The sequence below is a fragment of the Triturus cristatus genome, chromosome 2_2 (assembly GCF_964204655.1).
Source record: "Triturus cristatus chromosome 2_2, aTriCri1.1, whole genome shotgun sequence".
Taxonomy (NCBI): domain Eukaryota; kingdom Metazoa; phylum Chordata; class Amphibia; order Caudata; family Salamandridae; genus Triturus; species Triturus cristatus.
Window position 1 is genome coordinate 953871465 of NC_140582.1, and position 144179 is coordinate 954015643.

Here is a 144179-nt window from a genome sequence, read left to right on the forward strand (position 1 = left end):
TCGCTGCCGCTTGTTAATATGCCCCGACATTGGTTCCGTTTTTGGACCTAATGTGGCGAATAAGATGCCATTCTCACAAGTGAAGCTTTGGTCTAGCGAGAATTCAGAGATCTTGATTTTCAGAAGCAATTGCTTGACACCAGTAGGAAACTATGGGAGAGAGCGGCGGCAGTCTTTATGTGAACCAAAGCAGAGCTTCCAGAAAGTCAAAACAAACTAATTCCTATTAAGTAAACATGTTTCTTTGAGTAATAACTCCCTCACGCCCTGTATCTTCACGTGCTAAACGCACAACAATGCCATCAAAATCAGCAGTGTAGTTAATCATTAAACAAGTTAAAACATCCTCAAAATTCAGTGAAAAATAATATTCCTTTATTTTTATTTTGCATTTTAGATAAAACATAATAGCAAATAATATTGCCATAGTAATAAGTACCCGTCATGGAATAATAGGGGCATGGTAAGGAATTGAACGTTTAGGGGAGCTGAGGATGGGAAATTTAACATGTAAAATATACCACATGCACCACCTAGTATTCTAAAACTAGCACAGTCATTCAATATAGGAAACTATTCGATTTTATGGCAAGACAGGAGGCTAGCATTATGCATAACCTTTTATTAACCACTTCTGAGCAGTATAAAGTGAATAGATCTTTTTGCTTAAAATGTACCTTTCATTGTATGTCAAATCAGTCATTTGTGCAAATAGTGAAAGTAGAATCGTGAAAGTTTTAATAGAAGACTTCCAATTAAATTTAATCATTTTTAATTTCTTGTTCATCTGTTTTAAGGATTAAGTTTATCCAAACAAAGATGTCTGTTAAAAAGATTTCAACTTATCACCTACGTGGTATGTTTGGTTCATTACCTCCAGCTTTATTATAAATCCAGCCATTACCGTTTGGTATAAATGCCAATAGGACATTACAATTGTGGGCACATTTACTGTTATTGAGCATGAGAGAAGTGTTGGCTAAGAGGTAGGGTCCATGTTTTCAGAATATAGTCTCATGATACTTATAAATCAAAATACTCAATTCAGAAGATCAGGTATTGCATATATTTTATTAGATTGGTTGTATTGAATAAAGTTTATTGATCCCCTAGAGGAGAATATGTTTCAAAGTCACAAATTTGAAACGATTCTGTAACTTCTTCCCAAATGTTCTAATAGCCTCCACACTTTCAGAAAAGTCTTCCTTAATACCTGACCTCTGGATCAGTTTGTGCAAAGGCTGCTGACAATTTCCAGCCAGGTGCACAGCATAATGTCCATATTCAATTGGCATGGTGGTTTACTTGTAGGTGGATGCAGCTTTCTATGTCTTCAGGACTTTTTGCACTATTTAGCTAAGGAAGACGTTTCAACCAACAAAAATCTCACATGAACACGGCCAGAACCCCTTTGTGCTTGTGGAACTGTAATAGGCGATCGTCTTTAGCTCTTTGGGCCAAACCACAGATGCAGAGATTAAGGAAAACGTGAAGACTCTTCTCCTCAGAGCTTTATCAAGCACATGGGTATTCAACCAGTAGTGGAGGCATTATTCTCTTCTTCTTTTCTGGCTGGCCCTCATCCTTGAGAGTACTTTGCATCACTTTAGATAACGTAAACCAAATTGTAATAGATGGCATCCCCTAGATCAGGGGTACTCATAGTACGGCCCGCGGGCCGCCAGCGGCCCGGCAAGCCTTTCTTGGCGGACCGCGGACCTTGCAGACATCGTACCCAGACATGCCAACCCTCCCCATTCAGGCGGGAGACTACCGATTTCAAGGCTAGTCTCCCGCCTCCCGATTCCTGCAAGCAAAAACCCGATTCCTCGGGGGGTTTCAGCTGACAGGGCTTGTATTGTGTAGAGTGCTAATTCTTCCAGCAATAATCAGAGTGGCGATGCAGGGGCTCTAGAAAGGGTGAAAAAGCAAAACAAAGCCTCGTCAACAAGCGAATGGTCTTTTAAAGACCTGTGAAGTACTCGGGGGCGGCTGTGTGTGTACCTGGAAGCTGTTTCAGCCCGCAGGGCTGCCACACGGGGGGAGGGGTTGTATGCACTGCCAGCAACCTGCCAGGCCAGTGCACAACACTTGCATCACCCTCTGTCTGCCTGCCACTGCGCTCAATGCTTCTGAAAGGTAAGGGAAAAAAACATGCATTTTGCGTTTCAAATGTCGGATTCTGCTGCAGCACACCTCCATGCCCATACATGACAGTAACCCGATTCAAGGCCCCATTCTCCCAATTTATTTTCAGAGAGGGAGGGAAGGAGAGAGGGAGGGAGGGAGATGGAGGAGGGAGGGAGACGGAGGAGGGAGGGAGACGGAGGAAAGAGGGAGGGAGACGGAGGGAGACGGAGGACGGAGGGAGACGGAGAGAGACGGAGAGGGAAGGAGAGGGAGAGAGGGAGGGAGAGAGAGAGGGAGGGAGGGAGACGGAGGAGGGAGGGAGGGAGACGGAGGAGGGAGGGAGACGGAGGAGGGAGAGAGGGAGAGAGAGAGGGGAGAGAGAGGGAGAGAGAGAGGGGGAGAGAGAGGGAGGGAGACAGGGAGGGAGGGAGACAGAGAGGGAGGGAGACAGAGAGGGAGGGAGACAGAGGGAGGGAGACAGAGGCAGGGAGACAGAGAGGGAGGGAGGGAGACAGAGGGAGGGAGACAGAGAGGGAGGGAGACGGAGGACAGTGGGAGATGGAGGGAGACGGAGGACGGAGGGAGACGGAGGACGGAGGGAGACGCAGAGAGACGGAGAGGGAAGGAGAGGGAGGGAGGGAGAGAGAGAGGGAGGGAGGGAGATGGAGGAGGGAGGGAGGGAGGCGGAGGAGGGAGACAGAGAGGGAGGGAGACAGAGGGAGGGAGGGAGAGAGGGAGGGAGACGGAGGACAGAGGGAGAAGGAGGGAGACGGAGGACAGAGAGAGACGGAGGACGGAAGGAGACGGAGGACGGAGGGAGACGGATAGAGACGGAGAGGGAAGGAGAGGGAGGGAGGGAGAGAGAGAGGGAGGGAGACGGAGGAGGGAGGGAGGGAGATGGAGGAGGGAGGGAGACGGGAGAGGGAGGGAGACGGAGGAGGGAGGGAGACGGAGGAGGGAGGGAGACAGAGGAGGGAGGGAGACGGAGGAGGGAGAGAGGGGGAGAGAGAGGGAGGGAGACAGGGAGGGAGACAGGGAGGGAAGGAGGGAGACAGAGAGGGAGGGAGGGAGACAGAGAGGGAGGGAGAGAGAGGGAGGGAGGGAGATGGAGGAGGGAGGGAGACGGAGGAGGGAGGGAGAGGGAGGACAGAGGGAGAGGGAGGACAGAGGGAGACGGAGGACGGAGGGAGATGGAGAGAGACTGAGAGGGAAGGAGAGGGAGAGAGGGAGGGAGAGAGAGAGGGAGGGAGGGAGACGGAGGAGGGAGGGAGGGAGACGGAGGAGGGAGGGAGACGGAGGACAGAGGGAGAGGGAGGGAGATGGAGGACGGAGGGAGACGGAGAGGGAGAGAGGGAGGGAGAGGGAGAGAGGGGGAGGGGGACAGAGAGGGAGGGAGATAGAGAGAGAGGGAGACAGATGTTTTGAAAGGTTTTTTTTGCTCTAGCTCCACCCCCCACTGATCCCACCCCTACTGACTCCACCCCTACCAGTGCGGCCCTCGGCCACTAACCACACTGTAATTTTGGCCCCCGACAGAAAGTTTGTGACTACCCCTGACCTAGATTAATAAAACAAATGTTCTCATACTTTCACCTCCTAAGTTTCCCTACCTTGTGACCCAATTTATGTCACAGAAAGTGCCTTATCAATATAAGAATCACAGAAGCAGAATCCCTTAGCGGTTTTCCTTACACTCTATTCCACTTAAACTCTGTCCAAGGCCACCTAACTTGTGCCTCTCAAAGCTAAAAGAAGGTTTAATTCATAAAGGAAACAATATCCCTTTAGCTCAAGCTGGTGTTTGGCTTCACTTTAAAGAAAACAAGTGTAAAACCACACTAAAACAAGAACTGATTTACAGACAGCAGGAGCCTTGAAAAAGTCACGGGCTAATCCCCATTTGGCAACGAAATATGTGTTGGCATATCACCTGTATGGCTTGTAACCTGTATTTAAATACATACTGAAATCCAAGGAGCCAAGAAGAAGAATAAAGGAGAATAGAAAATATATTTCAAGAGTTCTTGTACTTTCATGACTTACTATTGCTACAGCTGTCATCCCATAATATGAAATGTGTGCTGGGGTCACTGTTTTACTCTATTGAAAATGTGGCAATTGTTGCATTAATTTGGGAAGGTTAGTGGTTCTTCTCACCTTTCAGCACCATTAAAAAACATAGTAGTCTGTAACCAGAAAAGGAGTGAACTCACCCTTAGAGCACCATCTCTCCTAGATAGCATACCACTGCCCAATAGTAATTATCCTTCCTCAACTGTGGCAGCAATGGTTATTGCCTGAGGTGGAGAGGCAGGAGTTCCAGGTCTTTGCAGCGAGGTAGTAGAAGGATCTTCCTCCCCAGCTGTGGCTTTGCAGATCTGTGGGACAGTTGGGCAGATTGAAGATGTCTGGTGGGTGTGTAGAAGGAGAGGTGGTGGTTGAGGTATGCCGGTCCAGCATTGTGGAGGGCTTTGCAGGCAATGCGTGAGGAGCTTGATGGTAAATCCTTTTGTTGATAGGAAGCCAGTGAAGGTCTGTCAGGTGCCCAGTGATGTGGCTGCGGTGTGAGATGTTCAGGATGAGTCTGGTGGAGGCGTTCTGGATGTTCTGTAGTTTCTTTAGGAGTTTTTGGGTGGTGCCGTCATTGAGTGTGTTGCCATAGTCCAGTCTGCTAATGACGAGCGAATGGGTGACCGTTTCCTTGGACTCAGTGGGGATTCACTTGAAGATCTTATGAAGAAGGTGGAGTGTGCGGAATCAGGAGGATAAAATAGGGTTGATTTGGTGGTTCATTGATAGCGAGGAGTCCAGGATGATGCCGAGGTTTTGTTCATGGTCCATGGGTGTGGGGGAGTCCTGAGTGCTTGGACCACCAGGAGTTATCTCAGACAGAGAAGGTGGAGCCCAGGATGAGGACTTAACTTGTCTTAGTTAAGCTTGAGGCAGATGTCCTCCAGCTAGGTGGTGACTGCCTTCATCCTGTTGTGGAAGTTTCTCTTGGAGTTTGTGGGTTTGTCTGTGGGGGAGAGGTGTGGCTGACAGAGATTTTGTTGCTTGCTGGGAAGATGGGGTCGAGCATGTGTCCTCCTGATTGGGTTGGAGTTGTGACCAGTTGTTTGAGTCTGATGGTGGCGAGGTTCTCCGGCAGGGATGAAGTGTTGTGGTCATTGAGGTTGTCCAGGTGGAAATTGAGGTCACAGGGGAGTATGTAGTCCATTGAGGCAAGAACGTAGTGAGCGATGAAGTCAGCTATGGCTTTGCTGAAGGGGGGTGGGGTCCAGGAGGTCTGAAGACGAGGGTGCCGTGAAGGGTGGCACTCGGGTTGGTCTGGATCTGTAAGTGGAGGCACTCCATGTCAAGTGAGTAGTTGTAGGAGCTGGTTGTGAGGCGGAGGGTGTTTTTGTGTACAATGGTGATACCTCCTCCCGGTTGGAGGACGCCGTCCTTGTGGATTATTTTGTAGCCATCAGGGATGAAGGTTGCGATGTCTGGGACTGAGGTGGGGTTAATCCAGGTTTCCGTTAACAAGGTGGCGTTGGGGTAGATGGAGTCAAGCAGGTCCGAGATCTCCATGGAGCGTATTTTGAGGGAGCAGGTGTTGAGTAGGCTGCATCTGAGATGGTCGGGTCTGGTTCTTGAAGGTCATGCAGTCAGTAAGTTTGGTGTGGGGAGGGAGGAGATGGCGCAGTTGTGGCATATGAATGGGCCTTGGCTGTTCTTTGATGATGCGAGGTGGCAGGCAGTGGACCGCCAGGGGTTGACTGTGTGGAAAGTGCAGGAGTCCTAGAGGTGGATGGTGTGAGGAACAGGGTCTGTGGTATGGGGCATTGCCCAAGTGCGCATGAGTGCAGGCAGACATGCCTTTGGCACACCAGTGTCACAGCTGCACATCGGCCGCCATTAAGTAGTGTATGGGGAGGGCTGAACAGCTGTGAGGCGGGAAGCAGGAAGAGGGAAAACAGCACTGGAGGGAGATGGCCACGGGGGACAAGCAGTGGCAGGGACAAGCTGGCTCTTCGACTGATCTGGAGCTGCACCCCCCAGTGCCTTGAGACCCTCATGGGTGAGTAGTGCGCTTTGCAAACCCCTGATTGATTGATTGATAAACAGCAGTAAGGGCACAGAGGGGAAAAAAGGCACAAAAATTAGTGAAGTGAAAAAGCAATAATAGATAGCAATAAATAGATAAAAAGTAAGGTGAAAAAAGAGCAGAGGAGAAAACGGTAGAAAGCAAAACAAGCATTGGCATAGTTAATAGGTCTCGCTTTTGGGACCTAGTTATGCAGCAAAATATCCTTGGTGCAACAACATCATCTGTTGCATGGGTAAACACTTATAAGGTCCCAAAAGCGAGACCTATTGGCTATGACAATGCTTGTTAGAAGTAGGGGTAGATTTTAGGGGTCAGGGTTGTTTTAAGGGCAGGGGGCCAGGTTTCAGGGCTCAGGGAGGGGTTGAGGAAGTTTTCAGGCATAGGGGTCAGTCTTTAGGGATCAGGGTGGGGGGTTCGGGTCAGGGTAGTTTTTAGAACATGGAGCTCAGATTTAGGGCTCGACTGAGGGAACGGGCAGTTTCAGGGCTCGGGCAGTTTTAGGGCTCAGGGCAGGGGACTGGGTTAGGGAAGTTTTTAGGACGTGGAGGCCAGTTTTAGGGGTTGGTGCTGGGGGGACAGTTTTCAGGGCTGGGGCAGTAGCAGGGATCAAGGTCTGGGAACGGGGAAGTTTTAAATATGTGGGGTTGAGTTTTAGGCCTCAGTGCAGGAAGGCTGGGGTGTGATTTTTACCACGCATATCCTTTACCAATTACGTCTTAATCACGAAATTGCATGGTAAAGATATGCATGGTAAAGGAATGCGTTGTTAAGACACATTCATTGTTGGAGCAGCGATGCAGAGGCGGGTGTGGTTTAGCCATGCGTGCATCTGTCATACAACCTATTTTACACAATGGTTCACACTGGTACCACCCTCATGCCCACTGTTTTCCACCAGCTTTTAATGTTGCTACCCCATGTTTCAACCTTTTTTTGTGCTCAACTGATGCCTGTTCATTCCTCAAATCACAAACCTCAGGTCCTTCAATTGTGTCTTCTGGGCAACTCTGCGCCTTTTCCTTACTCCCATCACCAACCCTCCTGCTCCAACCTAACTTTACAAAAAAGCCCTGTCTTGTTTTATTTGTTTGGTCAGGTGTTTCAACTTTTTCCATTCCACACCCAATAATGGACACCATGGTAAAGAGAACCTTTTGTAAGAGTCTGTCAGTGGAATCAGCATAGTGAAACATGTGCGCTTGACCCGCTGCATCAAAATAGTCAGTGTTCCATAAGCCCATTGACTAATGCCATAGTAGTATATTATCATTATTCTTTTTATCTCTTTTACTTTACAGAGTGCTTCTGAAGGCCAAGGGATGACGTTTCTCTGCAGTATCATATGAGCACGGAGTCAAGGAAAACAAATACTATCAAAGCCAAAATGTCTGGGTTTATTGTGCATTTAGCGAGGAGGAGACACACATGTAGGAAAGGACAGAGAGGCTATAGCTGTAAATTAGCCACACATGCAGGTCAATGCAAGCATTCACGGAGAGGACGACAGACAACCAATAGCTTCACGTAACAGAAGAATACTCAACTGGACTGAGCTAAGGCATAGTTGACAATGGCTGGTCAAAAAATTCAATGGTTGAAAGTATTAGATCCAAAGACCAATCCATGTAAATTGTTAGCAATAGGTTTATTTAACAGCTGTACTGTCAAAACCGAAACCTAAAAACTTTGGAGTTTGCTATCCTGCTTGGTGTGGAAATCCGAATACACTTTATTGATAAACATGCAAATTTGTCCAAAGAACCAAGTTGTGTTTGCGAAAAAATGAGAAACGCTTAACACAATTTTACAGCAGCTTACTCGTCTACCAAGCTTAAGGCTACTTGTGCCTAATAAAAATTGTTTTCCAAGTCCCAGCAGAGTCATTTCACTGGTACTCCCTGCTTGCACAGAGGGTTTAGACATTTTAAACCTGCTGCTCATGAGCAGCATTCACAGAAGTAGACTTGTTCGTTAGGCCCTCAGAAAGGTGTCTGCGTCATTGGATATTTACTGGTGAGTAAGTCTTGGAACCATTCCTATCCAAATAACCTACATAAGATCAACCTGGAAATTCACCCTTACCTAAGGGCATATTAAAGAATTCATGTCATTAAAGAGAAACTGGTGAGCAGGTACATGCAATGTCGGCCAAACTGTATTAATTATGGTAAATTATCCACTTATTTACAAGAACACTTCCTGATAAACATATCATGGGGATTTTTTTCCCTAATGTGAGTTAGGTCAGCTGCACCGAGATTTATAAGTAGTTTCTGATTTTGGGAGCAAATCTTTACAATGATTGCTGCTGTTTTATAGCTTTTTGAAGTTTCTATTTTCAACATAAAGGGTATGTTAAATGCGCAACATGTGTACGCCAACAGACCTTATGATGTTTTTGCCAGTTAACTTGGGGAGTTGTGACTTGTGGACATGTTGACTAGATGAGCTATCTTGAAGAAGCGAACTTCCTGGCCACTTACCTGACGCTACATTTTGACCTGGATATGTGCATGAAACTCAGGAATTTGGGGAAGTATAACAGAACATCAGGAATGATAAAAACAAAACTGTTTACATTTCTCACATACAGCCACTTATTACAAATAGTCCATATGAAATAATGCACACTCACATTGTTGTGATGTAGAACCTGAAGTACCCAGTCTACATTATTTAGGGTGTGTACTCTCGTCGAACCACGTTCTCTGGGCTACAAAAAAGAAGTAAAAGTAAGCTTTACATAAACATTTTATCCGCATATTACGGAATTAATTAGGAAAAGAATGCGCAAGAGTAAAACAGTTTGGGAAAAATGAAAGAAGCTAACGTGGGCTGCGCAGGATGATTAACCTCTGAAGAGACAAGAAGGCAGGCTCAAGAGAAGAACATTAGCTTTTCTCTGCACAATAATAAGTAATGTACGTACAATTCAGAAATATACAGAGCGATAATGATAACAACAATAACAAAAACCTTTCCATTATCAAAGAGAAGTTAATAAAATGTTACTCCAAATATCAATTAATCTTTTTTCGTGAAAAGAAAACTTTACGATTTTAATGCACGTTTTCTGATTGTTCAGCAACAAAATTCTGTCTTAATGATTTGTTTCCATTTGACTAGGTCTTTCTCCAGCCATACATGCCTACCTAGACTTTCTGCTGTTCAGAAATAATATTCCGCTTTGGCTATGAGTGAACTTATCATCCAGAGATATGTTGCTAAAAGCGTAACCCTGAAACGCGTTGAACATTATCTCTTAATATTTTTTTACATACATTTTAGCACCCCACACATGGGTAGCAGGGCGTAGCTTCCATTGGTGCGGCAGGTGCAGTGACACCAGGGCAGGGAAATCTTCAGACCACTGATCTCTGATTATTGATGTATTTTGTCATTGAAACAGCAGCCAGGGGGGAAATGTCCTTCCTTGCACAAGGGAACCTGAAACACTGGCTATGACACTGAGACGTACTAAGCGCTATACACATATTAAAATAGTACACAATATACTACAGCATTCTTTGCCACCCTAAGGCTGCCTTAACATACAGACAAAGCAGAAGAGATAAGGTTAAGGAAAAGAAGGGACAAGAAAGAAGAGAAAAGAGCGACGGGATGAGGAGATAATGATCTTCGGCGGGGTGTTTGGATCCGCCATATGGCATTCAGACTTAAGGCACCCGGGTGGCTGGTTGTTAAGGATGCAACGAGAGAGCAAGTGAGGCAAAGCCGGAACAACAAGCAGCCGTGTGGCCGCGAAAGTGATCTCGAAAGCGGCCGTGAAAGTGAAAGTAATGCATTAAAGCGCGGAGCGCGCACCCGCTCACATGCACTGTATCTCTAGGCTGGCCTGGTAGCACTTTTTGGAGCCCTCTCAAAAAGTCTTGGCAGACCAGTGCATGCGCTGGGTCAGGCGAGACCTAAAAACAGTGGACAGAGAGCAGCAGCAGAGCAGATTCTCCCATATGGACCACCAGGGATGGTGCGCAAGTGGGTGCCTGCACGTGAAGAAGGGCCTCGAACTATGGACCTGATAGAGTCAGGGGAAAACAGCTGCCAGACAGAGCTGTGTGGCAAGGAAAGCAATTTTTTGACAAGGTCAGTAAGGTGGCTCCTTCACTGCGCAGCGGTCAACATTAAGTAGTGTTTGGGGAGGGCTGGAAAGTTGGTAAGTGGTAAAAACTCACTGGAGGGGGCAGGGCCATGGGAGACGAGCAGCGGCAAGGGCACGGAATAGGAAAAAAGGTGCAAATAGAGGAGAAATTAGAGAAATAGAAAAAAGGAAGGTGAAACAAGCGTTTGCAATGCAATAGGTCTCACATTCATGCGAGTTTGAGCTATTGGCATTGTAAATGACAATGCCTTTTATTTATGTTTTGGGTTTTAAAACATAAATAAAAGGCATCGTCATTTACAATACTAATAGCTTAAACTCTCGCAAATGCTGGACCTATTGCATTGCAATAAATGGCCTTCTAGTTCTCGATTGCTTGCTAGATTGTAAATATCAGAGGAAGAGACTGGCCTGCGACGTCTTCAAAGTACTGGTAAATAGTGCAGTGAAGAAGATGTGTAAGTGTTGTAAATTACACAGGCACAAAGTGTGAAGTGAGAGTTACATATGATCCGAGCTATAAACACTAACAAAGCTCTCCAACACCTTTCGCTCTGTGATTACACTGTTGTGGCTCAGGGGGAAGAGCAGGAAGGGGAGCTAATTCCTGCCCTCTCTGTGATTTGAGTGTGCATTGTGGCATTGCGTAATGTCATTGCTATCTTTAGCCTAATAAATACACTCGAGTTGTAGCAGAGCCCTGGCATCACCTCCTGGTGCAGGGTGGGCTGTGCTTTATGGCAGGCATGGAGGGAGGGAGAGATGGTCTCAGCTGCAGCTGCAGCCTCGTACAGTGCTCTTGCTATTACTAGTGAGCAAGAGGTGATGAGGTGGTGGTATTGGTATTGGTGGTGGTGGTATTGGTGGTGTGGTATTGATGGTAATGGTGGTGGTGGTATTGGTGGTGGTGGCATTGATGTTTTTGGTGGTGGTGGTATTGGTGGAGGTGGTGGTATCGGTAGTGGCAGTATCACTATTGGTGGTGGTGGTATTGGTATTGGTGTTATTGGTATTGGTGGTGGTGGTACTGGTATTGGTGGTGGTGATATTGGTGGTGGTTTTGGTATTGTGGTGGTGATTTTAGTGGTGGTATTGGTGGTGGTGGTGGTATTGGTGGTGGGGTATTGGTGGTGGTATTGGTATAGGTGGTGGTGGTATCGCTTGTAATATTGGTGGTATTGGTGGTGGTGGTGGTATTGGTGGTGGCATTGGTATTGGTGATTGTATTGATATTGGTGGTGGTATTGGTACTGGTGGTGGTGTTATTGGTGGGGGTGGTATTGGTGGGGATGACATTGGTGATTGTGGTGGTATTGGTGGTGCTGGTGGTATTGGTGGTGGGGTATTGGTGGTGGTATTGGTGGTGGTGGTATCGCTTGTAATATTGGTGGTATTGGTGGTGGTATTGGTGGTGGCATTGGTATTGGTGATGGTATTGATATTGGTGTTGGTATTGGTACTGGTGGTGGTGTTATTGGTGGGGGTGGGATTGTTGGGGGTGGTATTGGTGGTTGTGGTGGTATTGGTGGTGCTGGTGGTATTGGTGGTGGTGGTATTGGTGGTATTGTGGTGGTGGTATTGATGGTAGTGGTAATATTGGTGGTGGTGATAGTGGTGTGGTAATGACGGTGGTGGTATTAGTGGTGGTGATATTGGTGGTGGTGGCATTGGTGGTAGTATTGGTGGTGGTGGTGGTATTAGTGGTGGTATTGGTGGTGGTATTGGTGGTGGTATTGGTGGTGTTATTGGTGGTGATGGTGATGTTGGTGGTGGTGGTACTGGTGGTGGTATTGGTGGTATTAGTGGTGGTGGTGCTACTGGTGGTATTGGTGGTGGTATTGTTATTGGTGGTGGTATTGGTGGTGGTGGTATTGGTATTTGTGGTGGTGGTATTGGTGGTGGTGATAATGGTGATGGTGATATTGGTGGTGGTGGTTGTGGTATTCGTGGTGGTATTGATGGAGGTGGTATTTGTGGTGGTGGTGTTAGTGGTACTGGTGGTGGTATGAATGGCAGTAGTTGTATTAGTGGTGGTGTTGGTGGTGGTATTGGTGGTGGTGGTTGTATTGGTGGTGCTGGTATTGTTGGTGGTGGTATTAGTATTAGTGGTGTAGTGGGGGTGGTGGTGGTATTGGTGGTGGTGGTGGTATTGGTATTAGTGGTGGTGGTGGTATTGCCAGTATTGCGGGTGGTGGTAGTAGTGGTGGTGGTATTGGTGGTGGTGGTGGTATTGGTGGTGGTGGTGGTATTGGTAGTGATGGTATTGGTGGTGGTGGTAGTATTGGTGGTGGTGGTATTGTTGGTGGTGGTATTAGTATTGGTGGTGTAGTGGGGTGGTGGTGGTATTGGTGGTGGTGGTAGTATTGGTATTAGTGGTGGTGGTGGTATTGCCAGTATTGCGGGTGGTGGTGGTGGTGGTATTGGTGGTGGTAGTATTGGTGGTGATGGTATTGGTGGTGGTGGTAGTATTGGTGGTGGTGGTGGTGGTTTTGGTGGTGGTGGTATTGGTGGTGGTGGTGGTGATATTGGTGGATGTGGTATTGGTGGAATTGGTGGTGGTGGTAATGTAGGTGGTGGAATTAGTGGTGGAATTGGTGGTGGTATTGGTGGTGGTGGTATTGGTGGTGGTGGTGGTGGTATTGGTGTTGGTGGTATTGGTGTTGGTGGTATTGGTAGTGGTATTGGTGGTGGGGGTATTTGGTGGTGGTGGTATTGGCCTGGTATTGGTGATGGTATCGGTGGTGGTGGTGGTTGTATTGGTGGCGGTATTGATATTGGTGATGGTGTTAGTGGTATTGGTGGTGGTATTGAAGGCGGTGGCCGCATTGTTGGTGGTGGATTTGGTGGTGGTATTGGTGGTGGTGTTTTTTTGTGATGGTGTTGGTGTTGGTGGTGGTATTGGTATTGGTGGTGGTAGTGATATTGGTGGTGGTGTTATTGGTATTGGTGGTATTGGTTGTAATGCTGGTGTTGGTAGAATTGGTGGTGGTATTGGTGTGGTGGCATTGGTGGTAGTGGTATTGGTGGTGATGGTATCGGTGGTGGTGTTGGTATTGGTGGTGATGGTGTTGGTGGTAGTGGTATTGGTGGTGGTGGTATTGGTGGTGGTGGTATTGGTGGTATTGTGGTGGTGGTATTTATGGTAGTGGTAATATTGGTGGTGGTGATAGTGGTGTGGTAATGATGGTGGTGGTATTAGTGGTGGTGATATTGGTGGTGGTGGCATTGGTGGTAGTATTGGTGGTGGTGGTGGTATTAGTGGTGGTATTGGTGGTGGTATTGGTGGTGATGGTGATGTTGGTGGTGGTGGTGGTACTGGTGGTGGTCTTGGTGGTATTAGTGGTGGTGGTGCTACTGTTGGTATTGGTGGTGGTGGTATTGGTATTGGTGGTGGTGGTATTGGTGGTGGTGGTATTGGTGGTGGTATTGTTATTGGCGGTGGTATTGGTGGTGGTGGTATTGGTATTTGTGGTGGTGATAATGGTGGTGGTGATATTGGTGGTGGTGGTTGTGGTATTCGTGGTGGTATTGATGGAGGTGGTATTGGTGGTGGTGGTGTTAGTGGTTCTGGTGGTGGTATGAATGGCAGTGGTCGTATTAGTGGTGGTGTTGGTGGTGGTATTGGTGGTGGTGGTTGTATTGGTGGTGCTGGTATTGTTGGTGGTGGTATTAGTATTGGTGATGTAGTGGTGGTATTGGTGGTGGTGGTGGTATTGGTATTAGCGGTAGTGGTGGTATTGCCAGTATTGTGGGTGGTGGTAGTAGTGGTGGTGGTATTGGTGGTGGTGGTGGTATTGGTGGTGGTAGTATTGGTGGTGATGGTATTGGTGGTGGTGGTAGTATTGGTGGTGGAGGTATTGGTGGTGGTGGTGGTGATATTGGTGGAGGTGGTATTGGTGGAATTGGTGGTGGTGGTAATGTAGGTGGTGGGATTAGTGGTGGAATTGGTGGTAGTATTGGTGGTGGTATTGGTGGTGGTGGTATTGGTGGTGGTATTGGTGGTGGTATTGGTGTTGGTGGTATTGGTGGTGGTGGTATTGATAGTGGTATTGGTGGTGGTGGTATTTGGTGGTGGTGGTATTGGTGGTGGTGGTGGTATTGGCCTGGTATTGGTGATGGTATCGGTTGTGGTGGTGGTTGTATTGGTGGTGGTATTGATATTGGTGATGGTGTTAGTGGTATCGGTGGTGGTATTGATGGTGGTGGCCGCATTGTTGGTGGTGGTATTGGTGGTGGTGTTTTTTTGTGGTGGTGCTGGTGTTGTTGGTGGTGGTATTGGTATTGGTGGTGGTAGTGGTGGTAGTGATTTTGATGGTATTGGTGGTGGTGATATTGGTATTGGTGGTATTGGTTGTAATGCTGGTGGTGGTAGAATTGGTGGTGGTATTGGTGTGGTGGTATTGGTGGTAGTGGTATTGGTGGTGATGGTATCGGTGGTGGTGGTGTTGGTATTGGTGGTGATGGTGTTGGTGGTAGTGGTATTGGTGGTGGTGATATTGGTGATATTGTTGGTGGTCGTCGTATTGTAGGTGGTGTATTATTGGTATTGGTGGAGGTGGTGGTATTGTAGGTGGTGGTATTAGTGGTGGTGCTGGTGGTGGTATTAGTGGTGGTGGTGATGGTATTCGTAGTGGTATTTGGGATTATAGTATTGGTGGTGGTGGTGTTGGTATTGGTGGTGGGGGTATTGATGTTGGTGGTATTGGTGGTGGTGGTGGTATTGGTTGTGGTGGTATTTGGTGGAATTGGTGGTGGTATTGGTGGTGGTGGTATTGCTGGTGGTGGTATTGGTGGTGGTGTTAGTGGTATTGGTGGTGGTATTGATGGTGGTGGTGGTTCTGGTGTAGGCATGGGCAGTGAACTTCGCTCCGTTCATGGAGTTTGTGGAGTTTTCTTCACTCCGCACTCCCCGAAGCTTGGGGAGTGCCGAAAACTCCGCTCCACAATGTGCAGAGGAGTTTTTTCCCCACTTGCGACTGCGAGTGGTAAACTCGCGAGCACGAGCTGCCACTCGGGTAGAATTCCTACCCGAGCTGCAAGAATACCAGCACAAACTGCAGTTCGCACTGCAATCTGCCACTCGCGGAACTTCGTGGAGTTATTTTGTAACTTTGCAGAGTTCCACGTAGCAAAACTCCACGGATTATGCCCAGGCCTGTATTGGTGGTTGTGTTGGAGGTGGTATTAGTGGTAGTGGTTTTATTGGTGGTGCTGGCATTGTTGGTGGTGGTATTGGTATTGGTGGTGGTGGTGGCATTGGTCATGGTGGTATTGATATTGGTGGTGGTGGTACTGGCAGTATTGCTGGGGGTGGTTGTATTGGTGGTGGTATTGGTGCTGGTGGTGGTATTGGTGGTATTCGTATTGGTGATGGTAATTTTGCTGGTGGCAGTGGTATTGGTGCTGGTGGTATTGGTGGTGGTGTTGGTGCTGGTAATATTGGTGGTGGTGGTATTGGTTTTATGGCTGGTTGTGGTATTGTAGGTGGTGTTATTAGTGGTGGTATTGGTGGTGGTATTGGTGGTATTTGTGGTGGTATTGGTGGTGGTGGTATTTGGTGGCTTTGGTGGTGTTATAGGTGGTATTGTTATTGGTGGTGGTGGTATTGTTGGTGGTGATATTGGTGGTGGTGGTTGTGGTATTGGTGGTGGTATTGGTGGTATTTGTGTTTGTATTGGTGGTGGTGGTATTTGGTGGCTTTGGTGGTGTTATTGGTGGTATTGGTATTGGTGGTGGTGGTATTGGTGGTGATGGTAATAGTGGTGGTGGTAGCACTGTTGGTATTGGTGGTTGTCGTAGTGGTGGTGATATTGGTGGTGGTGGTATTGGTGGCGGTATTGGTGGTGGTATGGTTATTGGCGGTGGTATTGGTATTGATGGTGGTGGCATTGTATTTGTGGTGATTGTGTTGGTGATGGTGGTATTGGTGGTGGTATAGGTGGTGGTAGTATTGGTGGTGGTCCTCTTGGTGGTGGTGGTGGTATTGGTGGTGATGGTATTAGTGGCGGTGGTATTGATGGGTGTGTTATTGGTATTGGTGGTTGTGGTATTGTTGCAATTGGTGGTGGTACTGTTATTGGCAGTGTTCTTGGTGGTGGTGGCATTGGATTAGTGGTGATTGTATTGGTGGTGGTGGTATTAGTGGTGGTATTGGTGGTGGTGGTATTGGTGTTGGTGGTATTTGTGGTGGTGGTATTGGTGGTGGTATTGGTGGTGGTATTGGTGGTGGAATTGGTAGTGGTGTTGATGGTGGTGTGTAGTGGTGGTATTGGTGGTGGTATATGTGGTGGAATTGGTGGTGCTATTGGTGGTGGTGGTGGCATTGATTGTGATGGTGGTGGTATTGCTGATGGTGGTATTGGTGGTGGTGGTGGTATTGGTGGTGGTGGTGGTGGTATTGGTGGTGGTGTTGATGGTATTGATGATGGTGGTGTGTGTGTGTGTGGTGGTATTGGTGGTATAGTTGGTGGTATTGGTGGTGGTGGTGGTATTGGTGGTGGTATTGGTGGTGGCGGTGGTATTGGTGGAGGTGGTATTGGATTAGTGGTGGTTGTGGTGGTTGTATTGGTGTTGGTGGTATTGGTGGTGGTATTGGCAGTAGTAGCATTGGTGGTGGTATTTGTGGTATCGGTGGTTGGGGTATTTGTGGTGGGCTTATTTGTGGTGGTGGTGGTATTGGTGGTGATGGTACATGTGGTGGAATTGGTGGTGCTATTGGTTGTGGCGGAGGTGATGGTATTGATGGTGGTGGTTGGAGTGGTATTGGGGGTGGTGGTGGTATTGGTGGGACTTGTGGTATTGGTGGTGGTATCAGTTGTGGTGGTATTAGTGGTGGTGGTATTGGTGGTGGTGTTGGTATTGGTGTTAGTGGTATTGAGGGTGGTGGTCGTATTGATGGTGGTATTGGTGGAATCACTGGTGCTAGTATTGGTGGTGGTATTGGTATTCATGGTGGTAGTGGTGGTGGTACTGGTGGTGGTGGTATTGGTATTGGTGGTGGTGGTATAGGCGTGGTATTGCTTGTGGTGGTAGTATTGGTGGAGATATTGGTTGTGGCGGTATTGGTGATGGTATTGGTGGTGGAATTGGTAGTGGTGGTATTGGGTGTTGTGGTGGTATTGGTGGTGGTGGTATTGATAGCGGTGTGTGTGGTGGAGGTACTGGTGTTGGTGGTATAGGTGGTGGTGTTGGTGATGGTATTGTGGTGGTGGAGGTGGTGGTATTGGTGGTGGTGGTGGTATTGTTGGTAGTGGTGATAGTATTGGTGGTGGTGGTGGTATTGGTGGTGGTGGTATTGGTGGTGGTGGTATTGGTGATGGTGATTGTGATGGTATTGGTGGTGGTGGTGGTGGTGGTATTGGTGGTGGTATTTTTTTTAGCGGTGGTATGGGTGGTGGTGGTATTTTATTTGTGGTGGTTGTATTTTTGGTGGTGGTATTGGTGGTGGTATTGGCAGTGGTACTATTGGTGGTGGTATTGGTGTTGTTGGTATTGGTGATGGTATTGGGGTGGTGGTATTTGTGGTGGTGTGGTATTGGTGGTGGTTGTGTTGGTGGTGTTGGTGGTATTGGTTGTGGTATTTGTGGTGGTGGTATTGATGTTATGTTATGTTAGATATTACTAATAAAGCGCATGCACACCAAATTGATTTCATGGTGCTGCTCTAAGGGGTGCCAAACCCTGGGACTTTACTCATATGCCTGTCTAAACAACTGTTAGAATTGGGAATCTCTGGTTGGCACAGGTATGCACTTGTGACAAGCAGGGACTCTTACTTCTAAGTCAGAGTAAGGGGATCACCCTTTCAAATAACCCCTGCTCACCCTTTAGGTAGTGTGGCGCAAGCAGTCAAGATTATTCTCAGGGCGTCATAGGTTAAGCATTTGTGAACACATACAGTAATACAATGACACACCACAAATGGACACCAGTGAAGGTTGTATCAAAAATAGGTTTCTTTATATAAGGCTTAGCACAAGACCAGAATAACGATTAGAAATGACCACAGTATTATTTCAAAGTTCAATGCTCTTGTAGAAAGGCTTAAAATACAAAAATAGGCTTCTTTTAGTCAATTATGCTTCTTTTCAGGCTCTGTATGGTTCGTACCTGGATGTGCGACTCGTTGGCATTTAAAACAAGGAAAGTACGAGTCAAACAATTGTTGCGGACTCCGGGGTCCATAGCGTGCACGCTGCGGTGCGAACAGAACAAAGTACCTTAAGTTCGTGGGGTCCGCGACGGACAGTGCGGGACAAGTTGATGGGTCTGGGTCGTAGTTCGGCAGCGTATTCAGTTGCTGGTCGGGTTGTGGCGTCGGGACGCGGCGTTGGTACGGGACCTTCAGGGATTCGTGCGGATGGCCCGGATCAGCTTGCAGAGTCCGTGGCGTTCGCCATTCGAGCCGTACCTTTGGTGCGGATAGGCGACGACACTTCTCGGTGCCGTACAGCGTACGGGGAGGATCAACATGATGCGGCTTCTCGGCTCTGAGTACGGCACGGTGCAGTACGTTAGCAGCGTACGGACCGTACCTGCGGGACAGCGAAGCTTGGGTCCGGCGTACAGGATTAGGCAGCCAGGGTTGTACGTCTCGAATCGGCGGGGAAGGTTAGGTGTGATGCGGCCGGGAGGGATACGGTGCGTACTAACGCTTTTAAATCAGCGTAGACACACGGTGCCGGGCGGCAAAGACACGGCTTCGCGGCGGATGGGGTATGAGTCGTACTGGGGCCAAATCCAGCGGGAAACAAGCAAGAATTGTCCAGGCAACTCAGCTTTGGAAGGCAGGTGAGTCCAATGGTCCTGGGACTCAGTTCAGGGGGCAAGCTCTCTTCCAAACCCTTGGAGATTGTTGAAAACAAAGGGCAAAGTCTCTCTTAGTCTTTTCCTCTCCTTTCTCAGCAAGGCACCAACTGCAGGCCAATCCCCCAGGTCAGGGAAAGTTACTCCTCCTTCAGCTTCTTCCAGGTAGGTCCTTCTGGTCAGGCAGAGTTTCTTTGTGGTTCAATCAGGATCTGGTTTCTTAGGAGCAGGGCTCCTACATTTATACCAAGTTTCTTTTGTCTTTACAGGCCAGGGGGGCCTTTGCATAATCCCAGTCCAGTTCTTTTCAGTGAGGAGCACTTTGTTGTTGGGACTCTGGCTTCTTCTTTCAGCAGGCAGGGCAGAGACATCAGACGCTCCCCAGGGGGTGGAGCCAGCATTGTGGTGGCAGAGCACTGCCCTATTCAGAGTCAAGGTGCACTACTCCCACCCATCCTGGTGTAATCTCTCTATTCACCACCTGGAAGCCCCAGCCTGTCTCCTGGAACTTCCCAGCCCTGTCACTCAAGCTACACACAAAGAAGATAACCCCTTCCAGCAGAGGCGGACTGAAATGGTTAGGCACGCAAAGGCTAACTTTCTAAAAGTAAACCCAGGATATTAAAATAACCTTTGCTAAAAGATGTATTTTATTATTCTGATTTCAGGCATACTAAACATGAATTTCTACCATGCTTCCTGAGCCTGCTAGGATTATAGAGTGTTATAATCTAGCAGCCCATTCTGGCCTATGGAGAGCAGGTAGCCTTACAATAGTGAAAAACGAAAATGGCTGTAATTCACTATTAGGACTTGCCACACACTTCAGGGCATGTCCTACCTTATCCTTACAATGCACCCTGCCCTAGGGCCTACCATAGGGGTGACATGTAGGTAAGGGAAGGTTTAGGGACTGGCAAGTGGGGACACTTGCCCAGTCAGCATGACAGTACCAGACTGCATGCAGGTTCTGCAATGGCAGACCTTAGACACATTTTACCAGGCTGCTTCTGTGGGTGGCACAACCAGTGCTGCAAGCCCACTAGCAGCATTTGGATATACAAGCCCTTGGCACCCCTGGTGCACTCTACTAGGGACTGATAGTAAACCAAATAAGCCAAACATGGAAGTCAATTCACATAATACATTTTCCCATAGGGAGTACTTGCACTGTGGCACTGGATGGCAGTGGCACAGTGCCCTCAGCAGCTAACACCAGCACAAAAATACATTGAGGCACAGACAAAAATGGAAGGGTGACCCACGCCAATGGTGCCAGGTCTAACAACAACCATGTCTTGAGGAGCCTCCTAAAGCTCATAAGATCTGTACGGGATCTAATTTCGAGAGTCAGGGAGTTCCAGTATCTGGGGCGCAGTACGGCAAACCTAGTTCCACCGAAGCGCTTCAGTTTAAAAGAGGACATAGATAAAAGATGCATGTGAGCAGATCGCAGGTTGCACGTAGGATTGTAACTTTGAATGAGACTGTCAACAAATTTAGGGCTCCTGCCATTCAGGGATTTAAATATGAAAATCCTACCTTGAAGGCGCATCTCTGACTTATAGGGATCCAGTGTAGCTTCCTCATAAGGGGCATAACATGTTGACGCCCGTTTTGCTTAAAAATCAGTCTTGCTGCCTGGTTCTGTGCCAATTTTAGTCGATAGATGAGATAGGCTGGGATGCCAAAGTATAGAGAATTGGCGTAGTCTATGTGGGATATTACCATATCTAAGACTACCTGCATTATAGCTTTCTGTGTGAGGAATCTACTGATGTTTCTTATTTTTCTCATCTGGAAGAAGCACGTTGAGATCACAGAGCCAATTTGGGTCTCCATTGTAAGATCGCTATTAATTGTTACCCCCAGACTTTTGGCAGAGAAGGAAGGGGTAGGAGGCAATCCTAATTCCTTTGGCCAAAAGAGGGGACTCCAAGGGTTTAGTGAGCTCCCGTTAGGATTACTTCTGTCTTGTATGGATTAAGTTTTAAGTGATTGCTATTCATCCAGTCGCGGATGAGTAGCATAGTCGTCTGAAAATCTTAAATGGATTCAGGTGAGTTACTGATGGAAAACATGAGTTGAAAGTTGTCCTCATAGTTAAAGGTGCACACTTTCCTTTCTTTCAAGATGCGGATCAGAGGGAGGAGGTATAGGTTAAACAGGTGAGGGGAATGTAAGGAGCCCTGCGGAACACCGCTACTGGTCCTCATCTTGGGGGGCTGTGAACTGGCCTATGCGGACCGCTTGAGATCGGTTTCCTAGAAAGGAACGGATCCATTCGAGAGCTGAGCCCTGGATTCCTGCGCTCCCGACATAGTCGACCAGTATGTCGTGGTCGACCATGTTGAATGCTGTGAAGAGATCCAGCAGCACCAGATCCTGCAGAGAGCCCCTATCAGCCTCCATCCGGAGAGTGTCCAGTACAGTCAGTATGACCGACTCTGTGGAATGTGCTGGACGAAACCCTGCTTGATTGGGGTCAAGATGTTCAGACTGTTCCAGAAAGGCCATGAGACATCTGGCCACATGGGCTTCAAGTACATTGGCCAGGTAAGGCAACAAGGAAATAGGGCGGTAATTCATCAGAGTTTTAGGGTCAGCCCCTGGCTTCTTCAGGAGGGGAATGACAATGGCCTCCTTGATGGTATCAGAAACATAGCCTTGGGACACTGACTCATTCAAGTGGGACAGGGCTGGGCCAGGGAGAGCAGAGAAGGCTTCCATTAGGATCCAGGGAGGGCAGCAGTCCCTGGGTAAGTCCGATTTTACTTTGGAGGTGTTGTGTGTGGTGGTAGTATTGGTGGTGGTGGTATATGTGGTGGTATTGGTGGTATTATTGGTGGTGGTATTGATGATGGTGGTGGTGGTAGTGGTGGTAGTGGTAATGGTGGTGGTGGTGGTATTGGTGGTGGTGGTATTGGTGGTGGTATCGGTGGTGTTAGTGGTATTGGTGGTGGTATTGATGGCGGTGGTTGTATTGGTGGTAGTATTGATGGTGCTGGTATTGGTGGTGGTGGTGGTATTGGTGGTAGTTGTATTGGTGACATTGCTGGTGGTAGTAGTATTGATGATTGTATTGGCAGTGGTGGTGGTGGTGGTATTGGTGGTGTTGGTATTGTTGGTGGTGATATTGATGGTGGCAGTGGTGGTGGTATTGGTGGTGGTGGTATTGGCGGTAGTGGTGTTATTGGTGGTGGTGGTGGTATTAGTGCTGGTATTGGTGGTGGTATTGGTGATGGTGGTATTGGTGGTGATATTAGTGATGGTGGTATTGGTGGTGGTGGTATTTGTGGTATTGGTGGTATTTGTGTTGTTGGTGGTATTGCTGGTACTGCTGGTGGTGGTATGTGTGGTGGTATTGGTGGTGGTGGTATTTGGTGGTTATGGTGGTGGTATTGATGGTATTGATGGTGGTGGTATTGGTATTGGTGGTGGTATTGTGGTGATGGTATTGGTAGTGGTGATATTGGTGGTGGTGGTTGTGGTATTGGTGGGGGTATAGGTGCTAATGGTGGTATTGGTGGTGGTGGTTGTATTAGTGGTGGTGTTGGTGGTAGTGGTGGAGGTATTTGTGGTGATATTGGTGGTAATGGTGGTATTGGTGGTGGTGGTTGTATTGGTGGTGATAGTATTGGTATTGATGGTGGTGGTGGCATTGGTGGTGGTACTATTAGTGGCAGTAGTATTGGTGCCCTTGGATTAGTGGTGATTGTATTGGTGGTGGTGGTATTGGTGATGGTGGTCTTATTGGTGGTGGTGGCGGTATTGGTGGTGGTATTGGTGGTGGTGATGATGGTATTGGTGGTGGTGGTGGTATTGTTGGTGGTATTGGTGGTGGTGGTATTGGTGTTTGTATTGGTGGTGGTTGCATTGGTGGTGGTGGTATTGGTATTGGTGATGGTGGTATTGGTATTGGTGGTGGTGATCATATTGGTGGTGGTATCGGTTGTGGTATTGGTGGTGGTATTGGTGGTATTGGTGGTGGTGATATTGGTGGTGGTAGTGGTGGTGGTGGTGGTATTGGTGTTGGTGATATTGGTGGTGGGGGTGGTATTGGTGATGGTTATATAAGTGGTAGTGGAGGTATTGGTGATATTTGTGGTGGTGGTATTGATGGTTGTGGTATTAGTAGTGGTATTGGTGGTGGTGGTGATGGTTTTGGTGGTGGTATTGGTGGGGGTATTAGGGGTGGTAATGGTGGTGGTGGCATTGGTATTGGTGGTGATGGTGGTATTGGTGTTGGTGGCATTGGTGGTGTTGGTGGTGCTGGTGGTGGTATTGGTGGTGGTATTATTAGTGGTGGTATTGATGGTGGTGGTATTGATATAGGTGGTGGTGGTATTGGTGGTTGTAGTATTGGTGGTGGTATTGGCAATGGTGGTGATATTGGTATTGTTGGTGATGGTGGTATTGGTGGTGATGGTATTGGTGGTATTGATGGTGGTGATATTGATACAGGTGGTGGTGGTATTGGTGGTGGTGGTGGTAATAGTGGTGGTGGTATTGATGGTGGTGGTTTTCATATAGGTGGTGGTGGTATTGGTGGTTGTAGTATTGGTGGTATTGGTGGTGGTATTGGCAATGGTGGTGATATTGGTATTGTTGGTGATGGTGGTATTGCTTGCGGTGGTATTTGTGGTGGTATTGGTGGTGGTGGTGGTATTTGTGGTGGTGGTATTGGTAGTATTGGTATTGGTGGTGGTATTGTGGTGATAGTATTGTTGGTGGTGATATTGGTGGTGGTGGTTGTGCTATTGGTGGTGGTATAGGTGCTGGTGGTGGTATTGGTGGTGGTGGTTGTATTAGTGGTGGTATTGGTGGTAGTGGTGGAAGAATTTGTGGTGATATTGATGGTGATGGTGGTATTGGTGGTGGTGGTGGTATTGTTGGTATTTGTGGTGGTATTGGTGGTGATGGTGTTGGTTTTGATGGTGGTAGTACTGGTGGCGGTGGTATTGGTAGTGATGGTATTCGTGGTGGTGGTAGTACTTGCGGTTTTGGTGGTGGTGGTATTAGTATTGTTGGTGGTGGTGGTATTGGTGGTGGTACTATTATTGGCAGTAGTATTGGTGTTGGTGCCATTGGATTAGTGGTGAATGTATTGGTGCTGATTAGCACACGATTATGTGTTACCTGGAATTCAAATGATGGAGGGCCAGATGTATGACCCTATTTTGCCTGCGTATATGGGTTTGCGACCCGTTTGCTCATGCAAAATCGAATAGGCCATGTACAATCCCTATTTAGCGAGTCTCCATTTTTTGGCGACTCGCTAAATAGGAATTGCGAGTTGGTATTAGGAAGGGGCGTTCCAAGGGTGTCCCTTCCTAATAGCGAGTCAGAGGCCAATGTAAGAATGTTTTGCGACCGCAATTACGGTCGTAAAAAACTCGCAATTTATCGCCCTCTTCAAGAGGATGGTAAAGCACTCTCTAATGGGGATCACCAGAAGCACCTTCTCCTTTGCGAAAAAAGGAAAAATATTTTTTAGGGGCAGGCAGTGGTCCCAGGGGCCACTACCTAAGCTTTAAACATGAAATGAAAATGTTTCATTTGTCTTTTTTTAAATGCATCCTGTTTTCTTTTAAGAGCAATTTGCAAGGTCGTACATCTGGCCCTTAATTTGCTAATCATTTCTAAATCCATTTAATTGGGGGGGTTTGAAACAGACACAAGATAATGCCGGGTTAAAGTGATTGAAAGCAGGCACACGTGTTATGGGGACGGCAGTGCTGCTTAAAAAAACAAAAGCGGTTTCAGCTGAAGCAACGCATGTCCGGCCTGCGGTAAGACAAACTCAATGAAGTAAATAGTGCTTACAGACTAAATAACAGGTCCCGTGTACCAACTGAAGAAAAAAAGTGCCAGTCGCCATGGGAGGGTACAAATGAATACAAGGCCATACTAAGGAGGGACTAATAAGCCATTAACGAATCTGAAGGCAGCATTTACAAAGACAATGACAAAAGCCAATGAAAAATATGGGAGTAGAGTGGGCGCGGCTTCTCTCTACTACTGCAGTCTTGCAGAGTGAGCAGCATATGCGTACTGCCAGCAGGCTCGACCTAAAAAGGGCAGAGGAGAAAAAGACAGAAAGCAGGAAAACAGAGGGCAGAAGGCAGCAGCAGAGCAACGAGGCTCCCCACTGGACCACCAAGGAAGAGGCCAGGCGGGTGTCTGTGGGTGGAGGAGGGCCTCAAACTAAGGACTTGAAAGGGTGAGGGGGCAACAGCTAGAAGGTGGAACTGTGCGGCTAGGGAAGAAACTTACTGACAAAGTAGGTAAAATCGATCCATTGTTCCTATTTTGTTATAATACCTATTTACCCACATGTTGTTAAAATGGAATTTGGTACTTTTCGTTGTCATTCTTCCTCACAAATCTCAAGAGGTAAACCTACAGTTTCAATGGCAGAGGCACAGTTTCAAATGCCTGATTTCCCTCCTGTGGTCATATCTAAAACTCAAGTGTCAGACAAATCTGTACCATCCCCATCGCACCAAGGAAAGATCCTCTTTCTAGTAAGATCATCTCTACCTATGTCAATGGAGGAAATTTAGGAAGAAATATGAGCATTGAAACTTTTTATGGAAGATACAACTAAAATGTTACATAGTCTTCAAGATAAATTGTCATACATGGAGAAAGGTGTTTCTGGTTTGGAACAAAGAGTGAGTGATATTCAAAATGCTACATCTACAATACAAATAATGCAATCAGAAATTAATGACCTAAAGAAACACATGGAAGAACTTGAAAATGGAAATCGTAGAATCAATGTAAGTAGTTATGGTGTACCAGAAAATATCAAGGGCTCAGACCCTCTTCAATGTTTCAAAGTATTTATTACAAAGGATTTAGACCTTCCTCCTTCAACATCTCTCAATATCCAGTGTGCTCAGAGATTGGGGTTCAGAAATACTTCCAAACCTATATGTGTTATTTTCTTGTTTTTAGAACCTACTGATCTCATAACACAGTTCTTAATGCAGGAAAAATGAAGAAACAATTATATGGTTCACGCTCAAACTTTTTTTTTCTCTCAAGATGTGGCAAAGGTCACAGCAGACAGGTGAGAACAATTTCTAGATTTGTGACCATAACTGAGGACCTAAATGCCAGATTTGGCCTCTTCATCAATGTGGATGTAATGAAATAGCTAACATCTATAACATGTTATGTTTATAAGTTACATTATAATAAATGTATCTTGTTTTTATATTATATACTCTGGTTAATGTTTCTTTTGCTTCATAGTTGTCTCTCCACACGTCTTTGTATTTTCTTGATGTTATGACAGTCTGGAATATGCCCGTGTCCATCTTGTTTTTGTAGTATCCCCTGCTCTCTATTACATAAAGGAACTTCTCCTGTTAAGAATGTCTTGCAGTCATCATTCTCATGACTTGTGTTGTCTTTTGGTTTTTTTTTCCGTCTCAGCTGTCTCTTTTCTGCTTCTTTCTTTCCAACCCTTTCTATCATCTTTCTTTCTCCGTTTTTATCCCAGGTTCACCATTTCAGAAGTCTCTTTTTTATTCTCAAAATATTAATTTGTTAATCAATATAATGTTCATCTTAAATTAAGCATTATTTTCTGTTATATTTTTACTGCTCTCTTATTTCAGAGTAATCCCGTGGAATGCTAAAGGTTTGAATGCTCTGATCAAAAGAAAGTGTTTTCTCATACTTAGCTAAATTGCATGCTGATGTTGCACTTTTACAGGAAACAAATTTAACTGAATCAGATGCCTTTAAACTAAGAAGAAGCTTGGTGGGTCATGTATTTCTATGCACATCTTTACAGAGGATAAATGGGACTATGATGCTTATTAACAAAGAAACTAAATGTTACCATATATCACATTCTGCTGATAAAAAGGGTAGATAGATTACTGTTGATCTATTAAAAGACAAACATCTACTTGCTATATTTATAGTAGATGAACCTAAAATGGTTACTTATTCTTTTTTGAACTAATATCACTTAGCAATACTGAACTCTGATGGAGAATAATTTACTATGGGTGGAGACTGTAACCAAGTATTTGATCCAATTTTAGGTAGAAATTCAGGGACTCATCTACATAAAAAGGACGCAGGGCAACCCTTCTAGTCATTTGTCTGCACCGTTCTGTGCCCTTTTCAAAGAACAGGGATGCAACATATTAACAACACTACGACGCATCCCTGCGCTTTCCCCTCTACTGGCACACAATTGGCTGCCATACGCCAGCGCAGGCAACCTTGAATCATTTTACAAGGTTGCCTGCACTGAGTGGATGATTGTTTTTCTTCCGGAAGGGACACTGTCCTGCACAAGAAGAATAATTGATGACATTTTCCTTTTTCCATGGGTGCTGAAGAATTCAGCTTGCACAAAAAGAGGAAAGAACAAGGAAAATAAAAGTATTTCTCCTCATTGCACCATTCCTACGCTTCGCCTGGAGAGGCGTAGGATTCCGATGCATTCACAGTTTAGAAACATGTTGTAAATCTGGGAATGTGTGAAGTTACATGGATGTTGTGTAGGAACACCCACAGCAACACCCATGGATGCTGTGATGCGTGAAAGGGGTAATGAGTAATGCGTGAAAAGGGGCCTATATTTAAAGGCCATGAAAAGTCACGTAGGGTGACTTTACGTGGCTGTGTAAATATGGACAAGCCCATTGCACCCTAGTGTGTCAAAAAAAGTGACACACCAGCAGCGCAATGGGCTTGTAAATAAGCCCCTGAATCATTAGAATGATTCCCACCAACATACATGAATCCTTTTGTTCTACTATACTCCAATATTCCTTGATCAATATTGGGTGAGTTGCTTTTCCAGTTACAAGGGAATATACTTCTTTTTTTTTACATTCCACACACAATCTCTAGAATTCACTACATATTTAAATCTAAATAGCTTCACTATTGATTTCTGGCCAAGTACCCATTATATCCCATTTTGATTTATTACCAATTCAATCTCACCTAAGAAGATGGAGATGTAATCACTCTCCTTTTGGATTTGCCCTTTAATGTTCAATTTCAGTACTTTGTCATTGAGTTTTTCACTTTTAACACTCCTCAAGAAATGTATTTCTCTACTTTATGGAATGCTTTTAAAAATGCAGCAAGAGGGTTTATTATTGATTATGCTAAATGTAGAAAGAAAGAATTTGCTAAACCACCCTAGTTTTTTTAAGGGAGATTTAAACTCTGGAATAGAATTATTATCATTCCAAATCTCAGTCATCTCTTCATAGCCTTATTCAATTTATTTAATTTCAATTTCTTATGTTCATGGCTTTTAAACTGTATTATTACTTTCCTCAATCCCAAGGTGTATCAGGTACTTTTCAAAAATCTATTATTCGCTTAATCTCCAACGAAAATCAAAACTTACAATTAAGTAAAAATTACCACCCTTTATCCCTGGAGAATGTAGATTAGATGATTGTTGACAAAATGATAGCACTTCGTATAAAACCCCTTATATCTCATCTTATTGGGCCTGAACAAATTGAATATATAAAAGGTTGTTTATCCTCTGACAATACTAGATTTTTTTTATGTAATGAGTAAGGCATGACAATTATCCCATGAGTTAATTCCTAGTACTCAAGATGCTGAAAAGGCATTTTACTATATTGGATGGCTGCTTATCTTTGAATCCTTAAATTGGTTTGGTTTCAGACCTCAAATTCAGAATCTCATTTCTCTTCTTTATTCTTCTCCCAAGGCAACAAACGTTTCTAATGGAATGACCTCTTACCTGACACTTATTTATTCTGACTTTGGGGCCCTATTTATCTAAAGTTAGGCAAAATATTGATGTTTCTGTTTTCTCATATAATGATTCCCAATTAAAACTATCCATATATGCTGACAAAAATCGTTTATACCTCCACAACCCAAATCAATCCCTGCCTTTCGGACCGATGTTCATGAATTTGCGAATGTGTCCAGATGCAATTCGAATTGAGATAAATATTGCCCCTTATTAAATGTTGTACTAAAGATGCATTCAATGTTTTAGGTTTTGCTTGAAATCCTTACAAGATTGATGGCCCGATTTATATCTCGGCGGATGGAATACTCCTACAGAAATGTGATGAATATCCCGTCCGCCATATTACGATCTCTATAGGATAGAATGGGATCATAATACCGTGGATGGGATATCCATCACGTTTCTGATGGAGTATTCCCCTCTGTCAAGATCTAAATCAGGCCCTAAGAATTAAGGGATGTGGTTTACTCCGTTCAGACAGTTTTTAAAACAAATTTTGCCAATAACTTGCAAAAATTTGAAGAAAAAAAACCTCTAAATTGAATCTTTTATTTTTATCATGGTTGTCCCAATCGAAGCAAAGTCTCCCTAAATACATATGAGGTATGGCATCTGGATATTAACCTTAAAAGTTATATTAATTTGTTTCCAAACATAACCAAAAGCCATGAATGAATATGAGGGCAAATAAATAACGTATGCATCAACTCACAATGGGGTGTATTACATGAGCATCACTCACCTTGTGAAGCACCTTTCCACTTAAATACTGACATAGTAGTTATAAGTAGCCTGTTATATATATCTTACGTATAATGTTTGCAAGGTATTAGCAGCACTTTAGACTTCGTTGATTTTTACCCAAATTCTATCCCAATTACTGGGAGATTGTCTTCTGATGCAGAATAGTGCTAATATCCTTCTTCAGTAAGCAATCTGAAAAGAGAATTATATGACTGCATGAACATACATGGTGCGGCGCACAACAATATGTCTATTTTGAGGCAGCTCTCTTTGTCATCATCCTAACATTTACCAAGCCTAGGATTTCTTTAATTTTAAGATTAGCTGCTCTTACTTTATTGAATTATATATATTATTATGTTTTACTGAGGATTAAATTCTACAGTTATAACCGGACAAACCATATAGGGCCCTTCTCTCATTCGTAATTCAAATTATAAAGTCACAAACATGTAAACTCAGCATTTCACAAACTCCCATGCACATTTTAGCAGTGGCCAAATGTTCCCCTTTTATCCACCATTATCTGCCTACAGAGTCTTGTGTTAAGTTTTCAGACTATTGGCACCCCTGCATCAAGGTCCTATGTGTTGTGCTTGGTACCACAGCATTGCCTACTCAAGAAGCACATTATCAATCAATGTACAACCTGTTACCTTGATACTAGAACAAAGTGCGAGTTGTGTGCATACCTTTTTATTTAGCATGTTCTTGTAACATCTTGTGCATCGATGACCAGAAACTGAGGAGTAAACAGGCTAAGCCTACATTTTAGTTTCACTTTAGAATGATAAACATCAGCATGCACCATGGAAAGTGACTGCTCCCAATACTCAGATTTATTGGGGAAGAGGAAGATCCACCAGCAGATCAGCGTTGTGTCTTTTTTTATGGGAAGCAATGTGCTTTCCCGTATTTGTAAGTTCATGTCCCAGTCTGAGAGGCTCGGACAGCCTTCTGGAAGAGTTTGATTAATAATTGACAGCATCACTAGTCTATGCTCCTTTCAGCACACCAATAACCCATATGTAGTTCTTGCAAAGTAAATATTAAAGCAAATTTCTAGGTGCTTTAATATTTAGAAGAATTACCTTTATTTGGCCATTATCGCCTGTATGGTAAGGCTGCCAACATATTTAGCCATTTTGAGGACTTCAGTCTGTGTCTTCTAATTAGCTGCCTTAGCAACCTAATGTTAAAGATAACTTTCCATCCTCTGTGCTGGAATTTGTAAAAAAAAAAAAAAAAAAGATGCTGGTTGAAGAACCAGAACCTTTTGGGCCTGGCGGCGCAGGGTACGCCCAAGTCTCCAGAGTTCTCCTGCTTAGCTGCACAGAGACACGGGACACTCTGTCGGCGTTAGAAGATCAGATTTATTTAGCTGCAGCTAGTACAGTTATCCTAGAAGTACACAAAGTAGGTTCTCAGGAGACTGCCACTTCACTCTGTGGCGCACAATCTTATATATCCCATACGTAAAACATACATCAACCAACTACACACCCAGAGTACTTAAGAAAGAGCCAATAAGGAAAGTTCGAAAACAAGACAGAACCAGTAGGAAAGGTTTGAAAACAGAAGTGTCGGATGACTCGAAGAAACCTCTCCTCCAACTATGTTTGTCACCCCTCCCTCAAGCTAATTTATTAACGGATTTGTAACTAACTTGCAGGTGGCGAGATACGTTTGTGTGTGTTGGAGGACAGTTGTGAAACAAGAGAATGCTAGCAGAAGACAGTGAAGGCCAGACGATAAGATAAGGTCAGGAAAGAATAGTGTGAACCAACAGATAGTTGAGACAGGGATTAGGAAAGCCAGACAGGGATTTGTGTATTTGGCTAGTTCTAACACCGGCTTTGTAAATAGAGGCAGAAAGCGTATTTCAACACCGGGTTGCAGAAAAAGCAGAATAGACTTTGTTCGCTGTGCTGCCTGAGTGATGGGAACACAAAATGGTGGCGGAGCACAAAATGGCGGGTCGATTCGTTCGTGATCAAAAATCGAAGTTCCTCAGACCCTCCTTTTGCCAGAACTCAGGCAAGATAGACTCATGCTAATCTGAGTCAATGTCGATAGTCATGAGGTCATCGAGTTGTTGCTGTAACATCATTCTTATGTTTTCTGTTACTTGCGGTTTGGGTTTTGGGATGCACATAGTAGCACAAAGGTCACAGATAGCGGGACCACAGTGCATACAGAGGCAACAGGAGAAAATAATGGTCAGAATTATACCAAGAAATGTCAATGCTTTCCAACCCCATTTAGACAGTAGTCCCCAAAACCACTCCGTTAAAGACCAATCTCCTTCGTCCTGATGAATAGACTCAGAGATTATGTGCAACTTGGAGATAGCTTGGTATACTGTCGGAGCGTCATTAGGTATGAAAATACAGCAACTTGACCTGATCAATTTGCACACTCCACCACGATCTGCGAGAACAAAATCTAAGGCAACTCGATTTTGTAATGTCATAAGACGGTCCGCCTGTAGTTCTGCCGTGATATTACTTAAGGCTCCTACAGTGAGGTCTATTGTAGTCTCTACGACACGGACCAGTTGCCTTATATTTCTGCTGTTGGCCATTGGACCCCAGATGGGAAGAAATCCTTTAAGGAAATCTCCTCCCTCTTGACCTGCTGTGTCCTTCGAATCAATAATCCCTCTGCCATATCTGGTTCGATGATGATTTGCGGAAGCAGTGTAAGTAGGGGGAAGAAGAAAGGCTATATAACAAGTACCAGAGAAACCCGTTGGTAACCACGTATAAGCTCTATTATAACAAATGAAATAGGTGCCTTGAGACGGCACTAGAGGGGGCGAGTTCTGAGAGGAATAAACGTACGTATAGGAGCAGCTATTCCTTTGTATAGTGTCAGAAGAGCGATAGTTTATTTGTAAGCAGAAGTTGCCCTGATGTGGTATAGTCCAAATTGGTGCGGATTTTCTTTTCTTAACTTTATCACTAAGACTAGACATATATTGGGTGACGTTCCAGTTAGTGTACGCTTTTCTTTCGTCAATGGAGATTTTACTGTTTTCCATGATTTTAGCCATAACTACCATTCCCTTAATCAAAGAACTATGACTAAAATCCGGATCACTGACATGTGAACCAACGGATCGTCTGAATTTGCTTTGATAAGCATTGGAGAAGATGACGAAGTAAGCCCAAGCAGAACCCTCATAAGAGAACGGGAGAACTAAATATGGCATTCCTTTCTCTGTGATATGTGGCATAAGAACACACACCCAACAGTCAGTTGTATTAACCACTAACTGGTGCTGATGTAATAGCTGGACAAAGGAATTGTTATAATATTCAGTTCTTCTAATGAGTTCATGTGGAGGAAGAGTATGAAAGAGATGTGGAGAGACAGTAGAAGAAGACAAAGAGAAAGAAGGGGAGACAACTTTTGGCTGCAAAGCATAAATAATCCAACCGACAAACGCCAAAACAATACACAATGATATAATGATACATAAAGTTACATTGAAACGACTGTACATTATTTTACAGGATGCTTTCTTCATTTCATCTTTTCTCTCTCTTTTACCTAGTGTAGTTTCCATCTTTCTAATGGATGCTCACGGCAATCTTCCTCAATCGCTCAATCACGATTGTCTGCCGTCCTATGACACTACAAGTCCTGCAGGCCTATTGCCACTACTCAGGTCGTGATCCAGACTCCTACCGTGACCCTGCAACCGGTACAGAATACTACACAAGAGAGAAATCTTTTAAGTGTTCTTTGGTCTAGGTCTCAGATTGTATCGTTCCTTCCCCGGAACACTCTGGTCTTGGAACAATGTTCGTGGATTAGTCGTATCCAAGCGACGATGTGATGGAATTGCTTCCTGCAAAACGTCGTCGTCCTCTTTCTCAGACAGTGTCCCATTCAGGTGTGCATCACTGAAGGGTACGAATCGTGGAACTTTTTCACCTTCACAGTCACCAATACCCCTGCGTACCCATTGATCGTAGGGCAAAGGCAAAGGCACTTTCTTACAATGCACACCGTGAATCCAATTTTTCTTTCCTTCGACTTTAACTGCTGTTCTCGTCATGAGTAGAACCATCCGGGGCTCTCGCCATCTGGGTTCCAAATTTCTTGTCCTCTGGAAATTTTTAATGCAAATCCAGTCACCTGGTCGGATGGAGTGACCAGGGTCTGTGGAAGCCTTCGGCAGAGCACTCTGAACCTGTTGATGGAGAACACGCAATTTAGTCGTAAGATCATGCAAATAGTCAATCAGCATTGGATATGGCAAGTCTGAGTATTTCTTAGGGCGAGGGACTCCCCATACATTAGCCGGACGTCCAAAAACCACTTCGTAAGGACTAAGTCCCAAACGAGAGTGTACTGCTGTTCTGGTGGATAGCAAGGCTAACGGCAAAGCATCGGGCCAATTGAGTCCTGTACTCGCTTGAACCTTTGCTAGTTTTAACTTCAAGGTTCCATTGTAACATTCTACTAGACCCGCTGACTGTGGATGATTTGCCACATGGAACTTTTGCTTGATACCAAGACCTGCACAAACTTTCTGCATGACTTGGCCAACAAATTCGCTCCCATTGTCACTCCAGACAATGCGCGGCAAACCAAACCTGGGGAAAAATTCTTTTAGAAGGATTTTAGCTGTGGATAAGGCTGTGTTATCTTTTAGAGGATATGCTTATATCCATCTTGAAAAGGCGCATACTACCACCAGAACCTATCTGAGGTTGTTGCATCGCTCCATATGAATATAATCGATTTGCAACACCTCAAATGGATATGTCGGAGGAGCAAAGTGACCCGCTGGAGTTGGGGTTCCCTTTCCCGGGTTGTACATTAAACAAACAATACAGTGCTTCACTGTGTTGTCTGCACATTTTGGGATACCTTCACATTCTGCCACCCTGGAGCCAGAAGTTTACAAATACCTTTTGCACTTAAGTGGGCTGGACCATGTGCCATAGTAACCACTGGGAGAACATAGGCATCTGGTAACAGCCAACGTTGATGTTCAGATAATTCCACCCAACAACCCATCTCATCTAATATTCCTGTACTTTCTTTCCACTTGCTTATTTCCCTCTCCGACGCCTCTTTCTGAATCGCTTTTACACTTTCCACTGTATTCTCATACATTTCTCTCTCTCTAACCCAATTCGCAGGACCTGCCACATACATTCGACTTGTTGAATCTCTCGCTGTCTTCTTCGCTATTTCGTCTGCAAACGCATTTCCTCGACCAACATCATCCGTAATCTTTTTATGTGCACTACACTTCACAATTGCTATTTGGGTGGGTAAGGCAAGTGATTCGAGGAGGTCAGTCACTAACTGACCATGTTGTATTTTGGTGCTATGTGAAGTGAGAAAACCCCTTTCCTTCCAGAGACGCCCAAAGTTGAACGCTACACCAAAAGCGTATTGGCTGTCAGTGTATACGTTCACTCTTTTCTCTTTTGACAATATACAAGCTCTTGTTAATGCTATTAATTCTGCTGCTTGCGCTGAATTATGTCTAATGCGTGCAGTTTCCACAACTGTATGTAAAGTAGTTACAGCATAAGCTGAAACTGTATCTCCATTAGGCATTTTAAAGCAAGAACCGTCTACCCATACAGTTCCATCCGGATTCTCTAGCGGTGTGTCTTTCAGGTCAATTCTTCCTTTAGTCTCTTCCTCAGTACGGAAGAAACAATCATGCTGTTCCTCAACACTTTCCTCATCTGGAAGGGGCAACAGAGTAGCTGGATTCAGGGTATTACATTGTTTGATGTGTATTTGACTAGACAAAAGCGTCAGCTCGTATCCAGTTAGACGAGCACTCGTAAGATGCTGTGTTTTCGTTCTGTTTAGTAGAGTATCCACTGCATGTGGTGCCATGACAATGAGAGTGTTATCCAACACCACTCCAGCAGACTGTCGAATAGAAATTGCTGCTGCTGCTGTCGCTTTGAGACAACTGGGCAATGCTTTAGCTACAGGATCTAATGTAGCCGAAAAATAGGCACATGGCCGCTGTTTGTCTCCAAATTGCTGTGTTAAAACTGACAACGCACAACCTTCTCTCTCATGAACATAGAGCGTAAAAGGCTTAGTGTAGTCTGGGGTGCCTAGTACAGGAGCAGAACACAGAGTGGTACGTAAGTCAGTGAAACTCTTTTGGCACTCATCAGTCCAAGGAAGGGGGTGAGGCGTATCTTTTAAAGTGAGTGCCAACAAAGGTTTGGATATTAGAGAGAAGTTAGGGATCCACTGTCTACAGTAAGAAGTAATACCCAGAAAGGCACGCACTTCCCTTTGTGTGGATGGTACAGTCATTCGCGCAATCGCCTGTATTCGTTCTGGTGTCAATCGTCGTCCCTCCTTTGATAGGAGATGACCCAAGTATGTAACCTCTCGACAAACATATTGTAGTTTGGAAGGTGAAACCTTGTGATTCAGTTTAAACAAATTGCGTAACAATGCAACAGTGACATCTTTGCACATATCTTTTCAATCAGCGGCGACTAACAAGTCATCCATATATTGGATAAGAGCAGCACCAGACGGCAAATGAAAAGTATCAAGATGACATTTTAAAGCTTGGCTGTAAATGGAGGGACTTTCACAATAGCCTTGAGGTGCGCGCTTAAACCGGAAGCTTCGGCCTCCAAGAGAGAAGCCACAAATATCCCTACTCTCTTCTGCAATGGGGATACTAAGGAAGGCATTCTTTAGATCGATAACAGAGAACCAAGTCGCTGTGGAAGGTATCATTGTCAACAAAGCAGTGATATCTGGAACAACAGGAAATTGTGGGATTACAATTTTGTTTACCTCCCGCAAATCAATTACAAAACGGTATACAGGAGGCTGAGAAGCATCAGTGCGTTTGAGAACAGGAAGAATAGGACTATTGCATGTGTTACCTCTTGTTTCTTCAACCACACCCTTCTGAATCAAGTCATGAATGATTCCCAAAAGCGCTTTCTCACCTTCAGCAGAAATTCTATACTGTGGGATGCGGGGTAATTCAACATTAGGCTTGAGGGTGACAACATAAGGTGGAATCTCAAGACAACCCACATCGTTCGGACCCGTGGCCCAAAGCGCTGCTGGAAGAGAAAGTAATTCAGGTGGAAACTGATCTCTGGACAAATACATTGGGGAGACCAATTTCTGTCCTAAAGTAAGATGTACACCAGAGGAGAACAATATATCATAGCATGCATTCTTTTCAATAGGTCTAGACCCAACAGATTCTCACTGCAACCATTCGTCAACAGAAGTGGAGCTTCCAAATCATAGGGACCAACTGAAATAGGCAAAGGGCAAGAAACTGGATTGCGAACAGGGGCGCCAGAAAATCCTACAGAAACATTCATTAAGCCAGACAAAGGTGCCCCAGGGAGTTTAGAATGAATGATAGAACTTCTCATTGCCCCAGTATCTAAAAGAAATGGCTCTGAAACACCCATTGTAGTGACGTTAACATAAGGTCCATTTTGATCTACTGGGATTGGCACAACTCCCTTACTTTGTCCATGGCTGTCCTAGTTAGCATGAAGACTTTCATTCTCGCCTTCAACATAATGGTCTTCATTGTAATACTGAGTAGACCTCACATTTTGCTGATCAAAGTAGTTCATGGAATTGGGAGAAGGAAGGGCACGCTGTTCTTGAGTCAACACACCTCGACCTCTAACTCTGTTTGCTGACTGGAGGCCAGCACGACCTCGTGGAGCAGATAATGCTCCATTGCGCTGTAATAAAACCGGACAACTATTCTTAAAATGACCTTCCTCTCTACAATAGGCACATTGATTAGGACGCAACAAAGGTCGCGGAATGTATGGCTCAGGTTTTTGATACAACCTCTGAAACTGCGGAGGCTGTTGAAATTGAGGCTGAGCATAACGTGGAGGATAGGCTTGTTGCAAGAGAACCTTCGTTTTCAATTCTTTCGACTTTTTCTCTTGCTTTTCTTTTTCTTCTTTGTCCCTATTTTCATAATATTGTGCAGTAGACAATATCTGGGCAGAAGAAGAAACAGCCCATGAACTTTCTGAATCTTTTAATTTGTGTGACAGCTCGGGAAGCAAATTGAATACAAATTTGTCCACAAACAATCGCTGTCCACCCTCTGTAGCCATGTCTTGACCACTGTGGTCGATAAATGTCTCTTCAAAACGAGTAAAGAAATCAGAGACACTTTCATCTTTCTTTTGTTTGCATGCTGCTAATTTATCCCAATTAACTCTCAATGCAGGCATCATAGTTTTCATTAAGGTAATAATTCTACCAGGGAGTTCCGAGATCAAAGCGTCAGGCTTTGCGCCACCCACTTGGTCTCTATCTGTGGAAGTTATAACATCCCAAGTAGCACCTAGTTCCTGCGCGTGATCCTCTCTACGAATCTTAGCCCATATTGTCTGTGGGACTACATTTCCCATTAGCATATCAATATCTGCTAAGTTCATGATGCAAGCATCAACTGTCTGTGATAATTCTATATAATAACCTGCAGGGTTTTTACGAGGATCCGGTAGAGTCTGCTTAAGGGCCAAAACTTCAGATCTCTTCCAAGGGACATGTACCCATATACGTTGGAAATGAGCAGGAATAGGTGCATTACCACCTACTCCCGCTACCGCCTCCTTCCATACTGGAGGAACTCCTCTCATAGGATAATTTTTCAACGTCAGTTTAACCGACGGATCAGAATCAAAGAAAACCTGAGAGAACAATAAGGATCTATAAGAAATAAGCGTCCTTACAGCTTCCTCAACCTTAGAACCCACAATAAGTCCTTTATCAAAATCAGTCTGAACATTTAACAGATCTTGTGGGATCGGACTCGAACTCACATCTTCCCATTCTTTAATGAGAGTGTCGCACATTACATTAAAAACATATCTTTGCGTAGGCACATTCCATTGCGAAAAGGTGGGCATAATATCAAGCACACTGTATTGTGGACCCTTCTTGATCCATTTACGTGCAAGAGAGTCCAATCTCTCGTTCTTCAAAATCTGGGAACTGACTACGGGATTGTCTTCGAGCGAAAGCCGGAGACACATTTAAAGCTTCCAAGAAAGGAGATAGAATACCAGTAACAGTGTCTGTGAGACGCTTACGCACAGACGGAGAATTAGACATGAGAATTGGAGACAGAGTATTAGCTGAACTGACAAGAGATGAACCGATAATTGCAGGAGGAGCCGAAGGCAAAGGAGATCTAGGATCAGGAGATGAGGGCAAAGAAGTTGAGGCTAACGGTAAAACCGGCAAGGGCGGTAATACTGGAGGAGGCAAATGCGGAAGAGACGGAACAGGTGGAAGTACCGCTGGTGGCTGAACAGGCTGTAACGGCTGAGGTGCATTAGCACTTTGTGCATAGGGTGGAGGCAACCTCAATAAGTGGAACATTAGGGGATCTTCTTCTATATCTTTCTTATTATCAGAAGGAGAAACAGGCAACACCGGATAGCATTTATCTATCGCCATACGATGCTGTCTTTCTGAAATTTCAGTCGCATTCTCAATTTCATCGTCTTTAAACTGTTGGGCAGCCTGTATAATTGTCATACCCTGTGCTTTCCTATCTCGTTTTGCTTGTTTAATTTCTTTCTGTTTGGCTTCCTTACGCCAAAGGCGGAAAGAGTCAAACATTGCCGGCCGGGCTTTTCTTTTGAATAAAACTGCTTCCAAATTGTCTAGCACATCAGGATCAAAACTACCATTTTCTGGCCATTTTAGAACACCATCTTTCTTCTTGTATCGGGTCCATGTCTCGTTAAAGGCAATGGGGCCGATACCGTGTTTTGAATAGAGATCATATGTGGGAGTTCCAACCGAAGGAATCGGACAAGAGTCCGCAAGTCGGGAATCCCTATTACAACCAAGACAACAAATGTTTCCAAACTTAGTCAGACCAGGCATCTCGAGATGTCTCCAGACTGTTCACAAACTTCAAGGGAGTAAAACTCAGTTTACGCAGCACAAATGCACTTACCCTCGGCTTTGTTTATTGCAATAGACAAATCTAAGAACCCAAAGAAATCAATCAAAGAACAAAATTGTGGGCACGACCCACGAAAATACTTAACTAAGGACGTCTTCTCCCACCAACAGAGGCCCGTCTATCGTCTCGCCTTACCATACATCATCAAAGGAAGGGCCAAAGCAGGGCGGCAGTCAGGGCAGCGGTCGTCAGTAGCCGTCAGGAAGGAGTAACCACGCTGCAAAAGACCTTCGGACCACTTTCGACATACAGGGGTCGCTTAATGTGGCTCGCAAACCCTCCGGAAATTTCTTGCGGGGTTCCTCACGACCTTCGGGCAGAACTGGTACCACTGAAGCCGCCCAACGTGGGGCGCCAGTTGAAGAACCAGAACCTTTTGGGCCTGGCGGCGCAGGGTACGCCCAAGTCTCCAGAGTTCTCCTGCTTAGCTGAACAGAGACACGGGACACTCTGTCGGCGTTAGAAGATCAGATTTATTTAGCTGCAGCTAGTACAGTTATCCTAGAAGTACACAAAGTAGGTTCTCAGGAGACTGCCACTTCACTCTGTGGCGCACAATCTTATATATCCCATACGTAAAACATACATCAACCAACTACACACCCAGAGTACATAAGAAAGTTCGAAAACAAGACAGAACCAGTAGGAAAGGTTTGAAAACAGAAGTGTCGGATGACTTGAAGAAACCTCTCCTCCAACTATGTTTGTCACCCCTCCCTCAAGCTAATTTATTAACGGATTTGTAACTAACTTGCAGGTGGCGAGATACGTTTGTGTGTGTTGGAGGACAGTTGTGAAACGAGAGAATGCTAGCAGAAGACAGTGAAGGCCAGACGATAAGATAAGGTCAGGAAAGAATAGTGTGAACCAACAGATAGTTGGGACGGGGATTAGGAAAGCCAGACAGGGATTTGTGTATACGGCTAGTTCTAACACCAGCTTTGTAAATAGAGGCAGAAAGCGTATTTCGACACCGGGTTGCAGAAAAAGCAGAATAGACTTTGTTCGCCGTGCTGCCTCAGTGATGGCAACACAAAATGGCGGCGGAGCACAAAATGGCGGGTCGATTCGATCGTGATCAAAAATCGAAGTTCCTCATGGTGTGGGTCTTCAAGTGACTGTTCATGCTTGCCATGAAATACTGTTGTTAGAACTTGTAGTTTGGAAAGCTAACTTCTATTCTTTTTCAGTTAGCCTCTTTCCCTTACTGTGGCTATTTATGATAACAGAGGTAATGTTAGTAGTTGAATTATCCCATTGCAATACATTTCCCCCTTTGAATGATGTGGTTTTCAGTTAACACTTTTTCTCCCCAGGTTGTAGTCTCATTTAGCTTTTCCCAAGATTCCAGTGAAAACTGTCATCCATAAAGTCTTCTCCTGATAAATCTGAAAGTGAAAAGAACTGATCCAAGGTCTCCACATCCTTGCTATCAAGCACTTTGAACATCTCAATTGTGGAGGATTACTATACCCCTAAGGGGTCTGTTAAAAAGTATCCAGAATATTCACACAGAAGCAAGAGTGAAAGGTAAGAGCTGTTTATTATGGTCATCCGCTCTCGAGAATCATGCACTACCCAACATTCTAAGGTGAACTCCTGCGCATACTAACAAGGGAGGAGAAGGAGGGGTGGAAGGACGGTACCAAAGGGGAGGGCAAGAGGAAAGATTACAACAGGGTCCATATGGGCTGATGGCATTAAGTCAAGTTTTGAACCAGATCCCAATGCCATATGCTGGTTGGGGCGTGGTCCATGTTCCTTTTCTCCTAAATATTCAATGGGGTACATAATCATGGATGGTTGACCAAGTGTCTGGACCTCTTGCGATATGACAAGGAGAGCTAGCAGGAAATGGATGGGAGGTTGCAACCTGTAGATTGTTTTTTCTTTCGTGACTTCTGGTTCTGTGACGTCTGGTTGAAGGAAGAATACTGTTGGTTAGTAATATTAGGTCTCTTTCAACATTTGCTTTAATCTCTAGAATTTGATGCCTCACATTTATGAAAATTAGAATCAGTCTCCAAACTCTACCCCTCTCCACCATTTCTAATACCATTATACAAAGAAACAAAATCACAAAGTAAAATCACAAAGTAGGATTTTCACATTTTCTTGCACTTGCCACACCCAAACAGAACAAAATATCACACGTTCCCATTAAGTAATATGGTGCTAAATCTTACCTCGGTGCCTCAGTCCTTCCATGGCACAGCTGTAAATTCATACTCCCTATTTATTCAGTAAGTGAGCTCAAGAACCCTAGTGTGGCACCATCATCTACAATACAGCCCGACGCACCCAAAGAAAATGCATTTGGAGAACACAAGATGGCAGCCGTCTACTGCCCCAACCTGTGCCTCGCTTTTACCCTAGATCTTCTGAAAAGAACTTAAGATCCGCCATACACGTTTTTTAGCCCCTTTTCGAAGATGGAGTCCCACAAAGAGGATTCTCTACCCCCACACTGTCCCATCTGCACCCTACTCCTTCCCCTCATTGCTACTTTATTACCTTCTTTGTACCCACCTCAGCCGTCTACAGTTTTCAGTTTCCCTATAACAGATCAACTCTGTACCCAGTCACACATGCATAATTAACCAGAGATCCTGTGCAAGTTAACACAGGACTGGCCCTGGCACTAGCAGAGAGACCTCTAGAGCGACGAGGCTAACTCATAGGACCAAAAACCCAATGGAAAAGAAAACCGCCTTCAATAACACAAAAAAGCACATTGCTGAAGAAAACGATGGGTGGATTTTATTTGAGCCAAGAGATTTACAATATTTTGTTTAACAAATTTTAAAATTTAAAACGAACTCCCCAAACGATTGAAAAAGACGATAGGTTCAATAATTTTTTTTTTTTAAAGTACCTAAGACCATCAGCAGAATGATTATGCATAATGAGAAGCGGGTTTGATCTAAGTTTCTACTGTAGTTTACATTATTTCCGTTACAGAATGCTTTAAAAAAAAAATTATAATCAGCGAGAAACAGTAAACTGCAGTTGTAAAGAAACTTTGCCATCTGGTGGATATTTTTGTATCTACAGCATTGCTGAAAAAAATCTAAATCTAAATATTTTATGGGATACCAGACTCGGGTGCCGATAAAGGCATCTAAGAATGTTGCAACAGCTTCCATTTTTTGTGTTGTAATGTAAAATAAAATCGGCACCTAATGTCTCAAACTTCGAAGATATTCTGGGGCATTTTCTTTTGTTACTGGCGAGTATGTTTCTAAAATCTAAAATCTAAAAAATCTATGAAAACATTAATAAAAGTGTCACCGAACCACCAATAATCTGTAGTTACGATGGTATAAACAAATTCGAAACAAGAGAAAACGTGTAAATAATAGTTTAAAAAAAAATACGACTCCTCAGCGCTAGGCTTCCTCCAGCACTTGCCGCCCCTCCATCACAGTGGAAATCACAACAGTGGGAGGGATCTATGCTGCACTGTGTCGGTTAACCTAGTGCACACGTATGGTTCTTCTGAGTGCACATCCAAGTGTGGGCTCTTCAGCAGAGGTATCGAGAGATCCTACCTAGTGGGAAACCAGCTTCTCCCTTCTAGTTCACTGTACTGCACACGGATCCTGCTGGGGCGCCTGTGGTTTGGTGTGCAGGTGCTGCCATCTTCCAGAGAGAGCAGCTGCTAGGAAAGGCAGCCCAACTATGCGAGTGAGGCTGGGGGCAGAGTCCTGGAGCAGAGGGTGATGGTCTGTGAGCAATGATGCGCCTGTGGGAGGAGGAGGAGTCTCTGCACTGCAGTGACAGGTGCTTAGTGACAATAGTGAACACATTCGGTTGCACACATGATTTGGGGGGCCAGTGATCCATGTGGGGTAGGGGGTTGATTGATGGGAATAGCCAGTAGTCAGTGGGCCAGGGTTCTTGAAAGAAAATAAATGGTCACTACTGTGATGAATCCCCTACCATCCAACTCTTTGGGGAGTCACATTAGGGAGAGCAGATCGAGGAGAACACGTTCTGCAGAGGTGGTTTCAGAATTAGGACTCATCAGTAGTTAAATGTGCACACAGCATGTCTTCAGCCATAGCCTCGATGAAAAATGGAGGGGACAGTTAGAGTCCTTAAGGTAGAATAGCAACATCTCAAATCACAAACTGATGGGCGTACTCCCCTCTCAGAGTAGCAGTCCCACACTACAGATGGACTCCCACACCTCACATTGACTACTTGTATAGATAGACTTCAAAAGGTTTGATTGCAGTGACTTGAGGCAGGCCTCTCCACTCTTGGGCAGCAGCAGAGGCAGACACATGCATTGTCGTTTCGACGTTGCCTCCTCTTAAGGCCAATGTTCTTGAAGAATAATATCAAATCAGCTGAGGTGGCACGTGAATTTCTATTCTATCCCAAATAAAATAATCTGTACCAAAGTTTGTAATTATTCTAAAGGCTTTATGAATTTATATTGACTCGGATGCTGCTGCACTATTTGAATTTTGACTGTTCAAAACCAGAGTAATTTTCATAAAGTTTAAATGTCTTAAGGTTTCATGAATTCACGTCAATTCGGATCCAGGTTGCTGCTACAGAAAATGAGTTTATGAGTACAAATGTTTTAAAATTTAAATATCTATTTATTTGTTTTCTTGTAAAAGGTGTGGTTTTATGGGTCTTATATGGGAAACAGTTGGAACACCCTGGCCTCAGCCACAGGTGTTCTGACAACACAAGGGTAAACACGCTTGCCTGAACCACGTATATGCGTTAACCACAAATATGCATGGTTAAGGCATATGTGCGGTCTAGTTGCTGGCTCGCTGGTGGAAGTAGGAAGATGAAGAATCGGCAGATGATGCGAGGCGGTGAAGTAAGTGGGGTTTTGGGGATAGTTTGTATGATTTAGGGTAGTTTTCAAGGGTGGGGGTAGGGCTATTTTCAGTGTTGAGGAATGGTCGGGAGTCTTAGTACTCAGGGCAGGGGACAGGAAAGGGGCAGTTTTCAGGCTGAGGGGGCAGTTGGGCTGGGGCAGGGGGAGGTGGGGGTAGGTTTAAGGGGGTGGGGGCTGGGTTTAGGGCTCAGGGAGAGAAGCTGGGGTTGTAGTGGATTTTAGAGGGTTGAGTTTTAGGGCTCATGTCATGGGACAGGAAAGGGGCAGTTTCAGGCAGAGGGGCAGTTGGGCTGGGGCATGGGGAGGTGGGTGAGGGTTTAGGGCATGGGGCTGGTTTTAGTTTTTGGGAGGGGCTGGGGTTGGAGTAGAGTTTAGGGGCTGAGTTTTAGTGCTTAGGGCAGGGGATAGGAAAGGAGCAGTTTTCAGCTGAGGGGGGCAGTTGGCCTGGGGCAGGGGTGTGGTTTTTAGGGGATGGGGGCTGGTTTTAAGCCTCAGGGAGGGGGGATGGTTCGGAGTCGTTTTTAGGTCTCGCCTAGCATTGCCGTGCAAATGTGCTGTCATCTCTTTGCGAGACATGCAGTATACACTATAGTGTGGAAGCTTTGTGGAAGCTTCGCCCACTCTCCGGCCCATCATCTTCATTGGCTTAGGTTCTAAATTCTGGCTTTAAGCTTGTTAGTCCCTCCCCATAACAGCCATTCAGTCATTTGTGTCCTTCCACGGCTACTGGCCCCTTCACAGCACAGACTACTTTCTTCTTTTTATGGTCTCGCCTAGCATTGCAGCGCGAATGTGCTGCCATTGCTTTGTGTGGCATGCGGTATACACTATAGTGTGGAAACTTTGTGGAAGCTCCGCCCACTCTCCGGCCCATCTTCTTCATTGGCTTAGGTTCTAAATGCTGCCTTCTGATTGGTTTTAAGCTTGGTAGTCCCTCCCCATACAAGCCATGTCAGTCATTTGTGTCCTTCCACGGCTACTGGCCCCTTCATAGCAGAGACTACTTTCTTCCTGTGCCCCCCTCCCGCAGTCCGATGCCTTCTCACCTCTGCCCCCCCTCATGCCTCGTCGCCCGCATGCATTGTTATTTGCAATGCAATAGGTCTCATGTAAATGCGAGTCCTATTGCATTGCCAATGCTTATTGGTATTTCTCTAATCTGTTTCACGCAGTGCTTTACGGTCATGACATTATATAACCTACCCTGTAGATGAGACAATATCTGCGGTTCAGCGATTAGACAAAAGAAAATGTATGCTCTCCGGCTTTCTCTTATTCGCCGCGCCAATGTCAGTACCGATAGATCCCACAAGAGGGCAGCAGAGCTACAAACAAAATGAATTTGAAGCAAATTTATTTTCAAGACAATCAAACTGTCCATCTCAGAACCATCATTTTAATGTACGCTGCAGAATATGAAAATTCTCTATTTCCATACATTTGGGCTAAGCAAAATTCAGCAATCCAACACATTTAAGAACTGATTTCAGACATTTTCAATTGTGCGCCCCAGGGAGTATTGTCCTCTTGTTCCGATCACGATATTGCTTCAAGAGGAAAGGTTTATCCATTCGTTAAAAAGAGTTGCTTAAGTGTTTTTTACACTGGAAAATAAATATCTGGGATTTAATTAAAAAAAATCAGAGATTTAAGTACTCGAACATTCCTTGCTGAGTACAAACATGTCCCCTACCTCTCCTGGCCCGACCAGTCTCCTGTATTTGACAATCTCTTGGGGCTCCCAGACATTTCCCAGGTCACAGCGCGGGCAAGAAGATGTGCTCTGCAGGAGGAAGAGCGGCTCTGCTGCAGGGTGAACCGTGCGCAGCTTGTTCTAAAACCCACGGCATAGCAAATATGAGGTAAATACATTTTAAAAATGACTTAAAGGGTTTCTCTTTGCTACACAGTACATGCAGTTCTCTTAGTTTATTGACTCGTTCAAGTAAGTGAATTGTGTAGCTGTGGTGCGCCAGACCCCTGGAATGCTCACTTCACGGGTGTTACATTTTGAAATAATACAGCCTGCTGTGACCGCTGTGTGTATCTCCCAGCCTCTCCTGAGGCTTGCCCAGCACCATGCTGTCATGACACTGCTAACTGCAGCAGCCGGAGTCCGTGAGTCAGCTGACTCTAATTAATGTACGCTATAGGCCCCGAGGCAGCTGGGCTCTGTGTTAGGGCCTCTCACACCCTGTTAGGTGGTTCTGCAGTATAAACGCAAGTCCTTGCTCCTTTTAGTGTTATTTCTTAGCAAAGCCATGTGACCTGCTTTCTAGTGGTGACATCTGAGGCTAATATTGGTAGTTACTACACAAGTCTTACTTTGCTGCTTACAGCATTCACTTAAGAATAAGGTAGCCCCTACAGTGACAGCTTTACCGACTTAGTTCACCCCACTTCAAGTGAAAAACTTTTTCCCATCACATTAATTTTTTGCATGGCCTCGTCTTGGACAACAAACACCACCTGGTAAAAGTGATTTGTTTTATTCTCCTTGTTTTACCATGCTCCTTTTCTTTTCTTTTTGTCTAATTGGCATTGCTTCTGCCTTTTTATTCTTATTAGTCAATACATTATGCCACCCAAAATTCACAAGTTTATTATATGATCAGCATTGTACAAGAGAAGCAATAAAATAGCAATAGATTAAAACACATACTTCCTATCACTTTTATGAAATATTTAAGTAAACAAGACTCGGTGCCAAGAACAGAAGTATGGGCATGGTCTTCAATGCTATGTCATGTGAAGTTATGCTCGCCCTATTTCATATCTGCCAAGGTTTCAGATTGCTATGTATGATATTTTGATAATTTTGTTGTAATTATGACTCAGCCACCTCATGAATTTGCAGCAGTTTTAAGATCTTAGAGTTTCTCGTTGTTCGAATGGGTCAGATTTCTAATATTTATGTTTCCTTCATCTTTTATTGGTTGATTTTGCTGGTGAGAAAAGTGTCACTCATAGTGGTTCTAATGGCACTCATAATTACACAGAAATTATGAAAATGTCACACATAGCAATCTAAAACCTTGGCTGCTATGCTCGCGGGTAATTTCCGCATTTCCTGCCTTGTGCGCCAGCTGCTCGGTGTTTCTCCCACCGGGACACCCGAGCAGTAAACCCCGAGCCCTGCAGCGCATAAGGAACTTCACTTCAATTACAGTCCATTAAAGGAGCAATTTGGTCAGAGCACGAGCCCGAAGCAATTCCACACGTGGAGTGCAAGAGCCTGCGAGTGGAATGTGAATAGGAAAGCACTGTGCCACAGTGGGATGAGTGCTGTGTGCATCGTCGAAGGAATAGTATTTTTCATATGCGTCAGTGCTTAATCTGTCAAATAATGAGTACCAGTGCCCAAAGCTCTGCTCGTAAGCCTTATTAAATAAATGTCGGCGGGCTGAATACCAGTGCTCTCTAGAATTGAAACAACCCAGGTCTCTTTAATCCAGTACCTGACACCCTTGGCTCGTATATTCCTCTTGCTGGTTCCTGCTGTCTCCCTTTGTGACGGTACTTAAGTCTTTCTCATCCTCCTTCTTTCCCCTTTGTGTGTTTAGGTCGAGCATTCGAGACCTCTTGTATATACTTTAGTATATACTTATTATATACTTATATGTGTATGTACTATGTGGGCTCTAGAGATCAGCCCTGGGACTTGTCTGCTTCCAAGCTTAAGGACTTTTTTTTTCTTGTTCAACTGCCTCTAATTGTCTTGATAGAAAATCTTTTATTTTCAGTGATATGACCACCAAAGGCACAGATTTCATATTAAAAACAGAGCTTTGGACTATACCATTTCCCACTGAAAGGTAATATTTCTCTCCATGTGTTCCCATACTTGGCGTGTCACGCAGTTTGGTGCTTACTCTACCTCCATTTTAAAGAACAGTAGCTGTTCAGCACCCAGGCTAATGTGCTGCATAGCTAAATACATATAGGTTCCCAAAGGCGAGACCGATTGCATCGCAAATGCTTGTTTGGGGCTGGGGTGGATTTTAAGGAGAAGGATAGGGGGTAGGGGTTGTTTATAGGGCTGGGGCGGATAGAATAGACTGCAGAGGGTCAGATGTTAGGGCTCAGAGCAGAGGGGCAGGAGTGTGATCGTTACCACACATGTCCCTTTACCAATCATGTCTTTACTACAAAATTGCATGGGAAAAGGCATGCATCGTAAAGGTATGCACGGTAAAGACGCAGTCGTGGTTAAGACCATGTGGTTCAAGCATGCGTTGTTGAGGCATGCGTTGTTCCATCACACAACCATCTTATATTTATTATCTTGTCTTGTTTTATATGGACCACTTTTGAGTTCCAAAACATACATTGAATGGAATTGAGCAGGTCTGAAGTGCATTTTCATATAGAATCTAGACCCATTGTTATTATCAATATTTGTTAATCTATTGGTTATATTGCCACAAACATAATTTATACTTTAAAATATTCTTGTGATTTATGTTGACGTGCTATTGCCGTCATGGGATGAATGAAATCCCAGATGCACTAGTAGTGTGTCAACTTAACACAATAATCAAATAACCAGCAATCACATTTTCCTACTATTGTCAATATTAGCAAATTAGGAGGTGTGGCAAAATTGACGGATAACAATCAAATATTACCTACAAGCATGGTCATTAAGGTGTTCTATTGAAAATAGCATGAGTTTGGATTCTCCTGTCCTTAAATGTACTCCCAGCCTTGAAATTGCTACTGCAAGCATATTTTTGAGTGTAAAGTATCTGTTGTTAAAAGATGCTGTTAAACAAAATATTTCACTTTTTCTAGGAGACGAAATAAGTATAGAATGAGACCATCTATTATCTTGTTGAAAAAAAGTATGAGCTGTAGGCACTAACAGAAGGAGACATGGCTGTCTCAAAAATAATAGGCAAATTGAAGTAGAAAGGTCTCAAGTGTTAAATGGAAATTCATTCCCATCTGGGATCAATAACAAACAATGCAAAGTGCCATACTTGCCTAAAATGCTAGGGATTTATTTATATTTCTTTATTACACGTGCATTGTGCACCATACAGAACTCAATGGTTTCATGACACAATGTGAGCTTAGACAAAGAAGTATTTAGAAATCATGGCACCAAAATATTTGTGTCAGGAATTAGGGTAATAATTCTCTAGAGAGGAACCCCACCAACTTCATGAATGATAATTCTTTTTCCTATTGTACAAATGCATGTGCATAGCACTAGGCTGCTTGTTTGTGCAGATATGGGTCTTTCCTGGTCGCTCCCTCTCACTCAATGCAGTTCTGCAAGAGGTTTTATTAAATCTCCTCCTAAACTACTCAAGACAAATAGAGAAACCTTTATTGAGAAAAAAAGATTCCAAGATCATTGTACTGCATAAGGGGAAACAGAGATGTGAATTTTTACAGTTTAAGGTGAAGACCACCTAGAAAAACGAACCTGCCAATCAACAGTAACTGTTTATGATTGACTGGGACCTCGGTGCAATTTTCAGACTGATTGCAAAGGAGCCGAAGTTGGAAAAAACAAGCAGTAATCCTAGTCAAAGATTTTACCTTCTAACTTAGTCTCTGAAGTGGAATTCAAAATCTTCCAGTAGATATGGTCAAAGGCTGTGGCAGGTAAGGGTACCTCAAAGCTGGGTATGTCATTGTCAAGCTCCCACTAGGCCACTGGGATGGACACCTAAAGTTAGTTTGGTAGAAACCTTGATTCAAAACTGCTGAAGTTGCTTTGCAAATCAGATAGAATAGCTATCCTCGATCAAAGTTTTTACCTCCAGTTGATCAACACTAGGAAGGTGTAGCCATGTAGGGCTCAACATGGTTAGATACCTTTACCAGGAGGTCTCACTGAACGGGTTTTCAGCACTTCAAAAAGCTGAGAGTGAGGTTACATTGTTTTTCTTGCTCATCGCTCTAGGCAAGCCTCACCATCTTTCCCAGATCTCCAGATATGAAAAACAACCAACCCCTACTTTTGTCAAACTCCTGGGAAAGTTCACTCTAATCAGTCCTGCAGCCCTGAGCATGCTGGGCTTCCAGGCACTAGATCACTCTTAGGCTAGGGCTCCTACTGGGTCTCGGCTTTTGTGGTCAGTTGGGCTCTCTTGGAGTCAGGAGTCCTTGTGCTTTTGTGTCCCTGAAGAAAACACAAGGCTACATATCTGAACCTTTGGGAGCAGTTCTAGTCTCTGGGGGCCAACACAGATCAGGTGTCACACATCTTCATTATTATGTCAGGAGTAAGAAGTATTTGAGCTCTTTGCTTCCAGCAGAGTCAGGAGTCCTTTTCGTCAAACAGGGCTGCTTCTTCATTTGTAGCGGTCCTTGGAATATTCTGAGGCTGTGGCGGTTGAGGTGTCAAATATATCCTGCACACTACCCAGTTATTAGACTGGTCATCCCTAGGGTGGACTTACCCCAAACCTTTTGCCCTCTCCCCTCCTGTATGCTAAAATTAGTTTTTGTTTGCTGTAGGATTCTGTGCACTTTACCGCTTCAAATTAGTGCTAAGGGTCTTGTGCTCACTCCTGAAAACGTTTTAAAATAAGGGCATGGCTTAGCCGGCTGCAAGATGGCCACACTCTGAGTGGGCTCTGCCAGCCAAGCTCTTAATCCGACAACATCCTGTGGACCTGCGTGGATCTGATGCCCCACGCACAGTGATCCTAGCCCCCTGCATCCTGCGGCAAACCTTGATCGGCTTGTCAGCGTGACGCTGCGCTGCAGCGAAGAAAGCAGAGCACACAGCGTGGTTTGGGCCTGCGCATGGCTGAGGGCCCTACTTGGTGGCGTGGCTGAGGAGGTGGCGCTGAAAGGCAGTGGAGTGCGCTTGCCGCACGAACACGGCCTCACCTGACCCCTGAACAGCCAGCGCTGCCCCTGTAGATTTGGCTCCGTGCATCGGACACCAAATGAGTGCGGTGCCATACTGAAGGGTGGTCTGTGGCGGGGTGAGGGCACGAGTGCCGTACCATGGGGTCTGGAGCCATGCAGCTCAGTGATGAGTGCTCTGCTCTCGCTGCAGCTGATTACAGCCTCTTTCTACAAGCCCTGGGCCCATGCCCCCCCCCTTGCTTCCCCACTACGGGCCATCTCCGACCGGCAATCTCTCCCTGCGGCCCATCCCGTGTGACTCCCTGGTGCAGGTGAGAGAGGAACCCCCGCACGTTACAACAGAGTGCCGCCTGGTCTCATGTGCCTGACCTGATCTGCCGGGCCACTAAATAAACACCGCCTCGGTCCGCTGCAAACTTTGCGCTTCATCTTCCTTGCAATGCCCCCGTGTGCGGGGCCACTGGGCATATTGACTCCCCGGGGACCTAATCAATTCCTGCGGGGTGGCCTGAACCCTGTTGCAAGCCCCACCGCACTTGCAAAGAGGCAAGCGCGGGCAGGTTTTAAGGTTGTGATACAGGGGAATGCATCGGCAAGCAGTTTGGGGTGTTGAGATCCATTTGGGGCACCCTGGAGCGCCTGGAAAACTTTGGTTCTCCTACACTCCCAGGGCCCCAGCCCTGGCGCCCTGGCACAGATGAGAGGGAAAAACACTGATTTTCATGAGGAGGCAGATAGGGAGATCTCCTTCTTGGGCAGAGAAGCGCGAGCCCGTCGCTACGGCGAGGGCAACCACCCCGGCAAAACCCTCGCCAACCTTCTCAGACAACCACACGCCTCCTCTTACATCACCATCTTGCAACATGGGGCGTCTGATAGAACGACCTCCCCTACAGAGGTTGTCGCCAAACTCTCTGCCTTTTATTCACAGTTATGCTGTGACGGCGAGGCGGCCCCCGCGAGGTCATGGATCAATATTTCGAGTCCATTGAACTCCTCTGGTTGAGCAACAACCACCGGTAATACCTGGATGAACCATTCACTCAGGAGGAGATTTCCGCGGTAATTGCGGGGCACCCAGGTGATAGGGCTCCCGGTCCGGACGGCCTCACCCCAGCCTTCTACAAACAATTTGCGCTTCTCTTGGTCCCACACCTAGCTGCCATGTACAATGACTCTCTCGAACGAGGGAGCTTTCCTCCATCTCTCCCTGAAGCCTTGCTCATCCTTCTTTTGAAACCAGACAAATCTCCTGAGAACTGTGATTCATATTGCCCCCTGTCCTTCATCAACACTGATAACAAAATGTATGCTCAATTGCTGGCCACACGTCTTCTCCCACTCATGCCCCTAATTGCACGCCCAGATCAATCTGGTTTTATTCCCAGGTGCGCCACCTCCCACAACCTCCGGACCATCTTTGCAGTCCTCCACCAAATGAATCCCTCTCTTCCGGCTGTTGCTGCACTATTAGACTCCACTAAGCCCTTTGACACTCTCGAGTGGCCTTTCCTTTTCTACCTCCTCCCGTGTTTGGGCTTCAGTCCGGATTTCGTGCGCAAAATACGGCTCCTGTATACACTCCCCACATCCCGCATCAGAATAAATGAACAGATCACTGAGCCCATTCCCATCTCGAGAGGCACTAGGCAGGGGTGCCCCCTCTCCCCTATGCTCTTTGCCATCGCCATGGAACTCCTAGCGGCCAGGCTGTCCCAACACCATACCCAGAGGGGCATTGGCTTTGCGGCCCGGGCTCTTGTCATTTTCATGTATGCAGATGACGTCACGATCTACGTCCGCAATCCTCAGGTAAACCTTGCACCCATGACAAGGGAGGTGGTGTGATTTGGGTGCCTGTCTGGAGTCCAAGTAAACTGGAGCATGTTGGTCCTCTTCCCCCTCACAGACACCAAAAAACCTTTCGCGCCTGTCCATCCCTTCGTTTGGGCATCGGGCCCCACTAAGTATCTTGGTATTTGGCTGAGCAGGGATGTGGATGAACTTTTGAGGTCCAACTTCGGCCGTGCTATGGACTGGCTGGAGACCAACATCCGAGTGTGACAAAAACTCCCTCTATAGTTGGCTGGGAGCTTTGCCATGGCAAAAATGGTGGTGCTCCCAAAGTTCCTGTACCTCTTTTTAAACGTCCCTGTCCCTCTCACATCACATTTCTTTCACAAATTACGCTCTCACATCATAACATTAGTGTGGGCAGGGTGACAACCTAGAATTGCATATGATACTCTCATGCTCCCCTTGATCCGTGGTGGGATGGGTGACCCAGACTTCAAGCTGTACGCGCTCTGTGCCCAGGCCAGCTTCCTCCACTTCTGGCTGCATCCCATGTCTTTCCAACCCCATGTAGCGGTTGAGGCAGACCTTGCTGCCCCATGGCCGCTCCAGACCGCGCTCTTTATTCCACCTAAACCCCCGTGCGGTGAGATTGATACAGTTGAGTGCCTGCACTGGGTCTGGGACGGGCTTCGAAAATACACCGGTGTCAGCACACTTTATGCTACCTCCATGAACCTAGCCAAAAATCCAGCATTTCCCCCATTGCAGGCTGCAGGCCTGCCGTGCCGCGCTACCCTCCTTGGACTCAACACCATAGCAGACATCTACCCGGACAACACATTCTTCACTCTACGAGAGAACGCTGCCCCAATGGATAGGTTACTGTACTATCAGATTAGAGCGACTTGCAAAGAAGCAAACCCCACTTCCCACAGGCCCCTAGGCTCATGCAGCCCTCAAACTAGTCCACTCCTCTAGTTCTCCACGCAAGCTGGTCACCGGACCTTATGCTCTCATGCTAGCCGCCTCACCTACTGGCTCTGAACGTGCCCGCGCTACTTGGAGTGTGGATTTGGACAGGGACCTTCCCCAGGAGCTATGGCTACACTGCTGCAATCAGACAAAAGGCCTCTCCCCCAACCATCACTTGCGGCTCATACATTTTAAATATTTGCACAGACTCTATCGCTCTCCTGTGACACTACATAAGATGGGTTTATTCACAAGTGATAGGTGTGCACAGTGCTCCGCTCCTGATGCGGACATAACCACCTAGCCTGGTTGTACCCAAGGGTCTCCGCCTTCTGGCAGGGCGTATGCACAGCCATAAGTGACATCACACTAGAGCGTGTCACTATCGCTCCCCTGGTATGCCTCTTAGGTTACGTTAAAAATGTATCGGACGCTAGCCGCAAACTAACCGCCATGCTTCTGGTACTTCCTAAACATAGGGTGTCAATTCACTGGGGGTGTAAACCCGTGTCCACGGTGAAAAACTGGCTTGATGACTCTGCCCACTGTCAGACATTGCTGGGTGAATTTTGGGATTTGATGCCAGTAGCCAGTAGGCCTCCTGACATTTGGGCCCCTCTCATTTCTTACCTGCACCACCTAGCCACCCCAGACAGCCCACCAATGGGTTCCCCCACTGCCGACAAGCTAAACGCCAGCGGCAGTGCCACAGACAATTCCCCATCATCGCACCTGCCTACATGTGCACCCTAAACACCACCTGTGTGTATCAGGCTTTGCATTGTGCCTTTTAGGTCCGACATCCTTTTCATTTCAGTTATGGAATGTACTGTGTTAGTGTAAATGTGACTGCATTCACGCTGCACTGACAACATGTAATGTGTTGTGACATTTATCTTTTTCAATAAAGGTTTTTGAAAAATAAAAAACTATAAAAAAAACATGTTAAAATAGGCCTACACTTGATCAGCACATTTAATTTGCTTATAGGTCCGTAGTAAAGTGGTTTACCATAAGATCCGGGCCTGTACATTAAATGTTACTAGTGGGCCTGCAGTATTTATTGTGGGAATGTTCTTGTCTATATAATTTGCTATCTGTAGCCTTTGTGTTCTGGGTCACATGACTTGGTTAGAATTGTGATTAGAATGGCAGTTGGCCTTTGTGTAGTCCTCCCAGACAGTGAGACAAAGGGGGACATGGGGTTGGCAGGACAGGCTATCCTGCAAGGAAGGGTTGAGCAGAGCTTTTCCCAGCCCCACTCACATTTCAAAGGAGCTGCCTCAGCACATTCACAAAAAGCTTCACACTAAGCTTTTGTCACCCTTGGAGTCTGAGTGGGGAAGAAGGGAATTCCAAAACCATTTGTGAAGGGAAAACACCAGAACTATCTTCCACTTTAAAGCTGGCACCAGGTATAAACATAGAATCCTCAAACCCTCTTCTTCAGGTCACTCCTGGACCCGCAGAGGACATTAAAAAAGCCTGCCCTTCACTTTGGAGGACTGTTATGCTGCTTGAGGCCTGCTTTGTACTTCAGAAGACAACCCTGCTGCTGGGAAGTTGCCTTGAACCCTCAGAGGAATACCTTGCTGTTTGAACTCAGCACCAGAGTGTCTCTAAGACCTAGTTGACTTGCCTCCTGTTCTGAGCTGCAGGCACATAAAAAGCTCCAACAACTTGAATCCTGAATCTGGAATCTGCCTGAAGCAAGCTCTGTTCTCCAAGTGGGGCTCGCCCAGTCCTGGGTCCTTGGAGGTGATGCTAAAGGGACCAAAACATCCTAAATCCAAGACTTGCAACAGACAAAAAGTGCCCTGAGAAGTTTGAGGAAACCGGGCCTACCTGCTCACCGAAACGCCCAAAGAGCATCGCCGGTCGGCCTGACTTCATGGTAGCTCCTGCCACTTTCTTCTCTGTAGCAGCAAATCCTATTCAGTGGCTCCACCACAAATTCCTCAAGCAGCTCTCTGGGTTGATGACGCCTCCTCTATGGACACCGCCGGCTGACTTGCCTCACTGGACTTTACTTTCTCAGACATTTTTCTTCAAAATTCTTCAAAGTCTGCAGGTGAGTGGAGTCTGGACCATTCCAGACTGTGCTCCATCACGATCAGCCATAACTTTTGACTTTGTCCCGGTCTTGAGTGACAAGATGCCTGCGGATGGCGCTTTGATCTGTTAGATGCCTGTGTTTCACAAAAACTTTCAAAAGTCATAACTATGGTTCTACCATTTAGATTTTTGTCATTTTGATGTCAAATAATTTATTATATTTTGCTCTATTTACCTAAATTGGTGTTTCAGTGCTGCATAAATACTTTACACATTGCTTCTAAATGTTGCCTGACTGCGTTTGTACCAAGCCACAAAAGGGTTAAGCAGAGGTTAATTTAGTGATATTTTGTGGTAAACACTGACAGGGATTGTGGTTGGTGCTCAAGAAGTGTTCACACATTCTAAGCCAAAAACCCTATTTTTAACACCAGTGATTGCAGACATTTTACCACCCAATCCTAACTAGTTTCTTGCAGTCCTCCACATCCTTTTGCAGTGCTTCCTCCTTTATCCTACTGAAAAGTTGCCTAAGAGCTCTGTTTTTATGTGGCAGAACCCTTCTTCCTCCATGCAGGTCTGTCTTCTCCTCACTCTAGGGGTCACTTATGGATATTTAAAATTAGGGTTTTCCTACACGGTAAAGACACTTTTTGCTACCAAATGCCATGTGTCATGCAGTGCATTTAATTAGCTGTCCCATTAGAACACAGTGGTGCTCCTGGCAGACAAATGTGTTTGTCATATATATGGGTGGTGTAAATTCACACTGCTGCCCACATATGACATTTAACCTTCCATACCATGGGTGCCCTTTACGGTGTGCTTATAGGAAATAGGCTAACTTGGGAGTTCCAATGAACAGACATGTTTTAAGGAGGAAACACCAGTGCTTTACTACTGTTTAGCAGTGGTAAAGCACACACACAGGTCCAAAGCTAGGAAAATCAGACAGGCAATGTTGGGAGGGCCATAACAAAACAGGGATATTTCTCACAATAAGATAGCAAATATAGGGGCATATCAACAACAACCGGCGATAATTATCGCAAAGCGCACTTAGCGCTAGGATAATTATCGCCGGCTAGCGTGGATTTTTATCGCTGAGATAGCGTGCTATTAGCAACGCTTATCTCAATAGCGATAAAAATCCTCACGCTAACTGGCTAACGTGAGATTATCGCTGGAAACCCAGCGATAATCTCACGTTAGCTTGTTGATAGGGACTCACAAACTTAGCCATGATATCCTCCTTCCATAGGATATCATGGCTAAGTCAGTCCTGAAGCAGGTGTTCGGAAAGTAGCGATATCAGGTGTTATCGCTACTTTTCTTGACGCTATGCTTCATAGCGTGGGGCTTGATGATAGGAGAAATGTCGCTTAGCGACATTTCTCCTATCATGTCAGGTCAGGAACGCCCACTTTGCATCTCATTAGAGATGCAAAGCTGGGCGTTAGAAATTCCCACGCTAAAGCAAGGTTTCACGCGTTAGCGTGACCTTGCTAATATCGCGATAACATTATCGCCGCTTTTCGGCCGAAAACGGCCGTTAAAGCGGCGATAAGTTTTTTATCGCCTCGTTGTAAATATGCCCCATAATTCTGGCAGTGGAAAGCGATTCTTTTTCATTTCTTTTCTGAGGAAAAGGTTTATTGGGAGAGACTAGCACTGGGGGAATCTGAGGTCTGGATAGAGAGGCTTCTGTCACATCTTCTCACGTAGCTGGATAGTGGAGTGTGGAAGGTGAGATTGCTGGACTGCAAAGGAATGTTTGGGGTGAAGTAGGTAAGCTCTTAAAGCAACAGTGGAGCACAGCATCTAAGGTATGTATAAGTCCGGTAAAGGATCTTGAATTTGACATACTTGCTGACCAGGACTTCATAGATAGAGCCAGGCTGGTGTCATATTGATGCATAGAAAAAGTGAGGGATGCAATACTTGAATTAATTTCAGCTACTGGTAATTACTAGGGCTGAATCCCAGTCCATCGTTATTTTGCTCAATTTGGACCTAAACATATGCAAATCATTCTTGACCCTGCTCCAATAGGAATAGTTAACTAATCTAACAGGCCAGGTCCTCTTTGAATCAGAACACAAGCAACCCAAGCCCAGTTTCATCCATATTAGGGGAGTAACAGCGTCAATATAAAACATTCTTCATACAACATACACTCTAGATTTGATACTGAAACATGACATGCACCTTACATACGTTGATGAAACATTGCAGAAATACAGAAAACTTTGAATTATCAGCACCATAAAAGCATGTCTGATTTGTTAGAAATAGTAGGACTAATCAAATAATAATATTAGCAAGATGTTTTGAAGATTAATGAGAAGTTTAGCATTCCCATTAATTATAATTGAAGAGTGTTTTCATAAACTCAACATTGGTACAAATCAATGTTGATAAGTGTCACATGCTTGACATTTCTAGTATAGTTATTTAACATACTAAAACATGTATATTAAGGAAAACGATTTTGTTGCGATGATTTTTAGGGTTAGTTTACATGTTACTGCTTTTGAAATTGATATGAGTTGGCCATATTTAGGCTTGTTAGTTTTTTTTTTTAATTACTGACAAAATTACTATTATTTCTTGGTGTGATACGTTTGATTTATTATTTTTTGAATAATTAATATTGAGTTTAAATTACTATAAAGATGATGATATTAATGCATTGAAATATTCTTGTTTAGGATGCAGTATTCCATGGCCTTGTGAAATTAATTTTGACATGTTTCCTTCCTTAGGGGCATATTAACAAGAAACAGGGAAAGTTAACGCTAAGGGTGCGTAGCGTTAATTTTTTCACTGGATAATTTCGCCTGGTTATCGCGTTATTAACAACGCTAACCGCCTAGGCGATAAAAAATCCAGCTATAGCGGCATTTTGGGAGGTTTTCGCTGGTAATGCAGCGATAAAACTACAAGGATAGGGATATCCTTGTTGATAGCCCTGCTCCCATTGGATTACATGGCTAAGTATGAAAAATTAGCAGACGTAAAAAAGCAGCGTTAACCGTGGTTAGCGCTGCTTTTTTTGTCTCTAACAGGGTTAGCGTGAAGCTTGATAATAGGAGAAATGTCGCCTAGCAACATTTGTCCTATTATTTTGCTCTGGAATGCCCACTTTGCATCTCATTAGAGATGCAAAGGGAAGCGTAGTGGAAAAGGGTGCTAACATGCGATTTTGCATGTTAGCAGCCTGTTATTGATAGGGCGATATTTTTATCTCAGCTTCTTTGGCTTTTAAAGCCAAAAAAGCGGAGATAAAGCCCTTGTTAATATGCCACTATGTTCCTTTAACTGTTCCTGGCTAATGTAACAATTTGACTATGAACGGAGCCTTATACCTCTTGTGTGTGAATTGGTTAGAACCAATCCTTGGACTGTACCCATGAAGGAGCTACAAATATATTTTTCTTTTTGTAATTAGTCTGTGAGGATGGGAAAGACTCTGGTTTCTCATGACTAGCATGGGAAACAATGCTGGAGTACCAAATTGTACCTGATATACAGCCGCGGCTCGTGGAGGGAGCTCCGTGGGGCGGAAAGGCGGGGCGGGGGAGGGGCAGGGTGGGGGTACTAAACACCGGAATATGGATAGTTGCAGGAAAGTAAACAATTAAATCAATAAAACGAATTTCGTTCCGCGCCCTGCATCGCAAAATGCGACGCAGCGCACGCTACGAAATTCGTTTTATTTATTTAAATGTTTACTTACCTGCAATTATCCATATTCCGGTGTTTAGTACCCTCCACCCTGCCCCTCCCCCGCCCCGCCTTTCCGCCCCACGGAACTCCCTCCACGAGCCACGGCTGCTTGTATTGGAAGATGACCGCACAATGGACAGACTCACCCCTCACTACAACCTAGGAATATTAATCAAAGCACCAATGCCTTTGGCTCAGAGAACAGCTTTGAGATTTATGGGCCCAGTACGGAGGCTGATGTACATAAAATGAGGAGTAAAAGGCTTCGCTGCATCAGGGGTCATCAGTTGGGTATAGCTTGGCTCCTGTGACACAGTGTGCACACAACTCGCTTCTGGACATAACTGTACCACTTAGGGCTAGTGCCATGTGGCCTTGTTTCATTTGGTAATCTTGCTCCTTGGGTTTGGATACTAGGCAGTCTTTTCAAATATGTGTTTTGGATATGGAAACTTTAAAAAATGTCATTGGTGATTAGGATGCTGACCACCTCTGCCTGAAGCTCTGAACTGATGTGTAGCGGATCCTTCACAAGCTACATGAGATGGAGCAAGGAGTTCTTGGAACTGGCACAGCCATAGAGACTCATGATAAGATTTATATGAAAATAGATTTCTTGGTTACAGGTTGATGCAGCATTGGAGGCATATGGTACATCAGTGAAACAAAGAAGATAGTAAGTGCTGAAGTTAAATGTACACTTTTGCAACAGTTGAATTGCAAAAGTATTTTCCCTGTAAATTCTAAGATGATGCCCAGAATTCTGTTGGTGTTGATGAATGTGCTGTGGCATTTGTTGGCTAAGAGTGGAGCATGAGGTTGAGTGGTCCAAGGGTGGTCATCATGTGAATGCATGGCATGTGGAGGTTGAGATGGGAAGAAACGGCAATTCTTGAGAGCTCATAGGCGCATTGATCAGGTTGAGAGATGCAGGCTCAAGCATAACTTATCAGGAGCTTAAACCATTCCAGTGGGTTTCGAATAATAAAAGTAAATATGTGAATCTTCTCAGTAAGGCTTTGTGGGGGACAGTTTAAAGAATTGCAGCAAGTTTGGAAATGCACAGGAGGTTCAGAGAAAATATGTTTCAGGGGATGTTGTCCGAAATGCTGAGGATGGCTTTTTCAGTCCCATGTTGCAGGCAGTAGTGGAATCTTCGTCTCCATGTTGTAGTATCTGGGTAAGTCTTGCTTTTGTAGAATGTAGAACTGCAGAATCATACTGTGTTTGTTCGATGCTCCTTGTATTTATGTTGGAGCTTAGAATGTCAGGCATTCTTAGGCTGTGCTCGTACTGAGACAGATGCTGCTGTCCTGCGGCTTGATAATAAAGAAGATGGCTGCTGCAAGGAACTTTTGTTCATGTGTTTCTTTGCGACCACGAAGCTACACATGTTCTTTCCTATCAATGAATATGTGACTTTTTTTGTAACAACAACACGACGCTTTTAAGGACCTTGGTGGGCAATGGAATGCTAAGCCCTGTAAGATCAAGGATGCCTTTACAAAGAAGGCATGCTTGAAATTGGAAATGTATTGCTTAATAATATCAGCGATGTGTTGGTGGTACATTCCTGGACCCTAGTTGCATTGATCACATTGGAGGGCGTATTGGAGGGTTGCAGTAAGAGCATAATGCCTTGATATGGCAGTGATTGAGGTGGGCGAATTTGGAGTGATTCTTGGTTGAGTTTTGGTTCAAATCAGAGAGGCCACTTGAGACATAGGGACAAGGGCACTCGGAATGCAGGGACCATCCGTCACCAGCCCTCCAATCACTTCATTTGTCAGATTCTGAAAGGGTGAAATATATAACTGTTTTTTATGCAGCATGTATAAGCCATCAGGAAGGCTTCTGCCAACCTTACTATGCTCCTTGGAGGTTTTGGTATTCATGAAACATTTTTTCAGTAACTCAGTCCTTTGTAGGCCTGGGAGAAGTTTGAGGAGTTCCGCTATGCAGAAGTCTGCGAAGTGACCAAAAAACTCTGCCGGACTATGCAGAGTTCTACAAGTGATGGAGTGCGATAAGTCCCACTGCTTGTGCTGATTTTTAGCGCCAGGTGTTTGTCCCTTGCTGTAAAATCAGCATCAACAGCACCACGTGCAGAACAGCACCAAGTGCAGTGCAAGAGGAAGCTGCTTCTTTATGCTGCTCGAGTAGACGTTCTATTCAAGTGGCAGCTTTATAAACGTGAGTGGAAGATTTCTCAATGCGAGTGGTAGCGACCCGCCGCGACCGCCTGCATTGAGAAATCTTGCCGGGAAGTGGTCTGGAGTAAGATTTTCCTCGCTTGCACTCGCCAACTTAATGTTGGCAAGCCGTGGGAGAGAAAAAACTCTGCTAGGCGCCGCTATGCAGAGTTTTTCAGAACTTTGTGCAATAGAGCACAGAGTGGAAAAACTCTGCAAACTCTGCGAACAGAGCGGAATTCCATGCCCAGGCCTAGTCCTTTGCTATTGGTGTCTTTTATGAACTCTTAACTTCTTAGTTTGCCATCCTTTTAACTCAGTGGAAAGGGTCTGTGATAATGGACTGTAGAACATTGTATAGGAGTAAAAGACTGAATAAGTTAGACAGTTGATGTTAGCAGTTAAAGACCAACTGTATACTGTCAGGAAGACAGACTTGATTGGTTCTAAACAGGGCTTTGGTGTAGCAGTCTTGGGCAGCTATAGCGTTGAAGGTGGGACGTAGTCTTGCACCATATGGTTTCAAGTTAGCATTGGGTTTGATTCAGAAGAGTGATGGAGAGGTGAAGCCAATAGGAGCTAGAAGAGATTGGTATGTGAAAGCAGAAGGAACAAAGCTGCCAGCGGATGGAGTAAGACGAATTATGCGGATGAAAAGGGAGCAGCTCTGGATGGGGTCTTGATTTCTGGAGCAAATAATTTGATTCTGAAGTGGTAGAGAGTCTGGATGTTCTTGCTGTTGTGATGGATAGTACAGGGATAGGCAACAGACAGGGCCGGACTGGCTACCGGGCGTTTTGGTGTGCTGCCATGCTGGGGGCTGATTTAGTTGGCGGGGAACTGCGTGTGCTTAAAACCATTCGTTTTGCTTTGTTTATTCATGAGCACATGCAGGTCCCCATCAACGAAATCAGCCCCCACCGCAGTGAAATCAGCCCCCAGCTCGGCAGCACACCAAAACGCCCAGTAGCCAGTCCGGCCCTGGGAACAGATCTGGCAGACATAGGGGTAGAGATGGGAATCAAAATGCTTCTGAGTAGGGCTAGATCAAGGCATTAAACATCGCCCGTGAATGTGGCATGGAGCAAAGTCCAAGGTTGTGAGCATCCTTGGACTCTGCTCAGGATGAGAGATAATAGTTCCATCCAGAAGATGAGCTCCTCAGACCTAAAGACTCAGGAGTCCACTAAGGCAGCAAAACAGCTGAAGACGACATGGTTGTCCTCAGAAGAAGACGGCCGTCAGGATCATGGTGAAGGGATATGGACTGTGTGACTGATTAAATGCACGCAAACCTTCAGAAGGTCCCCACTGAGCCCAAGACCAACGAATATCTGTGACATATGGGAGACTGCGGGCCTTTCATTATATTCTGAATGGGAGTCCCATCATTTTGCGTCATGGCACTGCTGTGTGAGCTTCACTGTTCAGGACACTAGCTGCTCAATTACCGCAAGTGACTCACGTGAAGATTTAGGCAGCCGAAATCTCCAGGTGAAAACTCACCGATCTGTGGCATTTCTATGGTTAGAATGTGGCCGTTGAGCGCTATTCCTAGAACCACTGGAATTAACTGGCCGCTCATAATGAGGGCCCCTGTGGAGCAGTCCAATATCCCACATGTGGTGTCATTCATTCACCATGGCTCTCACATCTGCAGGCTTTACAGTGAGGTCCACCTTCTCCTCTGGGGTGTCATTCACCAGGACTCTTACTTCTAATCATTTGTGGAGCGCATCGGCATGAAAATCTGAGGGGCATATCTATATTTTACACAACTTGTTTGTCGATTTCTCTGATTGTGTTCCCACTTAAAGATTTACACCTGTGCAAAATAGAACAACTTGGTTTGCGCTGTAGTGTGGGTTAACCACGCCCTATGTACAACGCTAAGTTAGCATAACCTCGATGGCTGTTAGAAAGCCAGCTTGCTGCTTCTGCTGCTTTTGCACGCGACACTGTTGTTACATGTTATTCATTCGAGAACTGCTGACTCGACTTTGCTTCACATGAGAACCGTCTGTTGTTTAACATCCTGAACAGCGAGTAGTGACCTTTGTCTGTACACCGTGTAAGGAACGAGTCTGGGTCACTAGACGGGGCAGGTTGTTGTGTTCAGGTTGATCGTACCACTTCTTAGCCATAACATACATACAGCTGCCAATACCTGAAAGACGGGCCCTTTAATATTACAGAGCAGCATGTATTCTGTTACATTTGAAACGAAGAGCTGTTGCAGGAGAGAGCCTAGCTGATCCTGTGATGTGATTCCACTAATCTGATCTATAAGGTATGGGGTCCCCCATGCAAGCCTAAGAGACCTTCTATTAGTCTAATAATACCTTATTAGTTGCTAGAGAAAGGAGGGTGGTTGTGTTCCACGGTCATTGTTATTATGATTGCTCCTTTCATTTTCTATGGTATTGTAACAATGTTGATGGTGCTGATCCTAACCATTTGTCTGCTTGTGTTAGCCAAAGTACTGCATCTTAGGACGCGAGGTTTATAAAATAAACTCTTTAAACTTTTACCGTGTCTTTGTTATTCTGTTGTGGACTGATATATAGTTACCAACGGGTATTTCGGATTCCCACCACTCCTGAGAGTATCTAAGTCGCTTGTTCTGGGTTGTCTATACATTGGGACCGCCGAGCTAAATCTCGGATAACGAATGTGACACTAAGCTAGTCGGATAGGGGTTCTTAGTTCTGAGTGGAGTTTCTGGTACACCACAATTCTCTGAGGTCCTGGTTTCCTGCGCATAGTTCTGTGCAAAAGCAGAATCCCTGCAACATGGCGCACCTAACGTTTGGTCTTTTGATCTGAAACGCCTTAGTAGTGCTTTTATTAGTCCACAAAGCCCTCACTCTGGTTTCCGGATAACGTGAGTGATGGCTTAACCTACCTAGGTTTCGACTAAAGGTTCTTTCAAGCTTGATAATTAAAAAGGTTTTCTTTTTCTGAACCCCAGTGCTACAGTATAGCTTTTCGTTGTTCTTGAAAGTGTCCTGATGGCGGTCAATGTTGCCGCGCATAGTAGGGTTCCCCTGACCACACATTTGAGGGTCTATGGGGTCCTGGATGATGGCTTGGCTGGTATTTTAGTAGTAGGCGCTGATGCGGCGTTCCCGTATGAGTTGTTTTACTCTTGGGTGACGTTTGACAAAGTGGATGCAAAAGACAATTTGTTCCACGAATATACTCACACCGCGATGCCTGCTGCCTATGCCCCTTATCGGACACTTGAAATTCCCCATAGTGCCTGGCAGCATACTATTTGGTTTAATGGCGCCCTTCCCCATGCGGTAGCGCCGGCGAGAATGGGCCCGTTGTCAATTGCAGGGGCCACATGGCCGGTGATGGCCGGTTATACACCCCATCCCCGCTACATGACTGTGGCGATGGCGGAATTACGTGTGCTACATACTGCCCTGATTACGGTCCATAGGGCGTTAGTGCAGTACGTGTCTCGCAATGTGCAGGTGGGGGCACCTGCGGTTGCGGGACACACGACGGTCATCAGTCCAGTTATGGTTAATTCGGTTGTCGGCAAGCGCCCCCAAAATAGGGATGAATTCACTTACTGGCTTGCTGAAAAATTTGATCAATTTGAAGCCGTGTTTCCCAATACTTCTCCTGTGGATAAACACAGGATACTCACTATAACATTACCTAAGGACCTAGTCCTGGATATTGTCGACTGTGACAATTGGGGCAAGGTCTTTGCTGCGATCTATGCGAAGTGCTACGGCACTCCGTCTATGTCTGTACTGCCCTCGGTCATCAAGAAGGTCCAAGACAATCATGGTGCCGAGGCAGCAATTGAGTTGGGATTGAGGCTTGTCGATAGCTTGGATGTGGTTTGTTCCATGGTTATGGGCAACCTCAAAGGAGATGCCATGCAATTCCAGGGGTGCAATATGTTGGCACTTGTGGATCCGGGTGACAGGCCAAAGGAATTCGCTAAAATTATAGCGAAAGCCTACAGAATGGTGGGTCGTAGCGTCTTGGGTGTGAAACCCGCCGTGATAATTCCGACTGCAGTGCAGCAGCGTAAAGTGAGTTTGTCTACCAAAGACGAAAAGCCCAACTTTCCGAAACAAAGTTGGCAAGCTAAGAAACAGGGGAAGCAGCAAGAAAAACGGAGGTCTCGTTCTGCATCACCGGTGCAGACACAAAGTGAACGCACTTATGATTTGCGCGATCGTTCTAATATAAAGTCACCTGATATATTTCAGGTTCCTGAACAACGCTCTCCTCGTTCTTCACAGGAAACATCGGCTTATCAATCCGGTGGCGGAGATCGTGGGAAGGGAAAGGGTGCTCAAGGTCGTGAGCAGCCCCATCAGACTGACGGTAAAGGCAAGCAGGACGAGTCTGCACGCCAAAGACCCCCGTTTCAAAAGAAGAAAGTTGCTGCTCTAACTGCGAGATATGCCTCAGATGGTACGGACACAGCTTCTGAACCAGACATGGGCGCTAACGCTGCTAGACAGCGCGGCGGAAGTTACAGTAGTGCGACAAGCGCTGCGTCCGTTTCTGGCGGCGACAGCAACTGATACATTTGTAAGTGTTGAAACTGCTGATACTCGCGTAGCTCTACCTGAAAGAATGTTTAGAATTAACCTTTTAATTGAGGGTGACATACAACGTAAAATTAAGGTGGTATTTTGGGATAATCTGACCTCCACCTATGATATTCTTTTGGCGGAGGCAGATTGGCCCCCGGCTTTCGTGTTAGAGGCTCCTAGAGGGGAGGTGGTAATCCTCCCTTCCTTTGGGCACACAGTGCCACTGGAACATTCTAATAGGTTAGCCGGGGAGTGGGCGCAGGTGCTCGCGCCTGCGTTGTACCGTACTCAGGTGGGCTGGGACAAATTTTCCCCCAACCATACGATTCCATTGCGGTCGGAACCCCAGCCACAACCCCAATACCCCATGCGTCGCGAAGCTCGGTCTCACGTCGCGTCTATCCTTGAGCAATTGGAATATCAGGGAGTAATTGAAACATGTGTGTCACCCATGAATAATCCTTTATTCACTGTGACGAAGCCTGACGGATCGTACCGCCTAGTTTTGGATTACCGGCACTTAAATTCACACTGCCGGACATGTGCGGTACAGAATACACACAGTTCGGCTCTTGTCGATAGTCTTGTAAGAAAACGTTTTAAAACTACTCTTGACATCTCCAATGGCTTTTATAGCCACAACCTGTCTCCTCATAACTATGAGTGGACGGCGTTTACCTCGGGTGGCAAACAAAAATGATTTAAAAGGCTCCCAATGGGCTATAAAAACTTTGCTGCTCGTGTGGTCTCACTTTTGGAGATGATTGACCCGGAAGCATATTCGTATGTAGATGACATCTACCTAACGGACGACGAGTTGCTTCCACACCTTGCTCGCGTGGACAACATAATAACTATGTTTGCTGACTATGGTTACAAGTTCAACTTTGCCAAGTCCCACATTGCCGAGTTCACAGTGTTGTTCTTGGGGTACGAACTCAATCATGAGGTCGAGGCTTGGCTCCGCAATTCCTTGAGAAATGCGCACGCCTCAGTACTCCTACGACACTGAAGAAATTACAATCTTTGCTGGGTTTTCTGAATTTCGGTCGTACCTACATTCCTGATTATGCCCAGCGTATCAAGTCGCTTTATGCCTTGGTACAACCTACTTTTACCAAATCTTGCTGGCTGCCTGAGCATTCGGCTGCATTGCAATCATTGCAGTCTGATCTTCTAGCTTCAAAGTTTTTACAAACTCGTGATAACCACACTAACCTGGTCATTAGAATCGTACCGGGTGCAGTGGGTTTCACCTACTTGATGTTCAATGAGGGCGACACAGTCCCCATTGCAAACAAATCTCATCTGTACACTTCGGCTGAGCTGCGCTTCTCCGCTGTCGAGAAAGTACTGACAGCAGTTCAGATGGCGATCTTGAAAGAGCGAGCGCTATCACAGGGAAAGCACATGCTGGTGGTAACACCGTACCCTGCCCTTGAGGCGGTCACTAAAGCCAGTGTACCTAATTCTAAGGCTTTGCATCCAAGGTGGATACAATGGGCAACCTCCTTCACTTCGCCTGACGTCACATATATCTTTGACGCGGCATTACAGACACAGGAGTTCTTGGAGTATGAATTTGTTCATCCGGCTCCTCTGACTTTGCGCCCGCTCGAGGAGTACCATTGTGTCATATACACTGATGGGTCTGCGCAAGCCGCAACTGGATCAAAGCACGCCTATTCAGTGGCCTGCGCAATTGTAGTAGGTACTTTCGTGAACGGTGAGTTCCAGTCTGATGTCGTGCATACGCAGTCATTGGGTGATTGTACCGCGCAGTTGGCAGAGCAGAAAGCTCTGGTGCTTGCACTGGAGTTTGCTGATACTCGGGTCACCACTGTTATAGTGAGTGACTCGTTTTATTGTGTTCAATCATACAACGAGAATTTACACTTTTGGAGTCAGAATGACTTTTGTGATTCGAAAGGTAGCACAGTAAAGCACAAAACGCTTTGGGTTCGAGTGGCAGAACTTAAAGAAGGCCTGCCCCTCGTGAATGTAATTCACACTCTTGGTCACCAGCGTGTTGGTGTCCATGCTGTAACAGTTTGGCTGACGAGGCAGCAAAAACCGCAGTGGCGACATATTTAGTAGCAGCAGTTACAAGATCCAAAACTAGGATTGATGATGACATCTTGGCAGCTATTGCTGCGTCCGAGACAGGGACGGGCTTTCCGAAAGGATTCCCTTCCCGCTACCATTATCGTTTAAGTCCTGATAACGTCCCGTTAGTGAGGATTAACGACGTTGGTGACAGATTGATTCCCAACGCGGACTGCAGACCATCTCTGATTACAGCTGCCCAAGAAGGTGTTGCGTCTGCGCACGCCGGAGTTTCGGCGACTGTATCTCTTTTACAGCAACGTTACTGGTGGTACTGTTTGTACAAACAGACACGAGCTTATGTCCTTTTATGTGACATTTGCCAGCAGATTAAACCTTCTACTGTTGTGCGTCCACCACAAACACAGCTGTTTATATCTAATCAACCACTTGCGTGTGTTTATTTAGATCACTGCGGTCCTTTTTCCTCTGATACTGCGTCGAAGTACATCTTGGTTGCAGTGGATTCATGCACACGTTTTCTGTGGGTGTGGCCGCAAAGGAGTACTGATGCCTGGACGGTCATCAAGGATTTGTGTGTCCTTATTGGGAGTTTTGCATGTGGTACCCTTCATTCTGATCAGGGCCCTGCGTTTGCCTCTAGGGCTTACAAAGAAGCCATGAGAAGTTTGGGGGTCCAAGTCAAATTTTCGTCTCCATACCGGCCTGAGGGCAATAGTGTTGTGGAGCGAATGAACCGTGACCTAAAGCAATCTTTGACAGCAAGGGTATTAGGTACAGGCCGATGCTGGCTGACCCACTTGTATGACGTACAACGTGCACTTAATAATCTCCCTAGAAGGTCTCTGGGTGGTGGACCCCATACATGATGCTCTTTGGAGTACGAATGTTTGTTCCGGACCTTTAGGGTCTAGACATGGCGGTGGCTGCCGCGCCTTTTGACCTAGATGATCACTGTGCTGTATTGCAGAATCTACAAGAAGCAAGAGACACTCTGGCGAAGGAACACGTACCCTCTACATGCGAAGCTGAGCTCCAGATTCCGGTAGTCGGCTGGCTACCTCGAGTTGGTGATCTGGTCCGTGAGAAGGTGGAAAACAAGAAAGAGTTTGGTCCCTCTTATCGTGCACCAGTCCCGGTGCTTGGAGTCCAGGGTACACGTACAGTCATTTTACTACCACTTCCTGGTCGCAAGGAAAACAGGTACATCTCGATTGACAATGTCAAGCTACAGCGAGTGGCCGATACATCATAGTATGACACCTTCAGTTTCTTGCCCTTCCATTCTGCGAAATTCTGTTGTGCTGCCGCCCTCGACCATCATGCCTGAGGTTGCCGTTGAGATGCATGCAGTTGCTTCCCCTCTTATACCGCCTGTTGAGGGTGGTTTGTCTGATGATCCTGAGTATGCTTATCCTGCAAATGTCCCGTTGCCTCTTTTACATTCAACAGCGTTTAACCAGTCCCGTTCTTCCTTTGAAACTGAATCAATGACTTCCACTGCCCCTTCCAAAATTGCTATATTTTTTGCCTGGTTCAAGAGACATTTTTTAGTGGCACCATGGACTTACATCTGGCTGGTGCTAATCTGTATTTTTTTGTTCATGACAATTGGCTTTGTGGTAGTGTTTTTTAAAATTATCAATGGACACTACCTGAATGAGCGATCTTCGATTGGATCGATTGCTGGAACTTTGGCCCCCCATTCCTCCTCACACATTATGAAAAGGGACCAGACTTTTGTGAACATTACTGCTTGGCCTGTGCGGGATGGGATCACTTGGGATGCTGTTAAATTTCAAATACATGGACCTACCGAAGTGATTAATGTGCCTAATGTATTTCGTGTTTCTATGGGTGATGTAGTTAAACAGAATATTAGATCTGATGATTGGGATGTTCACGCAATAGAAGCACTGTTTTCTGATCTAAAATATTATGCTGCATTTGATGCTGAAGATTTATATTTAAATTCTGCTAATTATGGTGAACAATTTTGTTATCAACATTATGGCACACATTTCCTACACAGAGCAAATACCTTTCGAAATTTTATTAATTACACACAATGGGAACATTGTCCGGCCCCTCATCAGGGCAGTTCTACAACGTTAGTGAACAAGTTCACATACTTTTCGGATTTTAGTGTGTCAGAACCGGCCTCATTTTATTTTAAGATGGCACCTGAAACCGCCTCAAAGGTAAGGTTGACACATACCAAATTATTATATTCCAAGTCCTTTATGGACGAATTGGCGGTCGGCGGCTATGAGCTATGGAAAGCTACTATCGATCTTAAATCGGTTTGGGGTACTAAACCGTGGCAGGTCCAGGAAACAGAAGCTTTGCATCGTGCCTGTCTTATCCCTAACCATATTTTATTTTTGAATTCATCTATTTTTCAGACGACTTGTTTTGGCTTGTCTACGTCTAAAAGGATGAATTCCCCCACAATCCCGGATCTGGGTGCTTATCCCGGCTGGGGTAATTACACAGATCTTTCCCTTACCAAGTTGCAGTCCCTTATTTCCAACACCACCTTTAATGTTTCGGCATTTAATCCTGAGGGTTGGTTGGTTTGGCAAACTGGTTCAGATTCTTGTCAACGTCGATTTTTAGCACTGGCACCTGGGTACACTCAAGTCAGGGTAGATCCTCGTTTTGAATCATCACACACTGTAACTACCTACTCTGTGGGTAAGTTATGCCAGTCGTGGCTGCAACATTCCACATTGGCGTCTGTTAAGCTTCATTTGTCACGTTTAGACGACAAAATTGATTTGAATGATTTTATTAAAGTTCCTGCAGTAGGCAGGTCCAAAAGATGGGTATATGCTATTTACAACGAAGTTTGGAAATTGTCGCAAATTGAGGCTGCCTCCAGATTACGTGCTATTGACCAGGCCAATATGGAAAAAGTGTTGGCTGTGATTGATAATAGTATAAATACCTTGTCTTCTAGAATTTACACTTTAGATAATATTGTTTCATCTTTCGTAGATATTGTGCAGGATGATTTGTCTGTGTTGTACCATGGCCAGAATCAGTTGCGTTCTGTTATGCAATTTGCATGGACTTTACAAACGTTAAAGGCAGGGAAGGTCCCATGGGATTACATGAATGTTTCCTCTTTGTTCCTCCCTTTTAATTTAACTGCCAAGCAACAGTTTATGTCTATGAAGGATGCGACTTATTCATTTCTGCACATTGAGAAATTAGAACCTTTGCCTTTCTCTATTGCTGAGTTAAATTCGGCCACGTGGCTTATCCACGGCGGAATCACATTACCTTTTTAAGTTTAGTTCATGCATGAAACATTATGCTCTTGGCAGGTATGAACAACTTGGAAGTGCGTTCCTGCACGAAGTTTGGTCGCTCCCGTTTACATATAGATGCATGCGGGAGGGCACAGAGGTTTATCTGAAGGGTGAGGAATGCACTTCTGCTCCTGATCATTCTGTAGTGTGTAGACACATACAATTACATGGTGCTTGCAATGTACACGCTCCTAATTTAGCTTGCGTTTTGAAAGGTGTACCTGTACCAGTTATAACCCCTTCATTCACACTGCTTGCTAACGGTAGTTATTTGCTTTTGAATAATGAAAATTGCTGTGGGATGCTAAAGGGCATTCCGTACATAGTCACTGTTTCACAGCGTGTAGTTTGCTGTAATAATGTCCTTTTCCCACCCCCGCATGGCCGGCTCAATGTTTCTATCTGGCCTTCGATTCCAACCTTGAGCGCAGAGTTCAACCAGATGAGCAGAATAAGGGCTCTTTTGTCTCAAAGGGAGGTCGCTTTAACTTCTTCCCGTGAAACCTTTCTTCTTCACGTGGCGAACACCCGCACGGAGGTGCAGGCGCTTTTGAATACTGACCTCCCCTTCCATTTTGGAACGTTGATACAGACTATCTTTAATGCCTCGTCTACGACCGGCATAGTTCATTTTTTTAAACTAGTGGGCTCCGGCCTTGTGACCTCATTTCAGACTATTTTTGGTGTGATTCCCGCATTTCTTCACGCTATTTTTTCCAGCGTCTTCGGAGGTCTTCCATTGCTTCTTGCCCTTATTGCTGGAATACTTTTGCTGGTTTGCGTCCTACGCAATGGCTGCGCAACTTGCGTACAGAGACAACATGCCCCGGCTGTTTCATCTGCGTAACCGGATGCTTGAATACTATGGCACGTTGCCCTTGGCGACTTTAAGTGTCGCGTATGGATTATCCTTCCGGTTCCATTCTTTACTTGTGTACAACCCGTCTCTCACTGCCTGGATAGTCCTTTCCAGTGGGCTCTGGATTTGTGCCTTTCAACCTCTATGTCACCTGTACCGGATTTTGGTCAACTGATGGGCCCCTTAATGGCTCATGAGTATGAATGTTCTGGTGTTGGGTTTATGGCCTTGGGTGCGGCACATGGAGTCCTTGGTAATTGGGCCATCGAAGAGGCTGCGATTGACTTTCTGGAACGAAGTTATATCGAGGAACCTTCCTGTTGTCCCCGTGTGGTGCTGGAGACTCCAATTGTGAGTGAACACGTGTGTTCCTTCCCCTTGTTAAACTGGATGGCTGATACTTTTGCGGAACGCTCCAATGATTTCCTCTTGGAGGCTGTTGCAACTTATTGTGCCTATACTGTTATGGATTGACTTTTTATCTTGATCAACCCTTGATGTATCGATCGGTGTCGTTTTTTCCCATTTTTTCATGTTTATTTTCCACCTGACGACATCTTTTTTCTGTTTTTGTATTCTTTTTTCTTTTCGAACTTACACTTACCTTATATGGACTTATAATTCATGCCCTTGGTTCCGTTCTTTCTAACTTGAACTCTGCGTTCTTGATAAGTGCGCCCCTAGTGGTTAGTAGTCCGATCAAAGGGGGATGTAGTGTGGGTTAACCACGCCCTATGTACAACGCTAAGTTAGCATAACCTCGATGGCTGTTAGAAAGCCAGCTTGCTGCTTCTGCTGCTTTTGCACGTGACACTGTTGTTACATGTTATTCATTCGAGAACTGCTGACTCGACTTTGCTTCACATGAGAACCGTCTGTTGTTTAACATCCTGAACAGCGAGTAGTGACCTTGGTCTGTACACCGTGTAAGGAACGAGTCTGGGTCACTAGACGGGGCAGGTTGTTGTGTTCAGGTTGATCGTACCACTTCTTAGCCATAACATACATACAGCTGCCAATACCTGAAAGACGAGCCCTTTAATATTACAGAGCAGCATGTTTTCTGTTACATTTGAAACGAAGAGCTGTTGCAGGAGAGAGCCTAGCTGATCCTGTGATGTGATTCCACTAAGCTGATCTATAAGGTATGGGGTCCCCCATGCAAGCCTAAGAGACCTTCTATTAGTCTAATTATACCTTATTAGTTGCTAGAGAAAGAAGGGTGGTTGTGTTCCACGGTCATTATTATTATGATTGCTCCTTTCATTTTCTATGGTATTGTAACAATGCTGATGGTGCTGATCCTAACCATTTGTCTGCTTGTGTTAGCCAAAGTACTGCATCTTAGGACGCGAGGTTTATAAAATAAACTCTTTAAACTTTTACCGTGTCTTTGTTATTCTGTTGTTTACTGATATATAGCTACCAACGGGTATTTCGGATTCCCACCACTCCTGACAGTATCTAAGTCGCTTGTTCTGGGTTGTCTATACATTGGGACCGCCGAGCTAAATCTCGGATAACGAATGTGACACTAAGCTAGTCGGATAGGGGTTCTTAGTTCTGAGGGGAGTTTCTGGTACACCACAATTCTCTGAGGTCCTGGTTTCCTGCGCATAGTTCTGTGCATAAGCAGAATCCCTGCAACAGCGCAATGTTTGTTGTTTTTAAATAATATGAAATCGACTACACCAATATTTTTTCTCTTTTCTAATATAAAAACAGTACAACATTGGGGCAAAATATAGTTGTTCTGTTTCGAATAAAAAATGATTTAATTCAGTGTGCTTCATTTGTAAACAAACGTTATTTGTGGAGCAGCTGGTGTAAAGCTTCATCAGTCACATTAAGCGATGTAAAACCACTAAATACCTCTTGTATTGATTTTTTTGCAATGTTGTGCAATGATTTTAAAATCTTTGTTTAGTGTATACTAAATCAAGATCGGTTTGCTTCTTTCCATATTCCTAAGCAGCTTGAGCACCTTAGGTGTGTTTCTTCTGCGTTTTCGACAGTGTAAAACATGTCGGGAAATATTATCAACTGGGAGCGATAAATATCGCTAAGCGCGCTCAGCCTGAATATAGCTATCGCCTGCTATCGCTGGAATTGATCACTAAGCGCGTTATTAGCAACGGCTATCTCCAATGGGATAAAAATTCCAGTGAAAGCTGCGAAATGCTGCATTATCGCTGGTAATATTTCTGTGATAGGGAATAGCTTGGTAATAAGCCATGGTGGATTTAGCCGGACGAACCACCTCCCATAGGGTAATGCAGCTAAGTCAGATATTTCTCTGACGTTAGATTCCTGCATAAATGGGGATTTAGAACGAATTCTATTCTCGCTAGGCAGGTATGGGGCATCGTTGGTAATAGCGTGAAGCTACGTTATCGATTTTTTCTCATGCTGTGAATGTGAGGGCACGCCTACCTTGCATCTCATTAGGCGTTGGTGAAATGGGTGCTACAACAAGGGAACACACGCTAAAGCCTGTTAGCGTACTCTTGTTGATACTGCGATAGAATTATCGCCGCTTTTCGGCCGAAAATGGCCGCTAAAGCGGCGATAATTTTCTTGATAATATGCCCCGTCTATATTATGCTGCCCGGGGTTTACATTGCGAGGACCAAAAGTGGAACGAAGCTCACCTATGGTTGTAATGTTGTAATTTGATCATTTAGATCTGTTCCAGAGATACATGTCAATGAGAGAGAGAGAGAGAGAGAGAGGGCAACGAACGGGCCAGTTTAAATATAATGCATGGCCATTGTTAGTTTGCACCAGTTGTGATATGGAAAGGGTGCCCCATGTATTACATTTCTTTTTGAGGCAATGTGTGCATCAATAAAGTAAATGTTCAGTTTTTACCACCATATGAAAATGCAAATTTTTTATTTTTTATTTTGGGAAAACATCACAAACAGTTGGGGATATGTACAATGAAGTGGCGGAGCGTGTCGTTAGCCTCCTGGGCTTAACGACGCACTCCGCCACTTCGTAAACGAAAGGCTGCACCATATTTACAAGAATGTGGTGCAGCCTTGCATTTCCCGCTGCGTTGGCGCTAAGTTAAACAACTTAGCGCCAATGCAGGCTCCCTTGCACCAGAGTGCAAGGGTGTCTGCGTGCAGGGGAGGATTGGTTATGTGTAGGAAGGTGTCCCTTCCTGCACATAAACAATGCTAAGGTGCCATTTGTAACTTTCATGTGTGCTGCTTCATGCACAGTTTCAAAATGGCATTTTTTCAGCACACATGGAAAAAGCAAAAAAGTGGAGAAATAATCAATTTCTCCTCGTTTCGCTAACTTAAAACCAGGATTTTCCTGGTCTTAATTTTGGTGCTGCCTCCTTTGTACGCCACCCTTGTGCATAGGGAGCAGCATCGAAAACAATGGGTGGAACGCCCACCGCAACAACCCCTGCACGCTCCTTTCACACTAAACATAGCTTGAAAGGGTGCCTTATGTACAAGGCTGCATCGGGGCTTGTGCATATGCCCCAGTGTATTATGGTTCTAAACAGCCCCTTAGTAGTGCCCCAGTTTATTTATCCCATCTCTGGTGCTGACAGGGACTGCTGTGTTAGTGTCACAGTTGGGCTGGCCTGGAAGGAAGTAGAAAATATAGGGGGATATTCTCAAGAACGTGTGTTAATTATCGCAAAATTTGCTTAACGCAACTTTGCACATCGCAGTCTATCGTGGGAAAATAACACTGTGTTAACGTCCTATTCTCAACAAGGCGGCACTATGTGATAGTCTCACGATAATGTGCCAAATGAGCACGTTAAAACAAAGGCGACATCGAAAAAATGCAAAACACAAACACGAAAAAGTTGCGATGTGGCCAATCACATTACAAAAATCAGCGATAACCAGCGACAGGTCTGCAATTCCCACACGTCATGCAGAATAATGCACTATAAAAGAAAACCCCAAAAAAGGCCAAAAACAATAAACTGCGTAGCACCATGGATGCACCCGGACTGAGTGCAGAGGACAACGTGAACCCCACAAGCCCCACAGACGACCAGCAAGGATCTCCAGGCTTGGGGAAGGCCAAGGAGAAGAGGAAGAGTAAGACGCGGTTCAGTCCGCAGGAAAACAGGATCATCGTTACGGAGGTTATAGGGCTCTACCAACAACTGTTTGGCACCGTAAACATGTCATTGGCAACACAAACGGAAATATGGCAGTCCATCGTGAACAACGTGAATGCAGTCGGAGTGTCGAGGAGGTCATTGGAGGAGGTCAAGAGGCGCTGGAATGACGTGAAAAGCCGAACCAAGCTGAAAGTTGCTGCCAACAGGAAGGCAGCAATGGTGACTAGAGGTGGGAGTCCTACGCCACAGGAGGAGCTGGATGATCTGGAGGAAATGGTGGCCACAGTCATCAGTGTGGAGATGGTGGCAGGAGTTGGGGGCCGGACACAGCTCGATCTGACCTGACCCAACAGAACAGGGTGAGTAACGACCAGGGACTGGGGGGACAGGAGGAGGTGGGCACAATGGCACACATGCACAATCATGTGTAGCACACTGCACACCCACAATGAGTGTGGAACATGTCCCTGATAGCCATGGCACGCTGCTGCACACATAGAAACAATAAGTAGGCCCCCTCCACTATGTGCACAGAGGGCCCCCCTCCCTGTCACCAATCACACAACCTACCCATGCACATGTGCTGAATCCACCTAAGCAGCAGCTTTGTGAGCCACACTGACAATGCAAATGACACTGCATGAGCAATAGCATGGCTGCAGTCATGACATGGTGCACGGCACAACACTGAGGTGGACCAGTGTGGATCACATCCTCCAATAAGCAGGTCACACTCTGACACATGCACGTGCACATGCAACCCCTGACGACAACAACAAAACTGCAGACAAACAATGCACACGAGTACAAAAACCGTCCAAGAGCACAAATGACCCAAGTCGCCAACATCTCTGCACCATAAAAGCACACAAGTCAAAGGCACACCTCCTCAAAGGGATAAGGGGCTGCTAAATTAGAGCTGCAGGGGCGACTCTCCCACAATGCAGCGCACACACATAGCAATCACAGCACATCAACATTGATGACAATGTAGTACAAGGTGCATCACTTTCAGTACAGGACAGAGGACACAACTGGTGCCGCTTGTGCGTAGAAACTGGCCAATCACTTCTGGCATAGGAGGAAACAGTGAGGTGACAATGTACGAGTACAACCTCACATCCGTCATGTGGTAAATATTTAAATTACCTGTACTATTTTTTATGCGGTAAAGTCTAGTAAGAATAACTCAGTCAAAATAAGAGGCAGAATCCGTGGTATTAGAGGTTCTGAAAAGGACTTTATTCCTTACAAAGGAATTATGGTTCGAACCAGGCAATCATATTCCATCACCACGAAGGTTCAGGAAGGGATAGGCAATACATTATTGACAAGTAACGATATATATATAAAAAGCATTGCAGTAAGACAGATGCAGGAGGCGTAACAGCTGATAATACAGATAAGAATACACATACGTAATGAAAATAGGCGTAATAATAGGCGTATGCTAGAAACGTCATTTAAAATGATGTCACAAGTGGGTGGATCCATAAGAGAATCCTGCAGTGTCAGCAGAAATATTTGGCAGAGATGCGCGCGCAGCCGCATGATGTGTGATTGACGCGCAACTAGAGGGTGAAGGGGAATTGACATTTAGCTCTACATGTGGAGACAGAAGTCTGGGGGGTCAGGTCAACCTAATCCCAAATCGTATCTAACATCTTTGTTTAAGGAACTGTTTTATCCAAAAGGAAAGGTCTCTCGGACGGAATCTATTCTATACTGACTGTTAGTGCATGTACAAGCGTCTATGTGTCTACATGAGATGCGAGGGGGCAGGAATCTTCCATGGTAACAGGGGCTATGAATTACTTGCATAAAGACAGCGAGGCCGAGCCCTTTGCTTGGTAGCTGGAAGGATGTTTACCTAAACTACTAGACAGGAATGCATTGGATGAGGAGCGGAGCAGATAACTTGAAGGCTGAATACAGTTTTTGGCAGGCAACAGGCCGCGTCAGGCACCGTTAGCCGCGTAGGGAGTAGGACAAAGTTCATGGATACGGATGCAGGTCCAAGCTGGAGCATTTCAGAGGCAGAAGCAGGAAAAGGCTTGATGGCAGAATTCAGGGCCTACTTGCCTGAACTGTAAAACGTGAAAAGTGAACCATATAAAGTCGGTGGCCAATCATACTTAGGAATGGAATATTCGACCCATTCATGGCGGATCTGAAAGAGGACATGTTGACGTTGGACGCACATGTATTTGCGTCTTCATAGCTGGAACTGGAGGGAACATACATGTACTTGTAGCATGTACATGGAGCCGTTGGGGTCTAAGATAGGGGACATAACTGATCATAAAATTCATATTTCCTCATTCCCTCCTTGTCCCCTACGGACCCTTCATGAAATATCCATCTTCATTAATCCATCAATCTGTTCATATAGCATCATTTGTTCTTCTTTCTTCTTCCGGGATCTTGAATGAAAATTTGAAGGCGGGATACACGATGTGGCACACAGACCACAAATCGCTGGCCCACATTGTAGACACAAGCAGCAACTGAATAGTATGAGGAAGCCAATACCTAGGAAGGATAGGATCCTCCATCCCCAGGCTGACAACACGCTCCAGAACCAACCGGACCAAGTCCAGGTGCCTGGATTCTGGTGTATCTGGCTTACGATTTTATGAAGTCGAGTTATGGCTTTATATACTGACGGCGCGTTTTCTGGTATGAAAACACAGCAACTTGATCCGATGACCCTACAAGCTCCGCCCCTATCGGCCAGAATGACGTCAAGGACAAGACGATTTTGAAGAACAACAATCCGCATCGCAGACTGCTCCTCTGTTAAGTTGCCTAAGGCGGAAGTAGTTTCATTCACTACTGCTTCAAGGGTTCTAGTTAATCTACGTATCAACTTACTATTAGTGACTGTACCTATGTAGGGAAAGAAACCTTTATTGAAATCTGTGTATTGCTCCCATGCTGTTTCGGTATAGTCGACAATCGGGAGATCTCTCTGCTGTCTATTGTGTACTAAATGGGTATTCCTATGGTAATCAGGCGGGGCTAGGAAAACAGGTGGCAGAAGGAATGCAATGTAACAGGTACCATCCCAATCTAGGGGTAGGCGTATGTATGCGATGTGACCACAGATGAAGTAGGAGTGACGAGAAGCTCTAAATGTAGACTTGCCTTTATCACTGAATTCTATTACAGTGGTACATTTACTATGGCCCATATGTATTGAACCATTCTTTCTTACACATAATTCGCCTCTAACTGGAAATACTGACATAGCGGGCAAGATTGGTGTAGCTTCGGATTCAACATTCAGGATCATGAGGTTAAGTGTAAAGTTACCTAATCCATATACTTCATTTTCTAGATCAGTTCCTGTTCTTTTGGGAAGTCCCTCCTTGTTAGGGTAGCAGACTTTAAGTAAAACTAGGTTCAGGTTTCCCCAAACCCAATTATCTTGATAAACTACGGAATTTGAATCTAGGGAATTAATCAAACTAAACCATGCTCCACAGGAGCCATTGTGTGTGAATGGATACGGAAAGAGGGGCAGAACTCCCCTGTATTTCTGATAGGGAGGGAGTCGGCCACATATCCAACAATTTGTAGCATTGCTGGTCTGATGAGAATGATGTAACATACTAATGAATGTATTGTTGCGCAGCGCAAATCTATAGGACAACTCATGCGGGGGTAATTCGCTAAAAGAATGTTCGGCAGTAGCATTGAAAGCACGCTTGGAAATAGGGTAATACATGTGTAATAATATACTGGTAATAATAATCAGAAGACTTAGAAAAAACATAATTAACAATGTCACTATGCAGTGACTACGAAGTGATTTACAGTACGCATGTTTCTTGAGCTGTTTCTGTCTATTTCTCTCTCTATTTCGGTCTAGAGGATACATGTCAGAGACAAATTCAACCGATTCACCTTGGAGAGGACTTAAACAATCAAATTGTCTGACTTGCTAGACCTTAGTTTCAGTTTATAGTTCTCTTTTTCTGATTTTTCAACCAGGGGGAGTTTTGAGTCCGTCGGTGAGGGAATGCAGGGCTGAAAATTCAAGTCGGATGATAGTCCATGAAATTTTTTGATATGGCTCGAGTGCAACCACCCTTTACGTCCCTCAATCTTCACAGCTGTCCTTGTGGTCAATAAGACGAGTTTAGGCGACTGCCAGCGAGGCTCCAGCGGGTTCCTTCTGTCGAAGTTCCTTACAAGCACAAGGTCTCCCGGAACCACGTCATGGGGCTTCACCTCAGTGTTATCGGGAAAAGCTGCAGCTACCTGTGAACGACAAGATTGTAGTGCAGACATCAAGGAAGCCAGGTAATCTGTCAGCATATTACAATCAACATCAGTGATTTTACGAGGTATAGGCGTCCCCCACATATTTGGTGGTCTACCGAAGATCACCTCATACGGGGATAGCCCTGTTCGAGAGTGTGCTACCATTCTCATGTAAAAGAGCGCAACTGGTAAAGCTACTATCCAGTCGACACCTTTTTCTCTACATACTTTGGACAGTCTAATTTTCAAAGTTTGATTATGCCGCTCCACGAGACCTGCTGCCTCGGGATGTCGGACACAGTGGAATTTCCATTGATAGCCTAACAGAAGTGAAACATGTTTCATTAGCTCAGATGAGAATGGCTGGCCATTATCTGAGTACACGACACGGGGCAAACCATACCGTGGGAAGAATTCTCGAACTAACTGTTTGGCAGTAGTCGGGGCAGTGTAATCTGAGACGGGATACGCCTCTGTCCACCGGGAAAGAGCGCATACAACTACGAGGACATATTTGAATCCTCGACATCGTTCCATCTGGATATAATCCATCTGGAGGACTTCAAAAGGGTGATCGGGGGGTTGAAATCCACCCTGTTCTACAGGTACGCCTTTTCCTGGATTGAACTGACAACAAATCATGCAGGTACGTACTTTCTGTTTAGCTGCTGCTCGCAAGTGTTTATTGAACCAAATGTGTTGAATACTGTCTAGCATAGCTTTCTCTCCTAGGTGCGCTGGACTATGGATTGTGTTAATGATGACTTGAACCATTGAGTCGGGGAGAAACCATATAGATTTTCCCTTCGTCATCCATCCTTGATCCGTTTGGATCCCTCCTAATTCAGTCCATCTCTTTATTTCTTCTGGTGTAGCATGTGTTTGTATGTCAATTACATCAAGGGCGGGATCCTTAACTGTCATGCAGTGTGTTGGTGTCGGAACTATTGCCTTTGTCGTGTCAGTTGTATGAGTCTGATTCTGAGCAGTCTGTTTAGCTGTTCTGTCAGCTAGGTCGTTACCCTGAGAAATAATGTCAGTCACTTTTGTATGGGCTTTACACTTCATAATCGATATTGTAGTCGGCAGATGTATTGCGTCTAACAGAGCTTGAATAAGGGGACCGTGCTGGATGTGGGCACCGTGAGAAGTTAAATAACCTCTCTCTCGCCAAAGCACGCCGAAGTCATGTACGACTCCGAATGCATAACGTGAATCTGTGTATATGTTGACTTTCTAATTTTTGGCCTGAATACAGGCTTGTGTCAGAGCGATGAGCTCTGCTGCTTGAGCTGACAAGGTATCGATACAATTTGTTTCAATAACTTCAGTGTCTGTTGTGACTGCATAAGCGGCCACTAACTCTCCTGTACTTGTTCTCATGCATGAACCATCTACATACAATGTCAATACATCTGATAATGGAATATCTGTCAAGTCTTGTCTGGGTTTCGTCGTAATAGTGATAACTTCAATACAATCATGTGCCAATGGGTCTGTTCCACTTAATGGCAAAAGTGTGGCAGGATTTAATGTACTACATCGTCTGATTTCTATGTGTGGCTGGAACAATGTCAATTCATAACCCGTCAGTCTTGCTATAGTCAAGTGTTGTGTTTGGGTCCGGTTCAAGAGAACCTCTACTGCGTGTGGTACTTGTACTGTCAATTGATGTCCTAACACTATGGCATCGCTTTGTCTGATTGCTAAAGCTGTTGCCGCGACTGATTTCAGGCACGCAGGAAGAGCCTGAGCTACGGGATCTAATGTACTGGAAAAATAAGCACATGGCTTGTGTGATCCTGCTTGTTCCTGCGTGAGTACTGACAAAGCAGTACCTTCACGTTCTGTAACAAAAAGTGTAAAACGTTTGCTGTAACATGGTGTTGCTAAAACAGGTGCTTGACATAAAGCTTTCTTTAAGCTTTCAAAAGCTTGCGTATGTTCCTGAGTCCAAGGGAGGACAGTCGATATCGCTGCCTCCTGTGTTGTCAACTGAATGAGTGGTTTTGCTAGAAATGCATATTGAGGGATCCACTGCCTACAGTACGAAGTGAGGCCTATGAATGCCCGTACCTCCTTTTGTGTCTTGGGTGGCGGCATGTTAACAATTAACTGGATACGGTCGGGTGTAAGCTGCCTTCCCCCCTTGGACAGCAAGTGCCCGAGGTACACAACTTGCTGGACACAGAATTGCAGCTTTGAAGGGGACACTTTGTGCCCCTTGTCGGCTAAGAAATGCAAAACCGTCAGTGATGCTTTTTCACATTCAGGTTCGCTTCGGGCGGTGATCAGCAGATCATCGACGTATTGAAGCAGGGCAGTGTTAGCTGGCATGTGGATACTGTCAAGTTCTCTTTTCAGTGCTTGGCTATAGATGCTGGGGCTTTCTGTGAATCCTTGAGGTGCGCGTGCGAATTTAAAACTTCGTCCATTTAAACTGAATCCGAACAAATATTGGCTTTCCGGATCGATTGGGACGCTAAAGAAAGCGTTCTTGAGATCAATTACAGTAAAGAACGTTGCTTCTGAATCTATGGCTGTTAGCAATGAAGAGATATCTGGGACCACGGGGTATTGTGGTACAATGCATTTATTTAATTCTCGTAGATCAATAACTAATCGATATACTGGTGGTGCTTTTGGATCAGTTCGTTTAAGAATCGGGATTATCGGGGAATTACATACATTGGAGTCCGTTTCTACAACCACTCCTTGTGCAATGAGCTCGTCAATGATTTGCAGTAAAGCCACAACAGCATCTGGGGGTAACTTGTATTGTCGCATTCGTGGTAATACCACTCCTGTTTTGAGTGTGGCTCGATATGGTGTAATGTGCATACAACCTACATCAGTGGGGCCTTGCGCCCATAAATGTGCAGGTAGATTCTGTAACCTGTGATCCATGTCTCTGGACACGTAGTGACCTTTAAAGTCACGCAAAAATAGTCGTACTCCGTCCGGAGAACAACATATTATAGCTCCTAGAGCTTTCAACGTTTTTATACCTAACAAGTTTTCTGGGCATGATTTCGTAAGCAATAGATCTGTAGTCCGTGTTAATGGACCGACAGTGAATGCAAGTGGTTGCGATACTTCGTTAATAGTGGGCTTTCCGGAAAAACCAAGGGAAATATTTTGTGAGCCTGAGAGGGGTGCCCCTGGAACTTCATCGTGACTTATAGTTGTTCTGCTTGCCCCTGTATCGAGTAGAAACTTTCTGTCTTTCCCTAATACTTGACTCTGTACATAGGGACCCTCTTGATCTACAGGAACCTCAATAAGGGGTAAGCCAACTTCCCTCTCTAGGCTATTTCATGTGTAGCGCTGATACTCTGGATAGTCATTTTGTGCATACTGGTACATCTGTTGTGTCGTGTTTTGTGTTGCGGCAATAGGCTGTGGCTGTAGTTGTGGTGCGGTCTGTTGTGCAGCTTGCATAGGCTGTATATTCTGAGGTACTTGTTGTTGGATCTGATCCTGTCTAGGCGGACGTGGTCTCTCCTTGGTTTTACCCGTGGAGATATTATGTTTCAGAACTGCACAATCGTTTATATAATGACCTGGCTGTTTACAATAGTTGCATGTCCCTTTAACGGGAACCGCTGAGTTACTTGCCGTACCCTTTTTATGACCGTCAGCTGGAACTGACTGAGCGACAAGCATTTTCATTTTCGTGTCTTTCATACGCCTTGTTTCGTGTTCTTGTTCTTCTCTAATTCTATTCTGGTGATACTGTAACATTTGCAACATTTGTGAAGGAGTGTTAGCTTGCCAAGTGCTCTCAACTTTCAATACTCTGTTTTTAACCTGCGGCAGGGAATTCTCGACTAGTTTTGTTACAAAAAGATGTGGATATGACTCACTATTTGCTTTCAGGCCGCTATTAATACCAAAACATTTTTCAAATCGGGAATAAAAATCACTAGTGTCTTCATCGGGTTTCTGTTTACAAGCTGAGATTGCTCCCCAATCTTCCTTTTTCGTAGTTAATAAACGTGGCAATACTTGTACCAATAGCCCTGGCAATGCTTTTGTTTTGTCCCCAAGCCCTACACCTGCAGTTCGGTTATTTTCTTCATTTTCTAATGCGGTCCAATCAATCTTTTGGTCTCCCACCTCCCATTCTTTTTCCTTGAGTTTCTCATAAATACCGGCAGGCAATAATACTTTCAATATTTTCATAATGTCAGGATAGGTATAATCACCCATGAGTAACATGTCCTTTAGTTTACGGTGAAAACCTGCTGGATCTTTGTCATGGCTGGGCACTATTTTTTTCATTTCCAATAGTTCTATTTTGGTTATGGGTGTGTACACAAACACGCGTCTAAACGTATTGTCATCATTTCTGACTGGGTGTACTTCGCGTAAAGGATTCTGTCTGTCTATGTGATATGTTTTTCTTTCCACGGTGGGAACTGAAACATGTTCTGGGCATACGAAGACAATGTACTGGTGCCGATATTCTAGAATCTCTTTAATTAAATCAGTACCTGAACCTCTCCATTTATTCATGAGTAATTCTATCAGTATATCAGGTAGGGGACCAGGATCGGAGTGTTGGCTTCTATACAATATAAGGAGGTGTTGTATCATGTATATACCAGCTAAACGCTGTTCGTCTGGGGTAAGATTCAGAAACGTGTGTGCTAGCGCATCATCACTGTATTTTTCAGAACTGTCAGCCCATTGTACTGCTGACCTGGCTAATTCTTGTTCATCCATAGAATCGAGCATATGATACCCCCTTCGGTCTCGGAGTAATTTATCAGCAGCCTGGAATAGGTGTTCAGGGGACCTTGCATTTAACATTGGGGCTTGAAAATGTCTGTTACATTCTGGACGTATCGGACGTATTGGATCATCAAAGTATCTGGTATTGTTAAAAGATCTTCCCCTACCTACATAAGCTATCGTTTCTAATTGTCCCGTGGACATTTCTGATTCTTCCTCCTCCTCTCCCTCTGATTCAGTTTTGTCTGCCTCTAATCTGATTTTATGTATTCGTTATACTTCTTTGCGGATCTTTCGGCACATAGCTACTATACACTTCTGTTTATCATGTTTCCCTTCTGATATATTCTGACCCCATCTGGTAAGCACTTGCATTTCATCCTGATCTACCCCAGGCCTATCTCTGTTTCTGATCAAGCAGTTTATGAGGAAGCTTAACAGTAGTTTCTGTATATCTAATTTCTGGTATTCCATGGCCTTGTCAATACTTTCAGGGCCTTGCCCTGATTGGACAAAGTGATATATATTGTCCAGATGAGCAACCATTCCTGGTAGTGTCATTAAATATGTGGACGCTCGTCGTATACGTAGTGATGACAGCAGCATTCTGTCATTTTTACCGGGCACTGGATCATATCTACAATCCACAAGATGTTCCTTAAACCTATCGGATCTTGCTGTTTGAGGTGTATGTTGGTATGCTAAATCTCTAAAGGACAATTTATTTCCTTGCGGTGGTGTGGAAAAAATCGCTGTCGCACCTCCTGTTGCACTTTCTGAGGTGCTAGGCGCGAAAGGATTTGTTGAATGTAAAGTAGAGACGGTAGATGTAGGAAAAGTGGTAGAAACAGATGAAACTGTTGGAATGTGAGGAGGAGTTTGTTGTTGCAGAGTTGGGGGCGGATGATCTTGGGGTTGAGCACCATCGACAGGTGGTGTGTGTGGTGGAACATTAACATATTCGGGAGCTACATCGTCTAAATAGGAAGAAAGGAAAATATCTTTTGCGGTCTTGGGATGTACTTTAATCGGGAGTAACGGAGGTGGCAGATCTTTTGGTATTTCCGGAGTGGCCTTAGGTAAACCTTCGGCCAGAAGAGGATACATACCATTCATAAGAGTGTTTCGTTGTCTGTCTACTTGTTCTGATTTTACTCGGGTACCTTCGTCAATTAATATGTTTTCTCGGGCCTTTTCTGAATCTTCCCTACTTTTCTCTTCCTTTCTGAGCGCTTTCTCTGTGCGCCTATGCGATTCTTTACGCCATAGTTCAATGGCATCTTTCTGTGACTGTCTGGCTTTCTTTTTCCATAACGCTTCTTCTATTCTCATGATGCAATCTGCATCCCATGTTCCGGCAGCGGGCCATCTCTGACTCTCTGCTAAATCCTTGGTGTAGTCCACCCATAGATCAAGATATAATACAGCATCTAGGCCATGCTTATGGTACATAAAATACCCTGGAGTGTCCCTAGGTGGAATGGGAACAGCTTCTTCGAGTACTCCTTTTCTAGTTTTGATCTGTCTTAATTTTGAAAAGAACGGCATCTTTAAACCTTGCTACTTGATTCTTACTCAAACTGGACTTGAACACAATTTAATACGATAAACACAATAATGAACACTCATTCATACCACAATTTCAAACACTGTAAACATTTAACATTTAACATTTAACGAACAATGATAATTAAGAGAAAACTAAGTACTGACATAATACTAATACTAGATAATACTGAATTATATACATGAACATACTGGATATACTGCTAAACAGTACAGATACACTGCTAAAACAGTGCAGACCGGATCTGTGTACCCAAACCCGTCAGGACCGGCACAAACCAATGTGCACGTCTAAATGCCTCCCCAGCACCGGTACTCACCGGGTAGCACGGAACGGAAAGGCCTCGGAACTGAACTGAACTGGACTGGACTGGACTCGACTCGACTCGGAAACTTCAGAACCTGGTGGGCCTCTGTATACCTCGGATCTTGCTCTCTCAGCTAGGCTCTGGTCGTGATACTTCGCACTTCTCACCGCCTCGTCTGGGTGTTGATCGCAGCCTCAGTGACCCCCGCTTGGCCGGAGGGAGATACAGGAAATCCTGCGGGTACGCGTTTTTGTCCGTCCAGCTGTGGCAGGAGACCGGGCCTGCAACGCACCTCCGGCGCGTGAGATGAGAAAGTGTCCCTGTTCGGGCGCCAATTTATGTGGTAAATATTTAAATTACCTGTACTATTTTTTATGCGGTAAAGTCTAGTAAGAATAACTCAGTCAAAATAAGAGGCAGAATCCGTGGTATTAGAGGTTCTGAAAAGGACTTTATTCCTTACAAAGGAATTATGGTTCGAACCAGGCAATCATATTCCATCACCACGAAGGTTCAGGAAGGGATAGGCAATACATTATTGACAAGTAACGATATATATATAAAAAGCATTGCAGTAAGACAGATGCAGGAGGCGTAACAGCTGATAATACAGATAAGAATACACATACGTAATGAAAATAGGCGTAATAATAGGCGTATACTAGAAACGTCATTTAAAATGATGTCACAAGTGGGTGGATCCATAAGAGAATCCTGCAGTGTCAGCAGAAATATTTGGCAGAGATGCGCGCGCAGCCGCATGACGTGTGATTGACGCGCAACTAGAGGGTGAAGGGGAATTGACATTTAGCTCTACATGTGGAGACAGAAGTCTGGGGGGTCAGGTCAACCTAATCCCAAATCGTATCTAACATCTTTGTTTAAGGAACTGTTTTATCCAAAAGGAAAGGTCTCTCGGACGGAATCTATTCTATACTGACTGTTAGTGCATGTACAAGCGTCTATGTGTCTACATGAGATGCGAGGGGGCAGGAATCTTCCATGGTAACAGGGGCTATGAATTACTTGCATAAAGACAGCGAGGCCGAGCCCTTTGCTCGGTAGCTGGAAGGATGTTTACCTAAACTACTAGACAGGAATGCATTGGATGAGGAGCGGAGCAGATAACTTGAAGGCTGAATACAGTTTTTGGCAGGCAACAGGCCGCGTCAGGCACCGTTAGCCGCGTAGGGAGTAGGACAAAGTTCATGGATACGGATGCAGGTCCAAGCTGGAGCATTTCAGAGGCAGAAGCAGGAAAAGGCTTGATGGCAGAATTCAGGGCCTACTTGCCTGAACTGTAAAACGTGAAAAGTGAACCATATAAAGTCGGTGGCCAATCATACTTAGGAATGGAATATTCGACCCATTCATGGCGGATCTGAAAGAGGACATGTTGACGTTGGACGCACATGTATTTGCGTCTTCATAGCTGGAACTGGAGGGAACATACATGTACTTGTAGCATGTACATGGAGCCGTTGGGGTCTAAGATAGGGGACATAACTGATCATAAAATTCATATTTCCTCAGTCAAGTAGTCCAAATGTCCACTGTCTCCCATCAAATAGCCAGCTCCTCCACAACAGTCACAATGTACATTGTCATGCAGTCTGTATGTAAACATCTGCAATACGTCAACATACATGGGACACACTGTTAACCTGCATCCCCCTTTACATTGCAGAGGGACAATCAGCACCTCCTGCAGAACAGACCAGACATCTCTTCAATGATGATGAAGAGGACACCCTGGACATTTGCTCAGACACCCTCCAACGGATCATGGACAGCCTCCGCACCCCACCCCCAGGAGCAGTCAGGCCAGCTGCATCGAGGGGACCCCACGCTCTGCACAGACCACACAGCAGGAAGCACCCACCACCATGGCTGGCTCCCAGAACCTCACCGAAAAACACATGTCGTTCCAACGCTGTGTGTTAGACTGCCAGAAGGAGCTGGCTGAACATGTGCATCTGGGGTTCAAAATCAGGGCAGCCAAACTCGATGCCATATGTGGGTGCATAAGTCCCATCAGGGACCAATTACAGTCCCTAACGGACACCCACAGTCCTTTCCATGCCCTACAATAATCCTTAGCTGACCTTGCTGCAGCCATTACTCGGATGCAAGAACTGTCTAGTCAGACAGGCTCCAGCGACGACAGCACAGAGTTGGCACAGATGTGGAGGACAATGGAGAACATGCAGCGGATGCAGGCAGGAAGGATGGCTGCCACAGCTGAACACCAGTGAGATGTAGCTGGGATCTACCATGCCCTGAAGATCCTCATCTTGCCATTGCTGCCGCAGAGCCTGTCCCAGATGACTGCTGCAGGAACTTTGACACACACATATCCGCCCCCTGATGTGTCTGTGGCACACAGTGATGCAGCCATAACACCACCACACACACCTGGAACACCTGACAACGAGGACATATCAGAGGACGAAGATGTGGATGGTAATGACTCTGTGTCAAAAAGGAGTTTGCAGTATTCTTCCCCGCCATATGTCCTGCTCCTGCTTGGTTCAGCCCTCTGCATCATGCCCTGGAACAACACCTTTCACTGTCCCCCCAAACACTCTGCGACATTCACCTAGACCCCGACATGGACTGTCATATCTGCACTGGTTACCAATGACACAGCAAACAGGCTGCGGACTGTACTATTCCTCAACCGACTCACTTGTCCTTCCCCCAAGGACTTTGGTTGGCACTCCACTGTGCAACCATGTAATGTGGGGTGTGCATGGCCATGTACTGCTCCAGCTCCAACACTCCACAGAATGTGAATAAAACATTCCAATTCACACAGATGTGTCATGTCCATGTTCAGTCAAGAATAAAAGTATGAATGACTGTAGGGACATCGATTGCAGAAAAAGTTACACCATGGGAAATGACATCAATGCGCATGTTTGACCATGACACACATGGCCAATCATATGTCTGTGAAGGTGTGAACTAGCTTTGGCCTCATTGCTCATTGTCAACAATCTCGCAACCCCCCAACGTAGCCCCACGTCCATGTATGAAATAGGGCTGTGTGTGAAAATGTCAAAGTCGGTAGCAGGACCAAAGTAGTGTCTCCTATTACATGTGACAACAGCACATCTCTTCGCATACCTACCCACACTCAACTGTGTGGATGGATCACATTGATCCACATGGCAAGAAGTTGGATACCATAGTCACATTGCTGAAGACACGCACAGGTCTACCTGCAACTTTCCCATACACAATGTCTGGCTCAGAGAGGTGGAGCTGCCAATGGGGACTCACCCCTAAGTGAAATGCGTCAGTCAATTCAATTTATAAGCTTTTATTCAGTCAAGTAAATCAACCATATAAGCAATACATCCATAATACAATCTGATTAAAAGAAAACAATGAAATCTAAAAACAGTGGGGGTAAAACATAAGAATATCAAAATTCATGGGCATAAAGTGTCAAATGCAAAGGTACGAGGTACAAAAGTGCAAATGCAAGGTTCACCAAAATCTCATAACATATTACTTGGACATAAACGAGCCTAATTTAAAGTGCAGGTGCAATATACCAAAGAAGGCATACAGTCAGTTATCAAATAATCAAAGATTTCCTAGCACTAATAGCTTTCGTAAGAAATGTAGCTAGATAAAAACACAGTTGCGGATCATCTAATCTAAAAAGCAGCTCCATGGCAGTTAAAAAAAATCTAATATTATAATGTAGGAAGAAAGGTTTTAGATAAAGTTTCCTAAGATGGGTATAAAAGTGACAAAAAAGTAGCATGTGGCAACAGCTTTGGTGGGATACTCCATCACATGGGCATGGGTAATCAGAACTCCGTTTTGTGACAGGGAAGTTGACAAGATGGTGTATGGTACCTAATCTTAATCGTGTCAACACAAAACGATGTGATGCTCTGGTCACAAATGACAGATAGCTTTGGAAACCCTTTTTAAGTTCCATTTGTAAGTACAAGACAAGAGTAGGTTGAGACTTGATGGCTAGAGATCTTGCCTCTAACTTGTTAGCCATCATAACTGTTTTTATCTCAGTTTTGTCAATAGAAACTGAATACATTGGATCCAATCCGATATCACAATTAAATTAAAGTTTAAACCAATGGATATTATAATTAAGCCAGGGTATTTTTAAACAGTTATCCATGCTGAGACAATCCCGTATTATAGATTGCGTAAACAGTGTCTCTTTTTTTGACCATATAGATTTCCATAGTAGGAGGGGGCGAATTAAAGCCAAATCTGAAATATATTTTATGCCCACCTCCCTATGGATCAATTCAGTAGAGGCAGATAATGGAGCACACAGTAAACGTTTTAAAAAGGAATTTTCAACTTGTTGTAATTTGTTTCCTTGACAGTGGACCCAAACACCTGCCCCGTAGAGGGCTGCGGTAACACATCGTATCTCATAAATAACCAGCATATCTCTGATGCGTCGGTTACCTAGTTTGGCAGCAAATCTGAAAATGCCATTGATGTTTCTCAACATCTTGAAGCAGGCATTTTCCTGTTCCGGACCCCATGACCAAATGTGTCAGTCATTCCCTCCCTGTGTACGGACAATGCTCATTGAGGCACACAATTTGGCATTCTAATCAGCACTCATCACAGTTGAACAATAGTGAAGTTGTGTAGACTTTATTAGCATGTGCGTGTCAGTACGGGCAAGACAAGAGCAACAACATGCAGACCAATGCATCATATACTAACAGGCAGCATAGGAACATGTAGAGGTGCAAGACATGGGGATGCAACATGGACAGAAATAATCACGGATGGCAACGGTCTCAGGCCACATTGCCTTGCTGGATGAGTCATGTGATGTTTGGCGTACGCTCATTGCAATGTGTCAGGGGACACCACTCACAGCCCATAAGATCTCCATAGTCCTGTACCACTGGACTGCACTGACTGTCTGCTCTGCTGACAGTGAGTAGGCGACAGAGTCCAAAAGGGTCACATGTAGAACTATATTGCCATGTGTGTACACTCCCTCCAGCAGGGTGTCAGATTGAGGAACTGTGCCATGCGCCGCTGCCCACTCACCTTGCACAGGTGTGTGTCAACCCACAGTGTTGCACACACATGCATTCTGAGTCCAGGCGAATGCCGCCATTTCCAATGTAATGGTGGGATATGTAACCATTTTTCCAAGATGCAAAAGGGTGTTGGGACTTGTGCTATGGGTTACAATCAGTTGTGGCTGCAGAACGTAGTTACTCATCCAGGAGAGCGAGCTCAGCTTCATAGGCAATCTGTTCCAAGAGTACATCGTTGTTGGCTCCAATCCAGTTCAGCTACCATTGTGTTGGATAGGCAGACATCCATAGGTCACTCGTATATGCATGAACGACAGTAGAACCAGGGCTGGACGCAGGTGGCATACACAAGTTGGAAGCTCAAACGGTAATTGATCCGCAGCACTACCAATGGCAGTGCCCCCAACAGATGAAGCATTCGGTCACGGTACAGTTCCACGTGACACGGGTTGTGCATGTGCCCAGGATGTCCTGCCATTGCTTTGTTGGGTCTCAGAGAACCGGCACTCTTCTGACCTGTGGCTGTTTTGTGGATGATATGCCAAAGCTCGGAGCAATGAGTCGTATGGGTGTGCAAAGTTTTGGCGTATGGGTTTTGCTGTGCTTAAGTGTCAAGGGCATTCCATGCTGGAGTATCTCGGGCAAGGTCTTCTGTGTGTGGGGTGTGGATACGTTGTTCTTTCATTAGCGCAGTGTGGAGTGTGGGAGTCGTCATCTGCTATGGTGTATCTTTCAGAGGGTGCCCGCCGCATGCACTGGCAAGGTCGTAGGTGCAGGTGTCCTACCACCTTCTGTATTGGTGATCCAGAGGATTATCAGCTTGGGTTACTCACTCACCATATACTCACCTGGGCCCATAAACATTCATACAATAAGCTAATAGTACCGCCGGAGTCAATTTTTGTTTTACCTGCAAGAATTTGTTTTCTTTACCCAAATCTTACCAATCCAAACTCCTTGTCAATACATTTCCTCTGGTCAATTGATCTAGTAGCTAGTAGAATAGGTAGAAATAACATTTAAGGTTTTCTCTAATAACCACAGACTCAGTGAGTTTTAAAAGTTTTATTTAATCAAAATTTTGTGAGTAAAAATCAAATACATGTTAACATCGGGTTCATTCAGGAAAGAAATCAAGTTTTGTTCAATATAAGTCTCATTAAAATATTGATGACAGTACCTGAAGAGGGAGAAAAACAGAGAGCAGGTACAAGGACAGATTTCACAGAATTATATTTAGCTAAGATGTTAGATGAACCCAACTCTCTGAAGATGAGTCAAGTGGAGTCCACCTGGACAGGTGGAAGACAAAGGATCAGGACGGGTTCAGGACCGGGAAGGTGACCTCTTCTAAGTGCAATGCCAGCGTCGCACCCCTCTCTGGCACTACTCTCCTCGATTTTCTTCTACAACTCCCCTTCTAGATGATTGGATTATCGATCAGTATTTCAGTCTCTCGAGCATCTGCAGGGTCTGAGACAGCGTCTCTGACAGAGTCTGTGGTAGCATCGGTGTCGGGTCTGTGAAAGGTCAGTGACCTGTGTTTCTCTCTCAGACATCTAACTAACTAACCCTCTTCACTTATACTATTCTGTGTTCGTGTACCACCCCCAAATGTTTTAATATCGTGAAATCACCTATTTCTGATTGGACAAGGCAAGGAGATGAGTTCATCACACCATGCTAAATGTAATATTTTACTTTAGGTTCATTGTTCAATGTTCCCGCCCCTTGATTTACTTTCCCAAAGCTTTATTCACACCCTTATTTCACATTATGCACAACACATTGTATGCAAAAATTGTAAATTCATGTTCCTCTGTCCGGGTCAACGGGTTAAGTTCTCATGTGATTCTTGCCAGCTTGACCTTGGCTGGGTTTCAGTGGTGTCATCATGGTTCTGGGCAGGGTTTGAGTGTGCTTGCGCACAGATCAGGTGGGGTAGGGATTTCAGTCACCCTGCGAGGCCCAAATACGAACTAATAATAAAATCAGATAAAGACATGTTAGAATACGAAAATAAATGAATTCACTGTATACCACTTATCACTACTCTAATCCCATTTACTTATATATATCTTTCGCATTAGCAATTTAGTAAAACTTGCAAGGTTTAGTTTAAGCAAAGCATGTGCATTAACATGTTAGTTACAAGCGGCCATTTTAGAAGCTATTGCGCAGCTGTAAAAGTTTCCCTCCAAGCATAGTAAACGTCATACTACGTAGATGCAGTAGACGCATGCGCAGTGAAATTCCTGTGTTTTGTCGCCCATTTTGAGACACTCGGGTTACTGGTTAGTAATACACATAGGAAAGCTTCCCCTAGATACAATATATTGTGTGTAATGCAATTATTAGTATTCACAAACAGATTGATTACGGTATTATACATTATTTGAGAGTATTGCATCCAAGCAAGTTTCTTGTTTATGAAACCTTGCTCCATCATTGGGACAAAGGAGCTTTCATCCCTAATGTTAGTCTGACTACTGCTTGCATTCTTGAAATGTCATGTGGCTTTCACTTTGCAAATGAGGCTCGACCTTAGGCTTATTGGTGCACCAAGAGCGATTCACACACAACAGTTGGCATGTATTAGCCAAGACCCTGAGCGGCCTTGCGCTCCTTGTACAATCCCTTCCTGCGCGGCCACCCTCTGTGTGCATGCAACAGGACGGCGTTGTCGGTTGAGGTCTGTGTGGCGCAGACACTGCAACAGAGACACACACATCAATTGGATTCCTGTCGAGCCCAGAAATGAACCACGCACAGGGCCCAGGGCTGATTCTCTCTCTTTCTCTCTCTCCCTCTCTTCTTTTCACTGTCTCTCTCTTCCTCTGTTCCTCACTCTCTCCTTCTCCCTCTCTCCTCCTTTCTCTCTCTCTCTTTCTCTCTCTATTTCTCTCTCCCTCTGTCCTTTGATGAGCCCATGACACACCTTCTTGTCTTGAAGTTTGTCTTGCAGGCTGTGACTTACAGACTGTCCATGGGAGACCCACCATGACTATTTTCCAAATAGTAGTATTGAGTTACATTTGAATGAATTATTCTTTTTGGGAAATTCATAGGTGAATGGATGATTTACCTTTGTCTGTCCACACATAAATGTTAATTGTTGTTATTGTGCGGCTTCAGGCGAATTGCTTGGTGCAAGAATTTGTAAAGTTGATGTGAACTATCTTTGTCCGCGGGGGAAGGGGCCCGGGGTAGGGCCCAGGGAGAGTGGGCGGGGATCCTGAGGGAGGTGGCGGTCGGTGTTGTGGCCCTCTTGGGTGTCTGGGCAGCCTGATCAGTGGCTCCGTGGCATCAGTTGTTTTTCAGGTGTGGCAGTGTGCTGGGCTCCCTTTCATAGTGCAGGTTGTCGTCCAACTTAACACCAGGTAAAAGCAGGTGTTAAATTCCTGCTGCTAACGCGCCTTATCTCATGTTTTGGGATCTTATCCCAAATCTGGCTGGTCGTTGAGAATGTTGCGAAGTGGTGTTGTCACTGCTTTTTGCACGACAATGCCTACTCTGCATCTCATTAGCCTTAGTTGCCGGTGTATCCGTGGCGTTGTTTTCTGCGGCTACTATCGCAGGAAAATTGGTGATATCAGCTGTTAGCACCGGCTTGTGAATGGTGCGATGAATTTATCACCACTTTGGCTGCGATAAAGTGCCGCTAACTCGGCGATAGGTCCTTGAGAATATGCCCCATAGTATGTAGTCAAGAGGTTTCCTCATATGTTGCTACTGTGAACCTGACATATAGCGACAAAATGTCGATAGAAATGCGATCAGTGTCGATAAAATTAAGGCACATTGGAAATGAGTTTATTTAGGAATAGAAATATTCATAGCGTATTTTTCAAATGAAAAGAAAGCAGCACCATCAAGACACATTTTATGGGTTGCTGTGGGAGGGAACAACAAAACAAACGGCGCAGGCGCTTATTGGTTCAGTTGAACATCATTAAAACCGGACTGTCAAATGTTTCTACAGTAGCTCACTCTCAGTTAGATAATACGAGTTAATATGAACCGAATAGAGTTTTTAGTTGTAACTACATTGAGAGAAAAACATATATACATATATGTAAGCTGCAGATAAGGAGAAATTCCGCCATCTAGTGGATATAGTTGTATCAACACTGCCATTAATACCAGAGAGTGTACAGTGTGAAGAGGGCAAGAGTCGGTATTAATAAGCACAATTTGAAATGTAGCGTTGAGAAGCAATAATGTGCAGAAGCATATGCTTGATGCATGATCTAAGCAATATTAATTTCCAGGGGCTGGTGAAACCGCTGCCCATGGGTCATAAAAAGGTCTGGAGAAAGTACTTAACATTGCACGCCGCTGGTGTTAAACACACCCTAACTGTGAAACTGTGAACACACTTCATGAGCGTATTGTGGGATTAAAAACATTCTATAAATCACTCAATGCGGGTAGTAAATGCTACCCTGAATGACAGCAGCTACTCCATTGCACTCAACTTAAGGGTTTTAAGCTCTCCTGCTTCCTGAGAGGGATAGTAGTCTTATATATACACCTAAAACACCTCCCAGACTGCACGTATCGTGTCTACTGATGCTGCATGCATCATGATCACAGAGCAGCAGTTACCTTCATAAAAGAGTCATGAAACAGCATCCGAAAACCATCCTTCTCCACGAGCCCTTCAATTACTAGATCAGGAACTCTCATATTTGCATCAACAGTTGCTGTAAAAAAGAGAATTCCTGATTTGGTAAGATTAAGGGCTCCTGGAGAGGGGATGGGTTTCAGTGGCAGCCCGTGCAGGTAAGCACTGTGGGGTGGGGCGGGCGGGGCAGGGGTAGGCGGGTGAAAGTAACAAACAACAGGATAAGGAATGTAAAATAAATAAATAAAACAACCTACCTTGCGCTCACCGCATAGCTGACTGTGATTTTATTTATTTATTTTACATTCCCCTATTCCATCGTTTGTCAATTTCACCCCCCCACCTCCGGACCACCCCGCCCCGCCCCACCACCCCACCGTGCTTACCCGCACTGGCTGCCACTACAACAACTAGAGAATTATTAGACAAGTCTCTCGACCTTCTCTCTGGTTACTCGAGCCCTGTGATTAATCATCTCAACCCTAGAAAAAGGTCTATATGGGAAAAGGCTCACTGGAGAATTTTACTAACTTTTGCTGCTGTGCAGTATGACAACCAAAGGGCATAAGTACAACAAAATGACTGTTTATGTGCAGGAGGGTGGCCCTTCCTGTGCATAAACAATCCAATGGCAATTCGTTACTTCCATGTGTGCTGCATTCTGCAATCATTAATGGCTGTTTGCTCTTTCTATGTGTGCTGCAGAATCTCCTTGTAAATCTGGGGAAATGTCAAAAAGCAATGTGTGTTGCGGTGGAATGACCACAGCACCACCCATTGCACGACCCTTTCATGCAGATACCTGTGTGAAAGGGTGCCATATTTGCAAACCAGAGTTAAGCCACAAAAAGTGGCTTAATGCCACTTTGTAAATATGGTGCAGGACATACTACCACCGGAGCATCAAAAGAGTGACGCTCTAGAGGCGCTAGTGGCGTATACCTATTCCTCCAACTTTGACGTGCTTCACTGTGCTGTGTTGCAAGAAGGAAAGAGATAAAAACAGCATAATATCTGCAAAGATATAGCATACTTTATCACTCTCCCAGTTCTGGTACACTTTTTGTTGCCTTGTGCCAATAAACACACCCTTGCACCATAGTGCACACAGTTGTGCAGGATAGTTGTAACACTCGGGTGCATTAAGTTGTGTTCTGCTTTTTTTTAAATGACACAAATAAATCTCTGCATTCCTCATTGCAGTTTCATGGGGTTCTGGTATTGAATAAAAGGGTGATGATTATGGGGCAGATTACATCCAAGAAAGGGAAATTAGGTATACGGGGGAAATACCTCAATGTTTTAGACAGAATCAGGAAATTCAGGGAATTCCATTAGTGTGGACTTTCTCTACAAAAAAACAAAAAACTCAAGGCAAATAATCACTTAGCAATTACCCACTATGGAACAACATGTGAGGATCAAAGGTAGGCAGCAAGAAAATAAACTTAGAACATCATTTAGAGTTTGGTGAAATAGGGCCTCTCCCAAAAATCAGCTTAGGCACTGTCCCTCAAAACCTGTGGTTCTCACACCTCATTTAGAGGCAGGGCGAATAGATGGGCAGTGCCGGCATTAGCAATTGACTTGGCTTCCCATCTACCACATGGCTGCATAGAAGGCTCTGAGGGCTAGATGTACTAACACACTAGATTCTCAAAAAATGGTGACAAATTGAGCACCAATTTTTTGCAATCTAGTGAGATTTTTCATAGTGACTATGTACCATTAGGTCAGTTTGCCAAATTGCCATTCCGAGGGGGTCAAAATTAACCCTGGGTGTAGTTCGCGAAGTGGCGCTACGCATAGCTCCGCAAAGTGCACTTTGCACTACACGAGTTACGTGTAGCACTTTGCGAACTGCGTAGTACCCTGTTCGCACTGTGCCAGATGCCGTTTTCAATGATTGCACAGTGCGGACAAGCATCCAACACTGTGCAATCATTGAAAACGGCATCTTGCACAGTGCGAGCTGTAGTTTTCTGCCGCTCAAGTAGATTTTTACTCGAGCGGCAGCTTTCTCAACGCGAACTGGTAGTTTCTCATTGCGAGCGGTCGCGAGCATACGCGATCACTCGCAATGAGAAACCTGACCTCCCTGCGTTGAGAATCTCACCAGGAGGTTTATTTTCCACGCTCGCGATCGTCAACTTGATGTTGCTGATCGCGAACGAGGAAAAAGTCTCGCCGGGATGTCATTTTGCTTGCTCGCGGTCGCCAACTTGACGTTGAGGACCGCGAGCAAGCAAAAAATGACCGCTGCACTACGCAACGCTACGCTACGCGTGTTTGCACTGTGCTACGTGCAATTCGCGTACTGCGAAGTAGCGCAAACTTCGTAAACTACGCGAGCGTAGCGTAGTGCTTTGCCCAGGCTTAGTCAAAATCTGACCTACGTTGTGAATATTAATGAGGTTGGTCAAACATTTTTAGTAATAGGTATCTTTTATGTTGATTTGGTTTTCTGAAACTGGTGTTGTATACCATTGTTACCAAAAGTAAACATAGGTTTTTTTCATCAATGCTATTTTACCTATTAAAGTACTACATTATCACTTTGGAGCAGTGGGAACTACTTCTATAAGGCGGAGGAGGGTCACCCCACTGCCTTTAAACAGTGTAATTAAAGAAAAAATAAAAATATAATAACTCAATGGTATTATAATTTTATTTGTTCCTGCCGCTTTGCAGACGAGGCGGGCAGGCTACTCTCAGAGTAGGACGGGGGGAGTGGTTTGCCCACTTTAAAGGTTCTCCATGCAAGCTGCATTACAGCCTGGGCGGAGAACATGCCAGGCCCCAGTCCCTGTCTGAGCACCGAACCACGGCGCTTAGACCAATCACAATGGTGCATTGCAGTGATGTGATTGGTCAGTGGAGCCTGGGTGCATCCTGGGTGCTTTCTGCTTTCTGTTCCTGCCCGAGTCCAACGCGGAGGAGAGATAGAGAGATGCAGTGATAAGGTAAGTTTTTAAGAAAAACATTTTTACATTCCCACCTGCCACCCCCGATCAATGCTGGGCGCCACTGCTCTGGTGGGTGTGTTTCCCCTAAGTACCTATCCAACCTCTTGCAGCAATGAAGACGTTACTTCATATGTGTGGCATGAGCTAATATTCAAGCTATATGCAAAATATATATAACGCCTTCACTACCATGTGCAGTTTCTCTCAGTGGTCTTTTCTTTGGTGAACCAGAATCCCTAAAAATGTTCAACTTCAAGAATAAAAACGCAGGAATTAGCCTAATTTCTGACTGAGGCAGGCATGTGAAAGTGAAAAAAAATTGTGCTTTAATCACAGTACTTTTGATTTAATTTGCTAATTTTGAAATGTGTAAAAAGCGTTGGATGGATCAGAAATGTTAGAGATTTATAGCATGATTTCTGGAGTTCTGTATGAGCCTAATAGACTCATGTTACGGCAAGCTGTAGGGCTTATGGAAAGATAAATGTATCCTCTTCATATATGTGAAACAAACGTCTGTCTGCACTGCTGCATCAAGAAGACTTCCACAGCTTACATAATATCTTTGTTACGTTTGCCTCCAAGACTGTATGAGACTGAATCCTTGGAGAGTCTTTTTTCTAGCATTGGTAGAGAACAATAAATCTCAGAGGGAAGCCCTTTTTAGGTCAATGCCTACCAGACAACACAGCTGTCTGGTTTGCAACTACTTATTGGGGACATTTAAGTAGGTTCCCTGGGAATGCATTCTGCCCATTGATTACCATACGTTTTGTGTTTTGTGGCTCACAGTAGCTTGCTTTCTATTTGCTGGCTTCATTTGTTTTTCAGCTTTCCAGTATGTCTTTGTCCTTCATGTGAAGCATAGCCTGTGTAGTATATTCTTCTATGAGTGCTCACTTTCTGTAAACAGCCCTTTACATTTTGTTCTTATCTTATCTCCTTACCTGTCACCTGTGTAGACTGAAGAGGGAGCTTCGGACTGCGAGTACGCTGGAGCTGCTCTTCCTTCAATCAACTCCTCGCGGAACCCGCTTCGCGGGTCCCGCTTCGCCTCTGGGTCTTTGTTTAGCGCTGCTGGAAGTGCGCTGTGACTGTGAGTTCTAACTTCAGACAGAGCCTCTGTGGCGGTGGTGTGGGCAGGGCTGCGAGCGTGGTCAGGCGAGGACTTCAAGTCCCAGGAGCGCCTGACCCTCGGCATCACCAGCAGCTGACCCGCTCTCCCTGCTGGCTCCTCCCCCGCCTCAGCGCGGCTATAACCCTCCCTTGTGATACCGCAACGCGGGAGCGCGCGGGAGCGCGCCGGGACAAGGGCGGGACCGTCTGAGGCCGTCAGAGGCTGCAGAAGGCTGGGCTGGGCCCCCTCCCTTGGTTCTCCGGTATTAAACCTGTGTGACACTGCTTTTATAAATTGTATTGTCTTTTAGGATTTTGAGTTGTTTTATTCTACAATTGTTTTAATTTGATTCTTACTCCCCGTTTAATATAGCCTCATGACGGCTAAAAAACTACGCTCTGGGCGAGTGATTGTGGGGAGATCAGGGTCTAAAACCAAATCTAACCCCCTTCGGAACAAAATTGCAACTTCCATGCAATTGAAAGGTCAATGTCAGCTTTTCAATTTTTGGGACAAAGGGAAAGATAAACCCACTGATCTGCAGCCCCCGAATGAAATCCCAGGGTCTAACGATTCGGTGCCTGTTAATGGGGTCATTGATGTTTCCTCTAGCTTAAGCATGGTTGCCAGTCAATCTTTGCCTATTTTAGTTAGCCCCGAAGTACTAAGGGGCTCGCCTTCGGCGTCAAACAATGATAAAATTGTCCCCTCCCAAGTTGCCCTAATGGATGTTCCTAAAGTTTCAGTGAATACTGATCCTTTGTCAGTCACGTTAGTTAAATCCCCTGTAGTAGGGAACGATTTTACACTGCCTGACATTGATTTAACAGCTCATAGGGCGCGGGTGGGATCATTACAGGGGAACCCTAAAGGCGTGCCTTTAGAGGAAGCAATAACTATTTCAAGTACCGGTCCTCTAAGAAGCACTCCTTCGAATAAACTAGATTTTTCCCTTTCTCAATTAAACTTTACATCTTGTTCTGGTCCAGTGTTGAACAATTTAGCTGAGGGCTCTCCAAACATTAATGGGAGGCTAATTTCTAATTCTTTGTCCTCTTTGGAATCAATTCTTTCTTCGATTTTGAGTTTGCTCGAAAAATTTGTGGGAGGTTCGGAATGTATTTTTGACACTGTAACGCAAATTTTGCAAGTTCTCTTGCTAAGTAAAAATGAGTTAGTGTCAGATCTTCCCATACCATCGGCTTCTCCATTGGTGCCCCCAAAAATAGGCACTCCTCCCGCTTCGGCAGTTTTGGATTCAGCTCAATCTGCTCCTTTGATAGAGGGTGATAAGGAAAAGAAGCTTGTAGCTCTTCCTGCTGTCCCCAATCCTGCCAAAGTGGTTTCGGCTGGCGCTAATTGTATAGCTCCAATGAGTGACAAGATAGAGGTAATAGCAACATCTCCTCTCATTCCCAAATCCGTAATTCCATCTCTTTTTCCGATATTCTCCTTGCCATCTAGCAAAGAAGAGGAGATTCCCAAAGTAAATACGGGATTGATGGGAAAAGTGAGTCCCCTGAAACACAAAAAGATTAGAATGAAGAAGAGGAAACCCATTCGAAGATTCGCTAAAAAAAGACAGAGGAAACTTCTTTTTGATAAGAATGCTGAATTAAGTTCAGAAGTTTCCCCGCAGGTGGAGCAGTCCCCTACCTCTCATGTAGAAGCTAGGGTTGTCTCGCCTAAAGAAGACGCCCCTGCCTCTGGTTTAGGTCCTATAAGCTTTACCAATTCTTTCTTCCCCAAGGTTTCCCACCCTTCCGCCAATCCTTTTTCAGCTTATTGTAATGTTAAAGCAGGATCTTGCCAAGTTATTTCTAAGGTTAATACCTCTTCTGTCATCCCGTCCCCTAATTCCCTAAATCCTTCAGCAAGACCCTTTCAGGTTCCACCTTCAATGTCAGTTATTCTCCCAAAAGAAAAAATAAGTGTGGATACTTTATATCTTGATTTTTCTCCCTTGTTTGAACCAGATTTAATTTTAAATAGATCTGCACTATTGATCTGTTTTAATGAGATTGAAAGTTTGAAATTAATTCAAACGTCTGACTTAGATGTTGTATTTCTCCTTAACTCCTTCGTGGGGAAACCAATAAGATCAACAAGGGTGAAATTCCATTCGAAAGTTGTGTTAAATCTTGTTCTACAGTGGGCAGAGGAATTTCAAGTTAGAGGGATAGATGTCATGCCACACTTTGGGGAAAAATGTACTCAAAGGATTCTTGCCAATTCTTCACTATCACTTCCCTCTAATACGGGTGTGCTGTTGCCGGATTGGTCTAATCTTAGATCAGAGGACCTAAAAATTTGTGTGGCTAGGAATGAAAGGCTAGTTTCATACAAAAACGCTCCCCTTAAGCAGACAGGGAAGGATGACCAATTTAAATGGAGTTGGTTACCTGGAGTTCTAGCGAGTAAATCCGCTCCCTGTTCTAAACAACCTTCCAATTTTTAACAGAGAGCTGAAATTTATCTCATGGAACACTGCCGGATTCAAGGATTATAAGGAGAAATTGGGTTTCTTGCATTCTCAAAAGGCAGATATAATTTGTTTGCAAGAAACCTGGGTTGAAGGAAGATTAGCTTTGGAAAAAGACTATTTTGTTTTGGAATACAATGCAACCAGCACTAGAAGAGGTCATGCTAAGGGAGGGTTAGCATGCTTGTTATCTAACAGATTGCAATGGAACTATTCACACTATTTAGATCCAGGGAAACTGTTTCAAGCAATAACCCTAAAAGATGTATTTGAGGATTGCCCTAATAGATTGTTGATTGTGGTTAATATTTATATTCCCCCCAATTGTAGTTTTAATACTGGTTTAAAAAATGTGTTCACTTTTTTAACTAAAGCGTTAGATGTCTCCCCAACTCCGCATGTGTTAATGTTTGGGGACCTAAATTGTAATATATCTACCTGTGGGTTGGAGTTGTTTAGAAATATTCAATTGGAAGAGTCTCTGAATATTCCTCCTGCCCAGTTTCCGTCTAAAATTAAAACTAACAAAAGAGGTAAACTTATCTTAGATGGTTTACTTAAAGTTGAATGCTTAATAGTAAACGGGAGGCTTCCGTCTGACACCCCGGCAGCTTATACTCGTAAATCTAATAAGGGAAAATCTATTATTGATTTTATCATGGTAGATTATGCCGGTTTTCACCTACTAAAGGATATGAAGGTCATTGAGTCTATTCTTAGTGACCATAATGCATTGATGCTTTCTGTTTCTGTTAATCTTCAGAAAGTGGATCCGTGGAGTCTGGATACAGATCTTGTGAATTTTGATTCCAGCTCTGGGAAATGTTTTTGGAACCCTTGTACTATTGAAAATGTAGTGCCTCTTTTGTATTTTACTGTTGAGAATTTACCCCTCTGGGAAGGGAGAGTGCTGTTAAGTTTTTTCAATTTTTTAGATTCTGTAACCGCTAGCGCAAAAAAGAAACCAGGTGTGAAACAATCCCTCGTAGTCCCTCATCCTCTACGGGCTTTAAATAGAGAAATAAACAAAGTGGTAAGGGGACAATTTTTATTCTTTACCCAAGAAGCTAAGTCTAAGTTGTTTATCTTAAAAAGAAGGAGAGTTAGACTTAAGGCCCGTTTAAAACGTTCTAAGGAAGATGCCCTCTGGATTCAACTGAGGGAAGCTTCTTATAATGGCCAAGCCAAGACATTCTGGTCCTTAATTGGCAAAGGCTGTGGTACTAGAGCCAGTCCTACGCCTATTGCCATTGAGGAACAGGTGTGGGTTCTTTATATCGAGAAGTTGTACAGTAATAACAATTCTCAAGTTTTTAATGTTGAATCTGATAATGTCTCACGTATACTTGACTGTCCAACGGAAAAGGAAATTGAATATGCCATTAAGAATATGCGTTCCTCTGGTGCGATGGGCCCTGATAAAATCCCAATTTCAATATTAAAACACCAGAGTGAACTTTGGAGTAAAATACTCTTTCCAGTGTTTAAATTTTGTTTTTCTAATGGAACAGTCCCCCCCTCCTGGAAAGGAAGTATTATTGTCCCTTTATATAAAAAAGGGGCAAGAGATCTACCGCAAAATTACCGTCAAATCGCTCTGCTTGATGCCATTGGTAAGGTTTTCGCAAAATGTGTGCTTACTTTAATGAATCAATGGGTATCTGAACATAAAATTCTTCCCATGGAGCAAACAGGTTTTAGACAAAATCATGGAACTTTAGATAACCTGACTGCATTGCAAGTTATTAATGAAAAATATGTGAAAATCCGTGGTGGTCAGGTATATGGCGCCTTTATTGACTTCTCCACCGCCTTTGATAAAGTAGATAGAATTTTGCTGTGGAGAAAGTTATTTAACTTAGGTATGCCCCCATCCCTGATCAAGTTAATTCGCGCCCTTTACTCTGACACCTGGTGCAGAGTTCTACTTGGAGGTGAACGTGGTGTATCTAAATTAATTCCCACTTCCAATGGGTTGAAGCAAGGTTGCCTTTTGGCTCCATTGCTATTTTCCTTGTATACGGTTGATTTACCCGTCACACTTTCCGATTGCGCCGGTATTGCCCCGTCCTTGGGTGGTGTTCCAATTGCATGCCTTATGTATGCAGACGATATCCTAATTTTGGATCTCACCCCAAAGGGCCTGAACAATCGGTTGCAAGCACTCTCTGAATTTGCGGAAAGTCATTTCCTATCAATAAATACGGCAAAAAGCAAAGTGATTTGCTTTTCTGGCAGAAAGAAGTCTAAATGCCTTAATTATCCATGGGTTGTGGGGGGGAAAAAACTGGAATGTGTGAAATCATACACCTTCCTAGGTAAAATTGTCACTTATAATTTAAGTGACAAACTACACATTGACAATAACTCTCGGAAGGCTATTTGTCAGGGAAAGAGTTTAGTTTCCCTGTATAAAGCCACAGGTAGAAGGCATTTTTCTATTCTTTTAGATGTTTTCAGAGCGAAAGTTCCGGCCTCCCTGTTATACGGAATTGAGTTAATTGATGTAAAAAAGTGGAGTTTTTTAAACCCTGTGGAAGGGAAAATTTTACGCAGTTTAATGTCTGTAGGTACAGCAAATTCGACTGCTTCCCTGAGACAGGAATTGGGTTTACGTAGCAGTTGGGTTCAAGGTCTGGCAAGTATAATACGTTGGGTAGTAGCTCTATCTAAAGGTGAACCTAATACCTTAAGAGATCTTATAAAAAATGAATTACTAGGATCTTTTAATGATTTCTCCCTGATTGTAAAAAACTTCAGATTTGCCGTGTTGCAATTGAAATTGGATGAGGAGACTTTATTTCTATTATCCTCTCATCAATTAAAAACTGTTCTGAAGTCAGCCTCTTGGGAATTGGGGTTTTGTCAGGATAGAGACTTCTGTTTAGCGAAAAGAGGTGGTACGCCTGTTATTGATTCTTATACCCTGCGGAAAGCTCAATCGTATATGTTTTGGAACATTTCCCATGGCGTCAGGCGCCTTGTGTTCTTATTAAGACATAATTTGCTTCCCCTGAAAGCTCTACATGCCAGCTGGTATGGTCATTCGGCATGCTGTGATCTTTGTCAATTGTATGATCAGGACTTAGATCATGTCATGTTTGTTTGTCCTGCACTGATGTCTTGCAGGCGTAGATGGTTAAGACCAATTTGCTTACAACTCAACATATTATCTGCTTCTTCATTTAAGGCAGCCTTGATTAATCCCCCTAATGAAATGTTTGCTTTTAAACTGTACAACTTTTTAAAATGTTTTTTGGACCTGTATTAAGATGTCTCGAGTAATTGTGATGGAATAATGTATTATGTATTTTTTGTTTTGCATGTATATGTTGTTTTATGTGGACCTCATAAAGAGTTCCTTATCATAATAAAATAAACTTGAAACTTGAAACTTATCTTATCACGTTACCTGTGGATTCAAAGGCAGAGGTCAAATGTCGGGCTCTGTCTTCCAAGGGAGCTTGGTGTTTACTTTTCTTTCTCTGACTTCAAAGTTGTAGTGTCCTCCCCAGCCTGGGTACCCACCAATGACTATGCCAAACATAGAGCTTACTATTACACGTCTTAATTCGTCTGTGTGTAACCGCAAACTTAACACACTGAAACTGCATTCACTTCACCATGCTTTGATCACATGTCCTGATCGTGTCATAGGAAACTGGGGACAGGTAATAGAAATGCCTGTGATATGTGTTGATGATGTAGGAACAACAGCAGTCAGGAGGTTTTTGCTTGTCCTTTCAGACCCTATCTCTACATTGACATAAGTGCCTGATGACCTATGAGCCACATGTCGGAAATGCGAGGAATCTCACATACTGGACTTCCAGGATGCTGGGCTGTCACCATGTGTCCTTTGCTGGTCACAACATGAAATGGGTCAGTATCGAAGGGAGCATCCGATTTTTGTCTTCTAGATTGACAAATAAGCACTCAATCTTCTCTAGTGAAAGTAACATCTTTTGCATGTCAGCTTTTGTCTACATTTACTTAAGTTTCCATTTACAATCTAAGTCTTTTATACAAGTTTCTTGCACAGTACTTGATCTTCTGTTGGTCCATTGAAGTAACTTTGTCATCATGGCTCTCCCGAACATCAAGGTTGCAGGGTTTTACCCTGTGGTTGATTGAGGGGTCGAACGGTCGCTCGAAGAATTCAAGACCGTTTTGAGGTCAATTATTTCCACTACAGCATGCTGAGCAGCATTTTTAAGAGTACTCCTGAAATGTTCGACAAGGCCATTGTCCTGCAGACAAAGAGATGTGCTCTTCTGATGCTTCATATTGAGATGACTGAGAAAGTCTCTGAATTCTCCACTTTCGAAAGGTGGGCCATTGTCAGATTTTAAGATTATTGGAACACCCCATGTCACACAGATGTCATATAATCTCTCAATGACTCTTTCTTGAGTGATAGATGAGAGATCTTTTATCAATGGAAAACCGAAGAAGTCAACGGCAATTCTTTCCAATGCATGCTTTAGCAGCTCTGACATGTTTAAGGTGTGTTGAGTAGCTTTCGATGAAACGCAGCGATAGAGATGACAAGCCTTCAATTCTCTTTCAACTCTCTCATTGAGATGAGGAAACCAGTCTTGGAGAGCTCGTTTTGTGGCAACTATTTCACACTGTCCTTCATGGGCCACTTCAATTATCTGTTGTCACAGACTTTCTGTAATAACAATTCTCAAACCTCTCAGGATAATGCCTTCTTGAGTAATGGACCGTACATTGTTGACATTTAACTTATGGTACTCACTGTCACTGGTAAGAGGTTGAGGGTTCTGGTTCCAAGACTGATGCGTAATGATGTCTTTTAGTTTTAACATGTCACCATCTTGACTCGTGGGGGTGACAAGTTGTTCCAGTGAAATGGCAGTTGTGGCGCTTGATGTCACAATAAAATGTATGCAGGCTTCAGTCATCTTGGAAGGAGTACCATGGCACTGTAGAGGCATTAGTGAGAAGTAATTGTTAGGGGTTTGCTCTTTCCCTGGATGGTGCATGATTTTGTAGTTGCTTTCTTGCAATTATAGACCCCAATGTTCTACATGAGAAGGTATCTTTGCCTTTGGATTGCCAAAGGTGGTCAACAATGTTTGATGATATGTCACAAGCATGAAAGGCTTTCCATATAAGAATACATGAAAACTTTCACAATCTCACACCACTGCAAAAAGCGTTCTTACTCAGGTTGTGTATGAGCACGTTCAGTTTGGGACAAACTTCTGCTTCGAGCATTTACGTTTCTGCTGTGTTGTGCAAGGATTGCACCTAGCCCGATGGGGCTAGTGTCAACAACAACCTCGGTATAAAGCATATGTCATTTCAGTAGCACTCTCAATAGATTGTTTGATTTTCTTGAAGTTTTGCTCACCTTCAGGTAACCAATTAAATGAAATATTCTTTTTCATCAAGTCTCTTAATGGAGCACTTATGGTGGCAAAGACTGTATATATGGAAACATCTTTTGGGGGACTGGCGGTTTGCAACGCTTGCACTTTAGCAGGATCACGTCATACCCCCATCGGAAAACATATGGCCAAAGAATTGTAACTTTGTCTCATGGAACTCACACTTCTCAGCATTCAAAGATAATCTGCATCAATAAGCAAATGAAACACTTGCATGAGATCTTTATCGTGGTCCTTCTTAGTAGCTCTGAAAACCAATCTGTCATCACTATAATTGAAAGCATTCATGACAGGCTGTATGATACATCAAATGAGATCGTGAAAAAGCTCTGCTGCTGATGACACAACGAAACTTAGCATTTTATAATTCCTGGTCTAGTAGCTTCGTGAACTAATGCGTCCACTGTCGGGGCATGTGTTCAACCTCATGGTCATATTTCAAATCCCAGCAGGTCCACTCAGCCTTTCATTCTTCTAAAGGTCATAAAAGGAGTATTGTTGGGTAAAAATAAATATCTGATATTCAGCATCAAGGTACCCTTCTAGGTTATTGTGCACTTCATAAACATATGTATATATTAACAGAACAGACCAATATGCATAGAAAAGGTTGTATTGTCCTTGCAATTCTCCTCTAAGTTCCAACTGAAAATATTCTTTATTCATATCAAGGTGAGACAAGACCTTCGGACCATTCAATAGTGTTTTCATGTTGCAATGTGCTGGCAATGTGCGCAACTGGATGTTGTTCTCTTTCAATTGTCTTGTTCGCTTGACGCATATCAACACAGATGTATACAGCTCCTTCACAGTCCTTTTTGGGTACCACCCCTATGGTAAAAACGTATGGATTTGGACCAATTGTCCAAATAATGATTCAAGTTCTTTCATCAGCTTCCTCTAAATGAAATTAAATTTGTCTGTCTCTTTAAGCAATGGAACGGATGTCCTCATTAATGTGTAATTGTCCTTTCATAGTCTTGCGTTTTCGTAACCCATGAAACAACAAAGGGAACTGACTTACTACGTTGTGATGAGCATTAATATTATAGTCCATTGATATCAGTCCCATATCAACAGCTGTGCTGAAGCTGAGTAAACAGGCACTTGATGCCAAACCTTAAATGTGTGCTTGCATTTTTTTTACTTGTATTTCATCATTGCTACAAACGAACCTTGACTTTTAATGGCGTTGATGAAGCTGATGTATGCACTTTGGTTTGCAATGATGAAAGTCCTGGCAATGCAGATAGTTCACTGTATTTCTCTTCAGGCATAATATTGATTGGTTCTCCACTGTTGATAAAAAAGGGTATTGAGCAACCGTTTACTTTTAGTGTAATCTTTGGACAATGTTTGAATGACTTTGGTGCTTTTCATGTTGACTTTTCTTTGATCTGTATTTTTCTTCACATGTGGCCATTCCAATATGCACACATGTCTCTAAGGTAAACATCGACATTGCGCAGCCATTTCTTCATTTTCACTTGACATTGATACTGAAGAGCTGCTTGACGATGATTTAGATGAGGATCAACTTCATTTGGTGTCTACGTGCCTCAACTGGTGTGGTCGCTTGGCCTTGTAGTCATGCATCGAAAGTCGCTTCTGGAACATTCGGGCGGCCATTTTGTCTTTGCGCTATGACCCACTTACTTTTTCCCTTTCCTTGCACACAGTTACAAATTGGTTCCCCTTCCCGCAGCCTTTGCAGATCTGTCCTATGTCAGGACATTTACCTTTGTGTGGAAACTCCACAGCTGAAGCACAACTTCCTTTTTAGTGGAGACATCACACTGTGTCTTTCTGCCTTGTACTTTTGCTTACTTTTCATGCTCATGATTGACTTGGCATGCTGCTCAGTTCTGCAGCCATGAGAACTCACACCAGACTAAGAATTTCTCTCAGCATTTGTCATCTGAATGAATCTGACAGGCATCCAACAATAACTCTGAGAAGTATACTATTGATTCCTCATCATTAAATTCATTGACCTTACAGTGTTTAATGAGCATATAGTCTCTCAACAAATTCATCAATGGTTTCACCAACTTTGTATCATCCTTGACTGAAAATATGCTTTTCATATTCTACATTTAGCATTTGATTGAACTTGAGATTCAAGGCTGTTTTGATTTGACAGTATGTAATTTTGTCAGCTCACAGCATTCTCTTCATGACGTCTTTTACACCTTCACCAAAGAGATTCTTGAGGTATTTGATTATCTACTTGTTATCTGTGTCTTCTATTGCATAAATAAAGCATCCAATGTCTCTATCCAAGCAGTTAATCTGTCGCCAATATTTTGCTTTTTGGCTATATTGAATGGTGATGGTGGTTTCAGGAAGGTGGCGGCATTGTAACCAATTATGAGATTGGCTGACACTGAGGGTGGAGTTCTGTCCGACACTGTCTGCTGTCCACTAGGACTAGCTTCATCCATGCCATCTCTAAGGTCCTGTGCTGTGCTGGCATCTAGGTCATGTTGGACAGCCTGTGGATCCTTGACCACCCTCTTAGTCTCCATTAGAACCCTTCACTTGAGTTGTTCTGCAGCTTTGGTGGAGTGCTGCTTCGTTTACTAATGGCTTTCGTAAGCACAACCTTGAGCACTTCCTCACGGGACACTCTACCCAGCGCTGTAATATGATGACTCACTTTACTCTGTTCTGGTAAGCAGATAAGCCATTTCTTGTAATTGAATTGCTTTGCTTTTAGGTGTCTCTTTGTACTGTCTGACACCTGGTTGTTCTCTGCCTCGTAGCACTTCTGATTGCAGCATTACCTTGCAATTTACCGTTGCTATTTGCTGCTCTTTCAAAACCTGGTTGTATCCATCTTTTACTTTATCACCCTGTAGTTGAGTAGTATCATGGTACCTCTATTTATGGCCTTCCCAACAGGTTCTCGTCTAATGATGCGTAGACTTCTCAGTAAAGCTTTCATTATCTTCAAATGCTTTCCATTGGCTGCAGTTGTGCTTTGATTTCACATACGCCAAGCATTGATTCTGCACTTTGACTGAGGCACACGTGGCACGCTCGACCAGTTTGCTGGACCATGTCAACTCTCTGGATCTTCAGGTTACATGTCTTCACCTCGTCACCAGATGTTGCATCCTCCCCAGCCTGGGTACCCGCCAATGACTATGCCACACATGTAGCTGAGTATTCCATGTCTTCATTCGTCTGTGTGTAACGCAAAAATCAACATTCTAAAACTGCATTCACTTCACTATGCTCTAACACTTACATCACATTTCTGCAAAGTCCATCCGAAGCCACAAGGATTCCTTCATTTTTAACTCTCACGACACTACAAAAGTGAGAGGATTTATGTGACAGTCATGCTAGGTACCGGGGATGTGTTAGAAGAAGGCTGTACAATGTTATTCTTTTCTAGCACACAGCAAAATGTAAATGCCTCTACACAAATATTTTAGAATATATAAGAAATAGGAAAGCACTAATGAAACAATTTTTTTTTAATTTTGAAGTGATGCCATTTCCACATATTAAAATGCATACACTGTGTGCACTGTATAGTTTTATCAGTAAAACTGTATGTCTGTGCAAACCTAATGGTCATTTCAATTGAAAAAGTGCTGTCTGTAATCCATTCTACAACAAAGTTACCTTACTTCAATATACACTATTCTACACAATTCTACGTTATGCCACTCAACTCTATGACACTATAATCACGCTACGCTAAGCCACTCCACTCTACTCCACTCTGCAGCACTCCACTCTACAGCACTCAACTCTTTTCCACTCTATGACACTTAACTCCACTCTATCACTCTTTACTCTGCTCTGACACTTTACTCCACTCTATGAGACTTTACTTTACTCTTCTCTACGCCCCTCCATTCTATGTCACTCTACTCTGAAACTCTTCTCCACTCTATGCCACTCCACTCTACAACACTCTAAGCCTCTATACCAGTCCACTCAATGGCACTTCACTCTACGACATTACAATCCACTCCACTCTACTTCATTCTACGACCCTCTATTCTATACCCCTCGGTTCTATGCCTCTCCTTTATATGCCCCTCAATTCTAAGCCCCTCAACTCTATGCCACTCGACTCTATGTCCCTTCTCTCTGTGCCACTCCACTCTACTCTGCCACTCCAGTCCACTCTAGTTTGCTCCATGCCACGCCCAACTACAACAGTGCCACTACACTGCACGGCACTCCACCCTACGACACTCCAATCCGCTACACTCCATTCCATTATAGGCCCCTCCAGTCAACACCCCTCTGTTTTATGCCCCTCCATTCTACACCCCTCTATTCTAGACCCCTGCACTCTATGCCACCCCATGCCCCTCCACTCTATGCCGCTCCATTCAACATCTCTCCTCTTAGCCCACTCTATGCCACTCCACTCTGATAATCTATGCCCGGAGGAAGCTGGGCTGTGCCACCCCTCTTTCACCTGACCCCAGCGTAAGGCACTGTGTCTGCCCCCTGCCTGCTGGTACATTCTACGACTCAGGAACAACGGCCATAACTTGAGAAATGACAGCACACCACCAATAACCCCGTCCACAGAGCAGCTCAAAAAACAGCCCTTAGCAGCAACCACCGGCACATCAAAGAGGCCAAGAAAGCAGCCATCACCACCCCTATCGACTCCGTGGGCAACTGCACAAAAGAACTCTTCAAAATAGTCAAAGAATACTCCAACACGACAGTCATAGAGAACACTGTCCATCCCTCCCAAGACCTCTGCAACTCCCTCTCAGACTACTTCCACCGCAAGATCATCAACATCTAAAACAAATTCAACCTCCAACCCACCACCCTCAACACCAACAACCTCAAACAACCAGTGAACATAAGGCTAACTATTACCACCTGGTCTCCAATCACTGCCTAAGCCATCGTGTCTTCTATCCACTCAGGAGCACTCACCGACCCCTGCCCCCACCACCCTAACAACCTCGCAATGAACCCAATCAGTAGTCTTGAAAGCCATCAACCAGCAGCTCGCCAAATTCCTAGAACAAAACTACCTACTGAATGCCTCACAATCAGGATTCTGTCCCAACCACAGCACTGAGACCGCGTTGCTTGCCTCCACAGACGACATGAGAACACTTCTCGGCCATAGAGAAACTGTGGCCCTTATCCTTCTCGACCCCTCTGCATGTTCAACACCATCTCCAACAACACCCTCCTCAACAGACTCCATAACATAGGCATATAGCAAGACGCTCTCAAGTGGCTTGTCTCCTTCTTTACAGGATGCCCATGGAGCATTCGACTGCATCCATTCTGCTCCGCACCCATAGACATCAAATGCGGTATACCTCAAGGAGCATCCCTCATCCCCATCATCTACATGAAACCCCTAGCAGAAGATGTCATAATCTCCTATTCAGATGACACTCAACTGATCCTCTCACTCACTGAAGACCCTTCCAAAACCAAAACCAACTTCTGCAATTCCATGAAGTACATATCCAAATGGAGACAACTGCATCCACTTAACTCTGACAAAACTGAAGTACCGATCTCGGGAAGACCATCTCTGCATAGGACCACAGCTGGTGGCCTTCAGAACTCAGACCTACACCCACACCGACCGACCATGCACACAACCTCGGCATCATCCTCGACAGCCAACTGATCATGAAACAAGTCAGCGCAGTCGCCTCCTCCTGCTTCCACACACTTTGCATGCTCTACAGAATCTTCAGATGGACTCCAACCAACATCGTCACTCAGGCCCTCGACAGTAAGTGCCTCAACTGCAGCAATGCCCTCTATACCAGCATTACCACCCAGCTCCTCAGAAAACTCCAGAACACTGCAGCCAGACTCATCCATGACCTCCCCAAACAAACCCACATTGCCGTCCACCTGAGAGACCTCCACCGGTTCACCTTCCAGAAGAGATGACAATTCAAGATCCTCATGCATGCCTACAAAGCCCTCTATGACCTAGGACCTGCTTACATCAACTAAACTTCTAAAAGCCCTGTAGACATCTGCTTTCTTCTTTACTTGCCCTCGCACACACACTCACATCCAGATTCTTACAGCCACCTTTCTGGCAACCTTCAGAAAGAGACTTAAGACCTGGTTCTTTTATGGAGACACAGTGCGTAGAAACGTCTAGGAGTGACAGTGCTGGGCTATGCAAATGCTACTTGATTGACTGATTGAATGATTGATACTCTATTCTACTCTATTCAATTCTGCTTAACTCTACTCCACTCCATTTCTTTCCACTCCAGAACACTCCATGGCACTCCACACCACTCCACCTCACTCTATGATACTCTACAACAGTCAACTCCACTCTTCGCCACACCACTCTATGCCGCTCTACACTAAGCCCCTGTACTCCATTCCACAAAACTCCACTCTCTGCCACTCAACTCCACTATACAAAACTCTACGCCACTCTGTGCCACTCCAATGTATTCTACGTCACTCTACTCCACACTAATCTACATGAGTCAACAACACCCTACATCACTCCGCGCCATTCTATGCCATTCTACAACACTCTATTCCACTTTACTCTATGCCACTTTGCTCTATGACAGTTTAGTCTACAATTTGCCACTATACGCCAGTCAAATCTAATACACTCTACTCAAGTCTAAGCCACGATACTCTGACACTCTTTCCCACTCTGTCTCTCTGCTGTATGACTCTCCAATCCACCCTACACTACTCCACATCCCTCTACTATAGTCCACTCCACTCTATTCTACGACACTCTACAACACTCCATGCCACTCCACTCCACTCTATGCCACTCCATTCATTTCCAGTCCACCCCACCCCCCTCTACAATACGCCACCCTACTCCACTCTACTTCATGCCACCCCACGTCTCTATCCTTTACACCACTAACCTTTAGCCATGCAGAACAGCAGCCACACTAGTGAACAACATGGCTGAAACGCATTGGCAAAATCAATAGCTCTTGCATAGGTGAGACCTATTGGCTTTACCAACTCTTGTTTTACAAAGCACATGAATTGGATTTTTTTTTAATTACCACTCCACATTAGAGACAGTGTTATGTGATGTTATGCAGATTTGCAAAGCGCTCTATCACCCGGGAGGGTATTTTGGGGCTGAATAGTTTTAAGTTAAGGCACTCCTAGGGCCTAGTGGGAATACTTGAAAAGCTAGGTCTTCAAATTTTGCAGAATTCAAGAAATGTGGATAAGGCTCTGGTTTTCTGGATGTGTGGGATTTGCGCAAGTAGGAATACGTTAACATGGATTTGTCCGGGAGGTTTGTGAAAGCAGATTCAATTGTTGAATTATGCTGGGTCAGTGTTATGTTGTGCCTTAAAACTGTGGATGAGGAGTTTGAATTGTGCTTGTTTGTGAATCAGGAGTCAGTTGATCTCCTTCAGGTGTGCTGTGATGTAAGTGCACTGTGGGAGGTTGAGAGTGATTCTGGCCATGAGGTCTGAATGGTCTGCAGCTTTTGGTGAGTTTTTTGTTTATCCTGGAATAGAGGGTGTTCCTGTAGTCCAGCTTGCTTGTGACCAAGGTGTGTGTGAAAGTTTTCCAGATGATGATTGGGAACCATTTGAAAATCTTCCCCAGCAGCTTCAGGGTATAGAAGTATGAAACTTTGAGCAGTGGAACTTTGAGCCCATGTTCAGTCCAGTGGAAATGTTTTGATTAATGGATAACGATCACATTACTCTATAAGCATATTTAAACCATGCTTTCATACTTGCCCACAATGGTTGTTCTCTGCCTACTTCTGTGGTGTACAGCTTGGGATTGTTTAGCAACTAGGAGGCAGATCTAAAAAGTAGTTTTGCAATTGCAAGTCCTGCAATTCACAAAATCAGAGCACAGGCAACCACAAAAAGTCTGGTTCTTATGTACAATTCCTATTTTACTAGCTGGAAACCACAAATTGTGACCTGCCTAATTAACATTTATTAGACGCACAATTCTGCAACCCTCTGTCAATGGTGACTATTAGTAGATATGTCACATTGCAAAATAAGAGTTAATTTACAAAAAATTGCCCCGCACAATTTGTGGCCCCAATTTGTGAACAAATGCTTTGTACATCTGGCTCTAGATTCTCCATAAGTGCTATTTCTGTAGTTTTATTACTCAGTTTCATTAAACTATTTCACTTTTCAACTTCGAGTAAGTGGGCATGAATTTCCTGTGCGTGTATCATGATAACTGAATTTTGATAAGATCATTCCATTGGGAGGGTTTGGAGCATGCAGGGTACACTTCTTTGTAGCCTGAGGAAGTCCCACCTTGTAACATCAGCAGTCAGACTTTCGCCCTGCCTGCTAGTAGGTAAGCATGTTCTCTTAAAGGTATATTCTTCCTAGAATAATCCTTTTAACAGGTTGGTACTCTCTGGCAGACCTGATGTTCATTCTTCTCTCTCTACCCTGAAAATACTCAATCCTAGATTTGTTGTTCTTAGGTACACAGGGTCTCATTTATGAAAAGTGTTGTATCGCTGGGGGAAACCAGCAATGCAACACTTTTCATAGTGACATTCTTGCAATACCATGGATGTGCCGTATTTACTGCACGGCGCTCCATGTCGCAAGAATTTACAGATATGTCAGTATTCCTGATGTATCTGTATGTGCAAAATTGGCGCATTGCTGAGGTGAGTCTGAAACAAGATGCAACTCCAGCAATGTTCCCTTTCACATGGGACAAGCCCCATGTGAAAGGGCCTGTGTCATTCCTTATGCCTTCTTCAAGCAGGCGCAAGGATTTGACGCAGTGGCGTCCTAAAGGTGGAGTTGTGAAATCTCATAGATTTCACTGTGCCACTACTTTGCGAGAGAACACCAACCCTGCATACATTATACCTGATGCAGGGGTTTACAAAGTGACGCATCTGCCTAGATGCGTCACTTTGTAAATATGGCACAATGTGGCGCAGTTTTTACGTGCCATTGCATCACAAAAAGTGATGCAACCGCGGCATAAGGGCTTTGTAAATAAGGCCCACAGTGTTTAAGCTTGGATTCATTCTCCTTTAATAATCGGAAAACAATGAAATGAAAGATATCCAAACTTGACTTTTCCCACAATAGCCTTGTGTTCTTGGTGAACACTTTACCCCTAGGACTTATCGATATTTTTACAATTACAAGAAGCTCTTCCTCATTAGTACTTGCCATACAAACTACTAAGTGTCCATGCAGACAAATAAAATGAAGACAGTTTTTTTAATTGTTGCTCTGCGAGTAAACTGAGCCGGAGAATTTTATCGAGGCATGTGCCTCGATAGCCATCAATTGATTTAAGCATCAACCCACTTCATTACGAATCATATTGGGAAATCCGTGTTGGGAAAACCCAGTAAACGTTCCTTAAAAACAACTTTTTCAATGGGCTGAACAAGTAACTCCCCCGAAATCAAATTATGAGCATACTCAGAATTATACATCAGTGCCAGTGGCTGCATACTAATTTACCCAAGCTCCACTGAATCGCAATAGGTCTCCATGATTCTATTAAAAATCTTATTATTCTTGCTACTTTCTCCAGGGAGTCACATAATAAAAAAATACATTCTGAGCCCTTAGTTTCAGTTCACTTGTTTGTTATTTCTTGTGTTGTGCCCAACATTAGAAGTGGTTTGAATGTACACATTTAAACAAAGACAGTAAATAGAATATCAAACATAATTGCTAAACATACCTAGATAGTAATTGTTAGAAACTGAGTTAATGATTGACTGGAGTGTGACCCCTGGTCAAGCAGCAACCACAATCCTAGTCAGGGTGAGGCACAAGCAAACCCTAAATTAACTTGTGCTCACCACCTGGTAGTTTGGCACAGAGCTGTCTTGCTTGACTTACTGGCACTGTGTAAATTATTTGTGAAACACTTCAAACAGCAAAATAATCTGAACACCACACAAAAATAATCCCACACCAGGTTAGGAAAATAGAACGTAGTTTGATAAATAAAACAAGTCCAAAATGACAAGAACCCAAATAGTAGAACTGGAGAAATTGAATTTGAAAGTTTATAGTAAAAAATAGCACCACAATGCGTTATTGAGGATATTTGGTCACGTGGACCAGAACAAAGTCACAAGTTCATGCCAACCTGCTAGAGCATGGGCAGGCTAAGGGGACCCAGTTAGGACAGCTGAACAAAGTGCCTTAAGTCCTGGTTGCAGAGCATGGATCTGTGTCGAAGCTGTGCCACGCAGCGTATGCAATGCATAGGCTCTGTGATGCGTTGAGGCAGCGGTGTGAGGTCCTGTTGCATGGTCATTGAGGATCTTGTCGACGGGGCTTGCAATGCGAAGTCTGTTGTCAGGGATGCAGCTTGCAGATGGCTATGCATCAGTTCTGAGGAGCTGTGAAGGTGCGATGCGGAGTCTGGCATCGAGAGATATGAGGACCTGTATTGTGGATGTGTCAATTTAAGGCATGCATGGTAAAGGCATATGGGTGGTAAAGAGGTTTGTTGTAAAGACATTCATGGTAAAGACATGGTCTTTATAATGGTGACATTGTTAAGGCATGCATGGTAATGCCATGCAATGTTTCATCATAAACCGTGTCACTTCTACCCCTAGATTCTTTTTCTGTGATGATTGTAGGAGGTATACGTTGAATTGACAAACTTGATCTCATTTTCTTTTACAACTTGGCCAATTGAAATCTCCAGATTCTTCCTTCTTGTCTCAAGCTCGTTCCTTCATGGGTCACTCAACTGCCTTTGTCAAACCCCAAAAGTTTCTTAAGAGGGCACTTACACACCACTCTGCGATATTTCAGGAACTTGCACTGGTATGAGATCTTGCTTTTCTTCATTCCTTTCTTGTTTTTCTGATGGTGCTGTCACTGGTGCTCTCTGACTTGGTTCAAAGAACACTATTTCTTCATGTGGACCCCTTAATTTTGGAGTGTGTGATGCATGAACCCAGTTAGGGTTCGCAGCACATTTGACAGTAGTGCTCATGATCATAAGAACTTGGTTGGGGCCTTTCCATCTTGGCTCCAAACAGGACTTCCGCACATGCTTCTTCACCAGCACCAAGTCACCCAGACTAAAGTCGTGGCACTGCTCCGGGTGGGGATTGGCAGCTCCACCCAGGTGGGAAACAGAATGCACCATGTCTATTACCGTGTCATCTGTAATGTTCACAAGTGCATCTGCAGGTACAGCAGGCAGTCTCAATACACATCCCATTCCCATGAGGATTTCAGGAGGCAATGATCCAGTTCTCCTGTCAGGAGGACTTCAAAGACTCATCAGAGCTAGTGGTAATTCATCAGGCCATTTCAAAGAAGTGGAAGCACAAACTTTAGCCAATTGAAACTTCAAGGTTCCAAATACCTGTTCCACTATTCCAGAACCATCAGGATGATAGCTACAGTGTAATCTGTGTTCCACTTGGAGAGTCACACATAGCATTCTATGGATCTCATTATTAAAATGAGTAGAACAGTCTAACTCTAGAGAAACCAGAAATCCATACCTCGAGTTCCCTCAACAGCAGTTTAGCTACAGTGAGACTGTCATTTCTCCTCATTGTATAGGCTTCCACCAATCGAGAGAAAATGAACACTACAACCAGGACGTATCTTAGCCTGTTACAAACATGCAACTCAATAATGTCCAACTGCATCCCATTTCAATGGTCTACCTAATGCTCCTACATGACTCATGGTTACTGGTGTCCTTTTCCATCAGCTGAAACACAAAACTAATTCTCATCCTTAACACAACTTGCACTGATCCAACCTTGTTATTCTGCTTCTGAAACCTCTTCTTGCAGCCTTCACAAGTATCAGCTTCTGACAACAACAAAGAGAAAGCAGTGCACTCATCATTTTAATTTGTGAAACTTCTATTAAAGGTACAGCCTACAAGTACATCATATCGGCAAATTCATCTGCTTATCAGTTTCCAACTGTAACATAATGATTGCATGTTCGATGAACAGTACACTTCACTTCTCCAATTTCTTGCAGCAGCTGTAATGCATCGAGCAATTCTTTTACATACTTTCCATTCCAGATGGGTGTTCCAGAAGATGTCATGGAACAACCCTTTGCTACCAAAAGATAGCGCATGGTTGTAAGTGTGTCACAAACTCACCTACAAAAACCTTGCTTGTCTCTTTCTTGGGTCGAAGGATCTTTGTTGTTAGCTGAGACGTCAAAATAAACCTCAACATTAATAATATACATTTTCATTGCTTCAAGTTCAGTTAATAAAGAGAGTTCAGCTGAGTTAAAAGGTTTTATTTTATCTATTTTAATAATTAATTTGTTTATTTAAGTCTTTTCTTCAAAAAATCATCCGTAAAGTTAATCAATCAATAGGTAAAAAAATGAATAGTAAAATGAATAAATTCAGCAAAAAATAAGCATTCACAAGGTAAATATAACAAGCATTTTCCTATAAGAAATGTCCCTATTCTATGCTAAAGCTGAGATAAATAAGAAAGGGTTTGTAGGTGTCAGTGCAGAGCCCATAAAGAGTTGTGGAGAGAGAAATAAAGCATTAGAGTAAAGCTTTCACAGAATAAGGTAGAAAATATTCTTCACTCAAATAGCAGATCAAGAAATAAACTAAGACCTTTCAGAAAGAGAGTGCAGAAGACTCAGTACAGAGAGTTGGGGGGAAAGGGTAACAGTGTGCTCTGTATCAAAGGGTGGAATAATCACATCTGCATCTCATCTGCTTTAATCTCTATCAGTGTCTACTTTCTTTACGCTTCCTTCTCATTTTTTAAAATCATTTCTGTAGTTATAACTGGATACGTTCTAACTCCCTTGATTGCACATTTGCAGTCCTTCAGCTCCCTTGATTGCACATTTGCAGTCCTTCATCCCATTGTGCATCTGCGTAATTTCACACAGCTTTGCTTTATTCTCATATTTCTCTTTCTCTTTAGCAGAGCTTCTTTTACCCCATGCATTTATTGCTTCATATTGTGTGGGTCTAGGAGGCAGTCTGATCTCAAATAATTTCTTCCTCAAATGCTCAATGACCTCTCGATTGAATGTACTATATTGTGGAAATTAAAACAAACCCTAATTTTCAGTAATCTTGCACCATTGATGAAGCCAAAAACTTGTATGTAATCTTACGTTTGTCTGATGTAAGAGCTGATATACCCTCTGGTGGTGCCTCTTCACCTAACCTCACTGGGACTCTTACATTACGCCTTATCAAATCTTTAAGTGGTTTAAAACATTTCATTTTTGCAATAATTCAAAAATAAATATGCACTGTTCCTATTCAATTCAATGTTTTGATGCTGGCCTTAATTTCATAAACCTCAATTTATTTTCTCCAATCCTGTTACAGCTTTAAAACTTGAAGACTCGCCAACCAATCCCAACACGGCTCTGTCACAACAACTGACCTATCCCAGTGTGGACCATTTTGCCCTCATCAACCAAAAGCAGCATAACAGTACACCAACCAACCATTCTCAGTGCAACACACTATGACGCATTCTCTCAATCCTCAAAGCAGTTCACCCTACTTTACAATTTTCTCATATACACAATTTTACACCTCTAAGGAAACACAATAAACAAATAACTCTGTCTGCTCCACTGAAGAAAAACAAAGTACTTCAATCGCAGACAAATTAATTGTATTTAAGGTTTTAACACCCTTCAACTTCCCTACTCTTACCCACACAAATGAGTTCTCAACCAGGGGAAATCACTCTAACTGATGTAACTTCCCCTTTGTGCAATAGGCTTCACTAACACCAATCAATATTAGTACAATCACACCAATGTTATGATCCCTAGCTCAATGTTGCAATTCGATGGTACGTCATGAATATACATCACAAAACTTAGCCGACAAATATCAACTCCACATCAACTGTTTATGTATCTACCCTGGGATCTTAGACTACTTTGAGTCGGGTAGCCACTTCAACTGCTCAACTTTAGCATTTATATAACACTGCTCTTAATCTCAATAAGACAAAATCTCAACAAAGACATTAACTACACATGACCTCATTGAGACTCACACCTTCACCACTGCAACTCTGTCATTCTTCAAGTTTGGACTCTGGGCTTAAGGACATGGGCATTTATAAATTAAAGCTAATTATTACTACAGTTTTTGTCTAATGGTATGAACCATCCTCTGGTACCAACTGATGGTGCACAGTATTTAGTTCATCACTTACTCATCTGCAAGAATCCCACATGTCTCTCTCGGGTTGATGGACTTTTGTTGTCAGCTGAGACGTCAAATTAAATCACAACATTAATCATATTAATTTTCATTACTTTCACTTCAGTAAATAAAGAGAGTTTAGTTGAGTTAAAGGGATTTATTTTATCTCTTTTTGTAATTCATTAATTGTTTTAAGTATTTTCTTCAATAACCATCAGTAAAGTTAATCATTCAATAGGTCAAAAACGTGAAGAGTAAAATTAATCAGTTCAGCAAAATATAAGCATTCACAAGGAAAAAATAACAACCGCATTCCATTAAAAAATGTCCCTATTGTACACTAAAGTTGAGGTAAATGAGAAAGGGTTGGTAGGTGTCAGCTCTGAGCCTATAAAGAGTTCTGTTGAGAGAAATAAAGGATAAGCGTAAAGCTTTCGCTGAATAAGCTAGAAAGTATTCCTAGCTCAAATTAGCAGCTGATTAAGAAATAAACTAAGAGCTCTTAGAAAGAGATATCCCGAAAACTCAGTACAGAGTCCCTCTCAGAGTCACAGGAAAAATGTGTCAGTCTGCTATGCATCAAAGAGTGGAAGAATCACATCTGCATCTCATCCATCTGAATCTGCTTAACACACTAGGAACTTGCACTAATATAAACACACAATTTCTCATTTGAAACATTTCTGTTCTTTCTTCTTTGTGTCAACAAAGGGGACTTCCGCATTCTCCTGAGACAGGTCCCCTTTCCATCTTCATACCAGATTACAATTGTCTTTCAACTATGTGTCCTTGAATGTTGCGCCCACATACTTTCTTGTTTGCAATATCGTCTTCCCATGAATCGTCCTCCCTGTCATCTACATGTTCTGTGGGGTGAACTTCAGTCATCTAATACAACAAGATCTATTGATTAATTCATAAACATTCATATCTGCTGACCCTCCTCAACAGATTTAATGGTTTCATAAGTGAGTTGGGCCTGTGGACCAATACCACTAAGTAACAGGTCATGGTGGTAGGGAAAGCCAATCGCACAATGAGACCCTGTTTTATCAAAAACTGACTCAGGTGTCAACTTTCTGTTACCTAGGCATTCCATTTGATCAAAAAGGCTCATGGGCCCACCTCTTAGAGGTCAAGAAGAGGAGTTTTGACAGAACGCTCGAGACCCTACTCAGGTTTTCAAGGAACTCGGCGGTAGACCAACTGTGTCCCTTATTCATAACTACACCGCCTGATGCTCTTCTGTGATTCTGTGTGGAGCTGGGGTGTAGGGTTTCTGCAATTCGCCCACCCTACATAGAACGGAAAATGTATTTCTTAGAAGATTTTTGATGCCCCCCAGTTTGTCTTCTATTATCTGCCAACGGGAATTAGGGTTAACTCCCCTTGCAGACGGCATACAAAGTCCCCCTATAATGTTATGGCATTCGATCTAGGTAAACAAAGAACTATCCCTTAATCAGGAAACTATCCAAGACTGTCTAAACTGCAACCTTGCTTATAAAATACCATGGCTCAGCTGTGTGAAGACCCATCTGACTCGCATGGGGAGGCAGGATTTCTTCGCAAACCCTCAGCTTATAACATCTGTTACAACTCCCCAATTAAAAAGTAACTTTTTAAATACTTTGATATCATAGAGAATATAAGGAGCACAGCAAAAAGCAGATAGCTGATTACCTTCAATTGGTTACCACTAAAGAAATTGAGCCATATCTTTTGTACCCCTTTAGTCATTTTTTACCTTACTAGATCCAGATTTGGCTTGCCCACCAACTGATCTCGTACCCGATACACACATATTCGGAAGCTCTTACGGATCCATGTCCCTGTGATTGTACTTGAAGCCAGAACATGCTTCACTTTCTTTTCTTCTGCAAGCTATACAACAATCCACACAGGGAATACATTTTACCACTCTTGAGGGTTCTAAATATCAAAAAATGTAGGCCAGCACTGTTTTATCTTCGACTACTCCAATCAGAATACGAAATGATTATAGATTTATCTCTGCTGCAATTCGCTTAAGGAGGTTAGTTGGAAAATAGTAGGTCCCTCTAATGTGAGATTCTGTTTTATGTGTCACCCCTCTAGATTGTTATTTAAAATGATCTACTGTAACTTGTTGAGGTTGTTATATTGCATATATCAATTTTTCTGGCAGTGTCAAAAAAAATCACTATTGCAATTTAAGAAGGACTGACATTAAGCCAGCATTTACTCACTTATTCATTTGATGAGTCTCAAAGTACATATAGAAAGTGAATGATAACAAGAAATAGAATCATATTTGATTGAAACTTGTTCCTCTTAACAAATACGCTATCATGCACTTTTTCTAATGTTTACATGCCCTGTTTACATGCTGTTGTCTAGCTAAGAAAGTTTACACTAACAAATGGTACTAAGCACTTTGAAAAGCTATTTTTAATATTGTTTTATTGTTAAAGTGCGGTGATGCAATCTAACACAAAAAAAAGGGGGACAACTGTTATTATGCAGCAGAAAATGGATAATATTTTACTCATGAGTTGCACTTGGTTCAGCTACCCATGGGTTGTTTTATGTTCCTCACACATTCATGCATGTTAAATGTCTTCAATTTTTTTGTGTATGTGTGACTTTTATGGTTCTTCGAAATAAACTAATAAAGTTTTATGACAAAAACAACAATATCTATTCATTAATTAAAAAAGAGTAGCCTTCAAAGTTGCAATTTCTGCAGCAAAGAGAAGATAGACATCTTGCAAAAATTGTCAGTTTAAGTGAAAAATAAGCATTTCAGCACTTAATGGGCCTTCATGTTAAAACATGGCATTTTACATATATCAATTTAAAAGGAAATCTAGGCCTTTCTATTAGGTTAAAGGCCTACAGGTTCTAAGTGTGGGTACCTGCTTCACAGTGTGTGTTAAACATAATTATACATATATGCATAGATTCTGCACATTTGCATCTTAATAAAGCATTTTGTAAATAATTAAATATGTTCTAGCACCAATTTCTCTTGATCTATCTAATTCTTTTTCAATCTCTCTGCAGCTGTCTTTATGGCTACCTTGCTCTTTTCTCTTTATGATACATGTCTCCCTACCTCACCTATGTCTCTCCCTCATCCCTATCTCTACCTTCCTTCTCTGTTTACTACACCTATATCACTAAAAGATTCTCTTTACTTCTACAGCCTTCCTCAGCCTGCTGCTCCACCAGTTTCTCTTAGCAGTTAGAGGTCACTGGGTTGCCAGAGAAATTTACATAGAAAGAGGGGAAATGGATAAGGCAAGAGAATTGGGAGGAAATAATCCAATTTCACCCACTGAACGGAGTAGTACTTTGGAGTGGGATGTGACCCAGAGAAATCCCAGTGGCTGAGATTTATTCAATCATTCCTTACCTAATTTTTCTGATTTTCACTGTCACTAAACAAGACTGGTTCTCTCTGAATCGCTCACTAGTAAAAATAATTTAATTAAATTGACAAACAAGGGCAAAAATCCTATGCTTCTGAATTCATAAAGTGTAATTAATAACATTCATAAATCCACAGCTTTCACGGAAAAGTTTGTAGAACAATGTAATTAACTGATTTAAACTACCATAATGTAATCTGTAGTATGAAGTTCATGAGCACTTTTCTGAAAAAGACGCTCCATGTCATGTGTGACTGTGAAGTTATATGATAAGTGAAGAAAAGCGTAAATACTGTACCAAAGTAAGCAGGTTTTGGATGTTTTCAAAATTTCTAAGCTCGTATAAATGGTATTCTTCAATAGATGCTCCAAGTTGCTTTCTAAACTACCCAAAATGCATTCTCTGTCAACATTTAGGCCAATAAAAGGGCTCATTTGGCCAGAATCTTCATCAGGACAGGTAATTACGTATATCCCTGAGAGACAAAATGGTACTTCATTCCAGGTAGCACAATTTCATGTAGTAAAATAATAAAAATAGGCCTGTAAAAAACTCTTATGTAGATCAAAAATGGTCAGGGTGGTGGTGAGCAATGAAGCACAAAACATAATTATCTGCTATCATTACATGCAGGTGATTTACACAGGGGTAAAGACTCAATTACGTCAGAAGATGTATATATTATCTGTAGGAGTTCTGACATGTAATTGAAATCAATCAAAACTATAAACATGCAGTGCCATGAAGGTGTCATTAAAGGGGGAAAATCTCACCTAGAAAACATACGGTATATTTTGTGAAAGAATCAATAATGATGCATTGTATTATGCTTAGGCCCTAAATGAGATAAGTTGTGTTCCAATTTTGTATTAGACATTGGGTTTCTGGTTGGAAGAAGTATGCACCCTGTCCAAGCAGGAATCATAATCCTAGTCAAGGTAAGTCAGTGCCACAATTTAAATTAACCTGTGCTCACCATCGGGTAGCTTGGCACAGAGCGGTAAGCCTTAACTTAAAAGGCAATGTGTGTAGTATTTGCTAAACACCACAAACAGTAAAACTGTGAAAACGCCACACAAAAATATACCACGCCTGGTTACAACATTAGAGCCTAATTTAATGAACAAAACAAGACCAAAATGACTAAAATCTAATAAGTATAACCAGAGTTATGAATTTTTGAAGAATAAACGGAAATGTTGTGCTTAAAAGTATAAAGGAGCTGTCTGGTTGCACTAAACTGGGTTAAATCCAATAGTTCAGGCCACGATTAATCGCAGGTCGAATTCAAGGGCCAGCCTTGGCCCACTGATACAGTACCTTGAGGAAGAGATGTGAGCAGCAGAGGAGGCAATGCGTTGTCGGCAATCCCTTCAGATGTAGGCGATACATCGATTCAGATCTACTTAAGTTGGGGATGTGTCGTCGTCGAACCCCAAGATGCAGGTGATGTGTCATTGTTGAGTCACGCGAGTTGAGGATGCGTTGAGAACTGGAGGGAATACACCATGCAGTCAGCAATGCAATGTCTTCAGTCCTTGTGGCAGTGGCGATGCATCTCCATGTGTGGGTTTTTACTGGAGGATCACTCAATACCAATTTCTAAGTGCCAAGGATTGGATTGGCACCACTTGGCAGGTAACGACTCTCACATGATAGAGTCCAGGTGCTGTAGATGAGTGGATTGAAGTCTTTGATGTTCCTAAAATATCTAATAGGAGGTAACCAAGCAAGCCCTTTGAGTCACTTTGGTTTTGGGATGTAGAGATCCAGGTCCAGACCTTCTCCCACATAGGCAAGTAAAGTAACAGACAGAATGACAGCACAGCTGAGCAGTAGTCAAGCAGAGTCCAGCAGAGTGACACACCTTCAAACAGCACAGCAGTTCTTCTTTCTGGCAGAGTATCCATGTGTCTAAAAGTGTACAGAAGTGGTGGTATCAAAGGTGCAGCACTTATACCCAGTTGTGCCTTTGAAGTGGGGGAGACTTCAGAGGCCTTTAAAGTGCACAGAGTCCCTGCCCTTCCTGCCCTGGCTCCAGACTCAGTACGGGGGGTAAGCAGTGCTTTGTGTGGAGACAGGACACAGCGCATTCAGATGTAGGTGTCAGCTTCCCCCTCCCATCCTGCCCAGGATGGCCCAAGAGGATATGGATTGCCCATCAGTAACACCTAAGCTCCCTTTGTGTGTGGCTGTCTGGAGGGAATGCACAAAGCCCAGCTATCTCCTACTTAAAAGACAGGCAGAAGGCACCAAATGGCTAAAGTAAGAAAATGCCAGCTTTCCACATGTGGCATTTTCAGAATTACAAATTTAAAATCAAATTTCACCATACGTTAGGATTTTAGATTGTGATTCCATGGACACCAAACGTGGGTGTCCCATCTGTTCCCAAATGGAAACTACACGTATAAGATGTAATAAGGTAATCCTAATGTTACCTATGGGAGAGATAGGCCTTGCAGTAATGAAAAACAAATGTAAGAGTTTTCACTACCAGGACATGTAAAACTTAAAAGTACATGTCTTACTTTTTAAATACACTGCACCCTTCCCTCGTGCTGTCCAGGGCCCACATTAGAGGTGTTGTATATATATTAAATATTGGGTCTGCAAGAGGGTTAACTTGCTAGGCCAGCATGCAATTTAAAACTGCACACACAGGCTCTGCAATAGCAGGCCTGAGACATGTTTAAAGGGCTACTGAAGTGGGTAGCCCAATCAGTGCTTTACTAGGGGCTTATAAGTAAATTACATGTCAGTTGTGGATAAGCAATGTTGCCATGTTTAAAGTAGACAGCAGGTGCACCTTAGCATTGGTAAGCCGTGTTAAAGTGTCCAGAGTCCTAAAGCCAACAAAAATTAAGTTAGCAAAACAGAAGGTGCATTGGCAAACAAGTCGTTAGTGGAAACCATGTCAAGGATGCCAGGTCTAAAAACATTGTGCATCAGCAACTTCTACCAAATAATTTGACGTGATGTGGACATCTTGTAGGAGAAGCTCATAGCTTACCTATACCATATTCAGCCGAGTCTCTCAAACACAGTTGGGTAGCTCATGCTTAAGACCCATCCCTGCAATATTTGCTCCATTTAATGTTTCCTGACTATTTATGATAGAGGTAAGACTTTTTTCTTGTTGGCTAATTTTAATATATTACTGCACAGATATGTATTACACTGAATGGAGTATGCTTTACTCTACCCTTCTTTCTCACAAGATGCTACATAATTATCTGTTCTGATGCAGGTCCTGGTCAAATACGCACTATAATATTTCTACACAAGATTACACTTACAACACAGTAGTTACAATGGATTTGCACCTACAATGAGATAAGTTAAAATGCTTGACAATTACAACACATTTTAAGGAAAGGTATGTGGTGCTTTGGAGATAATTAGTTGATAAGGTAAGCAAGGGATTTTGAAGGTTCAGAGAATGGGAGTTGTTAGAAAACCCACTCCCACACCGGAAGGGTGGTAGTGTTCTCCCAGACATACACTGTGGTAGCTTGGCTCGAGTGGTCAGGGATCAGGCACCGTGCTAAGCATACGTCATACCCACACAATAACCATGCGTGCATCCGTTCCAAAAACGACACTACACCTTAAAAATTATACTGAAAATATATCTCTTTATTTTCTTTTCTCTTAGTTGCTGATTAAATAAATAATAATACAATCACAGTACACAAGGCTTTTCCTGTGGGAGGGTAAGTCAAATAAATACTATCTTAACGATTCAATTAAAAAGGTAGATCATAAATAATCAAGGCATAAATATAAGTGCATTACATATAGGGCAATTAAATATTATGAGGCAATAAATACTGCGAGACAATAAATACTGTGCGACAATAAATACTGTGAAACAATAAATACTGTGAGGCAATAAATACTGTAAGGCCATAAATAGAATGAATACAATAAATACAGTGCTCTCAATAAATAATAAAAGCCAACAGTGACACTTGAAAATCAGTTCACATTCCTGAGGTACTATGGGATGATTTGACCCAATCCCAGCTTGTAGAGATTTGGATGGCCTGAGGGGTATACTCCCTGGCTTGGACAAGGCTGAGGCCTAAACTGAGGTAGATCAAGGGGGAATCTAGAGATCTGGCTCTCCCACACTACACAACCCCTCTGTATTAGTCTCAGCTCACCCCCTGGCACTATCAAACTGGTTCCAGCACCTCTCTAGCCTCTAGGATGGTCTCTTAGGGCTTCACAGGGCCTTAGGCGCCCTCTATTCCACTTACTGCCCTTTTTATGAAGTTCCGACGCCGCTGGAGTCGTGTCGACGCCGTGAGGCGGTTCCGGTTCGATGTCGGTGGCCTCGGCTCAATGACAGTTCTTGTCGACGCCGAGAGGCGGTTCCGGTTCGATGTCGGCGGCCTCGGTTCGATGACGTCGGGCAGTCTTGGCTCGATGTCGACTTCGGGCGGCTCCGGTTCGATGTCGGCGGCCTCGGCTCGATGTCGACCTCCGGTTCGATGACGTAGGGCAATCTTGGCTCGATGTCGACTTCGGGCGGCTCCGGAGTGCGATCTCCACTCCCGACATATGGTGCTCCTTTCCTCGGGTTCCGGCGACTCCGGAGTGCGACCTCCACTCCCGACCTCCGGCACGATTCTCTTCAGGTTCCGGCGACTCCGGAGTGCGATCTCCACTCCCGACCTCCGGCACGCTTCACCTCGGTCTCCGGCGACTCCGGAGGGCGGACTTCACTCCCCCGTCGACGCTGCACACTCGACCTCAGGTGTCTTCCTCCTCGACCTCTGGTACTCTCCACGACCTCCGTCGGCGCCCTCTCTCGACCTCTGGCGGCTCCGGGTACGACGTCTGCTTTCCAGTCAGCGCCGCTTCTCCACCTCGGGCTCCAGGTCTCCAGGCTTCTCGACGTCGGACTTCAAGAAGTTACCAGTAACCAGGTCAGGAACTTGCTGTTCTTTACTTTTAAGGCCTGTTCCTGCTGTCCAGGTCCTTAAGATGGTTTCTCTTGCTTTCTCCCGCACAGGGTTCCAGGCTGGGCTCAGTCAGTAGGGACTAGTATCAAGGGTGGGTTTATGGACCCCACTCCAGGCACAAGTTTCCACCCCTGCTGCCTCACTCCTTCCTCCTTCAGGTTTCTGCTCCTCTCTCTTCACCAGTCAGGTGCCAACTGCCCACTCCAACTGTCAACTCTGACTTAGCTTCCCAACATTCTAAACCGCCTCCAACGGTCACAGGGTTCCAGAATGTTGCAGAAGGTTCTAGTAGGTTCCAGTGATGTCACAGGTGACAATGGGTGGCCACCATTTTGTGCTCCAGGCCGTCAGACAGAAGTTCCAGGGGTAGATAAAATGGCTCCCTGAATCTGCATCAATACTAAAAAGTCTGGTGGTTCCCAAAAAGGAAAAAATACTAACAGGGTTTGAGGCAAAAGTGGGACAAAATAAATAATGATGAGGAGGGACCACCCAAAGGGCTGACAGGTCTAACACGCGTCCCCCCCAGCTGAAAGTGGGGAGAGATACCCAACCCCTTGGGAGTTCTCATCACTAAGGCGGAAATACCTTGAGAGACCGTCTGCATTGGCGTGGTCCACTCCAGGCCGATGTTCCACCTGAAAGTCCATTCCCTGTAGGTAGATAGACCACCTCAACAACTTGGGATTCTCCCCCTTCATCTGCATCAGCCAACGAAGGGGTCTGTGGTCGGTCTGAACTAGGAAGTGCGAGCCAAACAGGTATGGCCGCAACTTCTTCAGAACCCATACCACGGCAAAGGCTTCACGCTCTATGGCACTCCACTTCTGTTCCCTGGGAAGTAGTCTCCGGGATAGGAAGACCACGGGTTGATCCAGACCCTCTTCATTGAGTTGCGATAACACTGCCCCAATGCCATGTTCCGATGCATCTGTCTGGACAATGAACTTCTTGGAAAAGTCTGGGGCCCTTAAGACCGGGGCCTCGCACATGGCTTGCTTCAGCTTCACGAAGGCCTGCTGACAAGCCTCCGTCCAGACTACCCGTCGAGGTTGTTTCTTGGACGTGAGCTCCGTGAGGGGGGCTACAATGGTTCCGTACCCCTTCACGAAGCGGCGGTAGTATCCTGTGAGGCCCAGAAAAGCTCGGACCTCAGTCTGTGTCTTGGGGGGTTCCCAGGCCATGATGGCCTCAATCTTCGCCTGGAGGGGTTGCACCGCTCCCCTACCCACCAAGTGTCCAAGGTACACTACTGACCCCTGCCCGATCTGGCACTTGCTGGCCTTGATCGTTAAACCAGCTTGTCTCAGGTAGGCCTGGGCGGAAAATTTCGTTACGCTCGCGGAATTTGCGGAATTTGCGTAATTTCGCGTTCCACGGAGAACGCGAAATTGCTCAAAAGTCTGCTTTCCGCGATTTCGCGAAATTTTTGCTTGTTCGCGTTCTCAAAATGCATGTTCGCAAGATATTTCTCCTCGAGCACGCAAACAGCAATTGCGAACAGGAAAAAAGCATCGCGAACAAGCAATTCCGCGTGTTCGCGGAATTTCTGCGTGTTCGCGGAGATTTTTTACCGTTTCGCGGAGATTTGCGTAACGCAATTACGCAAATTCCGCCCACCCCTAGTCTCAGGGCCTGGAGAACGGCTTGCAGGTGACGCAAGTGATCCTCCCAGCTGTTACTGAAGACGGCTATGTCATCCAGATAAGCAGCAGAGAAACTCTCCATTCCGGTGAGGATCTGGTTTACCAGGCGCTGAAACGTGGCAGGTGCGTTCTTGAGCCCAAAGGGCATCACACAGAACTGGTAGTGGCCATTGGGCGTGGAGAAGGCTGACCTTTCCCTTGCTCCATCAGTCAAAGAGATCTGCCAGTACCCAGAAGTAAGGTCAAAGGTACTTAGATATTGGGCAGCTCCCAGCCGGTCAATCAATTCATCCGCCCTAGGGATCGGATGAGCATCAGTTTTGGTTACTGAATTCAGTCCCCGGTAGTCCACACAGAACCTCAGTTCCGGTTGGGCACCCGGTGGTGCGGCTTTTGGTACTAACACCACCGTACTGGACCAGGGGATGCTAGAAGGTTCGATCACTCCTAGCTCCAGCATCTTAGTGACTTCACTGTTAATGCTGGCCTTCACCTTGTCTGACATCCGGTAGATCTTGGACTTCACAGGTGGGCTGTCTCCTGTGTCCACGTCATGGATGCACAGGTGAGTCCTACCCGGAACAAGGGAGAACAACGAAGAGTACTGTCCCAGGACCTGGCGGCAGTCCTCCTGCTGTTCAGGAGTTAGAGATGGGGAGAGAATCACTCCCTCCACCGACCCATCCTTCTCTTGAGACGCAAACAAATCGGAGAGAGGCTCGCTTTCCGCGTCCTCTGCTCCGTCAGTCACCATCATCAAGATGACTTCGGGCCTCTCGTGGTGGGGTTTGAGGCGGTTGGCGTGCAGCACCCGTAGGGGCTGACGAGGGGTCTTAAGATCCACCAAGTAGGTAGCCTTACCCTTCTTCTCCAATACCTCAAAGGGTCCTGACCAGCGATCCTGGAGGGTGCTAAGCTCTCCTGGTTCGATCACCCACACCTTCTGGCCAGGCTCCAACTCCACCGGGTGAGCGTTGTGGTCATACCACGCCTTCATTACTGCTTGGCTGGCCTCCAAGTTGTCAGAAGCTTGCTTCCACAACTTAGCCATTTGGCTCCGGAAGGCCAGCATGTAGCTCACCACATCCTGGGGGAGCTTTCTGGGAGTTCTTTCCCATCCGTCTCTCACCAGGTTGAGAGGTCCACGTACAGGGTGCCCATACAAAAGCTCGAAGGGGCTGAAGCCCACTCCCTTCTGTGGCACTTCCCTCTAGGAAAACAATAGACAGGGTAGGAGGACGTCCCATTTCCTCCGCAGGCTTTCAGGCAGACTTCTGATCATGCCTTTCAAGGTTTTGTTAATCCTCTCCACCAGACCATTGGTCTGGGGGTGGTAAGGAGTTTTGAACCGGTAGGTCACTCCACACTCCTTCCACATCGCCCGCATGTACGCTGACATGAAGTTGGTCCCCCTGTCGGACACAACTTCCTTGGGAAAACCCACTCCGGTAAAGATTCCCATCAGGGCCCTAGCCACAACAGGTGCTGTAATGGTCCTCAGAGGTATTGCCTCTGGGTACCGTGTGGCATGATCCACCAGAACCAGGATAAACCTGTGACCAGCTGACGTGGGCGGATCTAATGGACCCACAATGTCGATGCCCACCCTTTCAAAGGGGGTGCTAACGACAGGAAGTGGTTCCAGGGGAGCTTTCAGCTTCACCCCTGTTTTCCCACTGGCTTGGCAAGACACACATGTCCGGCAGTAGGTATCGGACGACACTTTCATTTGAGGCCAATAAAAGTGGGGGACAAGACGGGCGAAGGTCTTGTCTTGCCCCAGGTGTCCTGCCAATGGGATCTCGTGAGCCAACTCCAGAAGGAAGGCTCGATAACGTTGAGGGACTACCAAGGCTCGTGACGATCCATGTAGGGGTGCCTTGGGTTCACTGTAGAGGAGGCCATCCTCCCAGTAAACACTGTAGTTCCCTTCAACGTTCCCTGCTGCCTGGGCTTCGGCCTGTCGCCTCAGTCCCTCAAGGGTAGGGAACTCCTTCTGGCCCTGGCAGAATTCCTCCCTGGACGGGCCTCCCTCCACGTTCCACTCGGCCGGGATGGGTAGGTCCTCCAGTTCGGTGACATCCCCCACCGCAGACTCCTGGTCCACCACCTCCGGTGGCCTATCCGTCCTACGGGGTGCGGACGCCGAGGCAGGCTCCTCCTGTCCTCGGTTCTTCCCTTGACTGGCAGCTGGCTGGGCCTTTGTTCCAGGCTCCAGCCGAAACGAACTCCCTCTCCGGGTAGTCGCGGACCCTGTGCTCACACAGGCCCAGTCAGGTGTACCCAGCATCTCAGTGTGAGTCCGGTATTCCACCTCTTTCCAAGCATTGTGCTCCATGTCATTCCCTAGCAGACAATCGACTGACACAGCAGGGCTTACGGCAACTCGAAGTGAACCTGCAACCCCTTCCCATTCAAAGGGAACCTCGGCCACCGGATAGTGGCCCATTCTGCCATCAGCCATCGCGGCAGGGTGGAGTACATCGGGAATTACCTGCTCTGGAGACACCAGTTGGCTACGCACCATAGTCATACTGGCTCCTGTGTCTCTCAGAGCCTCCCCTCTTTGGCCGTTGATGGTGACCCACTGCCCATACTTTGCGGTATTTGCGGGCACCTGGATCTTAGGAACCATCTCCCGTTCTCCCAGGGACACTAAAGTGACACCCGCCCACTCCCTTCCCTTAATTAAAGGCATCTCCTCCCCGAGCACTACACTAGCTACTCCGGGGGTCTTTCCTCCAATGGGAGGGGGTGGTCGTTTTGGGCACTTCGCATCTCCCTTATAGTGTCCAACGCTACCGCACTCGAAGCAATGGACAACCCTTGGCTGCTGACTCTGGCCAGGATTAGGGTTTCTGGGTGGGTTAGCCCTAGGGGTGAATCCTGTTCCCTTACCTTGGAAATTATTTTGGGGGCCTTTGGAGAACTCCTTTTTCTTTTCCCCTCCCTCTTTCTTCTGGGGGGCGCCCTGTCCGGCCTTTTGAGTATCCCCTCCAGTCCCCCTTGTGGACACCCGGGTACTAGCCCAAATGTCCGCCTCCTCAGCAAGCTTCCGGGGATTGGTCAGCTTGCTATCCACCAGGTGTTGACGCAGTTCAGGGAAACATTTTTCGAGCAGGTGTTCCTTCAATACTAAATCAAACAACCCCTCGTAGTTCCTCACTTCACTGCCCTGAATCCAACCCTCTAATGCCTTCTTCGCATAATCCAGGAAGTCCACCCAATTCTGTGTGCCCAGTTTGTGGCTACCCCGGAACTTCTGTCTGTATTTCTCAGGTGTTAGTCCAAACTTTCGTATGAGCGCCACTTTCATGGTGGGGAAGTGGGTCTGCTCATCCTGCTCTAGGGCCAATAATGCATCCCTACCAGCTGGAGGCATGTACCTGTACAATCCCCCTCCCCAGTACTTCTCTGGAACCCCATGGGCCCTTAATGAGACCTCATAGGCCGCTAGCCACTTGGCAATATCGTCGCCCACACCATAGCTAGCCACTAGGTCCTTCGGCAAATAGGGTTTGGGTTCCCTGGTGAACTCTCTTTCTTCGCTGCCACCATTAGGAATAGGGTGTGCCCCGGCTCGTAGGATCTGAAGATCTATCTCTTTCAGCCTTAGCTCATGAGCCATCCTCTGTTCCTCCTTCTCTTTCTCCAGCCTTGCTAAGTCCCATGTGAGCTGTCTTTTCTCCCTCCGGTCTGTTAACTCCACTTCAGACAAGCCACCGCTAGAGGCACTGCTGCCCTTCCTAGAAAGTGTCCTGGGCCTCGCTAACAGGTTCCCCACCTCAGGTTGGTACAAACCAGCTCCCTCACTGTCGGGCTCTCTATCCCTGTCCTCCTCCTCAGCCTTGCTTTCTCGTCGTGCCTCCCCCCAAGCCCTTAAGCTGGTTTGGAGTGCACCCTTCTTTGCTCCTGGGGGACAATACACCCCCTCCCGCTGACAAAACTCCCTGAGTTGGGCCACAGTATAGGTTTCCAGGTCTTCTAGCACAAACTCCATTTTGCACACTCAGGTCAGAGGACAGTTATTTGCAGAAGCTATGCAGGGGGGTACCTTATATAATACCTCCTCCCACCACCAGAGTAAATTTGGAAAAAACAAAAACTCACAATTAGGAAGGCCGCTTGGAGAAAACTCCCGGTGTAGGCCTATGGACTACCCACAGTTGTTGTCGAGTATACGTAGGCACAGCTCTATCCCACCACTGAACACCAATTATGTTAGAAAAGCCACTCCCACACCGGAAGGGTGGTAGTGTTCTCCCAGACATACACTGTGGTAGCTTGGCTCGAGTGGTCAGGGATCAGGCACCGTGCTAAGCATACGTCATACCCACACAATAACCATGCGTGCATCCGTTCCAAAAACGACACTACACCTTAAAAATTATACTGAAAATATATCTCTTTATCTTCTTTTCTCTTAGTTGCTGATTAAATAAATAATAATACAATCACAGTACACAAGGCTTTTCCTGTGGGAGGGTAAGTCAAATAAATACTATCTTAACGATTCAATAAATAAGGTAGATCATAAATAATCAAGGCATAAATATAAGTGCATTACATATAGGGCAATTAAATATTATGAGGCAATAAATACTGCGAGACAATAAATACTGTGCGACAATAAATACTGTGAAACAATAAATACTGTGAGGCAATAAATACTGTAAGGCCATAAATAGAATGAATACAATAAATACAGTGCTCTCAATAAATAATAAAAGCCAACAGTGACACTTGAAAATCAGTTCACATTCCTGAGGTACTATGGGATGATTTGACCCAATCCCAGCTTGTAGAGATTTGGATGGCCTGAGGGGTATACTCCCTGGCTTGGACAAGGCTGAGGCCTAAACTGAGGTAGATCAAGGGGGAATCTAGAGATCTGGCTCTCCCACACTACACAACCCCTCTGTATTAGTCTCAGCTCACCCCCTGGCACTATCAAACTGGTTCCAGCACCTTTCTAGCCTCTAGGATGGTCTCTTATGGCTTCACAGGGCCTTAGGCGCCCTCTATTCCACTTGCTGCCCTTTTTATGAAGTTCCGACGCCGCTGGAGTCGTGTCGACGCCGTGAGGCGGTTCCGGTTCGATATCGGTGGCCTCGGCTCAATGACAGTTCTTGTCGACGCCGAGAGGCGGTTCCGGTTCGATGTCGGCGGCCTCGGTTCGATGACGTCGGGCAGTCTTGGCTCGATGTCGACTTCGGGCGGCTCCGGTTCGATGTCGGCGGCCTCGGCTCGATGTCGACCTCCGGTTCGATGACGTAGGGCAATCTTGGCTCGATGTCGACTTCGGGCGGCTCCGGAGTGCGATCTCCACTCCCGACCTCCGGTGCTCCTTTCCTCGGGTTCCGGCGACTCCGGAGTGCGACCTCCACTCCCGACCTCCGGCACGATTCTCTTCAGGTTCCGGCGACTCCGGAGTGCGATCTCCACTCCCGACCTCCGGCACGCTTCACCTCGGTCTCCGGCGACTCCGGAGGGCGGACTTCACTCCCCCGTCGACGCCGCACACTCGACCTCAGGTGTCTTCCTCCTCGACCTCTGGTACTCTCCACGACCTCCGTCGGCGCCCTCTCTCGACCTCTGGCGGCTCCGGGTACGACGTCTGCTTTCCAGTCAGCGCCGCTTCTCCACCTCGGGCTCCAGGTCTCCAGGCTTCTCGACGTCGGACTTCAAGAAGTTACCAGTAACCAGGTCAGGAACTTGCTGTTCTTTACTTGTAAGGCCTGTTCCTGCTGTCCAGGTCCTTAAGATGGTTTCTCTTGCTTTCTCCCACACAGGGCTCCAGGCTGGGCTCAGTCAGTAGGGACTAGTATCAAGGGTGGGTTTATGGACCCCACTCCAGGCACAAGTTTCCACCCCTGCTGCCTCACTCCTTCCTCCTTCAGGTTTCTGCTCCTCTCTCTTCACCAGTCAGGTGCCAACTGCCCACTCCAACTGTCAACTCTGACTTAGCTTCCCAACATTCTAAACCGCCTCCAACGGTCACAGGGTTCCAGAATGTTGCAGAAGGTTCTAGTAGGTTCCAGTGATGTCACAGGTGACAATGGGTGGCCACCATTTTGTGCTCCAGGCCGTCAGACAGAAGTTCCAGGGGTAGATAAAATGGCTCCCTGAATCTGCATCAATACTAAAAAGTCTGGTGGTTCCCAAAAAGGAAAAAATACTAACAGGGTTTGAGGCAAAAGTGGGACAAAATAAATAATGATGAGGAGGGACCACCCAAAGGGCTGACAGGTCTAACAGGAGTGGACTGGGCAGAAAGGAGCTTTTAAGGGTCAGGGATGGGAAGTGGACAGTGGTAGTAAGAACGTTTTTCAATGGGTTCAGGAACATGAAGTGGATAGGGGTAGTCAGTTGTGTTATTTGAGTTCCAGAAAGGGGCGTAGAAGTAATAAGGGATTTTAGTATTTAGGGGATGGTAGTCTTGTAAGGGTAGAAAGGAGGTTTTAGGATTTGGGAATGTTTGAAGGCTTGAGGTAGCTGGGAATATTTGGGGTTAAGGGATCGGTATTGTGAAGGAGCATTGAGCTCTGGAATTCAGGAAACAGTATTGCAAAGAGCTTGAAATGGGTGTTTACAGTTCAATAATAAGTAGTTTTCAAACGTCGTAAATGTTTAGAGTTAAGAGATTTGTAGTGTTTAGGGATAGTAAGGGAGTTTTCAGGATTCTGGAAGGGTAGTGTTTAGGGGCGGGATGGGGTTTTTAGTGTTCAGGAATGGGTAGTGGATTGGGATTTAATTGGGCTGTAGGATTCAAAGATGTGTAATGTTTAGGAGTAGTAACGAGTTTTAATGGTTCAATAGTTTTAGAGTTTAAGTAAGGATATTCATCTGTTTTATGTAATATAATTTGTGAGGTTGGGGTGCAGGATTTTAAGGGGATATAGGTGATTAATGTATTCCTTTTTGGAGCAGTTTATTTGCTGTTCAGGCACTTTGTATTATATAATTGTTAGGGTAATTTACTTTTTTAAATAAATGCATATGATAAAAGATTACTTCTTAGGGATGAGTTTTGCGGCTTATAGATGATATAGGTGGGTAGTTTATTCACCTACAGGCAGTTACTTTTTTGGTGGTACAGTGTCTTTCACTCATGTATTGTTTAGATTTTTTTCGTAAATATATGCGCCATATGCAACGTAAATCTCAGGGACAAGTTGCAGGGTTCATAGGGGATATCGGTGTATAGTTTTTTTTTGACACAGCTGTTTGGGCAGTTCACTGTCATTTGGTCATGTAGTTGTTTTTCTTTTTTTGAAAATAAATCTATATTATTTTACACTATTTTTAGGGAAGGGAATATGATTTATAGGGAAACATAGGTGTGTAGTTTTATTAATTGTTTAGCCCAGTTTTATGGGGGTGCAGGATCTTTGCATCATGTTATTGTTTATCTTTTTTTGTAAAAAAAAAAATGGGTGTAGCGTGTACCTTAACTTTTAAGGCCAGGTTACATAATTCATGCATTAAACAGCATTAAAATAACTTTTTCTTTTCAAAATTATTAAATGTAATCACTGCTTTAAGGTAAATAGTGTTAGTATAAATTTTGCACTGTCTTGAGGAAAATATACTTATATTTGTATTAGAACATCTAGGAACAAGATATATTATCAATATTGTAATTTTATAATAATTTTACAACTTTAAACCCATAGAAAGAATGAAAATAATAATAAAAATATAGATAAAAAAACAATTTGAATATTATTATTCTTGTAAAAGAAAAAATATATCAGTGTTAACTGTCTATAAATTCTTTATATTGTTGTTTAATTGCAATGCAATACACAATATTATTAATTCAGTAAAAACACGAGTCAACTGTTTTTCACATTTTGTAAATTATTACATACATTTTCTATATTTGGGTACTTTTTTGACATATACTTACATTTATTCCAATGCATAGTTTAGTCTATTTTAAAAGGTTCATTTATTTGCCATTTTATAGTCACCAGTTCACAGTATTCAACCTGTTTTTTATCAGTTGAAGTTTTGGCACACAAGCAGAATGAACCTGTTGGCCACAGCTCTGGTAAGAAAAAAGTTTACATTCATTTATATCCATTAAAGTATATCTGCTATTTTAAAATGTAGGTAATAAACACTATTATTATATTTTTTGCTACATGTTTATCTTGTTTTCTCGAACATAGATAATTAGATTACTGACTGCAGCTATATCTGGGTTTTTTTCAACCCATTCCTGGTAACTTTTTTGTATTTGGAGAAGATATTTTTCAGATTTTCAAATAGGTAATTAATTTGGACTGGCAGAGCTGAAGTCATTTTCCTGAAATGCTTTGTTCATGTCCTTTTTATTTATTTTCTTGTTTTTAAGGGGTTTCCATGAAGTGTTTCTGTTTTGATATTACAAAAGCATGGGGGATTTTTAAATTGGGATTTGATAATAGAATAACAACTTTAATTGAGGGTATGTTGCTGCCAAGAATTATCCATAAAAAGACAGCCAGCAAAAAAACTTTGAGCAATGAGTTTTTTTTGCATTTGAATAATCTTATTCATGGTTACATTTTAAATTAATTCTGTTAAGCATAAATGCCCCTTTTTGTGTGGTCACCGATTTTCAAATTATGCAGCTGTTTTTATGACTCTGCAAACTAGAACATTACTAATCAGGCACAACACAAAAAATCTGAACTCATAATTAGCATATTAACATTTCTTAAAAGAAATACACCAATCTCAAGGATAGTTAAATATCATATGTAGACAATACTGCACTTATTGTGCCATCAACTAGTGTGACAGAAAAACATGGCTTCAGGCGTACCACTGTAGTCTGAGTCTTGCAGTTTGAACTTGTAGCCCAACCTGTCACAGTAACCTTATGTGAGTGCGGAATAAAACTTCCCCTAAACAAATTAATAAGACATCCCTATCTAGGGGGCATATCAACAAGCAGGCGATAAAAAATTATCGCCGCTTTTGCGGCCGTTTTCGGCCGAAAAGCGGTGATACTTTTATCGCCTAATCAGCAAGGTCACGCTAACGCGTGAAACCTTGCTTTAGCGTCAGGATTCCTAACGCCCAGCTTTGCATCTCTAATGAGATGCAAAGTGGGCGTTCCTGACCTGGCATGACAGGAGAAATGTCGCTAAGCGACATTTCTCCTATCAGCAAGCCTAACGCTATGAAGCATTGCATCAGGAAAAGTAGCGATAACCACTGTTATCGCTACTTTCCTTACGCCTGCTTCAGGACTGACTTAGCCATGATATCCTAAGGAAGGTGGATATCATGGCTAAGTTTGTGAGTCCCTATCAACTAGCTAACGTGAGATTATCGCTGGGTTTCCAGCGATAATCTCACGTTAGCCAGTTAACGCTAGGATTTTTATCGCTGATGAGATAAGCGTTGCTAATAGCACGATATCTCAGCGATAAAAATCGGCGGTAGCTGGCGATAATTATCCGAGCGCTAAGTGCGCTCAGCGATAATTATCGCCGGTTGTTGTTGATATGCCCCTTAATCTTGTAGTTCATAAGGTAGGGTACATAGGGGCATATCAGCAAGGCGAGGCAATAGAATTATCGCTGCTTTCCGGCCGTTTTCGGGCGAAAAGCGGCGATAATTTTATCGCCTAATTAGCAAGCTCACGCTAACGCTTGAAAACTTGCGTTGTATTGTATTGTATTGTATTGTATAAAATATTTGTATAGCGCAGCTATCACCCCACGGGTATCCTGGCGCGTAGGGACCCTGATGACATAAGGCAAAACAGAACGATTAGGCCGCTGAACAGGAATGTTGCTAGCTGTTTCTGGCAAATAGAGAGGTCTTAAGGTTCCTCCTAAACATCAGTAACGAGTCAGCTCGTCTGAGGCTTAGGGGAATTTCATTCCAGAGGCGAGCTGCCGCCGAACCAAAAGCTCTACCTCCCAGCTTTGTCAAATTCACTCTGGCAACAGAAGCCAGGCCTTGGCTGGTGGACCGGAGGAGTCTTTTGGGCGCATACCAAGTAAACCGCTCTTGTAAGGGAAGCGGGCCTGAGTCGTGTAACGCTCTAAAGACAAGCCATAGAGATTTGAAACTGACTCTATCCTTGATAGGAAGCCAGTGTAGGTCCCTCAGTGCCGACATCGCGGAGGAGCTGCGCTGTCTCTTGAGGGCCAGTTTGGCTGCCATAGACTGGACTCTTTGCAACCCCTGCAAAATGTATTTAGGTGCGCCCAAATACAGGGAGTTGCAGTAGTTCAGTCTACTCATGATGATGCTGCGGACCACCAGTGGTCTCACTTCACTTGATAGTAGAGGGAGGATTTGGCGAAGGGCTCTCAATAGTGCAAAACATATGCCAATTGTTTTATTGGCCTAGGTTTTCATTTGAAGGTCTTCGTCCACCATGACT